Source organism: Chanodichthys erythropterus, chromosome 8 (assembly GCF_024489055.1).
Source record: "Chanodichthys erythropterus isolate Z2021 chromosome 8, ASM2448905v1, whole genome shotgun sequence".
Lineage (NCBI taxonomy): Eukaryota > Metazoa > Chordata > Actinopteri > Cypriniformes > Xenocyprididae > Chanodichthys > Chanodichthys erythropterus.
This window is the reverse complement of record NC_090228.1, coordinates 24692244-24794937: the sequence shown is the minus strand read 5'-3', so window position 1 is coordinate 24794937 and position 102694 is coordinate 24692244. Positions and strand designations below refer to the sequence as shown.

Genomic DNA, 102694 nt, shown 5'->3' with positions numbered 1-102694 from the left:
TTTCTGTCTATAAATATATCAAAACAGTTGTTCCCTTGTCTGTTAAAACATGTAAATATTAAAGCCTCTTTGGTGTTTCCATGGTTTCTACAAAATAAAACCGGAAACCGAGGGTAACGCGGGTATGACGCGATTAACAGGCGACTCCTCACACGTCCCGGAGCCTTGGTTAAAATTGCCTCACGATTTACAAATAGTTGCAAACATTTAAGTGCTCAAGTGAACAAAATATATAACACTGGCCTAGTTGTTTTTGAATATTTTACTGCACAATTCTTCCATATTGCACCTCAGTGGCATGCACAGACCTCCGCGAGGTAGAAATCGCGTTCCGGGGGGAGAAATAGGAACGCGGGGGCACCGCGATGCGACCGCAAAGGGCACTTTCACTTTCACGATCAAAGGGGCAATGGCTCAAGCTTGATATAAAGGCATACAATCTGCAATAATAATAAGCAAAACGCTAACAAGAATTAAAACGCAAAATAATAATAAAAAGAAAAGTTATTGACTTAATGACTGTCAGCTGCCCAAAAAACATGAATGTCAGTCAATATTTCATTAAAGCAGACAGTGCTGCGGCCCCTTTAAGAGATCAGTGGACGCGTTTAGGAGATCTGTCCGTCTGCTGTATGTGTGAGTTCAGTGACATCAACAAGACACGCAGATCCGTGTTCTCTGGGGGGATTGACATTATCTCGCGCATAATCAAGGCTCCGGGGACATCGCGCGGCTCTTTTTAGACAGCAGAGGGGAAGCTGCTCGGGGAGCTGGAATATATTTACAGCAGTTTTCCAGCAGGTGTTACTGAAGGATCTATCACAGACTATCAGCAGGGTTCATGAAACTTTGCTACGATTTGCGAGCTGGGTAAGTGTCCTTTAAACAGATTCAGGACGGCAACAGGCGATTTACAGTGTGTGTCTTCAGGACTGTCATGATTCATGGACAAAACCATTTCTGTTATGAGTAACGCTCTTTAAAATGAAGCTGTTGATATCACTGACAGTGTCGCACTAAGCCCGCTGATTTAAATAGCTAGCTAAGCGTGTATACGTCATAATCGAATGTGTCATCGCTTTGTTTAATGTGACATTTAAACGCGTTCCAAGAACGTGGCCGTTATTCTGTCATTCCGACGCGCGGTTCAGTAGGGACAAAATGTATCATTCTGTGGAACACAGGACTAGATACATTGTCTTCACACAGCATGTAGACGGCCTTGAGAACGTGCGAATGATGGAGCGAAAGTTACGTGTTAGTGATGTTGCGATGATGGTCATGGATAATCTCGTGAAGTCATTCATTTATCTATTGATTCATTGACTGATTCATTTAGCCTACTTATCCATTGATCAACCTGTTCTGTTCCGCTCAGGCTTGATCGATAAAATAACTGAACAGTGGATTCATTGATTAACTGATTAATTTATGTTTTGAGTTCATCTTCATCGATTCATTCATCGATTGAGTCACTGAATCATTTATCCATTGTGAAATCAACTGAATCATTGAGACAAACCGATTCATTGATTATATTTCCAGTAATTTTTACTTTTTATTGATGTCATTGATGAATTAATCTTGATCCGTGGATTCATTCATGCATTGAACTATTGAGTCAATGATTAATTTATAGTAAAATCATCTGAATCACTGAAACCAATCGATTCATTGATTAATTGGTCTGTTGATTCATCTTTGGATTAAAGGGTTAGTTAGCCCAAAAATGAAAATTCTGTCATCAATTACTCACCCTCATGTTGTTCCACACCTGTATGACCTTCATTCATCTTTGGAACACAAATTAAGATATTTTTGATGAAATCTGATGATTCAGTGAGGCCTGCATTGACAGCCCAGAAAGCTACTAAAGACATATTTAAAACAGTTCATGTGACTACAGTTGGTCAACCTTAATGTTATAAAGTGATGAGAATATTTTTTGTGCACCAAAAAAAAACATAATAACAACTTTATTCAACAATATCTAGTGAAAGGTGATTTCAAAACATTGCTTCATGAAGCTTCATGAAGCTTTACGAATCTTTTGTTTCCAATCAGTGGTTCGGAGCGTGAATCAAACTGCCAAAGTCACGTGATTTCAGTAAACGAGGCTTCGTTATGTCATAAGTGTTTCGAAATTTCAATGGTTCACCACTGGGGGGCGTGAGTTTGATATGTGCTTCGAACCACTGATTCGAAACAAAAGATTCGTAAAGCTTCGAAGCTTCATGAAGCAGTGTTTTGAAATCGCTCATCACTAGTTATTGTTGAATAAAGTCGTTATTTTGTTTTTCTGGCGCACAAAAAGTATTCTCGTCACTTCATAACATTAAGGTTGAACCACTGTAGTCACATGAACTGTTTTAAATACGTCTTAAAGATGAACGAAGGTCTTACAGGTGTGGAACGAATCTTTTCATTTTTGGGTGAACTAACCCTTTAAGTGATCTATAGATTTAATGACCTGAGTCACTGATTCAAATAAACTGAATCACTGATCTTTTGAGTCATTGATGAATTCATATTTTGATTAATTGATCCATCCCAGCAAACATTTGGACGTTTAATGACCGTTGAAATGACGTCCCCCGGCACGTCCAGTCATGGTTGAAAAATAGTTCCAAAATGAAATTTGAATGGACGTCTTTGACGTTATCTTATTAATTATTATATATTGAACTACACATAGCTAAAATTCAAAGTAACAATTATACTTGCAACCCTAGAGAACTGAAGACATGTACAAGCTTATCTGAATGAATCTTTTGGAAATGTTCTGTGTTACATATTTTTTACTGACTTATGTCATCCTACCACGACTGTTTTTGCCCAAGGACACGACGTTGCCATCGGACCAATGTTTGCTGGGATGGTTTAGTAATTAATTGAACTATTAGTCACTGATTCGTTTATCCATTGAATCGCCAATCGATTCAATCATTTTCATATTCGAATGGTTTCAGATTCAGCTGTTTTCTCAAGCAAACCATGTCTATGATCAGTATTCCTGCACTGAGAGAGTTTATGTAGGCAGCACCTGTGGTTTTGAACTCTGAGAATGACTAATGCACAAATAAAGGAGTATATTTTTTTGCTTTTGTGTGTGTATTGTGTAGAATATATTTGATCTTGAATGAACTGAATATAATCTGTGTCTCAGATATGAATGACCTTGTCCTTGTTTGCTTTTGTAAGTCATGGTGTTCGTACAATGCTGTAATGGTGTTCAGTTAGAAGTAATTCAGAGAACATTGGTGGTGGATATTCATGTAGAGATGCGGGCAGTGTCGAGATCTGTGGGTGGACGCAGTTAGTTCCGCCTTGTGTACTTGACTAGAGACTTCTGCAGCTTTCACAGCATGCAGAATCACAATAACAGCCAAATATAATTTCATAATAATAAGCACCAATAGTTTTCAAGGCAGTACCTGTTGTATAATGTAGTTCCAGAGAGAGACAGTTACAATTGAAGCTCCTGTCCCCATTGTGTAGTTGTCTCTCTTGGCTGCATCTATAATGTCTGACATTATTTTCTATACATAATACCTTTTTATTCTCATCTGCTTATCTTCATTTCAACTGTTTGTTGAAATTACCCGTCATTGTAAATATTAGCTTAAATTGTAAGTGGTAGAGCAAAAAAAAGTGTTAAAATGCCGTAATTTACTCGCCCTCATGTTCATGTTCTACACCTTTATGTCTTGCTTCCATGGAAAAGAAATATAATTTACATTTACTTTTAGCTGATGGTTTTATCCAAAGTGATTTGAGAAATGAGGAACATAACAAGCAATTAATTACAGAGTAAACGATATTCATAGACATTACCAAGTTTATTAGAAAGCTAGAGTAGGAAACAAGCTAGAGCAGAAGTGAAATGGAGAAAAGAAGAAAAAGGTGTTGGTTTTTAAGGTTGTGGAGTCATTAAAGGGTTAGTTCACCAAAAAAATCTGTTATTAATTACTCACCCTCATGTCATTACACAGCCGTAAGATCTTCGTCTTCATCTACAGAACACAAATAAATAGGGCTTGGTTAAAAATATAAATTTCGCAATTTTAATCGATTCTCATTTTTACGAACCGATATCGATTCTTAGATCCCAAGAATCGATTAGTCTAGTCTGTTTTCAGTTGATGAATGAGCAGAATATGTAGCGCCTCCCATCCAATAAATCGCAATAATATTTGTGCTTTGTTACTTTTGATATGAAGCGAAGTCTCAGATTTCAAATGACATCCATCTTATTATGATATTCAAAAAATAAATACCGTTTTGGCGCTGTTTAATGCAATGTGACAGGTCGCTTTAGCGCCTCAGTTAAAGAGAAGCGGCAGCACGAGCTCATGTGAACATCCTCTCCTCCGCTTTAATATCAGTTACAGCGCGAAAGAAACACGACTAAACATCTGAAGGTATGTTAAAATATACAGTACAACTTACCAAAATCCGTATCATGTCTTGTGTAATAGCTCAATCAGTGTTTAAACTTCAGAAAGACGTCAATAAAACAGCTTGTAAACAATGTCACGTAACGTCACATTTACCTCAGAAAAACATATTCAGTGACCATAAACTCATTAGTCAGCTAGAAAAATGAACTCTAGAAAGCAACATTCTGATAAATATAGCTATGTAACGTTACATATTCATTATAATTTTTAATGATATTTAATATTTGATGCATGTTTGAATAAATCAGTTATGACAGCCGCGAATTAAATGTTTATATTTAAAAAAAAACGAATGGGAGTAGAAATATGATTATGTAATTCTAAACTTTATTTATAATAAAACATCATTGAGTGTAATTTAAGTGTTTGTATATAAATAAGTTCATTTAACTTTCAATATTATAGTAGTACCAACTTACCTACATGTGTACAGTAGTTTACAGCATTAGTTTTTTCCTCTAGAAACTTTGCCATCTACCATCTACTAAAATACTACATCCAAAATAATCGAATCGAAATCGTAATCGAATCAAATCATGTGAATCGAAAGCATGTGAATAGTAATAGAATTGAATCGTGAAAATTGTCAATACCCAGCCCTACAAATTAAGATATTTTTGATGAAATCCAAGAGGTATATCCATAGACAGCAATATAATCAACACTTTCAAGTTCCAGAAAGATACTAAAGACATTAAAACAGTCGACGCGACTGCAGTGGTTCAACATTCATTTTATGAAGCGACGAGAATTCTTTTTGTGCACAAAAACAAAACAAGAATAAAGACTTTATTCAACAATCTCTTCTCTTCTGTTCTCATACGTTGTTTACGTCCATCGCTACATCAGAACACTGACTCATTATTGGCCGGCTCCTGCGTCAGCATCACACGCATGCTTCGTGCTGCTCATGTGATCAGCTTTGGCCAATACTGAGCCTGCATTCGGACATAAACACGGAAGCCTTCACTATGCTTACTTCATCAACTGCGTAAGGATAATGACAGGGAAGAGAAGAAATTGTTGAATAAAGTCGTTTTTTGTTTTGTTTTCGTGCACAAAAAGAATTCTCGTCACTTCATATAATTAAGTTTGGACCACTGCAGTCACGTCGACTGTTTTAACGATGTCTTTAGTAACTTTCTGGACCTTGAAAATGGTGGTTATTTTGCTGTCTATGGACGAGTCATATACCTCTCAGATTTTATAAAAAAAATCTTAATTTGTGTTCCGAAGATGAATGAAGGTCTTTCGGGTGTGGAACGACATGAGGGTGAGTAATTAACCCTTGAAGTGTAAATAATATATTATGAAACATTGTAAATATAAAATCTGCAAAATGTCACAAAGTCTTGAATCCATTCGTTCTCTAATGGTTGAAACTATTACATTGTGATGATTAGTTGAAACCGTTTCAAAGAGGTAGTGACACGGCCAAACAAATTCTGTGGGAAATCCACACATGGCACACATCTCCACTATAATAGAAAAAAAAAAGAAACGAAAATACTTTGGTCAGTGATTCATGCTCGAGGCAGGAAAAGCCCCAGCAATCCATTTCCAACCTATTGTGTCATTAGAGAATTTCTCTTGCTGTTTGTCTTCAGAACAAAACAGCAAATGAATTCCCTTTTGTTTTAAAAGGTCAGCAGATTACTGAGAACTGATTCATTCACGTGTTTTTGTAAAAGTTCTGAGGATATAAGCATGTGTCACAGAGGTGACTTCTGGGTAAACTATGATGTAATAACATATTTTAGAGAGGAGATTCACATTTAATCAACTGCATGTTATTAAATGTTGTGGCATCCATTATTTTGTACATATTCATTATAAAAGCTCCAGGTTGTTAATTATTTTAATCACCTCATTAATGTCAAGTGAATAAAACATTGATTGCTGTTGGATAAATACATGGTTATGTTATGATGGTGTATGATTTTTTTTTTTTTTTTTTAAATGGCTTCAGAATGTAACTGTTTTGATAGAGGATGCTCCTGATTTAAGGCATGAGATTTACACACAATTTCTGAAATCAAACATACATATATATATGTATATTACACAGTATTTACTTACACTTTTGTCAGTCGACCAAGTTGACATGAGCATCAGCCAATGGCAGAAATCTCAAACGAGCCACAAATTGGCTAATTAATGGAATTGGATGATATATATCGGTCTGTCAGTACTATTGACTTACTGTAATAAAGCCACTTTGCATCTTCATTATGTGGACTGAGCTTTCTCCAGCGGGTTGGCAGCATAACACCTGTGTTCTCTTAACTATTTGTTCTCTTGTGTGAGTTCTTACTTTTAAAGTTTTTACTTTCTGTCCTTAATGCTTTGTTGTACTTTGTTGACTCTGCAGGGCTGCCATACACAATGTTAAGGTAAAGCCTAAAGCAGCTGTGTTGAACATGCTAAAGCGGCTGGACAAAATAAGATTCCGCGGTCCCAAGCGAGATGACTTCCTGGATCTACCCGAGTCCCCTACTGGGTCGGACACTGAATGTAGTGATGACATGCTGCTGAGACCTCGACCTTCAATACGAGACAGTGATGAGCAAAGAGACCCTGTAAGTAATTACATTTTAAACTTTATGTATGAAGTATGAAGTAATCATTTAGGAACCTCTGTATGGGCTGTTATAAAACCTAGTGAGCTGCCTACCTAGACAACATTTTAAAGGGTTAGTTCACCCAAAAATTAAATTTCTGCCATTTATTACTTACCCTTATGTCGTTCCACACCCGTAAGATCTTCATTAATCTTCGGAACACAAATTAAGATATTTATGTTGAAATCCAATGGCTCAGTGACGCCTGCATAGCCAGCAATGACATTTCCTTTCTCAAGCTACTAAAAACATATTTAAATCAGTTCATGTGAGTACAGTGGTTCAATATTAATATTATAAAGTGATGAGAATATTTTGTGCCAAAAAAAAACAAAATAACGACTTGTATAGTGATGGCCGATTTCAAAACACTGCTTCAGGAAGCTTCGGAGCATTATGAATCAGTGTGTCGAATCAGCGGTTCGGTGCGCCAAAGTCACGTGATTTCAGCAGTTTGGCAGTTTGACACGCGATCCAAATCATGATTCGATACACTGATTCATAACGCTCCGAAGCTTCATGAAACAGTGTTTTGAAATCAGCCATCACTATATAAGTCGTTATTTTGTTTTTTTGCTGCATAAAAAATATTTTTGTTGCTGGCTATGGAGGCCTCACTGAGTCAACGGATTTCAACAAAAATATGTTAATTTCTGTTCCGAAAGTTTTACGGGTGTGGAACGGCATGAGGGTAAGTAATAAATGACAGATTTTTCATTTTTGAGTGAACTAACCCTTTAAAGCATCATAGGTTTAACTCCAACACAAAAGGTAGGATGCAACATTATGCTGCCTTCTAAGGTAACATTTGCCCAAAATATTTGGACTTGAGTTCTCATTTTGGGCCGTCAGTGTAACCCTTTTCTGAGCCAACATTGGTTAAATGTCACAAAACACTATAACCAATTATGCTATACCAGAAAATTTCAGAGGAAAACTATGAGCGCTTATGTTGACAATTGTATCCTATTGACGCAAGGCACTCCCTGAATGCATTGAGTTGATTGTGAGTATATTTCATTCAGCACTGAAAAATATCAATAACAAGGCACTATTTTACCAGTTAAAATTTAGAAAATGTCATGTTGACATGATGACAGCAAACTCTGTCCACATAGCTATTTGTGTGGCACGTGGTGTTGTTGCCTATGTAGAGCATTTTTAAAGGTGCCCTAGAACTTCCTTTCACAAGATGTAATATAAGTCTAAGGTGTCCCCTGAATGTATTTGTGAAGTTTCAGCTCAAAATACCCCATAGATTTGTTTAAATTAATTTTTTTAACTGCCTATTTTGGGGCATCATTAACTATGCACCGATACAGGCTGCGGCCCCTTTAAATCCTCGTGCTCCCTGCCTTCCTTTCGGAGGTCTTTTAAGCAAATAAGATTTACAAAAGAAGGAGGAAACAATGGTGTTTGAGACTCACTGTATGTCATTTCCATATACTGAACTCTTGTTATTCAACTATACCAAGGTAAATTAAATTTTCCATTCTACGGCACTTTTAAATAATTTGAAGATGCATATGGCAGTTAGAATGTTGTATTAAAGGAGTCGAACACCGGACGAGAAGTGCAGCATCGTTTAAATTGCAAGCACATTATTTTGTATGAGTGTATGCACACTGTCGCGGTAGCCATCTACGACTCTAGAGGCTATTCAAAATTCTGCTGTGCAATAAAGTTTTCCATTACATTTGCTCCAAATCATTGATAGCATTGTTCCAAATCAAAGATAGCATTTTTTAGAAAAACTTTTGAACTTCTGTGGCAAAATTCACTTTTATATTGTTTTTGAACATAATTATGTGTCCGCAGTGTGTACACAACCACCCTATTGTGGTAAAAATCCATCCACTCAGTTTATTTTCCCTATAAATTGAAAACAGTGTCTAAAAAATTAGCCATTTAGGAATGTGCTCCAATGTGACGCCACATTGGAACAGGCCCCGCCCACGACTGGCGGCGGAATCTGCCCTATTAGCTTAGCTCCTCCCCTGAGTGAGCTGTTCACAGTCCGCCATGTTTCTCTCCTTGCCAGAGAATTGAACAGCAGCGTTCAATAAGAAATGTATTCTTATTAAAGCTACTAAAGTTATTCAGTCAAGAGTGTGATTTCTTTCCTTGCTGTTTACGTTCACAGACATAACCGACTGTGTTTGTGAACTTTGTGTGTTTGTGAACTTTGTGTGCAAGGTCTCGAGGCATGATTTTTAAACGTTTTTTAAATGCTGTGTCATTTGTGAGGAAAAATGGCATGAGTGCAACAATGCATCCATTTAACACAATTTTACACAGAAAAACAATAGTAAAGTTCAGTGGAATGCAAAAATGTGTGAATGGGCACTAAGAAGGTAGATGCAGTTTCTTCGAATTGTGCTTGTGATAAATCTCTTTATAGAGTCTGACCTTTTCACATTAACTTCCTCTTTATCTTCCATAATGTTGCAAATATTCTGTATCAGCGTTATCTCATTTGGCTGCTTAAACTGAGTTGATATGCAGGAAGGCCTCAGTCTGTCATCTTGTAGCCAAATGATGCTTTAATACACTTCACTATCCTGTTAAAACCAGACACTGTAGCTTCAGTCGGGTACCTTTTCATTTCACAGATGGTTTCTGGAAGAATTCTTTGCCGTAATCATGTTAGACATGTTTTCTGAGAGGTTTATAGTCATATCTGTGTAATTTGGTGTTCTGTTTATTTTGAGGCTTTCCCCTCAGTGATGGAGCCTCAGATTAGTCATAGTGTTGCATAAGTGTCTCACAAAAGAGCCAACTTCCTCTGCTTCCATATGAAACATTAGTGTGTTTTTAGATGTAAACTGAGATGCTGTCAAGTGACAGTCCTGTAGGTTTTGTCTCTATGTTGTAGGGCATCTTAATATATGGTAAGGTGTCGAATCCTCATCCCTCAACCATGGGTCTGTTCCTAAACCTGTGAGTTGCCCACCCAGGCAGTAGTTTCAGGAATAAAAGGTGTTGAGTGGTCACCAGGGTGTTGCTATGTGGTTTTAAGCAAGGTTTTCAGAGTGGTTTTTAACATGCTGCAAGGTGGTTACTAATTGGTCCAAATCAAAAGACATCACCCAAGTGTTTATAATAATATTTAGTCAATACTGTAGTCAATATGATGTTTATATTTACACTTGAGCCCTAATCGGACAGGATTAGTTTGAAAAGGGTAGATGGAGTAATGTAATTTTACCACAGGACGTCTGTAATATTAATGGCCAATTCACACAGTATAAGAAGTTTCAGTAAAACTAAAAGAAATGGGAGGGGTAACGAGATTTACACACTGCTGTCACCTCCCTGCCATCGTGTGTATTACATATAACTACAACCCAAATTCCGGAAATGTTGCGACATTTTTTTTAAATTTGAATAAAATAACTAAAAGACTTTCAAATCACATGAGCCAATTTTTTTTTTTATTTACAATAGAACATAGATAACATAAATGTTTAAACTGACAAAAAATACAATTTTATGCACAAAATGAGCTCATTTCAAATTTGATGCCTGCTACAGATCTCAAAATAGTTGGGACGGGGGCATGTTTACCATGGTGAAGCATCTCCTCTTCTTTTGAAAACAGTTTTGAAGACATCTGGGCATCAAGGTTATGAGTTTCTGGAGTTTTGGTTTTGGAATTTGGTCCCATTCTTGCCTGATATAGGTTTCCAGCTGCTGAAGAGTTCATGGTCGTCTTTCGTTTAATGATGCGCCAAATGTTCTCTATAGGTAAAAGATCTGGACTGCAGGCAGGCCAATTCAGCACCCGGACTCTTCTACGATGAAGCCATGCTGTTATAATAGCTGCAGTATTTGGTTTTGCATTGTCCTGCTGAAATACACAAGACCTTCCCTGAAATAGGCGTCATCTGGAAACCTTTATATACCTTTCAGCATTCATAGTGCCTTCCAAAACATGCACGCTGCTCATACCGTATGCACTTATGCAACCTCATACCATCAGAGATTTTGAACTGAATGCTGATAACACGCTGGAAGGTTTCCCATCTTTTTAGTCCAGAGGACACGGCGTCCGTGATTTCCAACAAGAATGTCACATTTGGACTCATCTGACCATAGAGTAGGGGTCATCAACTATATTTGTCCAAGGGGCAGAATTTTCACTGCAGACACTGTAAGGACCAGATACTCGTAATATAAAATAAAAATTTGAATGTTATTATTTGATATACTAATTCTAATTCCAAATTTATGTTATTTTTTACATATTACCTGTACTGCAGCAAGCCACCAGGGGGCGATAGTGATATTTTAGGCTTCATATTTGTGAGGCTGTCAAGCTGTCCATCACTGTCACGCAATTGTGCGCAAATCCCAGGCAAGGAAAATTTTGACATTTGTGAAAAAATGAGCACGTGAAACAGTAAAAGATGTTCAATGAGAGAACGCGTTTGACGTCATTCTTGACTGAAGGCAGGCTATGGCACAATCTACTTTTCAGAAGGCTTTTTGTTTCGTTAGATTTAAAAATAAAAAACGGTTCTCATTCCCCCTTGAATAAGGCCGGCGACACACTGGCTGCGTGAGCGTCTCAACTGGGTGGCGTGTCCGTTTTTATTTTGGCTCCCATATTTAACAGGTTGGAGTTTGCACACTGAGACACGCGTCTCAGGCGCGCTCGAGCCACGCAGAAAACGTGTGCACGCTAGAAATAGAACCGACGCGTGTTCTTCCAGCCCTATGGTTCCAGCAACGGGAGTGTTCTCTGGCTAGAGCGCAGAACAGCGGAGTTTGTATGGACCGAAAAGTGCATGTCTGAGCTTGTGTTTTGTTGCTTTGACGTTGTGGAAAATAGAATAATAGAAACAAAATGTATTAGCATTTTTACCCGTTATTATCAACTAAAATTAATCTCGTTTTTAATTTAACTTAATTTCGTTTTTCTGTATTTAAATTTAGTTTTTTCTTTATTTAAATTTAGTTTTTTCTTTATTTAAATCTACCGTTACTGTGCCAATTTGTTAAAAAAATATTAGACTACCTTAAAAGTATTGCTTAATTTAACAGACCTGTGTGTGTGTGCGTTTTATAATATCACTAGTGCAGTGTCCGTTCTCGGAGCATAAGCCCTGCCCGCGTGAGGTACGCCGCTTCCCGCTCGCGCTGCTCTAACTGTATTTTACTAAAAGTTTATTAATTCTTAATGTGTCGCGTCTCGCGTGTCCATCTATATTGCACCAAATGCGACACTGCACTCCCTTGTGAAGTCGATTGGATGAATGGTTCTCGAAATAATAAAAATGCAAACGGACATACAGACACAGATTCCTGCCTTTATTAGAGAGAAAAATATGTTCAGCCCCTCTCTCCGAAGCTTCGAATAGTCGATGTTCATCAAAAAATGGTATTCGGACCAGCCCTAAACTTTTTCCTCTTACAAGGCTATTCCTGAATTCAGTATTATTCTGGGGACCGGATGGAAATCTCTGGCCGCCAGTTGACGTTGCATGACATAGAGCATGTTTCCACTTTGAAACAGTCCATTTTAAATGAGCCTTGCCTTACAGGACACGACGGCGCTTCTGAACCATGTTCACATATGGATCCTTTTTGCATGAGAGAGATTTAGTTGGCATCTGCAGATGGCACGGCGGATTGTGTTTACTGACAGTGGTTTCTGGAAGTATCCCTGGGCCCATTTAGTAATGTCATTGACACAATTATGCTGATGAGTGATGCAGTGTCTTCTGAGGGCCCGAAGACCACGGGCATCCAATAAAGGTCTTCGGCCTTGTCCTTTACACACAGAGATCATGTTAAAGACCTGATATCAACTTAATTAGTTGCTAGATGTTCTCCCCGCTCAATCTTTTCAAAATTTCTTGCTTTTTCAGTCATTTGTTGCCCCCGTGCCAACCCGATTTTAGGCATCACATTTGAAATGAGCTCATTTAGTAGATAATAGTGTAAAATTTCTCAGTTTAAACATTTGTTATGTCATATATGTTCTATTGTGAATAAAATATTGGCTAATGTGAGTTGAAAGTCTTTTAGTTTTTATTTTACTCCAATTTAAAAAACGTCCCAACATTTCCGGAATTCAGGTTGTGTGTGTGTATATATATATATATATATATATATATATATATATATATATATATATATATATATATATATATATATATATATATATAACTGTTAGGTCTGGTCGAATGATTTATTAATTAAATTAATTGCATTCTGATTGGATTCTGTTGGTAATATGCACTTACCTAAAGCTAAAAAAAGTTTTGTGCCTCTAACAAGTGCTTTCAGCTTTCTTTTTGATCTGAATGGTATGCGGGAAACACTTGAGGTTTGCCACAAACTTGTCTCACTGCTTAGAACGCAACTGAATGCTGCTTCAAGTGCCTCCATACTTGAAAAACTGTGGAAAACTACTTTTAAACAGAAAATGAAGGAATATTTACTTACATATTTGCACGGGATTATCATTACCTGAGGTAATTTTTCCGGACATTTGTATAGAAGGAAAAAGTCACCGTAATCTTTGCTGACATTGTCTGTGATGATTACTGAGATGGCATATTCGGACGTTACTAAAATCACTGAGAAGCTCTGGTAATAATTACTTTACCCCTCCTCTCCATGTAAAACTAATCCCATTCAAATAGGGCTTTAGACACAAAAATGTGTCTCTGAAAAATGGATTTCAATCCATTCTACTCTTTGGAATGAGTCCTAAAACCCGGAAATAAGAATTTTTGGTTAAATTACTGAAATAGCACAAGCTCAAGGTATATTTTACATTTTCAAGTGGCTAAATGGAACTATGGAGGTTGTCAGAACAATGAACTTCATCACACCAAACATGTAAACTCATCTACTTACTAGTCTGCTTTTACATTCTTGCTGTGTTTATAAGTAGTCTTAATATTTAATGAAACAGTCAAAATTCTAACTCAAACTTTTCTACTTGTATGATTTAAATAAAGATTTATCGGAGGTTTAGTGGTAAACCGTGGTGCAGTTTGTTTATCGCGTAACAATAGTTTTTTACTTCAGGCAATTGTATTTAGGCTTCATTAAAGTTGTGTTCATTTGTGAAGATTATCTTGACGAACAAAGCATGTAAGAATCATAATCTTTTGTTGGTTACACAGTGCATTTTCTGCAACAATCCAAAAGCCAAATGAAAAAAGCTATGGGCTTTTTGTTGAGGAGACCAAGATAATATTAATTTTGGGGTTGGCCTACAAAAAGATTTCACATCTGTGATGATTCAGTAAAAATCTTCTGTTGAATGATGCAAATAAACAACCTTAACTATTATGTTTTTTTGTTCTTAATAGCGAATTGAGTCATTAACTTAGCAACATGTTAACATCAGACTCCTCAAACAAGGTCAAGAGTTTTAAAAACAGTAAATTAATATTCTGTCAGTTAAGATACTAAATGACACTGGGTAGACACTGAGAAATGTCTCTAGGGTGTGGAATGAAATAATCACTTTCTTTTCTCATCCCCCTCTCATCATGGATCTAGGCCATGAGCACCCTCCTGAAAAAGGTATGTTTTGCATGCTGGGGCCAGGTTGCTGGGAACTGGGATTGCTGGTAGACCAGCTGTACCAGCTCAGTTTTGCTTGAGAACAGCATGATTGTGCTTTTCCACAGCTAGACCAGCACTGTACCAGCTCTTACTCAAAAACCAGCCTGTACCAACATGGAATTCATGATAGTTTATGCTGGATTTTTCGGCAGGGCAATATGAAATGAGCACTATGAGGATAAGACCTAAGACCTTGAAGGACTAAATACAACCTTAAAAGACTTATAAGACACTTAAAAGACACTATAATTAAGTTTGCTTATATGTACTTAGTGAAACAACAGCATCAAGCTACTGGACACAACAAAAAACTGTGCTGGTAATAAAAACAATAGCCTATTAGTGTTATTTACTGTTGACAGTTGAGAAACGGCGTGGACGTCAGACGTAAATGGCCACGCACATTATGAGGCAAGAGTCACGTCTTGTTATCCTCTCAAGCTGAAATCCTATCAAACCAGCACATATGGTCACAAGTTTAAATCCCAAGTGTGCTAAGTGATTTAAGGTCTGGGTTATGGGAGTGGTATGGAATTCTGGGAGTGACCCAGCCGCTTGATGCAAACTGTAATCACATGAGATTTTCAAAACCCTGTATGGGTGTGTTCATCTTTGCTTCCAAACTTGATTCTGTTCCTGATCCATCTTAGTTTAAACAATTTCTAAGTGTTGGCAATATTTTTCTAAGGCAATAAATGATGCAATTTTTACAACAGTAGTTGGTTTTTTATTGGTTGCCCAAGGAATGATTTGCACACATTAATTTTATCCTTAGAATCTCAAATATCACATACTGTAAAGTCCACATTAATGAAAAAGAGATTGTGAAATGTCTGAAAATATTATGACTGTTGGATTTAAAATGATTTAGTGCTTATTAATTTAAAAAAAAATGGATTTTGAACATTTGTTATAAAACAAGTGTTACTGTTATAGTATGAATTATTATTATGGTCCAATTGATCAGACAGTCTGACATACTTGTGAAAAAATCCTATAGACTTGCATTGAGGGAGAGGCTCTTAAAGGGTTAGTTCACCCAAAAATGAAAATTCTGTTATTTATTACTCACCCTCATGCCGTTCCACACCCGTAAGACCTTCGTTAATCTTCAGAACGCAAATTAAGATATTTTTGTTGAAATCTGATGGCTCAGTGAGGCCTACATAGGGAGCAATGACATTTCCTCTCTCAAGATCCATTAATGTACTAAAAACATATTTAAATCAGTTCATGTGAGTACAGTGGTTCAATGTTAATATTATAAAGCAACAAGAATATTTTTGGTGTGCCAAAAAAAACAAAATAACGACTTATATAGTGATGGCCGATTTTAAAACACTGCTTCAGGAAGCTTTGGAGCATTATGATTCAGTGTGTCGAATCAGGGGTTCGGAGCGCCAAAGTCACGTGATTTCAGCAGTTTGGTGGTTTGACACGCGATCCGAATCATGATTCGATACACTGATTCATAACGCTCCGAAGCTTCCTGAAGCAGTGTTTTAAAATCGGCCATCACTATATAAGTCGTTATTTTGTTTTTTTGGCGCGCCAAAAATATTTTCGTTGCTGTATAATATTAATATACACTATTTTCATTTTTGGGTAAACTAACCCTTTAACCACATCAAGGCACCAGAATATCATACAGGCTTGATGGTGGGCTCTTTGGACCTAGTAACTTATACCTAGTAACCACCCAGAACACCCTAGCAACTGCATAGCAACACGCTAACTATGACCCAGAGCACCTTAGCAACCCTATAGACAACCATTACAGCATTTTGCCATTAACTGTTTCCATACGAAAAATCTGAATATCACAAAAAGAACTTGCGAATAAGGCACAATTTCTAGTTTTTCTACTAGTTTCTATTGTAGTTAGTGTGCATGTCTTCTTACTGAATAAATAAAATGATAAACCTTCTCTTCAGAATCTTGGCGAAAGTAGTAGGTCATCCGTAGACTTTTCGCCTATTGTTTTTTGAATATTGTGCATTTGGAGATACTACTATTTTGGCGTACTGTTTTTGCATACTATATAATAGGGAACTATTCGATTTTCAGACACAGCATTGTTGTTTCCATCCATAATTTTTATGCAGTATTCCAAAATGTGAATAAAAATATGTGGTTGTCACCCCCCTTCTATATCTAGTTCTCTAGTTTTTCTGCTGCTGTGTTGGGATTACTTCTATGATACCTAAAAGAAGCTTTGGCTTGTCCAAGGTTAAGCTTTTAAAAAGGTTTGTATTATTAAAAAATGATAGTGTGATGGTTTCCAGAGACCTTGAGCTCCCTCCAACATAATTGTGTTTTGGCAGTAAAACATTTTGAAGAGCTAAAATCCGATATGCCTCTGCAATGGCTTAGGAAGCATGTAACCTGCACATGCTGAGAGGCTGACCAGTCTTACCACTCCTTTTGCATGTGTTTGCATTGGTAATTTCCTGCATCAAGGGCAGCTTTAGTGTTGAATGCAACAGCCGGCTAACAGAGATTGTAACCAGTGGTGCCCTGACGTTTAGACAGCAGTGAGAAATGAGTCATCGCTCACATGCTGATCGAAATAGCTCTGCCGCACACATACAAACACAAACACACATGGAGCCAGCACAACTCACGTCTGATATTGTAGTGCTGTGTAGTTTGGACTGTGTCATTGCAGCACTTTTTACTTTTTGATTCATGCATTAATGACTCCCTGAAGGCCTCAGGCTAATGAGATCACTTTTTCACACAAGCAGGGGTTTGATTGTCTTTGAATACCCTGTTTATGAAAGCCAGTCTCCTACGGTTTCTCGACTGGAAACTGCCTCTTCTTTTGCTCTGCTAATGACCCTTCTAGCATGGACACTCAGGGCACTTTATTTTGTGCCACAGAAGTGCAAGATGCATGTTAGCTAGTAGGGTTGGGAATTGAGAACCTATGGTAAATTGGAGTTTGCTATATTGTTGTAAAATTTGGCAATATTAGTATTGAGTCATTTAAACACTGGAATCCGATTGCCCGATTCCATTATAATATTCTGATTCCCCAAATTCTGATTGCTATCCCTGGAATATGCCTTTTAATTGGAAATTAGTTGCATGTAAACATCTAATTCAGAATTTATTTCCCAACCATTTCCATTTTTTGGTGATGTTGTCGGGCATTTTTGAAGTCCTTATTAAAGGATTAGTTCATTTTCAAATTAAAATTTCCTGATAATTTACTCACCCCCATGCCATCCAAGATGTTCATGTCCTTCTCTTTTCAGTCGAAAAGAAATTAAGGTTTTTGATGAAAACATTCCAGGATTATTCTCCTTATAGTGGACTTCAATGGCCTCCAAGCAGTTGGTCAAAGGTCAAAATTACAGTTTAATAGCAGCTTCAAAGAGCTCTACACGATCCCAGATGAGTAATAAGGGTCTTATATAGAGAAACCATCGCTCATTTTCTAAAAAGAATTAAAAATTATATACGTTTTAACCATAAATGCTCATCTTGAACTAACTCTCTTCTTCTCTATTTGAATTCCAGCAGTGTAGACACTGCTAAGTGTATTACTGCCCTCCTCAGGTCAAAGTTTGAACTAATTGTTATATACTTGCACTAACATATTGTATATGACAATTTAGTTCAAACTTTGACCTGAAGAGGGTAGTAATACACTTAGCAGTGTCTACACTGGTGGAATCTGGCGGCGATACATATCGATATTGAACGCGATATTGCGTGTCTTATCAGTGAACTACGGCTCTGTCTATTAAATGCCGCTTCATTTGAAAGCAGGTGATGCCGATTTAGCGGTAATCAGGGAACCGGCTTTACTGAAGAAATGCGCGTGACAAAAGCATTCGATACATCGCCCAGCCCTAAATGAACCTAAAGACTAAGTGTACTGTATAACCAAAAACAGCATCAGAATTTGTTAAGTGGAATCTAAATTGTATCCAGATTTGTTAAATTTATATCCCTATTAATTTGTCTATATATTTTAATGAAACAACAATTTTTGGAAGCAAGAAAATGAAGCACAAATATTATATTTTACATAGTAGATGTTTTGCCAAGTTATTTAGAGGCGTAATTTTTTTTCTCTCTATCTGCTGACTTTAACGTCACTGTTAAGGACAATCGCTAGCGAATAGCATGTTTTGATGCCATCAGCCAATCAGCTGTCAGTGATTAGCTTGGCTCGAAAAAAAACTGTAACCTAGAAGTAAGTGCCGTCATAAAATCTGTTCTACTTTTAGCTACCTTTTTGAATAAATGTTTCTTTGTGCAAACTTATCAGGGGTCTCTTTCATTCTCTTAAAGGGATAGTTCACCCAAAAATTCATCATCATTTACTCCCCTTCAAGTTGTTCCAAACCTGTATAAATTTATTTGTTCTGCTGTACATAAAGGAAGATATTTGGAAGAATGTTTGTAACCAAGCAGACCTTGAGAATTAGGAGTAGGAAAAAATACAATGGCAGTCAATGGGGGACGAGATCTGCTTGGTTACAAACATTCTTCCAAATATCAAAAATCTAGAAATTTATACAGGATTGGAACAGATTGAGTCATTTTTAGGTGAACTATACCTTTAATTTCTCTTTCCCTTTCTCTTCCACGCACATCCCTAATTTTCTATTTCCCCAGCTGTTGTTGTTTATTTGTGTTTATGTAGATCAGCTTAGATATAAACCCACGACAAACTGCATGAAGCAAGCATTTTACAGTCATAGGTTTAATGCAGTGAAACCAAACACGTGTGTCTCAGTGAAGCTAGCATGCCTGCACTGTCAGTCGCATTGGCCTCTTAAAGAGACACCTCTGCTTTTCTGCTGTGTCTCTGCAGTACCGCCCTCTCGCCTAATCTCTCACTCACCTACTTTCTCTGTCTCTCTCTCTCTCACTGCGGTTCGTCTTTCTGCAGATCTTGCTTTCTTTCGGCCTGTGTGTGTGTGTGTGGGGCGGAATGGAGTCAGAAGCAGGTTCATGTTGTGCTATCAGTGAGTCCGAATTTTACATTCCACATTTGTCATTGAGACCGGCCTCCAGTTTGAGGCTTATCTAACTAAAACAAGAGGAAGACACCATATAGAGGACTAGTATTCTGTAAGTCACCGCTCGGAGAGACTAGTTTATTGTGTGGGATGGATCACATACATGTCTGTTAATAACCCTGTGTGTTTCTTTCTAGGCTGGTTTGGGGACTTTGTCTGTCATGCAAGACCTGAGGAGCGAATCAGAACGTCTCAATGAGGTCAAGGGTCATTTGGAAATTGCCTTACTGGAGAAGCACTTCCTACGTGAGTACTGGAAGGAGGATGTCTCCTTGTATTATGATATGTGGAGCAAAGCTGATCAAAAGTTGGGATGCTCTATATGTACAGTATATGCACAATGTTTCATTCATACCTACCTACAGGTTATCCAGTAGAGAGATGGTGTTCAGTATGTGTTGTATACTGTATCAAAAATTTACTAGGATACAGTATGATATATTGTGCTGATATTAAGTGATCTGTGGTGCTATAGGTAGGGTTGGGTGCACCTCATCTGGAAAATTATTAATGTGATGGCAAGGGAGTGGCATGAGGACTGTGAGGGGTGGCAACACCAAAGCAAACAAGCTTTGAATCATCTACTTAATCTATACTATATCATCTATACCACATCTATACTTACTATAATTAAAAACAAAATAGCTGCAAGCGGTAATCATCGGGGTCCAAGCACCAATGCCCGTGTGGATGATTAGCGATCCAACTTAAAATGAATCTTATGATGTTTTGCTTTTCTTTATTATAAATATTATATTTCAGTTTAAATCCAGGGCTCATTAATACTTCAACACTGTTGTTTTTGAATGTCTCTACCTTGGTGCTTTTCATGTAGGTACAGTATGTTAGATGTTTTAATCTTCAGTTGTGTGAATGGCACACAATTTCTACCTTTGTATCTCTTTTAGATATATATTGTGCTTCATTATGCTTTTCTAGTTGTGTTGAAGGTTTATTGTAGTGACATGAACAGATTATTTGTATCCTCTGTATCTTGACAGTAGGATTGTGTTTATGTGGTTGGACAAACTCATGCGGGCAGTTTACCACATGGTTAAAGTCTTGTTCACACCAAACTAAAAAGTTGTGCCACATGTATTGGTGCAAACAAATTATAATTGTTGCCTTATTGTGGACTGATTAGCTATTGATCACCCTGAGTGGTACTTTTTGGTACGTGTGTGGATGTTGTTGGTCAACGTTTGCTCTCTTTTTATGTAACTGAATGTATGCACTATGATATTAAAGCAAAAACACCTACATTATGTGGACAAAATGTTCTCGCTACAGTTCTCATGAGAAAAAAATCTTTCACTAAATAAGTAAAATAACATATCCCTTTATTAAAGGGATAGTTCAGCCAAAAATGAAGATTGTCATGTTGCTCTAAATATGTTTGACTTTCTTTTGCTGAACACAAAAGAAGACAAAATGAAGACAATGAATAATGAATAAACATGACATTGCTTTCATGAATAGCCAAAGAGAGCATAGACTGATCTTGAAATTTTCAGTGAATAATGACTTTTATGGTACTTTCATTGTGTTTTTTTTCTTTTTGAAGCTTGAAAGCATCAATGGAAAACATATACAGACAAAATGTATACCTTGAATATTCCATAACTTGTAGATATCTGCCAAATGTATGCAATATTAAGTGCAAATGTTTCTGTAGGGGTTAGGGGTATAGACAATATAATTAGCTAAGTATAACAACAAAAGAAGTCAATAGACAGTTTCTACCCTGAAAGGAAAAAAAAAAACATTTAAATGTACAGTGTATGTGTGTGTGTGTGGATGGATGTGATCATCGTGTCCATCACAGCTACAGTAAACACTGGTCTGGTTCAGTGTCTCATTTGAGAATGACATATGAACAGCAACCGAAGGTCATTAGTGAATGACACAGTCACAATCGACTTTTATATAACCCTAAGCGTGCCCTAAGAGAACCCACACATGAGAGGGAGTGAGAGAGCACGCATTAGTAAGCTAGAGGAAAATGAATGGGGAGAGATATATTAAATATGAAGTAGGAAAGGGATTATGGAGTGAAGCTGCTGGAGCATCAGGACAGAGGATTTTTGCTCAGGAAACACAGAGTTATAGCCACATCTGTGAGCTCTGATTTGTGAATATCATGCAGATATGTGAATAAGAGAAATTTCAACACTAGAATCACTGTGTTATGAGTCCTGTTGTAAATTTCAAAGAGCAAGTTTCTTGTTTGTTTACTCTTGAACATGCATGACATTAGCTAGGCCACATGCTTTTGTATGATTTGACCTAAAAACTTTTATGATATAATCCCACGTGTTTTTGTATGATTTGAGCTAAAGATTTTATGATAATCAAAGTATACATCTTCTATACATCTGAAGAAGGCCTAAGACTTGGGGGACATGACTAAAGCTTAATTTTTTTCATTGAACACAAGTTTGAATTGATTTGAACATGAATCAGATTTTTGAGGTGAATAAGAGCTGAAGAGTATAAGATTTTCTGTGCTTCACAACTTTTTTTGACCTGTTCCTCACACAAAGCTATCGCTTCTTGAAATATAGTAGATGTGTCTGCTTTTAGGATGCTTTTATTGGGCTTTTCTAATTTTTTTGAAGATCTACTTTTTATTTTTTATTTGAAAATTCTGTGTAATATTATCTTTTCTGTTTCATGTACAAAAAAATCATGGTGCTTGTGCTTCTTCTGTTCATTCAACTAAGGACATATATTTTACATTGATGCACCAGCCAACACTATTAGGAGTTGAACCCATGATTTTGTTGTTCAACTACCAGTAGATCAGTGTGTGGAACAAACTCTGGGTTTCACCCTCTGCTGACATCAAATCCTACATATGACTGAGAGTCTATTTTAAGTGTGTGTGTGTGTGTGTGTGTACATGTGTGTGTGTTTATCCCACGTGTTCCCGTCTTACGGCTCTGACCCATTTAACACTTTTTCCAGTCATTACAAAGCAGTTGTGCTGACATCACAGGCTCTTCCTGTTTATTTGTCTTCAGTATTCTGTTTTTCTCAATCTAATTTAAATTTGCATTGTTTGACGAGATATTATAAGTTATAATGATAATTGATAAATTGATAAAATTGATAATGATAATTGTTCTTTTTGATTTTTATTCTTTTCTTTTCTTTTTTGAGTTGGATTCTGGCTTTATTTGTTGCATAGTTTAAAAAATAAAAAAGTCAATCTGTAAAAATAAATACAAATCGGACCTATGCACAAACAGTCTTTCCCAGTAACAGGGTCAGAAATCATTCCTTGGTGTATAGCCTGTTATGTAAATATGCCAGGTATTTAAACACTGGTAAGCATACTTGGAATTGGGCGAAGTCACACAATCTGAGATTGCCCCCTATACCCTTAAATAGGGCACTATTTGAGGGAACAGCCATTTGTAGAGGTATCCAAAACCATAGTGGATGTTATTGAGTGCACCAACTGATGTATTTCAACGGCTAGCAAATATCCATAATGCATTGTGGGGCTAGTGCCAAATGAATTTCTGTGTCTCACCAGAAGATGGTGCTTGCAACTGAATCATCCATCCATCCATCCATCCATCCATCCATCCATCCATCCATCCATCCATCCATCCATCCATTTTTCAAATTGCTGGCCCAATGTGGGTACAGCATAACATTATACAGGTATAAATTCCTTTTGAATTGGTTATATAGTTTAATTAACTTTTATACATGCTAGATTCCATGACAGAGTTCAAGATAAATGTTTTCATTACTACTGAAGCTTCCATTTTGCTTAGTTTCAAATGATTATTAAACAGCAAGCACAAAATATACAAAAGCGGAAGCCACTCCGGCACACTCAGTGTCCGAATTCACTCACTCGTTTACATTCAAGTGGACTAGATTATTGGAGTATTGTAGGGAATAGTGAATGAGGTACAGGGGCCGATTTCAAACACAGTTATGGTTAACATGGCTAGTCCATGTGGTAATTATATCTGGCAGGAAATCCAAATGTCTGCCTTACATTCATTGACCTCAGACATGGCTTATCATTTGAAACATGTAAGTTGTTGCCTAATGTTAGCTACTTTGCATGGTGGCTCGGTCTAATCTTAACCTAGATAAATGTGCGCTATTATTAGGTGCACATCCAAGTGTTCATGCAAAGTGTGGAAGCTAAATTAGTACCGCATACTTAACTTAACATGTATTTATCTCTAAAGGAGTTTCATCTTTGCAGTCGACACTGATTCAGAAATGGCTTAAATGAGCAACTAACTACTCGACTAGAAAAATCTTTAGTCGGGGGCAGCCCTATTATTGAGTATGTCTTACAATTTTGATTAATGACCTAAAAGTAGGTTTACATTGCATTTTAACTCCTACATTCAATGTGGTGTCAGACTTTTGAACCCCACTCTATATTGAATGGTTTTATGATGTGACAGATAGCCATTATTGAGTCATGACAGCATGTGTGTGTCTATTGCAGTGTCACAGTTCTATGTCTGTTAGGGTTAAGTAATGAGATTAAGAGATGAGAAGTTCATCACCTTCTCTTTGGCAGCACACACAAAACTCTGACATGAAAATGCTGATTCAACCATATAAATCTGACATCAATTTGCTATATTACAACCCCAAATCAAGAAAAATTGGGACATATTGTAAAGGACGGAACACACCAAGCTGACGCCGACGAACTAGTGGCGATGAAAGCAGACTGCGGGGTTGGCTCACGTCAGCAGTGTCCAAAGTTAACCTGACACACCAAACCAACGCTCGACAGCCGACAGCCAAGTAGCATGTCCGTTCTGTGCCTGCGTAAGATGAAATGCCTTTACGAACCAGCAGGTGGCAGTATCTGAACAGCCAAATGAATGATCAGATGGCCCGATGGACTGACGAGCTCCGACGTTTTTTCTCCAACATTTTGAATCGGCCAAAAAAAAAGCCGACGAGGACCAACTTCAGCCGACGGTGCGGAACACACTGAGAAAACTTAGTCGGCCGACGAACAAAAACTGCCAGACGGCTGACCATCAGCTTGGTGTGTTCCTGCCTTAAAACGCAATGAAAATCAAGAATCTGTGATTTGTTCATTCTTTTGAATCTTTATTTAACTGACAAAAGTAAAGAAAAGATTTTCAATGTTTTCACTGACCAACTTGATTTGTATTTTGTAAATATAAACAATTTTTGATTTTGATGGTTGCAACACTCTCCAGAAAAGTTGGGACAGAGACACGTTTACCACTGTGTCACATCACCTTTCCTTTTAATTAAACTTTTTAATCATTTGGGAATTGAGGATATTAATTGTTGCAGTTTTGCAAGTGGAGTTTTTGCCCAATCTTGCCTGATACAAGACAGCTGCTCAACAGTTCGTGGTCATCTTGGTCTGATTCTCTTTTAATCCTCCTTGGTCTGATTCTACTTTTCAGGGCCATTCATTTTCAATAAGAGACAGATCTAGACTGCAGGTGTAGAGTGTCTACGAAACCACTCTGCTGAAGCACGTGCAGATTGAGGCTTGGCAGGAAAGTTGTCATCTTGAATGGCAGTATACGTCTCTATACAATCCCAATATATGCCTCCACGTCAGTGGTACCTTCATATGCAAGTCACCCAATGCTGTTTGCACTGGTGCACCCCCATGCCATAACAGATGTTTGAACCTGTTGCTGATGAAAGTCTGGATGGTCCATTTCATCTTTGGGACTGAGAACTTGATGTCCGATTTTCCCAAAAACGAGCTGAAACGTGGGCTCATCTGATCACAGCACACATTTCCACTGTCTTTTGGACCATCTGAGATGAGCTCAGGCCCAGAGAACTCGCCGGCATCTCTGCATAGAAATGATTTATAGTTTTGTTCTTGTGTAACAGAGATTCACAACCCAGTCTCATTAGAAAAACGTACCTGTGGGAACATTTTCGCGAGTTGCAAAATATGTACCAATACGTACATATCACTGCAGTTTCAAGGTGAAATGTCCACTGAGTGGCACTAAAACATGTTCATTTTTTTGCCGGAACAGATAAACATGAATATGGTAAGTTTTTATGATGTTTTTTTTTTTTTTTTATATACGAATCACCGCAGTTCTGATTTGAAATTTGCACTTCATTGCGTTTTAAAATAACATACCACCAACACTGCACCTAAACCTACCTGATAGTGTTAACAAAAGGAAATGTGACATAAAAAGCATCCGTAATCATGCCATTTTTGCTCGTTTAGATCTCTCTTTGAGCTCTTTTACCGTGACTCGCCTTTCATGGGATTTGTACCCAGGCCTTCCTCTCTTAAGTACAACTCCGTATCAGCTGAGCTACCGAGCAAGCTTGGTACAGTATGTCAGAAAAACAAAACATATGGAGGTGGTTAAGCGATGCAAAGTCCAAAATGTATTCATTTACAAATTGTGCACTTTGGTAAAAAAGCTTTTTAAGTCATAACATAATTGTGCAAGGAGACCCCATAATCGTAACTGTGTATGAAAACGATTAAAAGTGTTTGCCGTTGTACTGCCTCTAGCATTCATTTCTGTTGAAAACTGCAGTGATATGTATGCACTCTGCTCTGGTACGTATTTTGGTGACTCGTGAAAATGTTCCCACGACTTTCCTATGAGACCAGGTTGGAGATTCAAGTAGAATTTGATGCAGCGGCAGACTGTTTTAAGTGACAATGGTTTTCCGAAGTACTCCAGAGCCCATGTGGCTATATTTAATACAGTAGCATGACTTTTTTTTTCATGCACATTCAATAGAAGTTTCCTGTCTTGCCCTATATGGACTGAGACTTTTATGAATTCCGTGTATTTTTTTTACAATGTTATGTAGATGGTGGAAAACCTAAATACTTTGCAATCTTGCATTGAGAAATGTTTAACTTAAATATTATGTGATCTTTTCACTATTATTTTGTCTATGTCCCAACTTTTTGGAGTGTGTTGCAGCCATCAAAATCAAAATTAGTTTATATTTACAAAATACAATTAATTTTGCTAGTGATTTTTTTTTTCTTTTTACTTTTGTCATTTAAATTAGGGTTTAAGATAATTATCAAATTACAGAGTTTTGATTTTATTGCGTTTTACAAAATGTCCCAACTTTTCTTGATTTTGGGTTGTATATGAAAATCGACTCCATTTAAGTTATTCATAGAAGGTCATTCTCTGGGTTTTGAAAAATACAATATTCATAACATGTGGGAAGGAGTGTTACATAACAGTTTCTAGTGAAGACACATCACAGCTGAGGATTTCTTTTCCTGCATTATTTACTCTTAATTGCCCAGCTTAACACCAGCCTGCTCTGAAATTAGCTGTTCTCTTTTACGGTTATTAACATCCCATGTTTTCTGTCTCTTATTTCCTTTTCCTCCCTATGGGAGACATCATGTTTTGTAAGGTTTCTAGAAAGAAATTTGAACTGGCCATAAGCATCACTTATTAATGTGTAAATAAAGGGTTCACCCAAAAATGAAATTTCTGTCATTATGTACTTATTGAGGGTATTATGTACCCTCATGTCGTTCCACACCCGTAAGACCTTCGCTCATCTTTGTAACACAAATTAAGATCTTTTTGATGAAATCCAAGAGTTTTTTTAATCCTCAATAGAAAGCAATGAAATTACCACATTCAAGGTCCAGAAAAGTTGTAAAAACATTGTTAAAATAGTCAACATGACTAGAGTGTTCAACCTTAATTTTATGAAGCGACGACAATATTTTTTTGCGCAAAAACAAAACAAAAATAATGACTTTATTCAACAAATTTGTCTCTCCCCTGTCAGACTCATATGCAGTTGATGCAGTGTATTTAGTTCAGAGCTTCCGTGTTCATGTCTGAACACTGGCTCAGTATTGGCTGGCTCCAGTGTCAGCATCACACGCATGCATCATGCTGCTCAAGTGAACAGGCGTAACAGCGTTCTGATGTAGAACCTGAAAGCATTGTAGAGAATTTGTTGAATAAAGTCGTTTTTGTTTTGTTTTTTGCACACAAAAAGTATTCTTATCGCTTCATAAAGTTTGAACCACTGTAGTGATGTTCACTATTTTATCAATGTTTTTACTACTTTTCTGGACCTTCAATGTGGTAATTTCATTGCTTTCTATTGAGGATAAAAAAAACTCTTGGATTTCATCAAAAATATCTTAACTCTTGGATTTCATCAAAAATATCTTGTTCCGAAAATGAAAAAAGTCTTACAGGTTTGGAATGACATATTAGGGTGAGTACTTAATGACAGAAATTTCATTTTTGGGTGAACTAACTCTTTAAGGGCCGTTACTTGCATAGTATAAGATCAACCAGATATCAGTAAAGTTGTATTATGTATGATTACTTTTTTTAAGCAATTACACTTACGGTATTTGCCTTGCAGTTAATAAAATGAACAAAATTGAAGGAGGGACCAAAGTTGTATGCAGGTTATAGACTATGAGAGAGTTCAGAACAACATTTCAGAACACCTTTCACATTTCAACAACCACATGGCAACCTACTGTAGCAAGCTTGTTTTGTATGGGCAAGCACCTCTCACATTTCTATAGAAATGTATAAATGTAATTTTCTCTTCACACACTACAAAGTGATAAAGAATCATTGGTTGCTTGTCAGATTTGTCCACTCACTGTGGCCTTGACTCATAATTAGTATGACAGTGGTGCCGCTGGCAGGAACTGTGACAGCCTGTAAAATATCAGCTGAAGAGCGGGACAGAATTAGGCCAGTGAGTGGGCCAACATTGATCCAGAGCTCTTTACACAGAGGATAGATAGACAGAAGAGAATGAAACAGCAGAAGGAGAAAACAAGAATGTTAAAAGAGCATATGTGATAATGACTTTCATTATACCTCTAAAAAACTCAGCAGTCTTAGTAGTTTGCCCCCAAAAGAAGTGCCCCATACATTGTAGTGATAAATGCCAACAGAAGCCTGGTGCTCAAATGGCCTCAACCTGCTGGGGTTTTGTGCTATTTACAGAAACAACATGCCGATGTCATTTCCCTCAGTACTCCTCTAATTTTGTTCTTCCCAAACTCTGAGAGACTGTCTCTTATTTACTACACCCACACCATCTCCTCCGCTTTCTGTTTCTTTCAGGCAGGTTACTATGCAACAGCGGCATTCACTTAGGGGTTTATTGTTGCACTGAAAGGCTGCTGCTGACGCAGAGAGAGAAAGCTTATGTTTCCTCTCAGAGGAACGAGAGGTTCACTGCTGTGAAAGGCAGCTAACATCACAGTACAACAATACACCAGCCATGTCTCAGCCCTTGGCTCTCAAAACCAAGAACAGTGTCTCTGAGATCTCACCATGAATAATTAAAGATTGGTGATGACAGCAGAATAGTCCATCCATGCATTTGTTTGCTGGAATATTGTAGCTTTGACATTATGAGTTTAACTTTATATTAATGGTCTCTTCAACCATAATAATGGATCATGTCTCGATGGCAAAGTCCTCAATTGCCAGACCCCGTAAGATCAAATACCAAACTCCCAAAAAAACCAAGACTAATAGACCCCTTAAGGCCTAGAGCCATTAAAATACCAAAAACTAAGACCAATTCTAGACTACCAAAGACTCTAGACTAAAAACAAACTTCCTAAATATCTAGACTAATACCTGATTCCCTAGACCTGAACTTAGACCTGTTACAGACTCCCAAAGACTCAAATCAATACCAGCCCCCAGAACAATACTAGACCATTACCTAAGGCCCTTACCCACACCAGTGTACCACACAATCTGACCCAGTCTAGAATCAATACCAGACCCCCAAAGTTTCAGACCAGTACCAAACTCCCAGAAGACCAAGACTAGTACCAGACCCCTTAAGGTCTAGAGCCATTAAAATACCAAAAACTAAGACCAATTCTAGACTACCAAAGACTCAGACTAAAGCAAAAACTTCTACAAAACTTAAAAAGATCTAGACTAATACCTGATTCCCTAAGACCCAAACCCATACCAGATCCCTTAAGATTTAGACTTGTTACAGACTCTCAAAGACTCAAATCAATACCAGGCCCCAAAACCCCAGAACAATACTAGACCATTACCTAAGGCCCTTACCCACACCAGTGTACCATACAATCTGACCCAGTCTAGAATCAATACCAGACCCCCTAAGATCCCCATATGCCCAGCCCCATACCAATAACAGCCCCTCCCTCTAAGGGTAGGGACACACCAAACCGTCACCGAAGAAACACTGATGAAAGCCTGTGTTGTCACCTCGTGTCGCTTGCGTTGGGGGAAAAAAATCTGTGCTTGTACACACCGAAAGGACTACAGGCGACTGTCGACTAGCACATGCGTTCTGCGCCTGTGTGTAAAGAAGGTAACTGTCTATTTAAGCAGATTTATTTGTCTATATTCATCATTCAAAAAGGGAAAGTGATACAAAGCATAAACAAAGAATTCGTGAAAATATTCGTGCAGTGGAATGCTCAGGTTAAATGATGTAAAATTAGAACAGCCTTCTGTCTGTGCCGACATAACTTCTTTGCTTGCTTTCATCACTTTTGCTCTTATTCTCGTGCACTGACTCATTCGCTAAACCGAACAGCCAATCAGTGTTCTCTCTCATCGACGGCCTAATGGCGATTCTACATGTTAAATCAGCCACAAAAATATAATTATTGCAAATTCTCTTAATGGCTGAAGATGCCTGCTGACCCGTGGTTGAGGCAATTATCACCTGTACAGCGGAAATAGACTGCTGTTGTCTGAGATAAGTCATGACTCAGATCTAGACAAAAAAAAAAAAAAAAGTGAATAATGAGACCCAGACCAAAACCAGTAATGAGTAATGTCAAACGAAGTGTAAGTTTATTTGGTCTTTAAAGGTCTCTAGACCTTTTGAGCTCTGCATAATAAAATAATCAGGCACAAACAAAGAAATGGTTATCCTATGCTATCTGAGAGCTTTTGATGATATCAAAGTAGAAAATGATGATTAATATTGTTTTAGTTAAAAGAAGTGACACTTGTTCTTCTGACTTTGATGTGCAGGAAATAATACTTTCCTGTGTACCCACAGACAGATGAGCTACATCTCAGGTAGTTTCCAAGAAACAGGATGTTGGTATGAAATAGCAGAGAATATTGCCTTCTGCATTTGTCTTTAAAGACAGTATCTGCATGTCCCTTGACATTTGAAATCAAAACAACTAGGACAGTGTTCCCCATTGGCATCATATAAAACAATATCAAAGTTAAACTGATACTATTGATGCAAGGAATAGATATTTTCTGAAAAATGTTTTGAGGAACCTGAACCTTGGTTCCTAAGGGTGCAATTCTGTTAGAGTTATGAATAGGTGTCACAAGTAGTGTCTGATTTGAATAAAGATACACCAAACTCTTTGCGCATGCAAATTATGAATGGAAAAAAATTCAAATGGATCCATTTTAAACAACAGTCTGGTTGTTGACAACACTAAACTTGAGTCATGGAAGCGTCTGGACCAAATTACAATACCATGTTGAGTTTGGTAACATCACTATATTGTCTTCGTATTAGTACATGGCTCTATTTCAAACAACTGCTCAGTGTTGTGGAAAAGACCTTACAGAATGTGAACAGAATGGGCTAATGGTTTTGTCTGATGAATAGAGCTTTTGTTTCACCTCAATCAGTAGGGAACAGTAGTTTTCCTCTAGGTGCTTAATTCTCCCGCAGGGTTTAGATCCAGTCCGCTAAGCCTCATTTTGTGATTGTTGTTTTAAGGGTTGTAGTAATGGACCTACACAGTCTATTTGATGCCAGATTCTAGATTTTACATTTCCTGTCATTTGGACTAGTTCACAACAGGCAAAACTAGCCACAAGTATTTGGTGCACCAAGAAGCAAACTTGAATTTTAAGAACATTTTTTTTGTTTTGTTAGTGGAGTAAAAAAAAATCACTGGGGCCTTGATGACTGAAAGCAACTATGCTCGAACATTAGAGGAACCATATTACTTTGATTATTCATGAGGTCTTGATACATCGGGCCAAGATGGAGGCCTATCTCTCAGATATGGAGTTATTCTGCGATGGAATCACAGATGAACTCAAAGGCAACCTCAGCCTCAGTAAGTGGTCAACACTATTTTAGTCAAGCTCTTGATTTCCTTCTTCTTGCTGAAAGTGTTGATTTAAGGTAATAGTTCACACAAAAATCACTGAGCTTATTTCAAGAACAGAATCGGTGAGATCTGTGAATAAATCATTCAGACCAGTTTTAATAACAACTAAAGTCTGTTTTTCACACAAAAATATTTTGTGAAGACTTGGAATTACTTTAAAGTACATTGAATTGAATAATTGAAAATTGTAATTGAAAATAAGAGCAGCAATGCAAATAATCTGTTCCTTTTGTACTCTACAGAAGTGATAATTGAATTTTAGATGTACTATTTCTTTAGAGTCTCAATTCTGTATTACTAATTCGGTAGCACTTTATATATATTATAGTAATTACAATAATTGGGTACTATCCCTGAACCTACCCCTAAACCTAACCTTAACACTCTGAGGTCTGAAAACGCGCCGGCGCGTTTTGCAGGTTTTTTTTCACATTGCAGCAAAACAGACTTAAAATACTCCGTAATTTTTTGTCATAGAGACATAAGTAATATATCAATTGAAACTATAGAATATCTTCTTTTATTTGTATACACTCAGAGTAAAAACAAAATGTTGTGCTTTTTGTAAAATAAAGAAAACTAACATGATGCGTGATTTCTCCTCTCCCTCTGAACGAAGTCCAATCTGATAGTTCTCAGAAAATGAACTGTAACTTAGTGAATACTAATCACAGAAAAATTACACTTATGTCTAAAAAAACGTTAAGATGTCAGGTTTTAAATCATGTTAGTCAAATCGAAAACAAACCTTCTGTGTTTATGTAATCTGTATGAAAAGAGAGCCATGTCAGAAGTCCGTGATTCAGCTCATTATCCACTAATGCGGCCACGCCCACAGAGCCAGTGCTATTCAGATGCAAATTCAGAGGCAATACATGCATTCATCATCTCAATCGTGTATTTATTGTCTTGAAAAGTGTTTATCTGGATGTAAAAGTCATGGTTAGCGAGCTCTAGAAGACATGCAGTTAGTTCCTGTTTTCTTTTCTTCTATAGATGAATTTTAGATGAGTTTTTGTTTCTTTAGCGCCCTCCGGCTGCTGTATGAATTGGAAACTCCATTCATGGAATAGCCTCTTCTTCTTTTAGATGAATTTGTGGACTAAAAAAGCACAGAGCGCCCTCCAACTTCAAGGATGAATCGAAAACACCAGCGCTCATAGTAATGACAGTGAATATTAACCCTCTGGAGTCTGAGGCTGATTTGGGGCTTGGAGAAGTTTTGACATGCCCTGACATTTGTGCTTTTTTCAGTTGTTCATAAACATATTAATGACAAAAGTGTCATTACACTGTATTCAGCACAAACTAGGCTACAATAATATGTGAGGAACATGTATGTACATGTTTGTGTTTTTGAAGGAATAACGTTTATGCGTGGTTATTGAAAAAACAAAAACTTAAGTCACTGAAATCAGGCTAAATCTGTGTTTACAAGACTTCTGGGTATTGGAGGTTGTAGACTAGAGTTTTTGCTTCAAAATTATGTAAACATTATGCTGCCTATTCCTTCATATAAAACAATATATTTATTTAGTTTTTGTAAGACACTTTTTGCCAAGAAACACAGTATGCGAGGAGGCGTGAATCACCACTGAAAATGGGCCATTCTCACCTGAGAAGACAAAAGAATTGGATAGTAATGAGTTGAAATGACTTGCATATTAATGAGGCATTTCAGTCAGGTAGGCTGTGAAAAAAAACCTTCTGTGATGTCTCAAGCTCATCATGATATATGAAACATACAGAAAAATATTATTACAATATAAAGTAATGGTTTTATATTATACTTTAAAATATAATGTATTTCTGTGATGCAAAGAGTCTGAATATAGGCTTTTAGTTTAAAAGCATGGACATTTGGAGAAATATTGGATTCTTATATGTTTATGTCAATTTTCTATACAGAGGAGTTATTTTTATTTAACCCATGTAGTTAACCTACATTGACCGTGCTTTCCGTAGCACTTAATTTTAAGGTCTTTTAACTAGTTGCTTATTAGCATGCATCTTACTAGAATATTGGCTGTTTATTAGTAATTATTAAGCACATTTTAATGCCTTATTCTGCATGACCTTATTCTACATTCTTAATCCTACCCAATACCTAAACTTAACAACTACCTTACTAACTATTAATAAGGAGTAAATTAGGAGTTTATTGAGGGATAAGTCATAGTTAATAGTAAATACATGTTCCCTATACTAAAGTGTTTCCGTACTTTCTTAGGTATGTACACTTTAAGTACATGGAAGTGCACATACTGTAAAATAAAGTGCCACCACTAATTCTGCATTCTTCAGTTGCTTTTTAAAGATGTGGTATTTATGATAATTGATATACTTGTCTAGTGGGATCCACACATAACTCACTGGCTGAGAGTTTGATGGTGTGTTGTGACAACAGTAAAACAGGTCATGCCCAAAGCTATAGTCCCATGATGCAGTGCAGAGAGGCAGCATTACCAGAACATCAAACCAGGCCACTGGTCGATGCTAATTACACAAGCAGAGACCAAATGAGAGAGAAACTGATAAGAATGTTTGTTCTCAGTTAACAGGGAGCTGTTTGTTAGCTGTTAGCTTTGTTAGCTGTGTTGTTAGTATTTCTCCAGGCTAGGGTCATTCATCTCTGCTGTGATCTTAATAGGTTTACATGAATTGCTGCCATGCTTAGTAAGAGCACATGTAAGCTTCCTAAGTCAAGCAACCCACAAGTGACCGCTTATGACCTTTGCTTTATGTTGTGTTTGAGGTTGGTCAGCACACAGTTCTTCTTAGGCCACTGATGTTGTCTACAAAATCAAGAATCTGATTTCAAAGAAAACTGGTTAGTCAAGTCAAGTCACCTATTTATTTATATAGTACTTTATACCATAATACAGATTGTTTCAAACCAACTTCACAATAATGAGGAAAATAACAATGAATGATGCTAACTTTATTAAAGTTAGTCTCCAATGGTTTGCCCACAGTTGTTTGTTCCTTGCCTAACTATTATGAAATGATAAATTTGAGTAGTTACTCTCTTTACATGTTGGTGTAACAGTCTCTCCCTTTCTATGTGGGCGGTTCTTGGCCAAAATAAGCTATAAATCAGACTTTATGCTGATGGGCAGAGATGGATGGGACTCAAAAACAGGCTCAAACATGCTCAAACAGGCTACATTTGCCATAACCTTGGCAGAGACTGTCCTCCTCCAAAAAATGACCCTATAGGTTGTTTTTTCAAGCACCTTATTATGACCTATATTTATGATTTAAAGTAATGCGCCCTCTAGTTGGCGTAAAAATAATGACAGTGTCGCATTACGTCTGTTGTCATGTAATGACGTATGACCATCATTACCGATCAAAATGCATGTTCATTTAAATGCAGTGTGTGGACTTTTTACAAAGTATCTACCCACCATTTGTTCTATTTCCAATTATCAAATGTCATTTCTTTTATTAATGACTACACCTACCCCAACCCTAAACCTACCCTTAGTGATTTATAGTGCACATGCACTTTATGAGCACATGAGTTCCCTGGGATCGAACCCACGATCGCATGATCGCGTGATTGCATATTGTTGTACATTACAATGCTCTACCAATTGAGCTATGTAACCCGAAATATGATGCAGATAAAAGGGTACAATGCATTAAAATGAAAGTGTCCTGTTGTCGATAGGGGCGCAACTTTAGTAAACGACAAATGACCTATATAGTCATATTGGTTGGAGGACATGTTGCCTCGGCAGGAGTATTATCTACTTGATATCGAATTCACTGTATTTTTGTTATGTTGTAAATTATTTAAGTTGTAAAGGCAGCGATTTAAAGAAACATACACAATAATGGGAAAAAAACATTATAAAGAGTGATTTGTTGGTCATAAAATCAAATGTTCTTCAGAAACCAATTATTTATTTGGATTTGTTTTGAGATTTTACTGATTTTATTACCTCAACCTTTGCAGTACAGTGTTATTAATATAAAATCTATCACCCACTATGTTTGGTTTGCACAGACAGCAGTAGAAGTGAGATGTGGTAGGATGCAAGGAGGATAGCTGCATAGACTAAGTAATCCATAAAAAGAATAATAATAATAAAAAACAATTTTAATTAAAGTGGCAAAAGAACTGAGAGTGGGCGTAATCCTGTATCGCCTATGTCAGGATCCGGGCGATGTGATATAAATGGGCCAGCCTGAGATTGTTGCAAGTCTTTGTATAATTGCTGCTCTCAAAGTGGATCTCTCAAAGAAATTTGTGGTGTGACTGTTTTGTTCTAGTAACACTCGTATGTTCCAGTGTGAAACCATTAGCAGAGGAAGTCAATGAGGTTTTATTTAGGGATTGATGGATGAGGATGAATACATAGAATGACCTCAAAGCCTTACACAGCTAGTCTGGTGTGAGTGTATGTAACAGCTCTGAGAGCTTCTGAATCTTTTATATGGTCTGATAGGTGGAGATGAAATTAGCTTATGTGTATGTGTGCTAATTTATCATGGCGTTCTGACTTGGAAATTGAGGTATGTGTATGCAATGTATTATATTTCTTTATTTGGGGTAAATATTGTTTTTTTATTGTAATTTATGTTATATGCAATTTATATTTACATTTTGGTAAGTTGGTATGGATGAGAGACATTTTTCTGAATATGTTGATCTAAACTAGCCTTAAGGCAGGAACACACCAAGCTGACGGTAGGCCGTCGGGCAGTTTTTGTTCGTCAGCCAACTAAGTTTTCAAAGTGTGTTCCGCACCGTCGGCTGAAGTTGGTCCTTATCGGCTTTTTTTTCGGCCGATTCGACATGTTGAATCGGTGTCGGAGCTCAACGGTCCGTCGGCCATTTGTTTATTCTGATTGGCTGTTCAGCTACTGCCACCTGCTGGTTCGGGCAGGCATTTCATCTTACGCAGGCATAGAACAGACGTGCTACTTGGCCGTCGGCTGACGAGCGTTGGTTTGGTGTGTCAGGCCAACTTTGGACCCAGATGCTGCTGACGTGAGCCAACCCCGCTGTCTGCTTTCGTCGCCACTAGTTCGTCGGCGTCGGCTTGGTGTGTTCCTGCCTTAAAACAGGCAAACAAGTATAGTACTTCTTAGATATAACATAATAACATTTATGAGCTCTGCATCCAGACTGCTAAGAGATAATGGGGCTGCATTTCCACTGCAGGTATATCTGTATTTACACTATACACCTGGCGAAACAACCCAAGGTAAACACACCGAACCAAAAAAAACTTAGGCTGAAAAGAAAGTAAAAATGGCATGATTTGCCATAAACGCAGACGAAATGATAATACAAGCTTCTGCTTTCTGCTCCAACTTTAAAGGTCAGCAAAACTTTGGTTTGAGCCTTTGACCTCCATTGCGGCATTGAAAAGGGTCATGTGTTCATATTTGACGTCATGTGCCACCATCGCTTTTTCAATGGTGAATGACTTGCATTGACAGGGAAATATCCGATCTGTCTGCTTGCATTGCAAATGCACGTATCCGATTCATATCAGATTTATTTCCATGTATGAATGATGCCTAAGAATATTGAGAATATTGGAATCCATGTGTTTTTTCCTGCTTACATCCAATCTGTGTTGAATCACTTGAACCATAATATAAGTGCAGCCTAACAGACATTATGAGAGGCTACTGTATGTACATTAATGTATGCATTTGACATCAAGTCCTAAATAAACACTATGCGATAAGATTCCAGGGACAAGCTTTTTGTCTGACCACAACAGACACGACACGGCTACAAGATGCAACAAAATCAATCTCAAATCACAGTCAATCAGAAGAGTGTGTGGGCCGGCTCTCACAACAAAATGGATAAATACAATCAAATTAAGAACACAATCAAATGAATAACCATGAAGCCATTTTAACATTATTAAAATACATACTCAGGGGCTGAGTCATAGTCATGATCTTTGTCATGGAAACACGTGTTCACATAGAGTTCACAGTTTGATTGTTCTTGTTTCTTTTCATTTATTTTCAAGATCTGATTGTTGTTGCTTTCATTATGACTTTTAGTCATGCACAATGAAATATGAATTAAGATTATACCTTTTAACACTATTCAAAGAACCTAAGATTATCATCTTTGGACACACAGTTTCTATGTTCTATGATGCTGCGGAAAAGAAACTTTTCGTTGTCATGTCAAAAACTCTGATTAACACTGACCTTTTATCGTGGGTTTGGCCCTTTGTGTCTGGTTAAGGCATGGTATTATGATGTGTTTACATTACATTAATATTCAAATTGAAAATGTAACAGGCAAGATGACTGCATTTAATAATGCTATATACTTTAATGCTAATGTCTTCTCTTAATTATTATTTTAATGAAAGTTGTGCCAGATTTCATGAAGTTCAGATTTCCCTGGCCTAGTTTTATAAAGTTGTGTCACAATTTATATGACAGTGCACAGACAGTACAGTACATTCAAAGATATAAAAAAATTATGTGATGCACTTATGTGCAAACTGAAAGGACAGTGTATGCTTCTTCACTTAGAAAAATCTGTGATCATATCATGTTTTTGAACACGTGGTAATCTACTGACACAGAGTTATTCTATGATATTCTTTGGAGTAACAAATTAATACAATGGTACATGAATATGATAATCATTTAGTAACATTGTATATATTTAAACGGGTCATGAACTAGTTTTTACATCAACGACTTTTTACATCAAAACACACCCTAATTTAGAAGTAATAAGATATTTGTTGTTTTTGACCATCTGTTTCGAACACTCCATTTTGATGGGCGTGCCACATTGAAAACTTGGAAGTAAACGCCCACTGCTATGATTGGGTAACAGATTTGCATATTAAAATAACATCCCTGCCATTACACATGTGGAATTGTTTTGAAAACTTCCGATCTTAGAAAATAGTTAAAACATTTGCCAACATTGTGAAACATTTATGCGTATTACATATGCTTTATAAGTCTTGGTTGTGGCAAATAAAGTTTAAGTACTTTGAGTTACCAGTCGACTTTACGGTGTTTCATGTAAACGGAATTATGAATAAATGAGCCATTGTATGTCACACTGTCGTTCTTATAGGCTGTTCATAGTTCATCGTTTACGATAAAGTGAAAAGCGTATACATTGTCATTTGCAGTATCGTGTTTTAGATAAAATGAAATGTGTTGTAATGTCTTACTGATGACAAAACAGTTGCTTAAGCTTTTATTCAGGATTACAGCGAATGGCTTAGATCAAAACAATAATTAAAGAAACGTTCTCTATGTGCTTGCTTCTGTATCTGTGAATCCCCCAAATTAACCCCATAAATGCTGAAGCAAAGGACAGAACAGCAAATCACAACTATCACAAATATTCACAGTTCTACTGCAGCTCTACAGCATAAATACTCAGTACATATCAAACGATTTGTATCAAAGGAATAGTGACACTTAGTAAAAACACTGTTTCTCACACTTGAGTGTTACGACATAACTGTCAGATCCAATATAGTTGGCACTGCATCATCTTTTATTTTCAATCTCTCTAGAAAGCCTGCATTGAACTCTTGTTTAAAATGAATCCGCAGTAAGATGAAATGGACAAAGGAACAGTGTCTTACTAATGTGATCTGACTGAAACTGTTAAAAATAAAGTTCATCCACGCTTTCTTAATGTTATAATCACAAGGAAGGCAATGCAAAGACTTTGGTGATGGATTCTGTCTCGTATTTACTAGTACCTGACATGCCCGGGTTGGTGGGTGGGGCTAAAGAGGCAATGATGTAGAAGTAGGTGTTGCTCTTCTGCAGAGGCAGTCTTTTGTCGCACTATTACTTCATAATGTGACAAAATCCGAAACAAGTCATTTTCTGTGCTTTGTAAAGCTGTTTTTGGTATGAATTATTTGCAATGAATGAATTAGTTCACCCAAAAATTTAAATTCTGTCATTTATTACTCACCCTCATGCCGTTCCACACCCGTAAGACCTTCAATAGTCTTTGGAACGCAAATTAAGATATTTTTGTTGAAATCCGATGGCTCAGTGAGGCCTGCATAGGGAGCAATGACATTTCCTCTCTCAAGATCCATTAATGTACTAAAAACATATCTAAATCAGTTCATGTGAGTACAGTGGTTCAATATTAATATTATAAAGCGACGAGAATATTTTTGGTGCACCAAAAAAAACAAAATAATGATTATATAGTGATGGCCGATTTCAAAACACTGCTTCATGAAGCTTCAGAGCGTTATGAATCTTTTGTGTCAAATCAGCGGTTCGGAGCAGTCCAAAGTCACGTGATTTCAGCAGTTTGGTGAATGATTCGACACTAAAGATTCATAACGCTTCGAAGCTTAATGAAGCAATGTTTTGAAATCAGCCATCACTATATAAGTCGTTATATATAAGTCCAAATTGGTGGGCGGGGCTAAAGAGACAATGATGTAGAAGCAGGTGTTGATCTTCTGCAGAGGCGGTCTTTTGTCGCACTATTACGTCACAATGGAACCACAATTGAACCATACCTCAACTGGATGGAATTGAAATAAATACTTTGAATGGTGCGATCCTATCGGACTTATGATCGCAACAAAGCACTGTTCGCCAGAGGAGAACTGGTCCCCTGACTTAGCCTGGTTTCTCCCAAGGTTTTTTTCTCCATTTTAACACCTATTTGCCGCCTGATGTCACCTGTTGGAGTTTGGGATCCTTGCCGCTGTCGCCTTTGGCTTGCTTAGTTGGTGACACTTGACATTTGACTTGACATTTGATAATCAACAGTGCTTTGATCTGCCTGCATTGACACCATTCTTTAAGAGCTGCTGTGCAGCCAAATTATGTACCAGTTATCAATGTAAAGCTGCTTTGACACAATCTGCATTGTAAAAAGCACTATATAAATAAAGGTGACTTGACTTGACTTGACAATGGGACAAAATCCGAAACAAGTCATTTTTTGTGCTTGGTAAAGCTGTTTTTGGAATAATATGGAAGTTTTGAGTTCTGAAACTTGCAGGATATTTTTATAGTACAATGACCTCTTATATATCAAAAGATCAAGGAAAATTTGATTTCTCAATTCTCGACCCTTTAAGGGTTAATTCACTCAAAATCCATATTCTTTCATTATTCTTTTGAAAAAATATAACCTGAGGAATATCTGTCCTTCCAAATGAAAATCTAGATAATCAAACATTCCAAACTCCAAAGCTCCAAAAAGGTCATAAAGGCATCATAAAAGTAATCCATGCGACTCCAGTGGTTTCATCCAAATTTTTTGAGGCGATGTGAACGTTTGGATGTGAAAACAAAACAAAATTGAAGTCTTCACAAAATATCTTCACTTTCATATAGCTCATCTTGATGTGTGCCGTTCACGTGAAAGCTGACCTTTTGGAGCTTGAAACCAGAAATCTCTTTGGTTTTAGGTTTTAAAAAATATCTTAATTTGTGTCCTGAAAATGAATGAAAGTCTTATGGATTTGGTACAATATGAGGGTGAGTAAATGATGACAGAATTGTTATTTTCGGGTTAACTAACCCTTTAAGGTGCTACCATGATATCATTGCTTTACCATGGTGCAGCCACAGCTCTTTTTGGTAAGGACTGAATTAAGCACAAATAAATAAAAAAAAATCTTTATATTCCTTCAAATTTCAACCTATACATAAAAATAGCATAAGTTAAGCTTAGTTCAGTCTCCAGAGTCTGACTAAAATGCAACGTGTACTTATGAAATACATCAGACATAATGACTCGTATCTAGGGATGCAAAGAGGCGGAAAATTTCCAGAGAATTTCTGGAAACTTTCCAGGATTTTTGGAAACTTTTGGTAAAATTTGGAAAGTTTCTGGAAATTTACCGGAACGTGTACTCATGGAAAACATCAGACATGATGACTCATATCTCTATTTATCTGTCTAGTGTTTGTGTGGTCATTCTGAAATGGCTCTATTGTGCAGGATGGAGGACTATCAGCACTAAAGCAGATCGCTCCACTTCTGTTACTGGTGCCTGATGGCGACTCCTGTCTGTCTGCAGGGTGCTGTGAATCTACTGACAGATAGAGAGAGAGAGATCATGAAGCACATTGTGAAGGGCTATTATTACTAAGAGAGAAAGAGAATGATGGGAGAGGAAGAAGCAATATATATTTCATGACCTTCCCAGCATTCTTACTTTGACAGGCTTCATAGGCTTATCATTTCTATTACAAGAATGTTGCTAATTCATACCCGGTGCCATAATTAAACAAGAAGTTACTAGAGGCCTTTCTATATTGTTAATACAGTCAAAGTTAAAGGCTGTTGTTTTATTAGAAGAATTAACGACAACATAATTTTATCAAAGGTGCCCTAGAATTTTTTTTTTTTGTAAAGATGTAATATAAGTCTAAGGTGTCCCCTGAATGTGTCTGTGAAGTTTCAGCTCAAAATACCCCATAGTTTTTTTTTAAATATTTTTTTTTAACTGCCTATTTTGGGGCATAATTAGAAACGAGCCGATTTCAGGTTGCGGCCCCTTTAAATCGCGCGCTTTCCGCCCCCTCCCGAGCTCTCGACTCTATCACAGCATAAACAAAGTTTACACTTCTAATATAACCCTCAAAATGGATCTTTACAAAGTGTTCGTCATGCATACTGAATGCATGCATCGGATTGTGTGAGCATTGTATTTATTTGGGTGTTTACATTTGATATTGAACGAGTTTGAGGTTGTGCTCTGTGGCTAACTGGCTAACACTTCACTGTTGGAGAGATTTATAAAGAATGAAGTTGTGTTTTTGAATTATACAGACTGCAAGTGTTTAAAAATGAAAATAACAACAGTCTTGTCTCCGTGAATACAGTAAGAAACAATGGTAACTTTAACCACATTTAACAGTACATTAGCAACATGCTAACGAAACATTTAGAAAGACAGTTTACAAATATCACTAAAAATATCATGTTGTCATGTCAGTTATTATTGCTCCATCTGCCATTTTTCGCTGTTTTCCTTGCTTGCTTACCTAGTCTGATTATTCAGCAGTGCACATCCAGACGTTCTGCCCTTGTGTAATACTAACTGCCCTTCTGTAATGCCTCAATCGTGGGCTGGCATATGCAAATATTGGGGCGTACACCCCGACTGTTACGTAACAGACGGTGTTATGTTGAGATTCGCCTGTTCTTCGGAGGTCTTTTAAACAAATGAGATTTATATAAGAAGGAGGAAACAATGGAGTTTGAAACTCACTGTATGTCATTTCCACGTACTGAACTCTTGTTATTCAACTATGCCAAGATAAATAAAATTATTAATTCTAGGGCACCTTTAAGCAAATTTGTTAGGTGGCATCCTTCCACTTGAAGATATTGTCCCTGACATATCGGAAAAATGTTATGCAACAAAAACAATAAAAAAGCTGATGGAAATGCTGTATTAGCTATATAAGCTAAATGTTTAATTTAATACTGTAAAATTTGGTAACACTTTATTTGACAGTGCCGTAGTTACACGTTACTACATGTACTTACTATAGTAATAACAGTAAATTGTGCATAATTATAAGTAACTAACCATAAACCAAACCCTAACACTAACTGTAACTCCATAGTAAGTACATGTACCTAATAAATAGTACTCAGTACTTATTTGAGTAATTACAATGTATCTACAGCACTGTAAAATAGAATGTAACCTTTTTTTATTAATTAATTAAAACTAATTAAAATGAAAACTAATCCCTGACAATGTTCAAGAAACAGCTGAAAATGACAGCAGTAGCAGTCTATGGAAGCCACAGAATAAAATAATAAAAAAGGATTATATTTCGCAATTTTGACTTTTGGATTTCGACCATGGATTTTGCCTGTTTTCCTCCATTTGTTCCCACTGTTTTTCTGCCACCACAATGCACATGTACACACAACTGTGATGTCTGCTTCTAAATGGTTTATTCTAGCTTGTTCTATTCTGAACGATGGCTGAAACTTTGTACTGCTTGCACTTCTCATGTTTATTGCATCTTTAAGATGAATTGTTGTATTTCTCAATTGTAAAAGCATCTGCTAAATGAATAAATATAAAATGAACTATTTTATCAAATAGTTTAGAGTATCGAGTTGTTAGCTTACAATTATACTATTAGAATCAACTTGGGGTGTTAGTAAATTGTCTTGTGTGATTTACATGAGGAGTTTCAATTGTGTATTTTGATTTTGAAATCAAAATGTTACACTAAATGTCCTGTTATGCACAATAGGCTGGTCAGACATTTGACAGAAGTATAGGTTCATTGTTGAAAGGAGGGTTTGTTGATGGACGATCAATCTTAGTTGAGGGTGTGTAAATGAGAGATTTTTTTGAACCATCACTTTAAATAACTAATATTGAGGTTAAACAAAAGTTGTAGTCCTGTAGATCATTAAACTGTTAGACTGCCTCAGAGGTCTGTCTGAAATCAGTTTTGTGAGGTACCTTCATGCGGAAACGCTGTCTGCAGAGTCCTTGCCTGTAAGGCAGCGAGGCACCAAGTCAGCTGCCTAAGTTTTCGGATGCAGCCTAAATTAACTCCTAATACAGAGTAGGGTCTAACTCAGCACAATAGGAACTACCAGTGATGTAAGTGTAATCTGATTGGCCTACTGCTTAAAAAACACCAGTACCCACCATTTTTAAAAAAAGCTGTGTACACACACAGTTTATAGCCTATATATTTACTCAATAAACTAACTTTACGAACATGGAAAACAGTGATAGATGGACCTCTCAACCTTTAAGCCTTTGTCACTTCAGAGTTCCTACTGGCGGTGCGAATGCAACCAGGAAAATGGCCCTATGGGAACATTTAGTTCTCAGGAACCACCCTGGTGGCTTGTTACTATAACTACCGAATAGTTATAGGAACTCATTTATAGGAACTAGCCACTAGGATAGTTCCCCCAAGAACTAATTTCTCCTCCGGGCCATGTTCCTGGTTGCATTTGCACTGGGAATAGGATTGTAAAGTGGCCGACAATGGTGTCTTTAAATGCAACATTTACAACTGGTGGATGGAAGATGCCATGATCAGAGCTGTGTTTGTTGTGTGTCGTGGGTTTCGTGATAACAGAGATGGAATATAAACACATAATTTACATGACTGAAAGAGTAAAAATTGGGGCTAAGAGACAAAATCTCCTATGATAACTTTCAGTATTACAAAGAAAAGAACACAACCCTGCAGACAACAGGTAAATGCTGTTATTGCTGTTCTCCATGTTCGTGAAGTAAATATGTTTACACAGCTTTTTAAAAAGACCCCACTCTGAAGTAGGAGCTAACATAGTTCCCCCAAAAGGAGTTCCTAGAGCTAAAATTGTTCCTAGTTCCTGCAAACATGGCAAAATCTGGGTACTTCAGCCAATAGTTCTTGGAACTATGAAAAGGTTCCTCCAGTGTGAAAGCCCCTTTAGAGAGAAAGAAACTATGAGAATCTGGAAAAAAAGATTATTGAAAAAAAACAAAAAAAAAACAAAAAAACATGTAGACCAATAGCAGTGTTGCCAAGTCTGCAGGTTTCACTGTTGCCCCTCACCTCCCAGTTCAGTTACCTATACATTTCTGTTGATGTTTTGATATGACTAACATATAATTTCAGCACTTCAGTCAACATATTCTGAAGGAATATGTTGACTGAACACAGGGACTGTACACAGGGACTGATCACAAACACATTCAGCCTTTGAGTAAGAAAATAGAAGGCAGAAATATATGATTTTCCTTCTGAAGAGACAAGAAGATCAATAAGACAGAATGTTGATTTTGTAGTATCATAATCAGTCTATTCTCAGTGTGACCTGCCTATAATGATCAAGACAGATCTGAAGATGTTGCTTGCTGTTGATTAGAGACACCATGGCTTGGTACATTGGGTGATTTGTCCATCCGCAAAATTAGAAACACTTTGAAGCACCCTTTCCTTAAAAAAAAAAAAAACCTCAGCTAGTTTTTGGAGTGTTATGATGCTAACGTTGTCAAGATGTTATGAATGGCTGTTGACGTATTGCTGTGCAGTTTTTATGGTGTTCTGAGTGGTTGTCATGGCATTGTGGTTGCTAAAGCCCTGGGTATACTTCACTTTCCGCACCCGGACACGTCTTGCGTACAGTCGCGTTCGTGCATCTTTCTCTTCTTCGACAACTGCTCATTGTGCTCAGTACTGTGCGTATTGCCACCTAGTGGACTCTTCTGTCCTGCTTGCGCATGCACTGTTGCACGCGCAACGAAAATTACGCCATGCGGACAGTGCACGAATGCGGACGGCCGAAGTATACCCGGGGCTTAGGATGATCAAAGTGGCTGTTAGCATTGCTAAGGTTTTCAGAGTAGCTGTTAGCATCTTGCTGTGCAGTTGCTAAGGTGTTCTGAATAGCCTCCTTTAATGTAAAGCCCAAAGTATACTTTGTTTTTTACATACGCTAAAGCAGGGATGGGCAAACTCTGTCCTGGAGGGCCACTGTCCTGCAGAGTTCAGCTCCAACCCTAATCAAATATGCCTGAACCAGCTAATCAATAGCCCCTTTCACACAGCAATCCTGGTAAATTACCGTAAAATTACCAGAATGACTTTACCGGTAAATACACAATCATGCTGTTCACGCAAGCAACGCCGTTGTGACTTTTTACTGGTAAGAGACCATTCATACACCAGCACCAAAATACCAGTAAATTCTGTGATGTCAGTCATTGGAAGTGATCTTTAAACACTGCGCTGTTGTCTTCATTCGCCCATATGAGGAAAAGTGCTTTAGTTTCACTAACTGTTCAATTTGGCAACATTTTGTCTAAGTCTCAGTGACAGACATAAGGGAACGATCAAAAATAATGCATTTTTGCTCTTATGAAAAAGAAGTCTGGGTCTCGAGCTCGACACCTTGAAAAAGCTGTGAGATGTGGCGCAACGGTCAAAGATGTCCATTAAGTGCATATATTGACATAGAAAAACTATTAAAAAGCAGTGGAAGAGTAATCACATCATCTCCATAGTAACTTTTTGATTGGCCCAAAGCAAACTTCTTATGTCAACACATTCTGACTTTGTACCTGCTCATACCGTTAATCTTCATTCTTTGTTCATTCACAACATCATACCGGTAATTTACTGGTAATGTTACAACTTCCCTTACAGGTGAATTGCCAGAACTGGTTTACTGGTGTTTTTGAAAATGTCCTGTTCACACATAATCAAGAATCTGAAGTGTGCATATGATGGACACTTTATTATCACATGTGGCCATGGTAGAGGATTTATGAATGGCATTGAAGCGATGCAACAGTTGTAGGTCAGTGAGAACATGATGGATGTTGTATGTATGAATTTCATTCATACTACACATATTCACACTTTAGAACATACTTTCTGCTGTATGTGTAAGCTAATCGTTCCCATCAAAACTGAAGTATACTTTATACGTTTTTTTCATTTGTGTTTTTCGCATACAGATGATGACATTGTCAAAACGATCCCCACACAGATCCACGACTGAACACGTTATACACATGTGCATGATGTCCAGTGATGGGAATAACAGCATTATAAATAAACGCTGTTACTAACGGCGTTACTTTTTTCAGGAATGAGTAATCAAACGAATTATTTTTCCCCCCGTTACAACGGCATTACCGTTACTGACAAAAAAATGCTGCGTTACTATAATTGAGCTCGATTCTCCGTGTGTGTGGGTGTGTGTTAGAGCATGGGAGCGGAGCGCAAGCTCAAACCAGAATACCCTTTGTGACGTGCTGGATCGAAAATATGTGAAATAAGTTTTTTCTAGTTGGCTAGTAGTTGTTCATTTAAGCCATTAGTTGACTAATCACATTTATGTTAATTTGATTTCTTAAATACTGGAGAGAATAAACCATAATAATGATCGTTTACGCAATATAGGCGATATAGCACTCAAGCGCACGCATAAAGCACCGGCAAATGTAATGATTATGAATGTGACAAAAACAGCAAGGAGACATTTTAATTGTTTATTAATAAACTAATGTTTTCTGAATCAGTGTTGGCTGCAAAGATAAAGTTCTCATTGCTGACTCTAATCATCTCCGTGGACGTGCTTAGTGAGAAAATGCACATTTAATTCGGATTACATAATCAGAGAATAGCCATTTTTTTCATTTTGTATTATTTCATTTACAATTAGACATTTCAATCTTTCTATAGATATATTTCTCATGTCTGTGAGGCAAGTAGCCTATACGCTGAGTTTCTGTTCATTTAGCCTGAAACAACGCTCCAGTTCACGTGCAAGTGATCGTGCCGGCACCTCCATGTCATGATTATATTTTCTGCTGTATTTGCTTCTTATTTATTAAATTCAGGCAATTGGTTGATGAAACATTGATTAAAATTAAGATACAATTTTTACAAAACAAAATTCACTTTAAAGAAAGGCTTTCTATAAAACAAAACTTAATGAAGTGGTCAAAATCATGTCTGACCCACGATATATTGCGCATCTTATGATGTATCCTATCTTATTCATGTTGTTCACTTTTCATAATCAAATAGATGAATTTAAAACATAACATAGGCCTACTTAAACAAATAATAATTTATTTTTAGATTTATATTTAATATTTGGGGCATTTTGATAATTGCCTTTTTTTTTAAGTAACGCAATAGTTACTTTCCCTGGTAATTAGTTACTTTTATAATGATGTAACTCAGTTACTATTTGTGAGAATTAACAATTAACTATAACTAATTACTTTTTTAAAGTAACGTGCCCAACACTGATGACATCATCGTTTTCACAAATTCACGCTTTTGTGTTTATTTTTGTGTGATAATGGTATTGTTTTTGTGTAAATGAACAGCCAAAACACATAAAGTTTTCTGTTTTTAGTTGAAAATGGTGTCGTGTAAACAGCCTCTTAGTCTAAGGGATTTTTAACGATTTTATTGTCAAAAGCGAAAACTGTTAGTCAGATTGATTAGAAAATTAATACTACACTGAAAGAAACATTACGTGCCAAGTTTATTATTATTATTATTATTTACTAAGTTTGTTTAAACTTCTATTTCTACACATGAGCAATAGTAATAGTGATGCTTACCTTAGCTAACACCACTAAAAAGGGTTGGATGCTAGTCCTATATTAGGATCCCCGGGCTTTTTACTTTAGTTAGAATCTATATTTAGGCAGTTCAGGCTTGTGAAAATCTAAATGCTGTTAATAGAAACATCACTATAGATTAATTGACTGCCTGCTTAGTGATGTACCTCCGTACAGCTGACAGCATTCATCTCTTCTGAGACCATCTGTCACACAGAAGCACTTCCACTAATGGCCATTATTCTGAACTCACGGTTCAGGCTCTAGAGTTTTATAGAGTGCTGATGGTCATTCAGATCTTATTCTCTCATTTATGGCTCTCTGTATGAGGGAAGCTCATATTAGCACTTAAATATTTATAACGCTTTGCTGGGAACAAAGACCATGTAGAGTACATAGCTGCAGGCTCGCAGCGGTGCATTAGACTACTGAAATTTCGCAAACAGAAGACTGGAGAGTTATTGAGGAAAACACTTTTAAATTGTCCCTGATGTGAAGCTGAAACATCTTATATTATCCAAAAGGGACTTATTTTGCGATAATGACTGAATGAGTGCAATGAACCTGCTTGTTGCAAAGCTACTTTGCTAAGTAAATAAATATAGATAAATATAAATTAAATATTGATTTGAAATCTGTCATCAAATGAGAAAGAGAGTGTGAAGTGATACAAGAGATTGAAGTATAGCATATTAGTTTCCAGTGTAAATGGCCATATATTGTAAGGTGTCATACAAAATGAAGTAATGAACATGTTTTAACTGTAGCGTTTAAATGTTATTAACTTATTTTTTTCTTACTGTATTAACTCTGGTTTTGTTTGTATGAATCCCCTTGGCGAAGTATAGTATTGTATTATGAATACATCCATCATCACCCATTTAGGCATTTAGGCTTTAGGTGGTGATATAAAGCATCAATATTGCCATATTCATGTGCCAAATAAATAAAAATCACTAAAAATAAAATGAAAATTAAATATTAATCACCCTACTATCTACATGGTACATCTAGGTACTTTACAGTACACCATTGCATTACTATGGTGTATGTCAAAAAAACATTTTTGTAAGACAAGAAATGTTTATAAAACTTCGTTAACACCTACATATCCTGGACTAAATCATAATATCTGTCTTCATACAAAAGTGTTAATTGAAATATATGGTAATTTGTATGATTTTTATTTCAGAGGAGGAATTGCGGAAGCTCCGAGAAGAAACCAATGTGGAGACTCTTAAGCAGGAGCTGGAGAGAGAACGCAGCCGGAGACTTGACCTGGAACAGAAGATGAATGATGTGCTGAAGACCAGGTGAATATAAAACAACTCAAAAATAGACACCAACAAAAAAGAGCTTTACAGAGTTGACAAAGTTTCAGATAATGGATGTAGAGCACATGAGCCTTAGGCCATAAATCCTCTATGCAAGTCCTAGGGAATTCTTATTAGGGGCCAAGCACCGAAGGTGCTTAGGCACCTATTGTTATTGTTGGCGTTCCGTACGCTTATTATTATTCTTCCGCTTCTTCTTCCGCTCTTGAAGTCTATGGCAGCCCATAGAACCGCTTGCGGGAAAGTTGTGAAATTTGGCACACAGTTAGAGGACAGTCTGACCTTTGTCCATAGCAAATTTGGAGTCTCTAACTCAATCCCTCTAGCGCCATCAGCTGTCCAAAGTTGCACTTATGTTTATGTTAATAACTTTTGAAGAAAGTTTTAGAAACAAAATTCTTTTTTCCTCTGATTCCTTGGGTCAAGACGAATCGATTGCACCATATGACGTCATTTTCCGTCATGAAAAATTTTCCGCCATTTTGAATTTTCTGAAAAACGTACTTTTTCGAACTCCTCCTAGGCCGTTACTCCAATTTTCACGAAAATTGAACCAGATCATCTTCAGACCATACCGACAAAATGTTATGGAATTCAAGTTGATTTCTCAAACCGTTTTCGAAAAACACGCAAACGAATTGTACGTAGTGCTTGCGAAAATAGACATAAGGCTGTATCTCCGCAACGCTTTATCGTATTCAGACCAAACTTGGTAACTGTCATCACAAGCATGACCTGAGGCAACATGCAGCGTTTCGGCGCAGCGCCACCTAGTGGTGCGGAGATATGAAAAATGGCTATTTTTACTTATAACTTCTGATGGGTTTGGCCAAAAATCATGAATTTGGTCTCGTTGGATTCGGGGAATCAATTTTCCCATTTTGGACATTTTGGCCGTCGGCCATTTTAAATTTGGTGCTAAAATGCTGTATTTTATGAACGCATTAGCGTATCGTTATGAAACTCGGTATGGGTCATCAGCACAATGCCCTGAAGGAGCATACCAAGTTTAGGACCAGCGCCACCTTGTGGTCAAAAGTTATAACAAAATTTACAAAAATGCTAATAACTTTTGACTATATTAACCGATTGTAATGAAACTGTTTTCAGTAGATTCCTTGGGTCATGCTGAGAACATAGATATCAAACTTTCCATAGTCAGCTGAACTTCCTGTCCGCCATATTGTTTTTCTTTAAAAACCTACTTTTTCAAACTCCTCCTAGACCGTTGCTCCGATTTTCACCAAAATCGAACCGTATCATCTTCAGACCATGCTGACAAAAAGTTATGGATTTCAAGTCGATAAGTCAAACCGTTTTCGTATACCAGAGCAACGAATTTGAGGCATGATGCAAAAATGACTCTTGAAGCTGTATCTCTGCAATGCTTTATCATATTCAGACCAAACTTGGTATGTGTCATCACAAGCATGACCTGAGGCATCATACAATGTTTCAGCACAGCGCCACCTACTGGAGTGGAGATATGAAAAATGGCTGTTTTTGCTTATAACTTCTGATGGGTTTGACCAAAATTCATAAATTTGGTATGGTTCATCAGGACAATGCCCTGAAGGAGCCTGAGAAGTTTCGGACCAGCACCACCTTGTGGTCAAAAGTTATAACAAAATTGACAAAAATGCTAATAACTTTTGATAATATCTACCGATTGTAATGAAACTGGTCTCAATAGATTCCTTGGGTCATGCTGAGAACATAGATATCAAATTTGCCATATTCAGCTGAACTTCCTGTCCGCCATATTGTTTTTCTTTAAAAACCTACTTTTTCAAACTCCTCCTAGACCTTTGCTCCGATTTTCACCAAAATTGAACCGTATCATCTTCAGACCATGCCGACAAAAAGTTATGGATTTCAAGTTGATAAGTCAAACCGTTTTCGTATACCGGAGCAAAGAATTTGAGAGATGATGCAAAAATTACTCTTGAAGCTGTATCTCTACAATGCTTTGACATATTCAGACCAAACTTGGTACGTGTCATCACAAGCATGACCTGAGGCATCATACAGTGTTTCGGCGCAGCGCCACCTACTGGAGTGGAGATATGAAAAATGGCTATTTTTGCTTATAACTTCTGATGGGTTTGACCAAAATTCATTAATTTGGTATGGGTCATCAGGACAATGCCCTGAAGCAGCCTGAGAAGTTTCGGACCAGCGCCACCTCGTGCTCAAAAGTTATAACAAACTTGACAAAAATGCTAATAACTTTTTTTTCTAATTGCTCACTGCTGCTGTTGGTCTGATGCTCACGGCCATGTTGGCTGGCTTCTTGTGCCGTTTTTGTGCTTGGCCCCGTAATTGCTGCTTGCAGCTATATTTTGGAATTAGTGTCATTGGTTAATGGTTTTTGAACGTCTATATATTTCCACATGAACATTTTATTGTATAGTATATAGACACTTATAGTAATGGGATTTATGAACAAATTAACTAATCAGTTTATTGGTATTAGGGAAGCACAGCATACTGAACATACAATATATATCAAAAGAAAGAACAGAGCTTCTGTTTAAAAAAATAGTTAACAATTTAGACAGGACTGTTAAACAGATTGTAAACTAATGAAGATGGAGAATGGGAGAGCCGTGTGCTCAGGCTCTGGCAAAATATGTCTGCCACGCTGTCAAAATAAAAGTCACAACAACAAGCACAGCTTCAGAGTTCCTACTTGCGGTGCGAATGCAATCAGGAAAATGGCCATTAATGCATTCTTAATACATTCTTTTTTTATCAACACTTGAATTTGGGTAAGTTTCAAACAAAAACAACATTTTGAACAAAAAGCTGAGAAAAATGCATTTGTGTCGAAGACTACGTCTGGATCTGATTCAGAACGATGATCAAAACATATATGGAGTGGATCAAGTCCATCAACACCCCCAAAGCTTCACAGTCCTATAGCTCGCCCTGGGTCGACATGTCATTACTTAACTTTAGGCAGTTTTGATTTATATACTGTTTATTGTTTGATGATCGTGTTAGCGTAAGCAATGCTTCTTCTTTGCCTGTGTTTTGATCTGGAGATTCTGTACTCTTTCAGAAGATGCGTATTAGCGAAAACATGAATTGCCGTAAAATTCCGGGAATTGTTGTGTCATAAATGGCGAAAAATTTCGTCAATGGTGGGGAAAGACATAATATCGGTCATATATTGGTTATCGGCCACAATATGAAAATAATTATTGACAAAATCGATTGAGTAAACGTTAAAAGTTGTATTGTTGTTTTGAAGAAAACTTTAGCATTATGTTGTTTTATAGTTTCCTTCTATAGGCTGTGGTAAACTGATGTGTGTTGGCAGTTCAATGACCTGCTCCTGTACTCTGTCACAGCAGGACTGACCGCAGTGGGCTGCCCACGCCACACGCCAAGCTATAAAAATAGCTACTACATCCCACCCCCCATGACCCTGTCAATGTCTATACGTAGAGAGGCATTCACAGCAATATGTCAGTACAGAGTGTTCTTTCCACTGATGTCATTTCAATTGATTCCAATTTGATTGGCGACCCGTTTGGCTTGTGTGCTGTATGTTGAGGAGAGGTTTCTGATCATTCACCTCCATATATGTGTAGATTTTAACAAAATAAATAGTTTTATATCATTTTAGGTTAGAATAAAGTTCTAAAAAAATTAAATTAGGGTGAATAAAATAAAATTGTATTTTATTTCAGATTTATTTCAATTATCAGTTTTGTTAATAACATTTATTGCAGATTCCTTGACTTTAGTTGGTTAAAAGTCATTGCAAAAATTGCTCAGAAAAGTATGGTTAGACTGAAAAAACAATTTGTTTGCAGATTGTTTGAGTCATGTTACAGGTGTGTTTTTGTGGATACTGTGAATGTTTAATAGAACTACATATTGTCATTTTTTTTTGTATAGAAGTGTTGTATGAACTGAAAGTTAATGTAGTTTGTGTTTCCTGGTGCAGGTGTGAAGATTCTCCACCTCAGCCTCCACGGAAACAGCAGCCACCTGCAGCTAATGGCACAGGTAACACAACCGACAATGTTATGACATTAAGAGTACAACTAAATGACAATTATGTACTAAAAACAGAAAAGTTTTTCATTTGCTTTTTTCGAAATGATCCCTGTTCACACAGATCCACAAGAAGGTCTAAAACCGCTGTATTATTCATGCTAGGCCAGTAGGTGGCGATGTCACTTTGTAAAGAAACAGTACGCACCTATAGACTGAAAATGTAACACGCATGCGCATGATGTCACCATTTTCACAAATTTGCATTTTTTTTTGTAGTTTACATGGAGACAATAACGGTAATATTTTTTAAAACTTTCACTTTGAAACCCGTTTTCAAAAGTTTTTGTTTTCAGGACCTAAAATGCGGTTGTCTTGTAAATGAATGGCCAAAAGGCATTAAAAGTTTTCCGTTTGTGGTTGAAAACGGTGTCGTGAAAACAGCCCCTTAAAGTTTCAAAATTATTTACTTTTAGATGAAAAAATGTCTAGACCTCACCATTTTCAGATCAACTATAACTATAGAAATTTTAAGGCAGAATTATATGTATCGTTTTCAGATAAGGCAACCCCACAATACACTGCAGAAAGCTTCATTCACACAATTCATCCAACATGGCGGACAAGAAAATTGTAACAGCTAAATATATTTCTCTTTCAGTGCTGAAAAGTATCGATAAAAATAGTTGTTTTATTCAAAGTGAATCATTTATATCTTTGTTTTTGTTTTGCTTCTTTGCTCTTATTTTTAATAACAAAAATGAAAAACAAAAAACAAAAGTTTAAATATAAATATATATATGTAAGCAATAAGGTACGAGAGGCTGTGCTGTATTGTGAATAAGTCACGGCTGAAGGGTGTTGTTAGGCACGTTGCGAAGCGGTGAGTTATTCACAATGCAGCACTAGCCTCGAGTACCTTATTGCTTTTATAAAACGGTTACCACACAATACAAATATTAAAGCCAAAAATATGTATCAGTGCAACTTTCATTAAGTAAACTTTCTCTAAAAGGCTTAAGAGAAAGTTTACTTAATGAAAGCTGCATTGATACATATTGCATTGATATCCTTCCGCCAGAAAAAAATAGTCCCTGACCGTGAACAGCAACAGAAGTTACATTATTGCGGCATTAGATGGCGGCAAAGACTGTCTTTATGAGTATGTCAGTCAGTAGCGAACACTTTTACATTTTACATTGTCAGTCACGGGAAAACCCTTCAACTGTTAAAAGGACAGGATAATACATCGGACATTTAAACAGATTTTTTATTATGAACATAGGACTGACCTGAAGGAAAATGCTAAATCTGAATGCAGGTAATAACCTCGCTCAATCAATCTCTTTCTCACAATACTCTTCTACATAATACAGTAAGTTTCAATGAACAATATCAATTGAGAACAGTTTACGTTGCAAAGAGTGCACAAACTGTTGGGTGAACAAAAAACTAATTTTCCACAACCTTTTGTAAATTACTGCAACAAAATCAGTCATTTCTATTTGACTATTGCTTTTATCTGTCAGTCATCTGGGTTGAAATGGTAATTGTGGCTCTAATCTTATATAAAGGTTTTGGATTTCTGCTTGTGTGTGGTTATTAAATCTGAAAACTCTGCTTCAGGAAGCTTTCAGCTGTTATTTTAGGCACTTGTCTAAATTTGTAGACCAACTAGGCCAGACCGACCCCTTTTGTTTGAGGCAGGAAATGAGAATGTAGAGCACAAGCTCTCTGTCTCTCACTATGCCCACTGTTGGATTTAGATTAATAGAGCTTTTGGTTATGGCCTCTGAATGAAGTATATCTCTAAACTCTCCCTGTAGACAAACAGCAGAAGGAGACGGTGTGTTCGCGGCTGCATAGCTGGCTGTATGATCGGTTTGGGGTTTACATTGAGGATTTTCGCTTCCAGCCTGAGGAGAACACGGTTGAGGCTGAGGAGCCACTAAGTGCTAAAAGGTCAGTGAAGAAAGATCACCTGTATAACATTATACAATTCAGATTATTTTGTAGCGCATGTGTCTTTAAATTATGTACAGGTTTGGAAGAATTGTTCATTCTTCATGTCATTCTTGTGAAACTAAAAAACTCTGCTCTGTTATCATTTCCCATAGGTCTTTCTCTGTCCAGTAAAATTTTATTGTAAACATTTTATTGCCCCCCTGTGGTCAGGATGCTTTTAGTCAGAATAGGCCAAGTATAGTGACAAAGAGGAGATCTTCAAAAGGGGCAGGACTTGCATAACATGGAGCTTTTACTTTCAGCAGAAAGTTAATTTGCATGTCAAAATAAAAGTTTTCCATGCCAAATTTATGCTTGATTGCCAAATTTTTGGTTGTCCAGCCCTCAAAATCTGGTCCAATTTTGAAGAGCTGACCTTCTTTTTTGTAGCTATATAAAATAATATTCTGTGTTTAATGCAGCTTGTTTTAAAAAAAGATATTTCAAATTATCATATTGTAATTAATATTAGAACTCATTTTTGAATTTGTTTACTACTAATATTTTGATGGAATTGAAAACAGGACAGTCCATTCTGCTTGTAAAGTTTTTTTTATGCTTTGGGGTTGTTGATTTAAGACTTTTATTTTAAAGAACCAAAAAACTTATGAAGAGTTTTCAAAATAAAAGTCAAATTCATAGCAAAACCCCCAAACCCTTCTCAAAACCATTACAAACATGCTGTGTACAGCCTTGTTTTTACTTTTCACCTACTGGAATTTACATTTACTATACGATGAACAAAACTAGAGAAGCAGGACTCAACATGTAATAGAAAAAAAAGAATCCAGTATGTTCAGAACTTAAGAAGTTTTAAAGCTTCCTCAAAAAATGGTAAGGTTCACTGTTTAATCCACTTGGTTTATTTGAAGGATTTTACTCACCCCCATGCCATCCAAGATGTTCATGTCTTTCTTTCTTCAGCCGAAAAGAAATTAAGGTTTTTGAGGAAAACATTCCAGGATTTTTCTCCATATAGTGAACTTCAACAGCTACCAATGGGTTGAAGGTGCTTTCATTCGTGGTGCATATCGCAGAACTAGTGCAAGATAAGCGTTTGTGGTTAAAAAGTATATGCATTTTTATTTATTTATTTTTTTTAAGAAAATGACTGATTGCTTTGCTAGATAATACACTTATTCCTCATCGGGGATTGTCCTTTGAAGCTACACTGAAACTGCAATTTGGACCTTCAACCTGTTGATAGCTGTTGAAGTCCACTAAATGGAGAAAAATCCTGGAATGTTCTCCTCAAAAACCATTCTTTTCAACTGAAGAAAGAAAGACATAAACGTCTTAGATGACATGGGGGTGAGTAAATTATCAGAAAATTTTGAACTAACCTATAATGCAGACTACAGTTATTTCGAAACCTATTGAGAATCTTCGAAGTTTTGTGGCTTGTGGTAGAATTCTCTGGAGTTCTGAATCTGATGTCCAGTCGATGCATGTAACTGCCTCAATTATACATGAGGCTATTGAGTCGTCCATGTCTCTTAAACGTCCCCTCAGGGATCAATGGAGTACATCTATCTGTCTCTGAAGAGAGGTATTGAGTGTATTCTGCCCACAGCTGTCTGCTTTCATTGATTTACACGGATTAAGTGTCACTTTGCTACAAAAATATAAGACAGGCTATGGTTGGTGGAAGAAATTAGTGATGTTTGCTGAAGGCAAGGTAACTTGTCCCCACTGTCTGTGCCATTGACGTGAATGATATCTCAAACTCTGTCTAAATGAAACTGCTTTTGCTTGAAAATTTGTTTTGTCTTTCTTTCAGATTAACAGAAAATATGCGACGACTTAGTAAGTCTATTTTTGCTGATGTATTAAAGTGTTCATGTGTTTTTGTTGATGTTAAAGCACTAATATACACTTCATGTTTTCAGCTTAACTCGTTTATCTTTTTATTTTTACTTTTTTCTAGAACGGGGTGCCAGACCAGTAACAAATTTCTTACGGAATCTTTCCGCCTTATCCAACTGGCACTCAGTTTATACGTCAGCGATTGCCTTCATTGTAAGTGGCTTTCATCAGTTTTCTATGTTTAAAGTTATAGGGTACAATGGGGCTAAAGGGACTGCGGGGCAAAAGGCACCTTTGATTTTATTTTCCTCTAAACCACTAGATGGCAGCACTTTCCTAAATATCCGCTTTTCAAGATGCACGTGTCTGATCCTTGACGCGATTGCGGGCAGCAAAGCAAAGTTGATTCTGAGGTAGTTTGATCTAATATTTGATGTCTTAAATATTGTTAATTTAAATAGCAAATGAGAATCAATTAAATTAATGTTTATATTTTCAGACAAAGGTCTTCTTCATGACTTTAAATTTTGTTCAAGGTCATTCAAGCAACTTTGCAATGATGGAAGAATGTGTAAAAGTATGGTATTTGGGGTAAAAAGCGACCCTGCTGTCGTGACAAAAGGCACAATAATTAACATGATAATAAATAGCTGGATAACTTTTCCATTTGTTGACATGATATGGTTAGATTTAGATGGTAAATATCATATATCAAATTGTGTATTCAACTTAGAGGTAATACCCATATTTATAACGAATAAATCATATTTAAAAATATGATATTAATCATATCATAATAAAATATCACTTATTGTTACTACTGTAAATCTATATTAGTAAATATTATGGGATCTCCTTCAATGTTTTCAGAATCTTTACTTTTTAATATATATTTTTTTCTGTATTTTTTAAATTTATTTTTATATTAACATATTTTAATGAAAATAGCCTATATTTATTGAACAAAAATTAATTATTTTATTTATAAAAATAAACAGAAAATAGTACAAGCTTTTGGACAAGTATTAACCTAGACATTATTAAAAACATTATTTTAGCTAAAGTATTTGTATCAGTACTGTGTGCCTTTTACCCCATGCCAAGGACCCCTCGCCATCTCACACATTTATAAGATTTTTAAACAAAATAAATCACTTTTATGAATTATTTTCAGTTTCTCTATCAATGTTCAATAGAAACATATGTTTTTCTGCAATCATACACTTTGAGAGTTAGTGAAAAGCACATTTTTCTTAAGGTGTGCCTTCAGCCCCGTTGTACCCTTCATATTTACTGTACATATTACACAAATAAGTTACTTAATTTACTATTTACCAATAAAATACACTTTATTTTAAGGTGTCCTTGTTACAATGTAATTATACATTTAAGTACTGAGTGATATTAATTAACAACATGTACTTACTGTAAGGTTATGGTTAGAATTCGTGTTTGGTTTAAGGTTAGTTGCATAATTTACTGTTATTACTAATAGTAAGTACATGTAATGCAACAAGAAACTAAAATAAAGTGTTACCAAATGTTTTACTTATTAAATTGCTCATCAGTGAGACATCCATGTAATGTGTATTGTGTTTTTTGTCTTCTATCACAGATTTATATGAATGCAGCATGGCATGGCTGGGCTATTCCTTTGTTTCTATTCTTAGCCATTCTGAGGTTGTCGTTGAACTACCTCATAGCCAGGTAAGACAATGTTTGCTCTTTGAAACTGTGTCAAATGATTCCAGGGTTAAATTTAAAATGCTACATAGATTTAACTTAAATTTCTATATGTGAGGGTGTTGTTGTATATTGGCTGAAATTGCCAGTTGTAAGAATTTATATACCTCCAAAAGATCAGTAGTCATCTTAGGCCTCATGTCAGCATATTTGTCCACTCAGGCAGTCATTATCACTGTTCTGCACATGCATTAATGCAGTGACTGTATATTAACATAAAAAATACATATTTTGTGTACATACACAAACAAATCAATTTAATATTGTTCGTTTTTTTCTATAGAGGATGGAGAATTCAGTGGAGTATTGTGCCTGAAGTTTCTGAACCTGTGGTAGGAATGTTTTTCGGGGGAATATTTCACTTTTGTTTTTATGTTGTGCATATTTCAATACTCTTCCTTGTGGTCTTTTTTTTTCCAGGAACCTCCAAAGGAAGATCTGACTGTGTCTGAAAAGTTTCAGTTAGTTCTCGATGTTGCACAAAAAGCACAGGTATCAACTTTACAGGCACACATGAACACTTTTATTTTTTACATTTTCATTTTAATAATAAAGCTGTCCATTGCATTTACATTATTGGTCAAGAGTTTGGACACACTTAATTCATTCTCCTGATCTTGAAAACATTTTGATCTGATGGCTTCTTCTTTTATGTATGAACTTCTTTACAAAACAAAAATAAATTAAACTAAAAATGTTTGTTATGAGTGAGTTTGTGATATGGAAAAGCAGCCGATAGTTGTTAAGCATAGATGGAAATTACTTTAATATGATTTATTGTATAGCTTTTGAGGACTTTTATTTTATAATGTGAAATAGTCATATGAAATTGTGATTTAAAATTTTATGTCTCTCAAATTTCATTTTGTGTATTGTTCTTTTTGATCCACGTGTATTTTTCTGCAGAATCTTTTTGGTAAGATGGCAGATGTTTTGGAGAAAATCAAAAAGTAAGTAGCTCTTTAACTTTTATTGTCTACGGGCTCCTTAACCCCTTAACTGTCACCGTCCCACTAGCAGGACGCTTGCCATTATATATTTAAAACAATAATATCTTGGTCTAATCCTAAAATAATAATGACAAACTATGTATCGTTGGCACTTTATTTTACAGTCCTGTTCCCCATGTACATATGTACTTATTATAGTAATTGTAATAACTGTGTAATAACTAGGTACAGTACTAACCCTGAACCTACCCCTAAACCTAACCTTAACCCCTGCACTTACCTTATATTACCAGTACTTACTTAGGTAAGTACACTGTAAGTACATGTAAATGCACGTTCTGTAAAATAAAGTGCAACCTATATATATATATAATATATATATATATATATATATATATATATATATATATATATATATATATATATATATATATATATATTTGAAAGCTTACAAATTGTAGTTTTCATATTTGTAGTTTTAATTCACAACAACAATATTTTCAGACTCATAAGGCATGTTCAGACATTTATTTTGAAATAGCAATGAATATTTTTTTGTATGTCTTGTATGTGTTTGTTAAAGGTTGAATTCAAACCAAATACTGCCATTCTGCCCATACTACTTCCGAATAGGATTTCAGTTTCATAAATTGAATACTGTCTTGTGTGAATATTGTAGAAATAAGTGGTTCAGGTCACTCAAACCATAGGCTTTATGGAAATGGAAGAGTCCTTCTGTGGTCACGAATGGTGTGGTATCTAGTGGAAAAGTTTGGTACTGCGCCCAAACAAAATCTTACTGAAAGCTCATTTTTTGAGATATCAACACAAAATTTAAAACACAACTTGATTAGATTTTAGATTTTGACTTTGATTTTCTTGCAGTTTTAGAGTAAAACAGTTTTGTAAAATATATATATTTTATATAAATTATAGGAAGTCATATTTTTACATTTTTCTAAACTAAAACTTCACTTTCATATTTCTTCTTTCACTTCTAAAAGAATTTGCTAAGTGTCCCCTTTATAAGGAGACCGAACTTAAGCCTGAGCTCAAAAGTATTCAAGATTTAAAACAATTTAAGTTGGGGTCTTTTCCCCAAAAATTGCAGTTAAGGGGTTAAAGAAACATGGTGATAGAAACATATGAAATCAAATGTCAAACATTGAAATCAATGCTTTTGTGTTCACTTGCAAAACTTTTGCATTTTCCCTAGAAACTTAACAAACAAGTGCAAAATTTTGCCAGGAAACATAAAACTGGTGATGAAAAAAATCTATATTGCGAGAAAATGCAATACTTTTGTGAGACAGCAGGCACATCTTACAAAACAGCACAAAAGTTTCCAGAGAAGTTTCTCGGGGCAAAACTTTTGTATTTGGAATTGCCAAAAAAAAAAGGTGATGAAAATAATATGGCATGAGAAGAAAAATGTTAATGATTAAATCTCAAATTAAATTTGAGAGGGAAGAAAAGATATATCAGTGCTGTTGTGTTTGCCTGAGAAACATAACATTTGAGCCAGCAAACAAATCTAGTGATGGAAATAATATTTCAAGGCTTTTGCGACTGAACAAAGGGGAGTTTTTGAGAAGTTTCACAGGGGAGTGCAAACGTTTTATGTTTGAACGCAAAACCATTAAAATATTAGAGCTCTGTACAGAGAAAGTAAAAATGAGCTTATGACCTGAAGGAAACTAATGAATGTTTCTCCATGTTTGCATGTGTTTGGGTGGATGTTTGTGTGCGTATGTGTACATCAGTTTGTTTATGTGGGTTCAGCCTGAGATCACTCAGAAGTTGTACATCGCTCTGTGGGTGGCCTTCATCTCCTCCTGCGTCCTGCCCTATAAGCTGATGGGCTTCATGATTGGTGAGAATTATTGCTCATAACCCCACACATGTACAGTACATAAACACCCCATTCACACTAATAACATTACAACACATTCAAACCATTCTAAACGGCTTATTGTTGCTTTCATATGAAACATAGTCATGTGTCTTGTGTCTAACAGCACTGAATGGGCGTATTTAAGACAAATCCTTTTTCAGAGAAGGGGAGTTCACTGAATTGTACACTGCATGAATTGCGACTATAGATTGGGTTGATTATTTTTCTATAGTCATTTTAGCACCCTATTCACTAAAGGAATTATACAGATCCTATAATGGCGCAAACATGCTAATATTTGATCATAATTAACAAGAGACATTTAGCGACAAGGTAGACTACGGTTCATAAATTTAGGTTCCCTTTCAGTCGGTCACGTTCGACGTACGTCAGTAGTGACCGACGAATTGGGATATCGCTTAGAGAGCCCTATCATCTTCGTGTAAACTAAAACAAGCCAATGGAATTGGCGTGCGATATTTGCATAATGCGCACCGCCCCCGTCAGGTGTATATAAATAGGAAGCAGATGCAATCGCACTCTGTCTTTCGCTTCGGAGCCATTCACTGGTGTCCTGTTTTAGAAGACTCCTTTCTTCGTTTGTTTTATGCTAAAACATTGCCTCAGAAGAGGATTTACAGCGAGCTTTCAGTGCTGGTGAAAGGGCACGTTCAGCGAGGCCGCGAGTCTCTGAGGAGCTGAGCTATAAGCTCGAAAACTGCTGTTTTCACAGCAACACAAAAGAGTGTGTGCGTGTGTAGCGATTTGGGCCGGTTCCTCGGTGTGTCAGGGAGTGGTGTACCTGACACATCGCGTCGCTCCCTGGGTGCTTCAGCACGAGTGAGTTGACTTCCCCTTCTAAAAGAGCTTTACAGACGAACCCTGACAGTATGTCATTTCGTCTGTGCGTTAATGGGTGCGGTCGTTCCCTGGTCCCTGCTGATGGGCACAATCGTTGCATCTCGTGTTTGGGCATTCTGCACGCTGAAGCAGCTTTTGTGGATGGTTCATGTTCCCATTGCGGGAACATGACTATCGCGATGCTGAGGTCGAGACTCTCCTTCCTGAAGTCTCAGGAAGCGGGGTCCCCTCTCCTATGCCGCGTACGACCGTTTTTTTCCGGCCCCGGGAACCGGAATGACGGTACGGCGCTGTATAGGAAGGGTGACCTGAGGATTACGGTCAGGGCTTCCCCGCCGAGCGGAAACGCTCCTCGGGCCCCTGCCGCCTCATCAGCACCGCAACCCATCGTGCCACCGTTGGTTTCCGCTGGGCCCTCTACGGACTGTCCAGCCGTTACCTTTGGTGTGCCGGCGGCGGATCGGATGTCGATCGCTGCATCGGAAGGTGAGCCTGAGTCCTCGGGGGAGGATTCGGACGCGCTGCCGCCCGGGACGGTAGCGTTGCCCGAGTCGGATCCCGAGCTCACGGCTGTGCTCTCCCGGGCCGCCTTGTGCGTCGGGCTTGAGTGGAACCCTCCACCCTGTCCCGGCCCATCTCGGTTGGACGATTGGTACTTGGGGGGGGGTCGCGCTGGTCAAATCCAGCGTCCCGCCCCAATGCCTTTCTTCCCGGAGGTACACGATGAGGTGACCAGGTCTTGGCAAGCTCCGCATGGGGCTCGTACAGGGCCTGGTCCCTTGTCCGCCTTCACCTCCCTGGACGGCGGGCTAGCCAGGGGGTACGCGAGGATCCCGCCAGTCGAGCGGTCTGTTGCGACGCAGTTGTGTCCAACGGCCGCTGGCTGGCGCGGTAAGCCGCGTCTCCCGTCCCAGGCCTGTGAATTCTCAGCCGGTTTGACTGAGAAAGCTTACAGTGCCTGTGGGCAGGCTGCCTCTGCCCTGCACGCGATGGCCCTTTTGCTGGTCTATCAGGCAAAAGCGCTGTCGCAGATGCCCCAGGAAGGTCCTGACCAACAGCTGCTTGGGGAGCTGCGCGCTGCCACTGACCTTGCCCTCCGGGCAACGAAGGTGACAGCGCGTTCTGTTGGCCAGGCGATGTCTACTCTGGTAGCCCAGCAACGCCACCTCTGGCTGACCTTGGCAGACATGAGGGAGACCGACAAACGTCGGTTCCTGGATTCCCCCGTGTCTCCGGTCGGCCTTTTCAGCGACGCGGTGGAGAGCTGTGCCCAACAGTTCTCCGCTGCACAGAAGCAGGTTGAGGCTATCAGACATGTCATGCCACGGCGGTCCGCTGCTGCCTCCACCCAGCCGCCCGTGGCTCAGCCTCAGCCCGCTCGTCGCCGAGGGCACCCGCCTGCGTCTTCCTCCGCCCCTGCTAAGTTGGCAAAGCAGCAGCCTACACCAACCAAACAGCAGGGTGCCGGTCGCAGACGTGGTGCCCAACCCCTCTCTGCCAACCAGGTGGCAAGCGGTCGGGGAAAACTCGGCCCGGAGACGGGCGACCTGGAGCGGAAGGTTCCTGCCCTTTGGGAGAGTATTCCATCTGCTCTCCCACCCCCGGAGGAGGGCCGGGGGGATTTTGTGGCGGCTGTCTATCTACCGCCGCTGGCTCTCCGGAGTCCAGCGGTACCCACTTTGCCACAAAAAGAGCAGTTTCCTCAAACTCCAGGTCACAGGAGGGCGCGTTCGCCAGTGTGCCAGGCCCCGCCTCGCCACTCGCAACCCCCTCCCATTCCGCCAGTAGGCGGCAGTGTGATGGCGCAGACCGCGTCCCGTGCGCCGTCTCCCATTCGCACTGCTGCCTCGCAGAGTCCGACCTCACTCCGGGCCACTTCCATGCCGTCCGAGTCGGGTCCCTCTCTGCCTTGCTGCCCCACCCCCGGTGCGTCTGTGGTGCCTTTGGTCCCGCTGGCTCGGAGTCTGGAGGCGTGGATCACGCTTCCCAGCCCGTCCCGCTGGCTCATTCGCACTGTCAGACTCGGCTATGCGATTCAGTTCGCCCGGCGTCCCCCGGTTTTCAGGGGTGTCCACTTCACTCAGGTGTCGTTGGACAGTGCACCATTTCTCCGGGCGGAGATTGCTGTCCTGCTGGCGAAGGATGCAATCGAGCCGGTCCCTCCAGCCGATATGAAGTCGGGGTTCTACAGCCCCTACTTCATTGTACCGAAAAAGGGCGGTGGGCTACGGCCAATCCTGGATCTGCGCGTCCTGAACCGGTACCTTCACAAGATGCCGTTCAAGATGCTCACGCAGAAGCGCATTCTCGAATGCGTCCGTCCCCGGGATTGGTTTGCAGCAATAGACCTGAAGGACGCGTATTTTCATGTCTCGATTCTGCCTCGACACAGACCCTTCCTCCGGTTTGCGTTCGAGGGTCGGGCATATCAGTACAAAGTCCTACCCTTCGGGCTGGCCCTGTCACCCCGCGTCTTTACGAAGGTTGCGGAGGCGGCCATTGTTCCCCTCAAGGAACAGGGCGTTCGTATTCTCAACTATCTCGACGACTGGCTGATCCTGGCCAGCTCGCGAGAGCAGTTGTGCGAACACAGGGACATGGTTTTAGCTCACCTCAGCCGGTTGGGTCTTCGGGTCAACTGGGATAAGAGCAAACTCGCCCCCGGGCAGAGGATCTCTTATCTCGGTCTCGAGCTAGACTCGGTTGCACGGACTGCGCGTCTCACCGAGGCGCGCGTCCAGTCGGTGTTGAACTGCCTGAGTTCGCTCAAGCGCAGGACAGCGGCTCCACTGAAAGATTTTCAGAGGCTCCTGGGGCATATGGCATCTGCAGCCGCGGTCACGCCGCTCGGATTGCTTCATATGAGACCGCTTCAACACTGGCTCCGCGGCCGGGTCCCGAGATGGGCGTGGCAGTGCGGCACGCTCCGTGTTCCCGTGACACCGAGCTGCCGTCGCACCCTTGTCCGGTGGTCGGACCCTTCGTTCCTGCGGGCCGGAGTACCCCTCGAACAAGTGTCCAGGCATGCTGTGGTCTCCACAGATGCCTCTGCCACGGGATGGGGGGCCACGTACAACGGGCATGCAGTGGCAGGTCTTTGGACGGGGCCTCAGCTGCATTGGCATATCAATTGCCTCGAGTTGCTAGCGGTACGTCTTGCGTTGGCCCGCTTCAAGAAGCTGTTGTCAGGCAAGCACGTTCTAGTCCGCTCAGACAGCACTGCGGCCGTTGCGTACATCAACCGTCAGGGTGGTCTACGCTCCCGTCGCATGTCGCAACTCGCCCGCCATCTCTTGTTGTGGAGTCAGAAGTATCTGAGGTCCCTTCGGGCCACTCATGTCCCAGGTGTGCTCAACCGTGCAGCCGACGAGCTGTCACGGCAGCCTCCACTTGCGGGCGAGTGGCGGCTCCACCCCCAGGCGGTTCAGCTGATTTGGCAGCATTTCGGCGAGGCTCAGGTAGACCTGTTTGCCTCCCCAGAAACTGCCCACTGCCAGTGGTTTTATTCCCTGACCTGCGGCACGCTCGGCACGGATGCCCTGGCACACAGCTGGCCCCCGGGTCTGCGCAAATATGCGTTTCCCCCAGTGAGCCTTCTCGCACAACTCCTGTGCAAGGTCAGGGAGGACGGGGAGCAGGTTCTGTTAGTGGCTCCATACTGGCCCACTCGGACCTGGTTCTCAGATCTCATCCTCCTCGCGACAGCCCCTCCCTGGCCGATTCCTCTGAGGAAGGACCTCCTGACTCAGAGACGGGGCACCCTGTGGCACCCGCGTCCCGATCTGTGGAACCTCCACGTGTGGTCCCTGGACGGGATGCGGAGGTTCTGAGTGATCTCCCGCAAGCGGTTGTAGACACCTTCACTTCCGCTAGAGCTCCTTCCACTAGGAATCTCTATCCGTTGAAGTGGAACCTGTTCGTCGAATGGTGTGCCTCTCGCCGAGAGGACCCCCGATCATGTTCGGTCGGATCCGTGCTTTCCTTTCTGCAAGATGGGTTGGAGCGAAGGCTGTCTCCCTCCACCCTCTAGGTGCATGTTGCCGCTATTGCCGCACATCACCATGCAGTTGTGGGTAAGTCCCTGGGGAAACACGATCTGATATGCATGCTTTTTCGGTCGACGAAACGTGCCTAGAATTCGGGCCCGGTGATTCTCACGTCATCCTGAGACCCCGGCCTGGATACGTGCCCAAGGTTCCTACTACTCCCTTCAGAGATCAGGTAGTGAACCTGCAAGCGCTGCTCTCGGAGGAGGCAGACCCAGCCCTAGCTTTGCTCTGTCCCGTCCGCGCTCTGCGCGTTTACGTGGACAGAACGCGAAGCTTCAGGACCTCAGATCAGCTCTTCATCTGTTACGGAGGCCAGCAGAAGGGAAAGGCTGTCTCCAAGCAGAGGATGGCCCACTGGATAGTGGATGCCATCGCCTTGGCGTACGAATCCCAGGGCGTGCCTTGCCCGCTCGGGTTGAGAACCCACTCCACCAGAGGGGTGGCCTCTTCCTGGGCGCTGGCTCATGGCGCCTCGCTGACAGATATCTGTAGAGCTGCGGGCTGGGCGACACCTAACACGTTCGCTAGGTTTTATAGCCTGCGGAGTGTCTGATGCCAGGCCTACATCCGTCGCTGACGCTGTCTGTTGGCTGGGGCCCATATGTCGTGACCCCTCTACGTGAGCGGTCCTATATGTGTATTTTCCACGGTTTAAAACTCCCTACGGGCCGAGTCCGTGTCTTTCCCTTAGCAGAGCCAGCTCTGCTGTCACCTGTCAGATGAGTCTCCCCCTAACCAGGTGGAGCCATCCCAGGGACTCCATATGCGTACTGCCCCCCCGGGCCAGTCCATGTGTGTATTCCCACGTAAACTCCTCCCCCATGGGGTAGGTAGTGGTTTCCGCAGCGTCCCTTACGGGTTCGCTTCCCCAGTGTGTCTAGTTTACTTAGTGGGTAGTGGTTAGACAGCAGTAGACTCTCTCGGTGTAAGCTCGCCCCCTTCACCGCCAGCCGGTGCTATGGGCGGCTGAACTTGCGCTGGGCACTGGAAGGGGTTTCGTAACTGTGGCGCTTTAGTTGGGATCCCAATTCGTCGGTCACTACTGACGTACGTCGAACGTGACCGACTGAAAGGGAACGTCTCGGTTACGTATGTAACCCTCGTTCCCTGAAGGAGGGAACGGAGACGTACGTCCCGTCGCCACAGTTTCTGTACCCTCGCTGTAGCGCGGACACCAGTTGTCTCCTCAGCGAAAAACAGAGTGCGATTGCATCTGCTTCCTATTTATATACACCTGACGGGGGCGGTGCGCATTATGCAAATATCGCACGCCAATTCCATTGGCTTGTTTTAGTTTACACGAAGATGATAGGGCTCTCTAAGCGATATCCCAATTCGTCGGTCACTACTGACGTACGTCTCCGTTCCCTCCTTCAGGGAACGAGGGTTACATACGTAACCGAGACGATCTTCATTAAAAAGAAGGGAATTTATTATTTGGCCAGGATACATACTTTATCAAAAGTGACAGTAAAGACTTAACATTGTTACATAAAAAACAATCAAGTTTCCAAAATAATAATAATAATAATAATTAGCAAAAAAATTTCCCCCAAAATTGATAATAAATATTTTTTTGAGCCCCAAATCAGCATATTAGAATGATTTCTGAAATATCATGTGTCACTGAAGTAAATGCCTGCTGGAAATTCAGGAATAAATTATAAACTATATTAAAATTGTATATTGTAATAATTCTTCACAATATTACTGTTTTTACTGTATTTTTGATCAAAATGCAGCCTTATAAGAAATGCCTTTCAAAATGTTAAAAAAAATCTTACTCACCCAAAACTGGTAGTTAAAGGGTTAGTTCACCCAAAAATGGAAATTCTGTCCTTTATTACTCACCCTCATGTTGTTCCACACCCATAAGACCTTCGTTCATCTTCAGAACACAAATAAGATATTTTTGATGAAATCCAAAGGCGCAGTGAGGCCTCCATTGACAGCACGATAATTAACACCTTTCAGATTCCCAGGAAGCTACTAAAAACATATTTAAAACAGTTCATGTGACTACAGTGGTTCAACATTAATATTATAAAGCGACGAGAATACTTTTTGTGCGCCAAAAAAACAAACAAAATAACAACTTTTCAACAATATCTAGTGATGGCCAATTTCAAAACACTGCTTCGTAGCTTTATGAAGTCAGGCCCCCCAGTGGTGAACCATTGAAATTTCGAAACACTTCTGACGTAACGAAGCCTCATTTACTGAAATCACATCACTTTGGCACTCCGAACCACTGATTTGAAACTAAAGCTTCGAAGCTTCATGAAGCAGTGTTTTGAAATCGCCCATCACTAGATATTGTTGAAAAGTCATTATTTTGTTTTTTGTCGCACACAAAGTATTCTCGTCGCTTCATAACATTAAGGTTGAACCACTGTAGTCACATGAACTGTTTTAAATACGTCTTTAGTAGCTTTCTGGGCATCTGAAAGTGTTAACTATCTTGCTGTCAATAGAGGCCTCACTGAGCCATCGGATTTCATCAAAAATATCTTAATTTGTGTTCTGAAGATGAACGAAGGTCTTATGGGTGTGGAACGACATGAGGGTGAGTAATTAATGACAGAATTTTAACCCTTTAATAGTAGCTTTTTGTCTAGTATATTTAGTAAATAAGAGCATTCTGTGAAATTGAAATAAAAGTTTATTTTATTAAATATAATGAAATAAATCTTGTAAAATAACATATTTTTTTGTGCTGAAATGCTGTTGTTTTTATCATTCTCATGTATGTGTGTTTTCCCTGGTAGGGCTTTACGCAGGCATCAAGTTCTTTATTATAGACTTCCTTTTTAAGAGCTGTCCGAAACTCCGAGACAAATACGACACTCCGTACATCATGTGGAACAGCCTGCCCACCGACCCTCAGCTGAAAGAGCGCAGCAATGCCACTGTGTCTCGACGGGTGAGAAAGAAAGAGACAATGTCATACTCTAACAGCAGCCTCCTGGGTGTTTTTACATTTAAAATGTCATACCTATTTGAAACATTTTTTTCAGAGTGTCAGGCACTGTAAATGTGTGTGTGTGAGAGTGATGGGTGTTGCCTCGTAGGAGAATCATCAGTGTAGGTCGCTGACATGACGATCACATATAATCTGTTGTTTTTCTCTCTCAGCTGTCTGGGTGTGAGAAGGTAGGGACTGTGGTGTGCTTCTGCCAGCACCTGTGTGTGTGAGATCAAACCAGCTGACCTTACTTTCTTTACCTGTGTGTGTTTGGATCTAGATGCACCTTGTGATATGAATTTTGCCTGTGCCCAAATGGATCAAAATGGCCACTTAGTTTCAGTTAACTTAACTTAGGTTTATTTCACAGAGAAATGTCCAGGTCATATTTCACCACAAAATTAAAAGATATTTTACATTATATATATACATATATATATATATATATATATATATTTGGACCAGGCTTTTATTTACTTTATTTAACTACAATTAGGCAAATTTCCCACCCAAGTTCTCGCTATTATAGACCTTATGTGCAAATTTGTGTTTGAACTACCGGTTTAGCGGTAGCGCTGTATTTTCCTATTTGCATCACTGTCGAAGAGTAATTAGCGGTGATGGGAATAACGGTGTTATAAATAAATGGTGTTACTAACAGCGTTACTTTTTTCAGTAATGAGTAATCAAACAAATGACTTTTTCCCCCGTTACAACGCCGTTACCGTTACTGACAATAAAATGCGGCATTACTATAATGAGCTCACTGAAGCGGTTTTCATCCGAATAGACTCTCTCTCAGCCATAGGACCTGGAAAGTTTTTTCTCTGGTGTGTGTGTTGGGGTGGGACACGTAAGCTAGCTGATGAAGATTGGTGTGTGACTAGGGATGATAGACCTGCAAAGCGTTTTGTTGTAAAGAAACAGTACAGGTTAGTCATACACAAATATAAATTTAAACTGATTACCAGAATACTCTTCGTGACATGCTGGATCGAAAATAGGCCTATGTGAAATATGTTTTTTTCTAGTTGAATCGTACTTGTTCATTTAAGCAATTAGTTGACTGATCACATTTATATAAATTTAATTTCTTAAATACTGGAGAGAATAAACCATAATAATGAGCGTTTACGTAATATAGGCTATATAGCACTCAAGCGCACGCATAAAGCTTGCCATAAAGAACTGGCAAAAGTAATGATTATGAATGTGACAAAAACAGCAAGGAGACATTTATAAGATGCGCTCCAGTTCACTTGCAAGTGATCGTGCCGGCGCCTTCATGTCATGATTATATTGTTTGCTATAGGCTATTTGCTTGTTATTTATAAAATCCAGGCAATTGGTTGATAAAACATTTGATTAAAATTAAGATGCAGTTTTTACAAAACGAAATTTACTTTAAAGAAAGGCTTTCAGCAAAACAAAACTTAATGAAGTGGTCAAAATCATGTCCAACCCACTCCATGTCTCCCTATATATTGCGCATCTTATGATGGATACTGTCTTATGCTGTTCTCTTTTCATAATCAAATAGATGAAATTAAAAAAATAACATTATAATAGGCCTCTTTGAATATAAATATGAAACTAAATAAGTTTTTTTTTAATACGAACACGTACAGTACAGAGAAATTTCATGTTGTGAGGAAGAGCGGATCATGTGTCGAGTCAGATCAAGCATTTATTTTTAAACTTATTTGTTGCCCAGTTGTGGGCTGTGCAATAAAAATTAAAAGTTCTAGACCATCTATTGTGTTTTATTTTTCCACTAATGATAATATTTACAATAATATATTGAATTTGATAGGTGTCTCTCACATTGTCCCAAAGCAACATTAAAATTGATTAGTGTACAATGATTTATAATAATACATTTTTTTCTATTTAGTGTCAATTTCATTCATTTATCATATTTAATATTGGGGCATCCAAGTTATTTGACATATTTATTTTTTTTGTTTTTTTTTAAGTAATGCAATAGTTACTTTCCCTGGTAATTAGTTACTTTTATAATGATGTAACTCAGTTACTATTTGTGAGAAGTAACTAGTAACTATAACTAATTACTTTTTCTAAGTAACATGCCCAACACAGGTAATTAGCTGGTGAAGTGGATTTAATTGTAGAAGGTTATCATGAGCATTGTAATGTTTAAAGCTGATATCATAACAAATGTCACTAGCCTGAGAAGATTTTAAAACGAGATCTTACCTTCATAATGTGGAAATATAAACCTGAAGACAGAACACAACGAGTGTAGCGCTGAAAAAGGGCAGGGCTACATAAGGTCTATAATAAATGATAATAATAAAAAAAACATACTTTTTATCGTAATGCCAAAAAATCTCTCATTACTATGTAACCCCTAAAGTGACATGATGGAAAAAATTAGATGGGTTTTTTGCGAGTGTACGCAAAGTTTCTCGGCGGAACGTAAGACATTTGCGAGAGAATGCAAAAGCATTGATATAATTTTTCCTCCCATCTCATGTTTTTTTTCCATCACCTTCTCCCTTTAGGGGCACTGTACTTTACCCTAATGCTTAAAGGATTAGTCCACTTTCAAATAAAATTTTCCTGATAATTCACTCACCCCCATGTCATCCAAGATGTCCACATCCTTCTTAGGTATAGTCTTAAAATCGTCTTTATTTTCTTCATCCAAACTCTAATTATGTGGTGTAATATCTGATAGACATTTCTTGCTCTCTGCTGTATTGGCTCTTTATTTACAAATCTGGTATAAAATATCATTAATTGACTGATATTCTGAAAGTGTTTAATATTAATGATTTATGGCTTGAATTGATGGCTTAATCTAATCTAATGTAGCTATTGCAGTTTAATGTAACATATACAGCTAATGTGCCATTTTGAATCCATTTTCACAGACTATGTGTTGGGTTTGCTCTGTGTGTGCCTACTGTAGTTAGTGTCATTCAAGACAAAAAGGATTGCTTTGCTCAAAATCTGAGTAGTTTCCACCAGTGTTATTTTAGTATAATTGAGATCCTGTTATAGTGTTTTATTAACAATTTGATTTTTTTTTTTTTCATTTTAGCTAAATTTTTAGTAATCCTGTGTTTTTATTTTTCAATTTTTTTCACATTTTTTAAGTCTATATATATATATATATATATATATATATATATATATATATATATATATATATATATATATATATATATATATATATATTATTTTAATTTTTTTACAGTGCAGCTGTAGTTTGGGTTCTTTGAAGTAGATCATTAGATCATTAGAGGTAGAAATAGTTGAATTTTTTCCCTTTAGGACCCTTCATGTATTTTGACTGTGTTGTCATGGGAGTCTTTACAGAGAAAACATACTACATGCCCTTGAGAATGAGCTCAATGGTGGTTGGTCACATTACCTTTAACCTTCTCTCAAAACATCATTACACTGACTTTCCTACATGAACGCATTTCATGTTGACTTTTGCTTTCATGTTGTAATTACCGTAATTACGAGATGACTACACGTAAATTGCTGTTCACGTCCTTGGACTCGAAATTATGCGCAACACTATCAACCACAATATAAATCTGCAGCGGTCAGGTGGTACAAGTCGGAGCTCTCCAAAAAATTCCCAGTTTACAAGTTGTAATTATGAGTTCTATGAGGATGTGGACGCTTTTTACATGTCGTAATCTTTTAATTACGGTAATTACAACATGCCGCGAACGCACTTTGTATAAGTGATGATAAAAAAAAAACTTTTTTAAGCTTAAAGTCAACAGGAAACCAAAATGAAACCTGTTTGCTTCCCTAATATATATTAAAAGTAAGGGATAATCCACTGCTAGCTGTGTATTAAACTATTTTAATGCACGACGTCAGGGGGAAAAACCACCTGATGCAAAGTGAAGCATTCAGATCGTTTAATGTACAGTTAGCCATTGATTATCCCGCTTATACCATGGTCATTTGCCAGCATTGACAAGTTAAAGCTGTTATTGATGTTTGCAGCACATTATTTGACCGGAAGGGTTAAAATGACGTTAGATCTAGCATTCTTTCCACTTTAAATCTGACACTTACATTTATTTGATTGAATTATAATATTTATTTGAATGAATTAGCCTACTGAGAAAAGAAATGTGCGTGTGAATTACCTGCATCTGTGCAGTGTCTCTCTACTATCAGTGAAGCTGTGAGTTGAATTACTTTAAAAAACAGAGACGTTACAACCTCCTTGCAGACTGCCGAGTAATATAATTTAGTGATTCAGTAGCGAAGTTAATGTATTAATAAAAATCACGAGTAGCTTTAACAACAAGTTTCTCTGCTCCTGTTTCTGTGTGCTGTGCGGGTCAGTTACGTATGTGTGTGTGCGCGCTTCAATGAAATTTCATATAGAATGGTGACTTAACTGACTTGGCATTAAATGTGCATTATTGCACACCTTCCAGCCAATCAGAATCAGACAGACCATGGTATAATTGCTATTGTGAGTGATTGATTAGTGCATGTGCTTCCAGAAGAAAAAAAAATGTTTCTTTACCTCCTTAAACAGCTATCCTTTATAAGTATAAATATCATGAATACCCTGTCCCAGAAATATGTGAGATTATGTAAGTAAAATGGGAAAGATTTACTTAAATGTTTTGGCTAAAACTGTCAGTTAAAGGTGCAATATGTAAGAATTTTGCAGTAAAATATCCAAAAACCACTAGGCCAGTGTTATATATTTTGTTCACTTGAGTACTTACAATATCCCAAATGTTTGCAACTATTTGTAAATCTCGAGAAAATTGCAATTTTAACCAAGGCGTGTGAGGAGTCGCCTGTCAATTGCATCATACCGCGTTAACTAGGGATGGGCATTTTAAGCAAAAATAATATTCGAAAATCGCTGGGAATTATTTGATTATTATTCAAAAATCGCACCCCTCTCCCGCACCCACGCATCAACACACAAACAGTGGCCATTCACGCTTTCAATCTGTATGATATTGATAAACTGTTTAATTCATTGGAGAATATGCTGTCTTAACTCAAGCCATATAATGATTGTAATGTGCTAAAACATATTAATATGTTCGTTAATATAAGTGAAAGTAAAATCTGCATGGCCATTCATAACAGTGCGAAGCAGAGCGAGCGCTTTCAATTAATACCTACGTTGAGCTTCCGGAGGAATAAACTGAAAACGCTCGCTCTCCGCCAGTGTGGACTATCAGTGTCGCTCGCTCGTTCGTTCGCCTCGCTTTTGTCCAGTCCGGCACCTTTTTGTGGACACGCACCATGAATGACTGAGGGGATTTTACTTTCACTTTCAAATTAGCGCCAATTCGGGAGCGGTGACAAGTTATGATACCGATGTTGTTCCTGAACACCGGCAACACCGACTATCGCAGCAAGCTTACCTCAAGCCATATTGATTTTAGTCTGCCCAAACTCGTTATATCATTGTGAACAGCCTAATGACGGCATGTGTGTCGTGTGAACACTGATTTTAACGTCTCTGTTATATGCCACGCTTGTCTATGTTCTGCTGTTGACAGCTTTTTAGGTGCGTTATTGGCAGCGCGCGCCTCCCTCTGGTTACATGAACGTGTCACCATTGGAAACATGAGGATTTTTTTAAGACGACAATCGCACAACCTATTGGATATTCTATAATTAAATCGACTAATCGAATATTCGATAATCGTGACACATCCCTAGCATTAACCTCGGTTTTATTTTGTAGAAACCATGAAAACACCAAAGACGCTTTAATATTTACATGTTTTAATAGGCAAGGGAACAACTGTTTTGATATATTTATAGACAAAACTAATAATTGTTATATAGCTCAGCACGTTTGGTCTTATTTTTTAAATCTAATTTTCTTGATTTTTTTTTTGCGAGTACCATGCTTTACCATGCCTCAGAGAAAAACACTATTTTGTGAAATAGCCAACATATCATAATCAGATGCAGCGCATTTTCTCCATCATACAATACGTTTTAAAATTAATTGCATGCCATTTATCAACACAAGCCATCCAATATTTAATATGATATTCTAAAATCAATCTATCTTACTGCAGTGTGTAACAGTGTGTCATAGCAGCCATCGAGTGAACGCACAGAGTAACGTCAGAACATAATTTCAACACTCTCAAATGTATCTAATATGATAAACAGAGCTGTGTTACCTCATACTCATGACTGGAAAAAGCGGAAGCGGCGCCGGCGACTGTCATAATAAAAGTCCCGCTGCTTGTGAGGCGTGTGTTGCACAATCGCTCCAGCGGTCCCGTTCAGCTGCTGCTCTGCTTCATACTACAGTAACGTTAATAATCGCATCCATGAACATGATTTCTTCCCGAGTCCTATCCCGATTATTTTCCACCGGCTGTTGAGGTGAAAACCACATATCCCAAGATTCCACGCTCAAACTTGGCGTCATCAAGCTATGCCTTTGTTTTGAATAGGCCTCTAGCGACCTCTAGCGGACATAAAATATTACATAGCGCACCTTTAATGCAAACTGTTTCTTTGAGTAGTTATAAAATCCCTCCCTTTTATGTTAAGATTCAGCCAGTGGTCTCACGGAGCAGTTTAGCCACCATCCCACCCGGAGTGACCCGAGAGGAAGAGAGTGGCCGTCCACACAACACAAAGAAAGGAGCATTCCATGAGATCTTCAACCTACCTGAGATTGAGAGACCTCTGCCCGGTGAGACCTCTCGTAGACTTGGTTCTTGTCTTATGAGACTTTGCATCCCGAAGAAAAAAAGTACTTGAAACCTAAATAAGATTGAGTTGGAATACGCCAAACAGATTATTTTCTCACTTCTCTTTCCACTTGTTTACAACCAAGTGATTTAGTTTTTTTTTCTTTTCAGTATGTGAGAATGGATGGAGATGCTGTCTGATAAACAGAGACAGGAAGATGCCCACTGACTACATTCGCAACGGGATGCTCTATGTCACCGAGAAGTAAGAAACATTTGCTCAGCGGTGTTGGGGAAAGTTACTTGTAAAAGTAATGCATTACAATATTGCGTTACTCCCTAAAAGTTACTAATTGCGTTACTTCTTATGGAAAGTTACGAGTAATCGCTTACTCACATTTAGTCTAGAACTACAATTACCATCATGTTTACACCTCTTCACTTACTCAAGATTTCTCTCAACGTGGAGACAAGAGAGGTGCCAGTCAATAAATTTGAAAACAAAGTAACTTGCGTTACTTATTTGAAAAAGTAACTCCGATATTTTGTTGTAAATGTAAAAGGAATGTGTTCCATATCAGTCAGTCACGTTTGATGTTACGTCCCATTGTGTCAGTCAGTTCTGACGTAACATCTCTGTTCCCTCCTTCAGGGAACGGGGGTTACATTAGACACTGAGACGTTACTTTACTCGTTACTTGAAAAAAGTAATCTGATTACATAACTCACGTTACTTGTAATGCGTTACCCCCAACACGGTTGCTCAGTATCTGATTGCTGATTCTTCTAAAGATCTCTTTCATGTCATCATGAATATGTTCATGCAATTGTTTTTTCATTTTTACATGACAATTTGTTTGTCTCTTCATCAGCTACCTGTGTTTTGAGAGCTCCAGCTCAAGATCGGGGTCTTCAAAGAAGAACAAAGTCATAAAACTGGTGGACATCACAGATATACAGAAGGTATGTTTAGTGTTATTAATGTAATGAAATAAAGCTTAAATAAAGTAAAATATAAATATTACATGACAAACTTAAGTGGCTATTAGAAATGTTGCATTGGTAACTAACTGAAATAAATGAGACTGTTTCAGCTTTTGTTATTAACTTTATGGATCTTTGACTATTTATGCTTCATATACTTTCTTGATATGAGGACTGACTTTGTGTAACACAGCAGTAGGTGGCAGCAATGCACCACTGGCTGCACATGAAAAATGCATTTTCATTTAAATAATTGAGGAATTATTTTAAAATTCCTAAAAGCAGTTTTGGAGTTAAAATTATAATTTTACACAATTATAGTGCAGTTATAATTATTATAAAATTAATTTGCAAATATTCAGATTGCTTTTGCAAAACAAAAAACTACTTATCTAAGATTCTAAAATATTAAAAAGTATTTTTAATACTTTCACACATTTTCTCATACCATAGAAATGGAATACAACCTTTGCCCAGATCTGCAGTCTGTCAATTGTCAGCAGACAGATTTCACAGAAAACTGCATAGTGTTTGATGAGCACAGACTTTTTATGCATCAGACCGTTGACTGTCAGATTTTATGTCAGAGTCTGAGCCCAGACTACTCAACTCCGACTGGCTTTGACTTTCAGCAACTAGTGTCATCTTGTCTGGATTAAAAATCAGAGCAAAAGTGCTGTAGTATATTCCAGCCTAAAACTGAACAATGTCAAACTTAAATTTAAATTCTGCAGTTTCCAAGACGGTGAAGTTGATACAAATGAACGCATCTGAGGAAGAACTAGTCACTTTGATTTGACAATTTTGTGAGGTTTACGAAACATACGATTCAGTTCTTTAAAGTCGGCTTGAAACAATAGTTGCGATAATCTTTTCTTTCCTATTGTGATGTGTATCCAAGTGAAACGGCTTCTGGAATGAAAAAAATGGAGGGTGGGATTTGATTTTGTTGTTCAGGAATTGATTGGACAATAGGAAAGTGGGCGTTGCTAACCAAATGGAGGCAGATCTGAATGGTAGTTTGCAGTCAGTTGTGGAGGATATTTACTCCCACCCTCCGCTGAGACACACGTCATGAAGAGAACAGACGTGGCTTCGAGGGGGAGGGGAGGTTACCATTTTTGATTAATAATGATGTGCATAGAAAAGTCATTTATAATAAACACTGCAACAATTTAATTGTTCAATGGAAAAAAAGCTGTAAAGTGGACCAAAGTGAGCTACACTTTATTCATAATCCTTTTGTTTTCCCATAGTTGGACATCATTTTGAGGAATTGTTACCATAATATTTTATATATATATATATATATATATATATATATATATATATATATATATATATATATATATATATATATATATATATATATATATATATATATATATATATACTACTGATGCTGTTTCAATAACTCTTACTTTTCCTTTTTCACAGTACAAAGTTTTATCAGTTCTACCTGGGTCTGGAATGGGCATCTCTATTGCCACCCCGTCAACACAGAAGGTAGTCACGTCAAATTTATTTGTATAGTGCTTCACAATACACATTGTTTCAAAGCAGAAAATGTTATTATGTTTATAATATCTTATAGTCGCATTTAGCAGATTAGTACTGAGCAATAATATAGCTTACATTTTGGAGGATACAAGCAATCAAACAGTTGCTATATTGTTTATATCACCCTATGTGAGCATACTGTATATATATCCCACTTTATATAAAGAGCTGGATGATAATATAGTTACATTTTACGATGATATAAACAATCAAACAGTTGTGATTTACTGTATATTATAAATCGCTTCATGCATGTATGCAGATAAAGTTGGATATACCTTAAATACATCTTGCTTAAAAGCTATTTGATGTTTTTCTTACAGTGACATCACCCTCTTTGAAATAATTCAAGTGTCTGTTTTTGATGAATAATTGAGTAAAGTCTGACAGTGAATCGCTTTATCTTGTTCTTGTAGCCACTGGTCTTTGGTGCCATGATACACAGAGACGAGGCCTTTGAGACGATCTTCACCCAGTACATGAAGATCATGACCACAGCCAACCCTGAGACATAACTCAACCTTTTATCCTTCTGGAGGATATCTTGTTTGGAAAAGTATGGGACCAGTGTTTCCTGTCTGTTTAACTTTAATTGACAGTAATTTGGATGATTGTCGGCTTATGATGTGACCAGCAGGAGATTTAGTGAGCTGACATTCCAGCGAGAGTTCTGCATCTCAAAGAAGAGACTTTTTTTCAACCGGAGGGATGCGGACGGCTTCTCGTAATGCTCGACTGTGACCTTTTTGGCTTTCAAAGATGAGCATATAGATCAGACTTCATGTTTTGTACTCATCTCTCAATGATTCAGATTTCATGTCTGGTTTTATCCTAGTAGATGTTACGGGGGGTGGGGGTGGGGTGTTAAAGAAGGTCTTTAACACTTTAAACATTGCAAGAATACATTTTCTTAATCAGTATTTTTGTTTAAAACAAGACACATTTGTCAAACTTAATTCAAGATATGTGTCTTGTTTTCTTACACAATTTTGATTCTCAAGTAAATTTGTCTTTTAACGAAATTTAGATATTTTGTACTGGAAAACGACAAAAATACTGATTAATACAAAGAAAAAAAAGGCTGTTCACACTTTAGGTGTTTTGCAGCAACAATTCGAAAGGAAGTCATTAATTTTCAATGAGAGTTGGCAATTTAAGGCGCCATACAGTTGGTTTATATTCAATCTTCTCAGCCATGCAGCTTTCAAATCTCATTTGTGCCAGTGTTCAGTTAGAAAAAGATGACTTTTTATTTCTAAAAGTTATGAGGCCGGTTATAAAGTTGAACTTTGCTCACTTTTTTATGTTGGCAATGGTCGCTGATTTTCAAGTTGCAAGAAATCGACAGCTTTCATTGAAAATGACTTCTGGTTACTTTGTCACTGCAAATCACTGTCAGTGTAAATGACCTTTAAGACTGATAAACAAAGCCTTTTTTTTCTTTTATTTTTTTTTTTTTTACATTTGTTTACATTGTTGCTGTGTGCGTACAACACAGACACACACAAACTCACTTAATCTCATCTCTCAGCAAAGTGTGCTTGATATGTTTTTAGCAGAACATCTTCCCAAACTTAACTTTGGGAAAGTGTATTTTCAAATGGTTTCAAATGGCCTTGCTTTAAAATTGCTGTAATGTCGTAGCAGTCAGCAGAATCATTGCTAATTGATTGGTTTGCTTACGTTTAAAAACACTAGTTAGATATGAAAGGTGTCAAACAGAGATAAGAAAATTTGGTCGCACTTTATATTGCAGTATGTGTACTAACTATGTACTTATACAAGTACTGAGTAATATAAGGTAACTACTTGGACATAATATTAAGGTTAGGTTTAGTACATAGTACAAACATGTAGAACAGGACTGTAAAATAAAGTGCTATCGAACATTTTTACCAAGTATTTCATGTATGTATGTCTTACAAATGAACACCAGTTACTTGATAATATTTTGTCACTTAAACTGTTGCTAAATGAAGTTAAATACAGTAGATGTTCACAGAACCTATTCATAAAGTGACTGTAGTATAAGTCTTTGGATGAATCTCACAAAGCAATATTCAGATCATATTTCACCTAAAACAAAATGAAAATAATGTAAAAATAATATATATTTAAAAACTTGAGACAGTTTCCTCCACAAATTCTCAACAACATAATGCAAAAATAAAAATGGCATACATTAAATTATACTTAACATTTGTGTTACAAATGCACTTTACAATTTCATTAAGTTTATTTTTCATTATGAATAAAATCAAGAAAATGTCACATTGAAAAAAAAATGCTAAGAGGTTAAAGTAACATGTGACTTGTAAATTTCAGTTTTTGTGAGATTCACCCCTTTACACTCATCAGCCACTATAAAGTGTAACTTTTAAATGCTTTGGTTTAATTAACATTGAGGGAAAAAGCTTAACTTTTAGTCAGATTATTTCAGAACAGCTAATGTATAAACTTTTGAAAAACATCCTTTGGCACAAACAAGCATCACATCTGCTCAATGCTGTAGTGGTAAATGCAATATGATGCGAATAGCCTGTAATGTTGCAATTTACCATAATAGGTTCCATACTGGAAAATAAGAGAAACCGAAATGAAGGAATTTTTATTGTACAGTATTTATAGTGGGCCACACATTTTGTTGCTCTACCCTAAACTGAAGTGGTTGATTGCACAGATATACTACAACATTAAGAGTTGATTTTAATAAGTAGCGGATATGTATTTGTATCTAAGACATTCCAAAGATCATCATTTTAGGAGAAAATACTGTTCATCCTTTGTCTTCCCATACATCTGTTAGTTACTCACATTTTTGAGGGACTGTTGAATGTTGCTCAGCTCCCAAAGATGAATCAGTGTACCAAAGGCCCTCTAGAGCAGGTGTCTCGAACCGTGCTCCTTGAGGCCTACCATCCTGCAGAGTTTAGTTCCAACTTTAATCAAACACACCTGAACTAGCTAATCAAGGTGTTGAAGGTATAGCAGGTAAGTGTATTGGAGCAGGGTTGGAACTGAAGTCTGCAGGAAGGTAGGCCTCCAGGAGCAGGGTTGACTACCCCTGACAACCCTAGAGCTTTTGGAAGTCTCCCACACTCTGGCTGTTGTGTTGGATTGCACTAATGAAGCACAGAATGAATAGGATAACGTCTAGGTTACTAATGTAACCCCTGTTTCTTGAAGGAGGGAACAGAGACGTTACATTGCTACTGGCCTATTGGGGTCTCACCTGGGAGCCCAATCACCCAAGTGGTAACTATACAAGCCATGAACATTGGCCAGTGAGATTTGCATGACGAATCTCACCTACTCAGACATGTGGGTATAAATATGACAGGTAATACTCACTTCATTCATGTTTTGCTGAGGAGCCGAGACTCGGATCCCGGCCATTCAGTCGTCATTCAGGGCTGTGGCAGGAGGGAGGTAACATCTCTGTTTCCTCCTTCAGGGAGCGGGGGTTACATTAGAAGCTAGACATTCCCATTCAGTCAGTCACGTTCACTGATGTATGGGCGTTCCTATGGATAGCACCACAGCCACTAAATTATGTGTGACAAGTGTTGGAGATACAGATGCTGACATGCCCTTTTGACAACTGTGCTATACGCATTCGTAACCTACCCAGCACCCCACGTAAGCCCAAGGAAAATAGTTTTCCATACCAGTGGGATATTATGATGAGAGGAACTCACCTGAAGAGCAAGTAGGCACTTGTATCCCCCGTTAGAGGGGAATGACACTGCAAGCTAGACACCAAGAAACCATCTCCACTCGGAGATTGTAGAATCTCACAAATGTGTTAAGTGTCACCCAGCCCACAGCTCTGCAGATGTCTGCCAGAGAGGCGCAATGCGCCAATGCCCAGGAGGAAGCAACACCCCAAATGGAGTGAGCCCCTCACTCCGAGGGGGCATGGCTCGCCTTGGGGCTGGTACATCAGCTAATCACGGTGTTGGGAATGAGCCTGGGAGGATTTAGCCTCCTGACGCCTCTCAGGAACCTGATGACCAGATTGTGCTTTCCCAGTGATGTACCATCAACAGCACCAAAATACACTTTCAAGGTGGAGGGGGACAGCCTCCACTTCAACCTCTCTTGCAAGAAGGAATGCACAGAGCTGATTGGGCATTTCCGGGGGTCTTCCCGCCAGGAAGAACACCAATCAGTGAACAGACTCTACTTCAAACATAAGTGTGCCTGGTAGAGGGAGCTCTAGCTTGAGTGATAGTGTCCACCGCCAGTGATAGGCCACTTAATTTTTCTGCTTCCTGTCCAGAGACCACACGTGGAGGTTCCAGAGGTCTGGGCACGGGTGCCACATGGTGACCGGTCCTTGAAAAAGTAGGCCCTTCCTCAGGGGAATCTGCCAGAGAGGGGCTGTCGCGTGAAGCATCAGGTCCGAAAACCAGGTCCGGATGGGCCAGTAAAGCACAACCATCAAGACCTGCTCTTTGTGCTCCCTGACCTTGCATAGTGTCTGTGCGAGCAGGCTCGCTGGGGAAATGCATACTTGCGTCTCCATTCTCCCAAGAGTGTAAACTGTCGTGAGAGCACATTGGATGCATGATTGAGCTTGCCCGGGTTGTGAACGGCATGAAGCGTCATGACCTTACCCCGCTTTGGAGGTTGATGTACGCAACAGTCACAATGTTGTCCGTATGGACCAACACGCACTTGTCCTGAAGCAACGGTCATAACTGCTGCATGATGAACAGCACTGCCAACAACTGTCCAGGAGCCCAATGCTACACGCCCATTTCACACTGCATATGTGATGGCCACACAGAATGTGCCGCAGAGCTATGCCCATCTTGGGACTCGGCTGTGTAGCCAGTGCTGAAGCGGTCTCATATGCATCAATCCGAGCAGTGTTACTGTGCCTGCGGATGCTATATGCCCCAGGAGCCTCTGAATTTTTTTCAGTGGAACTGCTGTCTCTTGCCTGAATGTATTCAGACAATTCAGCATTCATCGAGATATTGAATATGCAAGTTCAATATGTGAATGCCCACCTCCCTGAGCGGGGTAAGGACAGTCTCTGCGACTTTGGTAAAGATGTGGGGAGACAGGGAAAGCCCAAAAGGGGGACCTTGTACTGATATGCTCGACCCTCGATGCAAAGCGTAGGAAAGGTCTGTCGAGGTAAAATTGAGTGCTGGGCCTAACCTGGGAAGCACAGTGTCCTAAAGTAGAGGCAGCGAGTTTGGTGTGACACTTATCTGGCTCAGTGGACCGATGAGAGACTGGCTAGGGAGGCATGAGGAAGCAGCGTGTCCTCGAATGCACACTCCCCACTCGGCCCTCCTCCTAGGGAAGGAGCGATGTGTTTACCAGCTCCTGAAAAAGAGCGGGCCCCTACACTCATGGTCACCTGTCTCGGGGCCGCTTTACTGACCATTTAGAGGTTTTCGTGGCGACCTGGGGACGTGCTGCATCACCTTCCTGTGGATGGATCGACATTGTGGCTGAGCCAGGCCAGAGCACTTCTTGCAGGGGGGGCGCCCTTCGCATCGAGCTCCAGAAAACAATCATCCAGCCATGATCGCTCGGAACAAGTCAGAGCGCATGGCGGCCCGGGCAAGCATGGCAATATCAACTCTGAATCCAATTCAGCATGAGCAAATACCGCCAAAGAGGGAAGCTTAGCGTTTTCTTCCTCTCCAGAGGACAATTGCCCTCCGACCGAGGCAGCTAACGACACACTAGATGAGTGGGAGATCCAGGGGAATTACCCGGTGGAAAAGTTCCCACTGTAACCCTCGGGTCTCCTAAAATTGTTAACCAGACTTATGGCCGTACTTTAAACACAAGCAGCAGGCTGGGTGGCAACAGAGGGGATCTAGATTTTTCTCTGTGCACAGCCCTTTCATGAAGCAAAGCACCCCTGTATGTGCCCTCACCCCAGCAGGAGAGATCAGAAATAAACTATTTTTAGCAATTAAAATTGCTCTTTCTCTGTACAGTAATCCACTTCAGTTGAAGAATGACTGGAATGAGTTGATTGCTTTTCACAACCGCTCGTCTCCAAAGCAAAATATAATAAGTGAGTAATGCCGGTCATATTTATGCCCGCATGTCCAGGTAGGTGTGACTCGGCATGCGAATCTCACTGTCCAATGTTCATTGGCTTGTTTAGTTACCACTTGGAGGTAATTGGGCTCCCAGGTGAGACCCCAATACATCAGTATCAGCGTAATGTTGAATGTGACTGACTGAATGGGAACTAATAGTTTTGCCAAATGTTGTTTCTTTAACTGCTCATTGTCTGTCTCAAACTGATGTTTACACAAGCTGGGTCAAAAAACAGTCAAGACCAGTTTGATCCCTGCTAACCAGCCCAGCCCAGGGGCATGAAAACTGGTATAATATCATTTTTGGTCTTTTCTTGGGGAAAGGGGATATTTTTCTTATGGTATTGGGCACAAATGCTTTTAGAAAATGTATCAGCTCTAAGACACTAATTATGAGTATACAGATATAGCACATGAGTGAATTTCACAAAAACGATCAAGAACATGTCCAGGGGCCGGATTCACAAAATATTCTTAGGAAAGAAGTTTAAAAAAGGTTCTTAAGATAAATTCCAAGAAGTTCTAACACTGTGTCTAGCTAGAAGCTGTCTACACTGGACGCAACAAAGCAACCATTGCAAATCCTTTACTGATATATAGTTCTGCTCCACTTCACATAAATTTCTACGTCACTGCACATGCGCAGTTCTTTCTCAGTTTTGGTATCAATCCGATCAAGTGTTTACATTTCTTCTCAATCCGATTACAAAAGGAATTTACCATCCCTCCCAATCCAACAGAAATTTAATTCGGGTCGAGCTCAATTGGATCAATTAAGGTGTTTACATGAAGGCTTTTCAGCTGTCAATGGATTGGTTGCGTGTAAACGTAGCCAATGTTTATGATTCATGATCGATTGGTCACTTCGATCACATTGGCGTGCTCGTCCACATTCCTGATACTAGTAATATGTATTACTCTATATGTAGCTAGTGTTGTGATGCGTGTTAATATTTGAAACAACCCAATAAATTCAATGAACATCTTACTTTTGGGGATTTAAGACTGGTTGGAGGTTATCGTATTTTTATTTTTTATTTTTTTTTAATTCTTTAAATATTGTTTGAATTAAGTATTCTTTGAATACGTCTTAACATTCTTAAGTTAACATTCTTAAGAAAAGATTTTTGGAATACAAAATATTCTTGTATGTTTTCTTAAGTTAGAAAATAAGAAAGCAATAGCAGTTAAGAAGACTTTTATTCTTCAGAATGCTTTGTGAATCCAGCCCCAGGTCATATTTCACTCAAAATTTAGAAAGACACTTTTCCCCAAATTTTCTTTTAAAAAATCTCAGCTGTTCTATACGGAGCCCTGCACATGACGTTGGAAAAAATATGGATATCGTGGCCACCGATTAGTTTTATGATCAATCCGATTCCCTTGTTTAACTAAACTGTGGCCACATTGTAATAATTCATTCCCTTGTAATTCGTGGCCACGTATATATTTGTCCGCCTGTCGTGTGCAAAAGACGGCTCTGTAAGTATGCGAAAAACAATGATATATTTAAATAATATAATGTAATATAGTATATTTTTAAGTATTTCTCATGGTTATATTTATTGTACTGCCTTAAATTTATGCTGATTTAAATTTTTAAAATAGTGTTCTGGTGACATGATGCTCATTTCCATCTGCCAAATTCTCAGTACTGTAATGCAAAAAAAAAAAAAAAAAAAGATTAAAACTTATTTGCATTATGATAATGAAAATTTGGGGATACAATTTCACAATACAAAAACACTTTTCTTTATGCAAAATATAATTACTTATTTGTTTTCTTTTTATTTTGTGGTGAATTGGGGGCAGTCATGGCCTAATGGTTAGAGAGTCAGACTGGTAACCCAAAGGTCGATTCTCAATACCGGCAAGAAATGACTGAGGTGCCCTTGAGCAAGGCACCTAACCCCCAATCGCTCCCTGGGTGCCACAGCCAAATGGCTGCCCACTGCTCCGGGTGTGTGTGTCAACTGTTTGCAGTGTGTGTGTGTGTGTGTTTGTGTGTTAACTACTCACTGCACTGTGTTGGATGGGTTAAATGCAGAGGACAAATTCCAAGTATGGGTTACCATACTTGGCCTTCACATGTCACTTTTGTTTTCTTCCACAATATGACATGGACTTGTTTGTGAGATTCACACACACAATCATAGTTTCACACAATCATACTAAAAGAAACACAGTTTACATTAAAATGCTGTTTAACTAAGCACCAAAAGTCATTGTGTATTCGGAGGTGCTCAAGTTGGAATTTTTTTTATGTGGCACTAGTTGATAAAGTATTTGTGTGTAAATGTTTGCTATTTTCAATATAATTTCACTGCAAAATAACAGAGTTCATCTGACAGATGTGAATTGTTGTTATTATTTGTTATCTGTTTTTTCTGGTTGTCTGAAGACAAATGACTAAAAACGAATTTATATACAAAAATAGAGTAATATAAGAAATGTTCTGTTCTGATTTGAATAGAACAATGTATATTGTTAAATCATAATGTGTTGTACACTTTTTTAATTTAAGTAAATTAATGAATTGTATATGTGTCTTGTCTGTTGATTAAAAAAAAATCTATATAATGATTTTGAGCTAAAACAAAGTCTCCCATTTACACCAATCAGGCATAACATTACATTATGACCACTGACAGGTGAAGTGAACAACACTGATTATTTCTTCATCATGGCACATGTTAGTGGGTGGGATATATTAGGCAGCAAGTGAATAGTTTGTACTCAAAGTTGATGTGTTAGAAGCAGTAAAAATGTGGAAGGATTTAAAGGTGCTCTAAGCGATATCACGCATTTTTAGGCCAAAAATTTTTTTGTCACATACAGCAAACATCTCCTCACTATCCGCTAGCTGCCTGTCCCCTGAACACACTGTAAAAAAACGCGGTCTCTGTAGTCGCCACAAGCTCCAAAAACGGCAATAAAAACAAACTGGCGCAGCCTGGACCACAAAACATAATAAACATGCTCCAGCCAATAACTGACAAGAATGAATTTAAATGCGCATTCATGACTGTTTCAGGAAGCACGGAGGGGAGGGGGAGGAGGAGGAGGAGGGAGGGTCTAGCTAGCCTCTGTTTTGTTTGACAACACTTCGAATGCCAACAGAAAGTTACTCCGCCCAGGATCGCTTAGAGCACCTTTAAGCGAGTTTCACAAGGGCCAAATTGTGATGGCTAGACGACTTGGTCAGAGCATCTCCAAAACTGCAGCTCTTGTGGGGTGTTTTCAGTATGCAGTGGTCAGTATTTATCAAAAAGTGGTCCAAGGAAGAAAAAGTGGTGAACCGGCAACAGGATCATGGGCGGCCAAGACTCATCAATGCCTTCGCTCCGGCTGGCCCGTGTGGTCCGATCCAACAGACAAGCTTGAATTCAAAGTTAATGCTGGTTCTGATAGAAAGGTGTCAGAATGCACAGTTCATCACCGTTTGTTGGGCATGGGGCTGCATAGCCGCAGACCAGTCAGGGTGTTCATGTTGACCCCTTTCCACTGCACGTGAGCATCAGAACTGACCCACGGAGCAATGGAAGAAGGTGGCCTGGTCTGATGAATCACATTTTGTTTTACATGACATGGATGGTCGGGTGCGTGTGCGTCGCTTGGCACCAGGATGCACTATGGGAAGAAGGCAACCCGGCGGAGGCAGTGTTGGGCAATGTTCTGCTGGGAAACCTTGGGTCCTGCCATCCATGTGGATGTTACTTTGACATGTACCACGCATTCTTGCAGACCATGTACATCCTTTCATGGAAACAGTATTCCCTGGTGGCTGTGGCCTCTTTCAGCAGGATAATGCACCCTGCCACAAAGCAAAAATGGTTTGAGGAGCACAACAACAAGTTTGAGATGTTGCCTCCAAATTCTCAATCCAATCAAGCATCTGTGGCATGTTCTGAACAAACAAGTCTGATCCATGGAGGCCCCACATCGCAACTTACAGGACTTAAAGGATCTGCTGCTAAAATCTTGGTGCCAGATACCACAGCACACCTTCAGGGGTCTAGTGGAGTCTATGCCGGGTCAGGGCTGTTTTGGCAGCAAAAAGGGGACCAACACAATGTTAGGAAGGTGGTCATAATGTTATGCCTGATCAGTATATATACACACACATAAACTGATGTTTCCATTCCTAAAATGCTGTGCTTTTATTGATAAACATTTTGAGGGGAACTTATTCAAGACCTTTTGACTAGCTGGCACTACCTGCTATCTGCCACTAGACGGCACTGAGGTGTAGGGAATGAACACACCAGATGTAGGGATATACCTGTAAATCACGTAATACAGCTGTTTGAAGCAATAAATGCTTTTATTGTGGTGGTTTTAAAAGGCTCTGTGGAGCGTGTAATGCACATAACCACCAACGTTATTTCCAGCAGAGGTTCAAGTGCCTATTATTATTATCAAGTGCCTAGCAGAGTCCTATTAATGTGCAAAAAGGTTTCCGATGTCTGTGCTGTGCCTTTATGGAGGAATTTCCATCCAAGACATTCTGTCTGTCAATCTGCATCGTCTTAAATCTTCACAAGACTTTAGCACAGACATTCACATCCTTTAAGCTGCATTCCAAGATGGAAAGGTAACTTATATTGTTTTTGTTTATTATTATGTTTAACTACATTGTTGATGTGCTAGTTTATTGCTCATCCCAGGCATAGTGGAAAATTATGAATGTTGAAATTCGAACTTTAATAAAGGTTTATTTATATAGCACCTTTCCATTGCTCAAGGACTCTTTACAAATTAGATACAATTAGAAAAAAGTTAACAGCAATAAGGTAGCTAATAATAACAGACAACGGGTAATAATGACAGACAATAGAGTGCCCCAGGGATGACGCGTTTTTGTAGGCAAAACCCGGAAGCGAGTTAGCATTTTATGACTTCCGGTTCCAACGCCATAAAGTCTATGGGTTTTTTGAATGGGTTTTTGCTAAATCGCCTGAAATAAGGTCTGTGGTAAACAAAGCCTCTAAATACTTTCACGTTTTGATCTATGATATAAAACACACCAGTTATAACCCACTTGTGATTTTTTAAACTTTTACTGCGTCTTCAAATCGGCGGTTGCTAACAAATTGCTAAAAGGGACTACTTCCTTTGGCGGGGACTTTAGACGTCATCATTAAAAACGGGACATTTGGACAGCATTTCTCATGAAAAAGTGGATAAGTATTCATACACAGCGCAGATCATAATCAGTGAGCATGTTTTTAAATAGAGTTGTTTTTTAAATACAGTTTGAGGAAGCTTGGTGGTGACGCCGTTGATCCGTGACCATGGTGTTTTGTAGTCCGTTTATAGCCTACTGTTAGCCTTTTATACCTGACGACTTTATTTAGGCTTCAAAATCTATAAATGTTGTGTTAACTTGTAAAGATTATCTTGATAGACAAAACGTGTAAGTGTCATAACCCTTTGTTAAACACAGAGCTTATTTTCTGCGATTTTCCTAAAGTCTATGGGAAAAATGAATAGGCTTTCAGTCGAGGGAACCCGCGCGCTGCTAACTTCCGGGTTGGCCTACAAAAACACATCATCCCTGGGGCACTCTATTGTACACAGAGAAGATTATTACAAAAATTTGAAAGTGAGCAGTATTATTTTGTACTTGATGCGATATAGGCCACTGGGTGATATGGGCAGAACGCTTGGTGTGGGTTAGTATTCTTGCAGCAGAGTTTTGAATATATTGCAGTCTGGCAATGGAGCTAGCAGGTAAACCAATGAAAAGGGCATTACTGTAGTCAAGACAGGATAAAACAAAAGCATGGAAAACCATGTCAGCATCTTTAAAACTAATGAAGGGACAGAGCTTGGCAATGCGACGTAAGTGAAAGAATGCAGATTTGGTGATGGAGTTGATATGAGTCTCAAAGGTGAGAGAGGAATCGAAAATAACACTAAGATTTTTAACAGTACTGGATAGTTTGATGAGAGCACCAGCAATATCACAGGCAAATTCGATAGGAATTTTGCTAGTAAGTGATGGGGTTCCAGTAATAATGATTTCTTTTCCATGTTTAGTTTCAGAAAATTTAATCAATTTTTGATTTTATCAATTTAAGTTGGTAGAACATGCTTACACATAGTATATATTTGGATGTCATCAGCATAGATATGATAATTAAAACCATGTCGATGCAAGATCTGACCCAGACGTGGTATGTAAATGTAAATTTAAGAGAGTCAGTAACTGTAAACTGAAAATATGAAAACAATACTGAACTTTTGGAGAATGTCTATGTTATGGAGAGTGTATAATGACCTATTAAACTGAAAGTCGTAATCATGAAACTAATTATCATAAAAGTGGTCCATGTTCCTCATCCTTTTTTATGATAAGCCTTTAGAAAAGGTCAGTAAAGACACCATGAGCCAGAGAATAAGGAAAAAGAGGGCCGTTTTTTTATTATTATTATTATTATTATTCAGTGTGTTAGTTAGAAATATGATATTGTAGGATTTAAAGGGTTAAGAGTTTTTCTAATGAGCTACTTTAACTTGCCTTGAGTCAATTTAAAATTGACTCAAGGCAAACTCAAAACCATAGTTAAACTACACTGTAAAACCCTATAAGTTATGGTAAATCAAACCATTTGAGGAAACCAACTGCCTTAAACCAATTAAGTTTTAAATCCAATAAGTATGAGTATTGTACACTCATACAGTTAAATTCACTTCTATTTTAGTGTTGGTTTAGTAAATCATTAGAGTAAACTCATCTTAAAGATTTTAAGTTTATTCCACTCATTCAGATTGAATTCAGGTAACAAATCTAACTTAACAACTATATAGCTACTTAAATGGTTTGAGGAAACCGATTACCTTAAACGATTTACGTTCATCAAACTCAAAGTAATAAAGTTACATAAGACTGAGCAAAAAATAACATTGGTCTAAAGCAATGATGTTAGAACAGGAGCAGTGTAAAACTCACTAAGTTCAGAATACTCAAAATATTTAAGTATTTACATTTAACTCAATCAAGTTCACGCAACTTATTTTTATTAAGTACAATGAACTTTCATTATTATTTAAGTGAAACAAACTCCTTTCATTTAATTAATTGCACTGTTCGGTTTTACAGTGGGATTTTGAAGCAAGCAGCGGAACTTTTATTATGCCACAATCGCCGGCACCGCTTCCGCTTTTCCAGTCATGCTGCTGCGAGACACTTGTTGGAGACACTGCAGTAAGCTAGATCGATTTTTGAATATCATATTAAATACTGGATGGCTTGTGTTGATAAATGGCATGCAATTAATTTTAAAATATATTGTATGATGGAGAAAATGCTGTATTACTGTTAATAAAAATAAAGCTGTATCTGATTATGATATGTTAGCTACTTCACAAAATAGTGTTTTTCTCTGAGGCATGGTAGAGCATGGTACTCGCAAAAAATAAATAAATAGATAAATAAAATCAAGAATAATTATATAAGAGCTATATAACAACAATTAGTTTTCTGTCTATAAACGTAACCAAACAGTTGTTCCCTTGTCTATAAAACATGTAATATATTAAAGCGTCTTTGGTGTTTCATGGTTTTTACAAAATAAAACACAGGCAACCGAGGGTAACGCGGGTATGACGCAATTGACAGGCGACTCCTCACACGTCCCGGAGCCTTGGTTAAAATTGCAATTTTCTCATGATTTATAAATGTTGTAAGTACTCAAGTGAACAAAATATATAACACTGGCCTAGTGGTTTTTGGATATTTTACTGCAAAAATCTTACATACTGCACCTTTAATGAAGCTCTCAAATGGCATTCTCCATTTGGAATGGATTAGTGACATTTGGTGTCAATGACGGACAACACGCTGAATTTTCAGTATATAATGATTTGAAACTTTCAAAAGCTGATGATGGAGGCAGAGTATTTTTGGCAAGCGTGGCCTCTATGTCAATTTTGACAAGGCAGTTTGTAAACGGTGAGGGACATGGCGATTCTGTGATGTTGCAGATCCATCATGATCCTACAGAGAGTAGACTAGATGATCAGAGAGTGGAGAGCAGAGGTCGAGCGATATGAGGGAAGTGAAAAGGACGTGACAGAGAGTTTGGGTCGTCTCTGGAGGCCAATAACGGGTGCACAGATTGATGCAGGCTGTTGAATGATGTGGCAATCATCATCTATGTGGCAGAGGTGACCCTGCTATTGCATTAGGAGGCCATGTCATAGTCATTTGACAAGTTATGAGTTGCCCATATTTTATGGGCAAATGTTAAAAGTGGCAACAGCAGTACAGGGACATGACCGTAAGCAATCACTCTCTCAAACCTAACTTCTGTCCCTGTGCTGGACAGAATATCCATAAGAGCTGATGCACAACACTTCATAACATTTGATAAGAGGAAAATGATGTGTGAACTGTGATTGTGAACTGAATTGTTGGGAAAGATACTAATACTTCAGGTTTAACAAAAGAAACTGACAAATAACAAAAGAAATGTAGTTACAATGCTTTGTTATCCATTGAACCCATTGTTGCCCCACACCTTGTTCAACTCAACTTACAAGTGATTCTGAAAATTACAAGAAAAACATGTAAAATGTGAAAAATCTATTGAGAGAAAGTGATAAAAGGCATCTAGTGGCGCTTTTCCACTGCATGGTATGGCTCGGTACAAAACGGTATGGCTCAGTTGAGGTTCCAAGCTGACCGTACTGATACTACAGTAAATGTGACGTGTAAACACTGCAGATCACTGATTGGTCAGAGAGAATCGTCACTACCAGCGTCGTTGGATTTGAAACACCAGACTCCAAACCCCCTAGATTTAAATAGTCAGTAACAGCCACCGCAATATCATTTGTTCGCAAACTTTTTTTAAACGACTTGCTTTAAATGAATGTTGCATGCAACTTGAAAAAAGAAATGGCTTTATCGTGGTTAGTAGACGAGGTGACTCATAGAGCGAATCCTCGGCAGTTGGGGCGTCGCAACTATATCAGTCTATAATCCCACCCACTTTGAAGCGGTACTAAACTGCAGTGGAAAAGCAAACCAAAAGTAAAGTGAGCCAAGCCGTGCCACAAAAGCGCCATTACAGACCCTTACAAGAAAGCTGTTTTCAGTGGAGAAAAAAAAAGCTGCCTGTGGAGCTTTGTCATGGTCATGTTTAGTTTCATTTTCTTGTTTAGTTTTTAGTGGTAGTTTTATTTATTTTTTTTATTCGATCTGACATACCTAACCTAACCCACTATCCCAACCACTCGTTATGTATTTTCTGCCAGACCGGGTTTAACGAGTGGTCAAAGGTACACCTATCCATGGATGGTCCTCAAGGGAGCTTTGTGGATTATGTGGAGTGGGTGCTGGTAAGATGTTGATCCCCTTTCACCATCTGCCCTGTTGAGGAAGACTTCACCAGCCCCACTCTGGTACCAAAGCCCAGCCCAGTGTCAGCCATGCCCGCAGTGGAACAGCCAGAGCCCAGGCGAGAATTCTGTGACCCACCAAATTATGTGACCCTAGTAGGTGCTGTATTGATCTTATTCTAATCACAATCCTAATCCTAACCCTACCATCACTACATTATGTGTACGGTCACATAATTTTGTGGGTCCAGAATTCAGTATAACACCGGCAACAGCGTCCATCACAGAAGGCATATTAGTGGAGTTCAAGAGGATAAATTGGAACCCAGCACCAAATCTCCTTCATCGACATGTCTCATTCATCGTTGAGAGGAAGTGCAGCCTCCCTCTCCCTCCTCCTCCACGTAAGCCATCCAGTTCCTGTGCTTCGTCTCCCTTCAGCTGCTCAGCTCCTCCAGTGGTTCCGTCCAGCTGAACAGGTCCACCTTCCCAGTCATCAGCTCCACCCTGGCATGTGGATCCCTTAGCTCTTCTTCAAGCCTCCAAGCCCAGGACTCCACCTTGGCTCTCCGACCCATCGGCTCCACCGGGGCTCCCTCGTCCCTCAGGCTCTGACTCGGATTTCCAAGTCATCTGCTGTGCCTCAACTCTCCACCCCTCTGGCTCCACCAGGCTCCTCCTTCCCTCTGGTTCCTCCATTGTCTCTGTCAAGGTCATGTTTAATTTCAATGCCTTGTTTAGTTTCTACTCATGGTATTCTTTGTCACTGTTTTGCCTGTGTTCGAGTTCATCATTAGCTGTCATGGTTTCATATTAGCTCAAACCTGTTCTGTTATTGATCTTCCATTGTATATTTAAGCCCTCAGTTTTCCTGTTCATTGTCTCTCTTTGCTGTAGTGTCTAAGTAGGAAATATCAGTTTACATTTCCAAAGGTTCTTTTGCCATTAATTGTAATAATCCAGTGAGATAATTGACAACAGCCGGTATGCTTCACACAGAAATCTGATTTTACCATCATCAAGTCCATCTGGAACTACATGAAGAAACAGAAAAAAACTGAGGCAGACTAAATCCAAAAGAACTCCGGCAACCTACCTGCAAAGCTACCTAAAAAACTATGCACAAGTGTACTTAGGAAAAAAGCTGTTTTAACCCTTAAATACATACCTCGGGTCTTTAGTGACCCCGGACGTCATTCACTACCCCCCTCTTCGTTCATTTTTTAAAGTTAGACAGCAACCTTCTTGGTATTCCTCAATCAATTCATTTTAAAGAATATAACAAGAAAAAAATTATAAAATAATGCCTATTTTTGTATTCATTTTTTTGTAAAAATTGTATAGGGTCACAAACGACCCGAGGTGTGTATGAGTGTATGTATATTTTTCTGCACAACAATAATTTAATCTTAGATGACTGAATACGTGCAATTCACTTTTATTCCACAAGGTGGCAATGTCTGATACACAATGCTGAAGTGACGACTCATTCAGACAGAAAACGAAATAATAATAACAACATGAAATGGCTCAGCGATTTACTGCAGAGCAAGTACTAAACACAATCAAATATGACTGTAACTGTCACTGGATGGATCTGGTGAAGCTGTTAGCGATCAAAATATTGATTTTAAAGATTTTGAAAATTATATCGTTTTGAGAATACGTTTGAGATCGCGAATGGGCTCATATTCATGACCTCAAACATAAAACTAGCCTATTATTTGCTGAATTTACTGTGAAATGAGCTCTGACGAGGACAGTGATGATGGCATAAAACATCTGCTCAAACGGAGCCCTTTCAAGCTCCAAAAGGTAACAAAATACGATTTATTTTTTTCTTCTGTAATTGTTTCTCTAATATCAGAGGAGTTTTATATCATCACGACAGGTAGAGATCCTTCCGTTTTAGATATTGATCCGGGTCAATACCGACCCGATTTTGTAAGAATGATTGGCGAAACAGTCATGCATTTAAGGGTTAAACGCAAAGGGTGATCATACCAAATAGTGATTTGATTTAGTTAATAGAGGTTGATAAAATGTATGACATTTTTTTGAAAGCATCCTCACATTACAGCATTTTTATGTGCCTAAAACTTTTCACAGTACTGTAGCTTTCCTCTTCAAGCATCTCAAGTGGGGCCTAAGACATTTGCACAGTACTGTACAGTCACAATAAAATGCTTGATGAACGAACGACAAGCCCAAAAAATGAACGTACATAACACAATAGTAAATACAAAGCGTTCGTTGTTAGTCGCCAGCAGGATAGCAGCTCCTGTGTTACATGTGAAGCGGAATCAAAGCAGTCTCCTTGTCTGTTTTCAGGCCTTCCCACTTAGCTCTCTCCAGCGCTGGAAAGCTTTTCTAATATAAACATGGGTCCTAAAGTGCTTGCCCAGTCATAAACCTTCATTCCAGTGATATTCTTTTAAGCTCTTTTGTATTGTGTCTCATCTCTCGTTCTGCAGTTTTTTTCTTATTTTCAAATCTCCCTCTTGCTCGTTCTCTCTCCTCAACGGTCACACGGCCCCTAATGCTGATTGGTTACGCGTCTGTTGTTGGTGTCCACTTTTAAGACATACTAACTACAGGTTGACGGCTGTAGTTCTAACCACACAACTTTGCGATGCTGTTTGCGAACGTTTGTTGAAACAACATAACTTGCGACTATAGTTGGCTAATGATGCACTTGGGAAAGCTCATTTTACCACACTCTTCCTTTACTAAATGTTACATTTAATGGTTTGATGTGTTTTTTTTCTCATGATAATAATCTCTCTATCACTCTATTTTTCTTTCATTCTCTCACTCAAGTCATGAAGGGTGAATGTTGAGACAGACTGAATAAATCTCTCCACTGATTGGTTTATCATCTCACTGTCACCTCACGCCTTGTGTTGAAGGTTACTTATGAATAAATGAATCGCATTCTGACATTAGCTCATCCTCCCCTTTTCCAGAATTAATTCCACAGTTGATTTCGCTCTGGGAATAAATCCATTGCTTTCACGTTCTTGATGGCGGCTTTAAGCCGACACTGTCTGCATTGTCAATTGCTAATGAGCTAGCATACTGTTTACCCGTCATGCATGCTGCACTGCTGCACATGGGGTGACGGCTGCCTGTTTTTAATGATCTTATGTGGTATACGCATCAGAGGCAAGGGACCACTATGCTCTTATCGACAGATGTTTAAGTCGAAACAGAAACACAAGGCACAGCTGTTAGCAGAGTTGTGCAGGAAGAGCCGCTAACCTTCTAACAGACATCTGAACACCTTTTACTGGCCTCAAGTGTAAAACTAGTGTCTGCTAGATGGATTGTACTTTTATGTTCTCAAACATCCATTTTTCATAGTTTATTGTCATATCTGTTGGTTGCACATTGTTTAAAGATGGTTGTTTGATTTAAAAGATATGACTTTGTACAAAAAGAATAGGTAGATAAACAATAGACTATAAATAAATGAAAAGTGGCAAACATGTAAGATGCATAGATGAACGTAACTTGGTTGAAAGCCAAAGTGTCCAACTAATGGCTAAAACGCAACTTTAATAATATAGCGAATGCCAAGGAACATTAATAAAAAGACATGTCATTTAAAGTGTTATTTCACCCTGGTGTTGTTCTAATCATGTCATATGCCCTTCATTTTTTTCAGAAGGCATACTATAGGGTTTGGTGAAAAAAAATATTTTGGCGAATTGGTGGCTAATTCGTATGATCTCATTCATACATTTTTGTACGATCTACTTACATCCCAGTGATGGTCATGTTTAGAGGTGTCTTCATGCTTACATTTTTCTAAAAATCGCATGTTTTCCTATGCACATTCATATGAAATTGCCAGCTCATAAATAGTCTATTTTCTTGTGAGATTTGCTTGGATTTAAACAGAGTTGAACGTAAGAGCTCGCTGTTGTTAATGTGTATTCAGCTATTTATTTATGTATTACAATGTTTACTGGTAATTGTACTCCTGCTGTTACTAACTTTAATTACATAATACATTAGTATTGGTGAAATTCACTGCAAAACAACACAAAATAGAAGGAATTGTTGAGAAAAGCTGCTGCATCTCTGGAAACCCTGTCGGGACCACACAGTGCTGCAACATCTTTGACAGCATCATTCTAGTTATTTCCCTGCTTTGTTCATGACTGATGTTGAGAAATTATCAAGTTGCTAAAAATGTCTGTACAGATGAATCACTTCTGATGTCGTGGAAGCGTTGAGACTCGCATTGCTATCAGAAACGGGACACCCTGCTTTGCTCTTTAGGGCCTGTCAGTGTCTTTAATTCTTGCTGTCACCCAAACAGAGAAGGTTTTATTATTTGTTTGTGGGATGGCGATACATGTCAGACCAAACTGAGGGAGTTTATAGATGAAATCTTTCTGGAGGCTGGCTTATGTCACAGCATGACGGAACGGAAGACTCCAGTGATGGGTCAGAGGGCTGCTAGAATTGCTTTTGTCTCTGCCAGATGCTACCCAGTGGCCTCTAGACCTTTTGCTGAATACAGGTTGACTGTGTGTATAGACATGTGATCTTTTCCAAAACCAAGTGAGCTGCCTACAGCACCATTAAAACAAATCATTATTGATACAAAGTCTGTCCTAAATTGTAGGCAACTTACATTTTGTTCAAAATTGTTTGAATAGAATAGAATAGAATAGAATAGAATAGAATAGAATAGAATAGAATAGAATAGAATAGACTTTATTGTCCCATTCCTGGGAAAATTGGACATCATGACATGGCCAGTCTACAACTTCCATCGCACACAATACATTACATAACATACAATAAATTGGATGCTGCCTTATCGCTTGCATATCTTGGAATTTGGAAAAAACAAAACAAAAATACATCGCAATCCACTCATATAGACTTTTGAAGACATGCCTTCTGGAAATCAAGAATCTACAAAAAGTGAGAAAAGGGAGGGGAAATGAATAACAGCAAATAACATATTTTTTTATAATATATTTTGATAAAGTGATGTTTACATTTAAAACAAGAGGAAAATGGCACAAGGTCAGTAAAATAATTGAAACATACTAAAAATAAACAACATCTAATTGGGCATTGAGACTTCTTTTAAAGTAACCATGAAATCAAAATTCATATTATATTCCGATTTCTGTTGTCCATAGTTGAATGAGATTGGGGACCAGTCAAAGTTACCATAAGGTCATCATATATGCTGCATTGGCATGCTACATGTATATGAATCAAACCTGCGCGTAATGAAACAAACATTCGTCCCTTCTGTCATGAAATTTTAATAACTACTGTCTGTCAGGAACCAGAGAGGTGAGGAGGCATGGGTTAAGTTCCTTCTTCAAGTTGGAACCAAGCACGGCATTCCCAACGGATGAGTCCTGCTTTCTCTTTCCCATCATGCCAGTGGACTCGCTTGACTGTCTTGGATGCCCGGGGGTCTCTTTACCTTTGAATAATGAAGAGGGCATGCGCTGCATGTAGCCTCTAACACTAGCACACTGTGATGGTACATTAGTTCTGCTGCGTATCAAAGAGGTCAGGGCTATTTATCAACTCTCAGGTAAAACCTTCACAAATTCATTCCCGGATTCATTGACCCTTGCAGTCGGAAAGATTTAGGATGTGTGAAAGTATCTTTTAGCTTCTTCATTGTAAATAAAGAAAGCTATGAATATCTGTAGATTTCCACTTTGCAGGTGAAAATCTCGTACAACCAAATTGCCATAAGACAGCCGTTTATATCTAGTATTAGCATGTGCTTCTGTGTCTTTTTTAAAAAAGTATATTAATAGAGCATAAGTGGAATTTGATCAATTTACCAGTTCCTGGGTATTACCTGAGACCTAGCCTAGCAGCCCAGATTCTAAACCATTAGTTTATCCAAACCAAACAAAAAACAAGAAAAGTAACTATTCTCAATTACATATAAATCCGTATGATGTGATTTGTATGAAAATCTATCACTTTTTAGGAAAAGAGTATGCATGAAGGTCCACTCCTAAACCTTTTATGCGGTTTTTTGCATGCATGATTTATTTTTTATTTTTTTTTTCCTGATAATTTACTCACCCCCATGTCATCCAATACGTCCATGTCTTTCTTTCTTCAGTCGAAAATTAAGGTTTTTGATGAAAATATTCCAGGATTATTCTCCTTATAGTGGACTTCAGTGGACTCCAAAGGGTTGAAGGTCAAAATTACAGTTTCAGTGCAGCTTCAAAAGGCTTTAAACGATACCAGACGAGGAATAAGAGTCTTATCTATTGAAATGATCGTCATTTTCGGAAAAAAAAATGTAAATGTATATACTTTATATAAACAAAAGATCACCTTCCAAGTGGTTCCGCCAAAACCACATTTTTGTATTTTTCAAAAAGCTTACTCTGTATGTCCTACACCTTCCCTATTCTACTTATGGAAAAAATTGAATTCTGTAAGTTGTATAGGGAAGGTGTAGGACATACAGCATAAGCTTTTTGAAGAATACGAAAGCGCGGTTTTGGTGGAAGCACTTGGAAAGTGATCATTTGTTTATATAAAGCATATACATTTACATTTTTTTCGAAAATGACTGATCGTTTCGCTAGATAAGACCCTAATTCCTTGTCTGGTATCGTTTAAAGCCCTTTGAAGCTGCATTGAAACTGTAATTTTGACCTTCAACCTGAGAATAATCAAAAACCTTAATTTCTTTTCTTTGAAGAAAGAAGGACATGAACATCTTGGATGACATGGGGGTGAGTAAATTATCAGGAAAATTTTATTTGAAAGTGAACTAATCCTTTAAATTTGCACTAATTTGTTTGTCCATAAGGTGGCAACACTGGCCCAGACCGTTGTTTCACAAAGAAACAAAAGAGATGCAACAGCAATGCACGGCTGTGTTGACGTGTGCTTGTGTGAGGGATAAGAGATACCCGCAACTCTAGTTTAAACACATATAAAGACATTTTTATTGCTCATAACCAGATACTGGACAAAGATGAAACCTTCTATTGCATGTGTCAGCCACCTGTTGTTTGCGCAGTGGAGTATACTGTGCAACTACATTAGTGTACACAAAACAGAACTCAAAACAAGTATACTTTGGGCTTAGCCGAGAGTTGGGCATAAGCAGGTAGTACAAAGATGTGCAAATAAGATTGCCACAAATTATCCACCAGTTTGGCAAAAAGTTAAATAGTTTGTTACGAGATTGTGTTTGGTTATCTCTTGAGGTCAAAGAAGCACCCTATGCAACATTCAATCTGGGATCCTACAGAAAAAACAGTATTCTTGTCACTTCATAACATTAAGGTTGAACCACTGTAGAACTGTTTTAAATATATCTTTAGTAGCTTTCTGTGCATTGAAAGTGTTAATTGTCTTGCTGGCAATGGAGGCCTCACTGAGCCATCGGATTTCATAAAAAATATCTTAATTTTTGTTCCGAAGATGAACGAAGGTC

General features: G+C 38.4%; 1 protein-coding gene across 5 annotated transcripts; it reads left to right on the top strand.

Annotated features, from left to right (window-relative positions):
• Positions 1–641: 641 nt before the first annotated feature.
• gramd4a (GRAM domain containing 4a) lies at positions 642–88455 on the top strand. 5 transcript variants are annotated; one of them, XM_067392389.1, is made up of 20 exons: positions 642–870; positions 6832–7039; positions 19848–19956; positions 50147–50267; positions 54247–54308; positions 56123–56258; positions 58081–58106; positions 58228–58319; positions 59722–59813; positions 60133–60181; positions 60270–60341; positions 60756–60799; positions 62563–62672; positions 70384–70526; positions 70739–70756; positions 77121–77265; positions 77435–77528; positions 78136–78226; positions 79685–79753; positions 80224–88455. In XM_067392389.1, the coding sequence occupies exons 1-20, from the start codon at positions 842–844 to the stop codon at positions 80320–80322; spliced, it is 1809 nt and encodes a 602-aa protein (XP_067248490.1). In that variant the 5' UTR covers positions 642–841; the 3' UTR covers positions 80323–88455. The 5 variants fall into 5 exon arrangements, with proteins under 5 accessions (XP_067248490.1, XP_067248489.1, XP_067248491.1 ...); XM_067392388.1 differs by having other exon boundaries at positions 70372–70526; XM_067392392.1 differs by lacking the exons at positions 642–870; positions 6832–7039 and adding exons at positions 16232–16917; positions 19581–19762 and having other exon boundaries at positions 70372–70526.
• Positions 88456–102694: the final 14239 nt, after the last annotated feature.

Bases quoted from the DNA above. Each gene is read 5' to 3' on its own strand.
- gramd4a (XM_067392388.1), top strand. From the start codon at position 842: ATGAAACTTTGCTACGATTTGCGAGCTGG. The intron at 54,309-56,122 runs GTAACACAACCG...CTCTCCCTGTAG, and splicing joins ACCTGCAGCTAATGGCACAG to ACAAACAGCAGAAGGAGACG. The intron at 58,107-58,227 runs GTAAGTCTATTT...ACTTTTTTCTAG, and splicing joins AGAAAATATGCGACGACTTA to AACGGGGTGCCAGACCAGTA.